This window comes from Bos taurus, chromosome 17, assembly GCF_002263795.3.
Source record: "Bos taurus isolate L1 Dominette 01449 registration number 42190680 breed Hereford chromosome 17, ARS-UCD2.0, whole genome shotgun sequence".
In the NCBI taxonomy this organism is placed as follows: Eukaryota; Metazoa; Chordata; class Mammalia; order Artiodactyla; family Bovidae; genus Bos; species Bos taurus.
Genome location: NC_037344.1, coordinates 44,617,456 through 44,757,794, shown reverse-complemented (window position 1 = coordinate 44,757,794; position 140,339 = coordinate 44,617,456). Strand labels below are relative to the sequence as shown.

At 57.4% G+C, this 140,339-nt stretch overlaps 1 protein-coding gene across 23 annotated transcripts; it reads left to right on the top strand.

Annotated features, from left to right (window-relative positions):
* Positions 1–51,048: 51,048 nt before the first annotated feature.
* Positions 51,049–135,410, top strand: FBRSL1 (fibrosin like 1). 23 transcript variants are annotated; one of them, XM_024977639.2, is made up of 20 exons: positions 51,049–51,720; positions 67,133–67,333; positions 84,041–84,145; positions 86,551–86,586; positions 102,801–102,830; positions 120,686–120,731; positions 123,215–123,530; positions 123,644–123,861; positions 124,617–124,685; positions 124,854–125,053; positions 125,770–125,820; positions 126,015–126,110; positions 126,654–126,722; positions 126,874–126,906; positions 127,123–127,194; positions 128,740–128,869; positions 131,134–131,211; positions 131,374–131,457; positions 131,635–131,842; positions 133,309–135,410. In XM_024977639.2, exons 1-20 carry the CDS (start codon positions 51,442–51,444, stop codon positions 134,135–134,137), a joined length of 3,150 nt encoding a protein of 1,049 aa, XP_024833407.1. In that variant the 5' UTR covers positions 51,049–51,441; the 3' UTR covers positions 134,138–135,410. The 23 variants fall into 23 exon arrangements, with proteins under 23 accessions (XP_024833407.1, XP_024833409.1, XP_024833406.1 ...); XM_024977641.2 differs by having other exon boundaries at positions 123,641–123,861; positions 126,877–126,906; positions 127,126–127,194; XM_024977638.2 differs by having other exon boundaries at positions 123,641–123,861; positions 126,877–126,906.
* Positions 135,411–140,339: the final 4,929 nt, after the last annotated feature.

The window sequence follows — 140,339 nt, the reverse complement described above, 5'->3', positions numbered from 1 at the left end:
GAGATCCCTCAAGCCTTGTGACCAAAAAATCAAAGCATAAAACAGAAGCAATGTTGTAACAAATTCAATAAAGATTTTTTAAATGGTCCACATCAAAAAAAATCTTTTAAAAAAATCAACATCTACAGTAGCCTGTCAGGCTCTTCTGCCCACAGAATTCTCCAGGAAAGAATACTGGAGTGGGTAGACATGCCCTCCTCCAGGGGATCTTCCCGACCCAGGGACTGACCCACGTCTCCCTCATTGCAGGCAGATTCTTTACCATCTGAGCCACCAGGGAAGCTCTATGTGCTATTAAGAGATGGCCATAAAGTGCAACTGACCTCTTTCTTATAGCCTTTAATTCCAGGTGAAGAGATCTGGGTATCTTTGATCTAACCTCAGATTATCCCCTCATTGGTCCTTCTTCAGTCAGTCAAGAGGAAGGGGAGCTCTCATTTGCCACCCTGGAGGTGAACCCACCTGAAAACTATGGGATGGATCCACATAAGAAAGAGATGGAGGGGCGACCCTGTTCCCAGAACAGGTGGGCAATTCCACAGACATTAAAAACATCACTTGCCCTCTGTGTCAGGGCGGTGGGAGAGAACCTGACAAGGAGGAAGGGGCCAATGCTTCCCTGGCAAAATGGTGTCAAACCCTGGTGACTGCAGCAACAGGAAGGTTTGCTCTGACTAAACGGAGGTTTTCTAAAGAAATTGATTCCTATAGCCTGGAATGTGCTCGCTTTATGAACAAGTGCTGAGGATGTAAAAACCCACGGCCTGGAGGGGCAGAGTCAGGCCTCCTCCAGTCTCCCCTGCCCCGTCTCTCCTGACCTTCCTCACCAGAGCCCCCATCTCAGTCCTCTCCTCTCTTTGGCCAGAGAAGATGGGGGCAGGGACCTCCATTGATTCAGCAGACACCAGAGCCTCAGAAATCCCATCAGAGAAGTTCCTTGGGTCTTAATTACCAAGGAAGGGACAATGTTTCCTGGAAAGTGAGAGAAGCAAGAACTCCACAAGGATGAATGTTTTGACGAGGCTGGATAGAAGGAGCCTTGCTAGGGTGGCGCTGCCCAGGGGGAGGGTGTGTTTGCCAGAAGTGGTGGTCGACTCCGTGCCTGACCCCCGCCACCACTGAGCACCCAGAGCACCATTGGACCCCAGTGGCGCATCCTCCCAGTTCCTTACAGGGCAGCTTTGTCCATCTCTTTGGATGTGTGTTGATCAGCTCACACTAGGGTGTACTGCGGTAGCTCACGTACACAGCTTTATCTCTCACTTTTGTTCTATGTTGGTTGAAGGTTGGCTGCAGTTTCACTCCCATTTGTTCTTCATTCCAGGACTCAGGCAGGAGAAACAGCCAGGCAGGAGCATTCACCGTCATGGCAAAGAGCAGAAGTGGAGCCAGGCTCTCAAACCCCTACTTGTAAGAGGTCTATCACCTCCTCGGTTTTCATTAGCCAAAGCAAGTCCAACAGCCAGGCCCAGTGTCCGTGATAGGGAGAGGCATCCTCTCGTGGGAAGGAGCAGAGGAGGTTCTGGAACAGCACAGTCTACCACAGGACAGCAGCCTCTTGGCCCCTGCACCCCCTCTCACCTGAGGAAACTCTTTCATAGGTGTCACAGGGACTCATCACCCCCAGTTCCCAAGGCCTGAGACAGGGTAGGCATTACCCCATTTCCTCCTGGACACCTGTGTCACAGCTCCTCCAAGCTCTGATGGCACCAGCCTCTCCTTCAGGCATCTCCAGACCAGAAAAGAGCTCTGGTCTCTGTCTACTGCTGCAATGATTCTTTCTCTATAAGAAACACCCTAGGGGTTTCCCTGGTGGCTCAGTGGTAAAGAATCTGCCTGCCAATGCAAGGACATGAGTTCGATCCCTGTTTGATCCCTGTCTGGAAAGATCCCACGTGCAGCAAAGCAACTGAGCCTATGTACAACTGTTGAGCCTGTGCTCTAGAGCCCAGGAGCCACCACAATTGAACCTGAGTGCCTAGAGCCTGTGCTCCGCAACAAGAGATGGCACCGCAATGAGAAGCCTACACACCACAGTCAGAGAGTAGATGCGGCTCACGGCAACTAGAGAGAGCCCACATGCAGCAGCAAAGACCCAGCACAGCCAGTAAACAAAATTGTATTTAACAAAGAAACACCCTAAAACTTGATGACTTAAAAGAATCATTTTATTTCACAATCCTATGAATTAAGAACTGGGCAAGTCTTGACTAGACAGCTCGTTTGCTCCGTGGGCATTGATTGGGGTCACTCATGGGGCTGCATTCAACTTGGAGCTCGTCTGGGGCTGGAAAGTCCATGGTGGCTCAGAGTCCTCTCTATAGGGCCTTTCTCTTCAGCAGGTTGGATTTCTTGCACGGCAGCCAACATCCAAGAGAGAGCATTCCAAGTAGAGAAGGTGGAGGCTTGGATCTCTTAAGACCTAGCCTTGGACAGTGACTTACACACCACATTTCGTTGGTCAGGCTCCATAGGGCCAGATTCAAGTGGAGGAGAAGCAGGCCCCACCTCTTCACTGGCGTACAGGGGCTTTGCAGCCATTTTTCATCCAGTCTATTCATTCATGCCCTCAAACTTTACACGGCACATGGCAAGAATGTTTTTACCACATTGTGCTGTAGCCACACTTTGAGTGGCTTGTAGGTATCTTCACTCTGAAAGCATCGAGCCACAGAATGCATGGCAGACTTCCCTTCCGGGAACAGCTGCTCACAAGATGCTCTCTCAGAGCCCCTGATGTCACTTGGAGGCAGGGATCCTGCATGACCCCAGAGGTCCCTGACCCTGACCCTTTTACATGGACTCATGGGCAGGGGGATGGTGATGGTAGGACAGGATGCACTCCTCTTGGGCCAGTCTCATCTCTTGATAGCTCGTTGGTACTTTCAAACAGGGGGGATTTGACTCCTTTGTTCTAATTCTTGGGTCTTAGTTACTTTTCTAGGACAACAGGAGAAAATTCACCACAACATCCTGTTACACTAGCTTAAGATCATTCAGCCTTATGATCACCATCACCATCACCAGCATCCTGACCATCACCACCGTCACCACCATCACCAAACATCATCATCACTGTCATCACCAACATCCTCACCATCACCACCATCAACATCATCATCACCAAACAATCACCAACATCCTCACCATCACCACCACCACCACCACCACCACCATCATCATCATCACTGGCATTATCACCATCACCATCAGTAGTAGCACTACCACCAACATCATCCCTAGTTCACAGCAAAGAAGCCAAGTCACAGGGAATTGAGTGATCCCCACTGGATAAAGAGATTACATTACTCTAAAGATCACAAGGGGACGACAGGATGAGATGGTTGGACGACATCACCGACTCAATGGACATGAGTTTGAGCAAGCTCCGGGAGATGGTGAGGGACAGGGAAGCCTGGTGTGCTGCAGTCCATAGGATTGCAAAGAGTCGAACGCAGCTGAGTGACTGAACAACAACAAAGGTCACAATATCATTTTTTCCTGGGTCCTCCTGGGCCGGAAGGTGCAGCAGTGACCCCAGGCTAACGGCCTCATTTGGCCAATGGACAGGGTAAATGAGAAAGGTTCAAATAATATTATCAGAACAAAATCCTCTCTCTTTCTGCCTCTCTCCTCCCTTTCGCTCTCCTTTCCCCACCTCCTCCCCCATCCCCCTCCCCTCTTCTCTCCCTTGCAGCCCTGTCCAGTGGCTCCCTTCTCAGCCAGGACCTCCTCCAGGTGACTTCCAGCAGCTCTCCTGATGCGATGCCACCTGCTTGCTGCCCCCAGGCCTCTCTTCTATCAGTGCCACCCAGAACTCCAGGCCCAACTTTGGTTGCTGCAGCTCAGATCAACAACTTGTCCTGCACCTAAACCTATCTCAGCTTCAGGGAGAGGAGTCCTGCCACCAGGCCTGGGGCAGGAGCCAGTCAGCAGAGTTGGGTAGGGGATGTGACAGTTCTGAATGGAGACAGTGGGACTGTTAGCAGAAGAGGGGACAGATGCACACACAAGATGGTGTGGTGCCCCCAGGACAGGAGCGGACTTGGACAATGACTAGTGGGAGGCTGAATTGCTCTGGTTCTTGCTAGCTGTGTGACCCTGGGTGAGTCACTCTCTCTGTGTCTGTTTCCCATTCATAAAACGGGAATAACAATACACATCTCAGGGATGGATGTGAGTGCATTGAATGATGACTGCGTGTAGATGCTCAGACATGGCTGTGTGCCTCTAGGTTATCGTTAAGACAGCAGAGGCTTCATCCCACCCTGGAGAAAAACTCACCTGGAAGTAGATGGGGCTAACTTGAACATCTCAGACACCCCTGACCCCCCAGAAAAGATACTGGAAAGAGCTCCTGCTAACCAACCCCACCCCACCCCCGCCCCCGCCACTGCAGAGCAGGGAGAAAGCATCCAGGGCTGACCCTGAGAGGTGAGGTGGACTCAGGCAGGCTGCATCCCAGGACAGGACCCCAGGGCCCAGGCCTAATTGTCGAGGCTTTGCCTCTCCTTCATGCCTAATTAGATCCTGTAAAGAGATAAAGGCTGTTACGGAGTATCAGCAAGGCATCTTTTTCTGTAGGATTGAGTCTCTGAAAAGGGGGGGAGATTGCTGAGAGAGAGAGCCGGGAAATGGAGGAAACAAGCCGGGTGTTAATAGACTTTGGAATAAAATCCTGACAGACTCAAATTGATTCTGCAGCCTGAGAAAATTGAGTGCAGAGGGAATTAGATTTATGCGCTGTTAAATGTAACAGCCTCCTGGTATCTATACCAAGAGCTGTTAAAGTGGTAATCTTTAAAGATGTATGGAAATCGTGTGTGAACAGATCCATAATCCATCCGGGGAGCAGCCTTCTACCATGGGGAGGTACATACCCGGCATCATGATTATTAACAACCTGGTAAACACGATGCGCTGTGGGTAGAATTTATCAGAGCATCTCAAAGCATGAGCAAAGCCGAGGCTCCTGTTCTGCAAGAGTGTGATCCCTCGGGAACTCTGGGGGCTGCTAAGGAAGGTCCATCGCCCCAGGCAGTGGGTGGACTGGGGGGTCCCCCAGATGAGGGTGGGAAGGGCAGGATTCACTGCTCATTCATCAGCCCCAATCCAGAACATGCTCAGGAAAGGACTCAGGCCTGCCGTTCCCTCATGACAGAGCCCTGGGAAGCTCATTATCTCGTTTTTCCAGACTCCTTGCTCTCAGCCAGAGCTATGCCTCACCACAGAGTACATGTGGAGACTTTCTTTCCATTGTCTCTGTCAACCTCAAAGTAAGGTGTTTTGAACCTCATTGGGAAGCAGTCCTGTGCCCACTCCCCCCAAACCAAGAGCAAAGTGACAGCCCTGTATTCGTGCTCAACAGAGTGTATCAGTCAGGCTAGAACAGGGTCTGCTGTGTAACAAACATCCCCCCTCCCACCACACCAACAGCCAAACACATCAAAGGTACATCTCTCGCTCACACTATGTGTCCAGCATGGGCCGCAGGGCCCTCAGCTCTGGGTGATCACATGGGGCCAGGAACCCAGGGTGACTCACGGTTCTACAATCACCAAAGCAGGAACTAGGAAACACCATAAACTGACCTTTAATGGCTCATGTTTCGTTGTCCAAAGCAGGTCACATGGCCAGGCCAATCTCCAAGGGAGCAGGGAAGGGGAATCCTCTCGGATGTCTGAAAAAGGAGACAAAATAATTTGTGAACAGCCTGGATGACTTTAGGCCAGCTAATTCTGCTCTCTGTCTCTCATCTTCCCAAGCATGATGACCCCAAAATTCCAGCCACATACAGCCAGGGCTTCTGGGCAAAGCCTGGGGGGTTCATACCATTGTACCCTGTTCACATCGGGCATCTCTGCATCTGAAGACCCTGAAACTAGAAAGATAAATAACTTCCTTGCACACACTCAGTGCTGCATGGAACAAAGACAGGAAAACGACCGTAAACAGGCCCGGCTGTCATAGGAAAGGGAGCCCTCCGGATGGACACTCTGAGCCCCTGCAGTGGAGGCAGTCCCCATGCTCTCATCCTCCGAGGCCCTGGCTCAGCTCCGTGGGAGCTTGGGGCTCTCCTACATATTCTTGGCCCGTGTGACGTGGGATTAGGGCAGACACCCCCCAGGGATGGCAGTTTCTCAGCCTGTCCTCCGGTTGCAGGCAGTTAGTGCAAGCTTGTCCAAACATGCCCATTCCTCTCTTCTTCTAAATGGGTCTTGTTTTGTCATCACCATTGTCTTGGAACCTTGTGCGTGTGTGTGTGTGTGTGTGTGTGTGTGTGTGTGTGTGTGTGCACGCGCATGCTCAGTTGCTGAGTCGTGTACAATTCTTTGTGACCTCTTGGACTGTGGTGCTGCAGGCTCCTCTGTCCATGGGATTATTCAAGAAAGAATACTGGAGTGGGTTGCAATTTCCTACTCCAGGGGATTTTCCCAACCCAGGGATCAAACCCACATCTCTTGCGTCTCCTTCACTGGGAGGTGGATTATTTATCACTGCACTACGTAGGAAGCTCCCTCAGAACCTTATCAAGTGTCTTATTTCTGATCCTGGTCAGCTCCATGCCAACAGAACCCTTAGTCCTGGTGCCAATGCCTTCAGGTTTGTAAGGCCAGGTTCCCTGTTCTCCTTTGTCAGTGAGTACCCACATTCTCTGCCCCCCACTGCCATGTCCCAGAGAAAGCCCCACACTCCTGTCACCTCTGCACTTGGACACGCCTTTAGCCAAGATGCCACTCCCTTAACTCGACTCATCAAATTGGCTTTTTAATTGACTGTCACTTGGGGAAGGGGTCTTTAATGTAGTCAGTTTTCAACTTGGTGGAAGCCCTTTCCTCACTTTCACTCCTGCTTCAGGCTGGCCAATTCTTGTCTGAGTTTGGCAGCGGACAGCTGGCACCAGCTCCTGCTAACAGCCTCTTCCCTGGAGCTACGGCTTCACTAAATTCACCACCTGAGGTCTGAGCCCTGCAGTCACATCTGACCAGACACTTCCCTCTGTGGAGCTGAGCTTTCTCTCCATCCTCCTCCTAAGCCAGCGACACAGGCTTTCCAGTGTTTATTCCTTGTTGCGGCAGCATGGCTTCTGGGTGTCTATTTCGGTAGCAGTCAGGGCTGGTCAGGTTCCGCTGCACCTGACCAACCATCCCCGGTCTTCAAGGAACACAAGTGCTGAAGGCCCTCTTCTCATTCAAGCCACTGCCTTCCCGGGTCCTCAGGCACCTGTGCCTTGAACTCACTCAGGGCCCAGGCCGAGGGGCACTCTGTCCACCCATGCGGTCATGGCTGTGGGCGGGAAAGGGGATTTGGTGACCAGGCAGCATGAGCCCCGCTCAAGGCCCCTGCCACCCCCCGCCCTCAGCTCTGTCTCCTGATGCCTGCGGTTTCCTAACATACATTACAGGGCGGGGGAGGGGAGTTACTTGCTGTAACAATTGTTTACGAGAATGGATTCAGGCTTAAACTTGTGCAGTTAAAAATTGTTTCTTGTGATTTTCTTTTAAGAAGAAAATCAGGAGAAAAGAACTGGGAGTTGGAGTGTTGCTGCAAAATAGACATTTGTACAACATGGCAAAGGAAGGGCCAACACAGCTCAGCCATCCAAGGCCAGCACCGTGGCCAGACGGCTCTGGGGGTACCTGGTGCCTGGCCCGCCCGACACTGCATGCTGGCGCCCTCCTACCCAACTTTCTTCGTCAGAGCATCATCAGAACAGAGCTATGTTTCTTCTGAGAGGGTCAGAGTTTCGCATCCTCACCTGTATTCCATGGGACAGATCCACTCAGTAAGGATGTGTGGAGCATCTATGTCTCCAAGCTTGAGAGGGCAACTGCTGCTGGGCTGACTGGATTCATCCTCTGCTCCCTTATTCATTCATCAATTCAATCAACAAAAGCTTATTGAGGATCTGCTGTATGTCATACACTGATTCGGGCCGTAGGGATTCAGCAGGGAGAAACAATAAGCACACACAGAGAAATCGCTCTTCTCATGGCCCACACATCCTAGCAGCAAGTGAGGGGAGACAGGAAACAGTGTTGAATGCTGACAAGGAGGAGGAAGGGACAGGGCAGTGGGAGGGGGTAAGATTAAGTAGGGGGCCATGTGAAAAGGAAGAGGGTGACCTAGTCATGCAGCTCAGTAAAAAGCATCCCATGCAGAGGAAACAGCCAGTGCAAAGGCCCTGAGGCAGATGCAGTTTGGAATGTCCAAAGAACAGCACAACACTCATGAGGCCAGAGGAGAGAGGGCAAAGGGGTGGTACTTGAGAGTCCAGATCAAGGGGTGAGGAGTGGGGCGGGGCCATTCGGCTGCTGCAAGGGCTCAGGTCTTTGCTCAGAGTGTGATGGTGACCCTGGGGACTGTGTGCAGACAAGTGATGTGAGTAGTCTGACTACTGCATAGAACAGCATGTGGGGCATGTACTAGTTATTTGTGGCTGCATAACAAATGACCCCAAAATCAGCAGCTTAAAACTTGAGTTCACTACCTCACATTTTCTCAGGTCAGGAACATAGTGTGGCTTAGCAGGCTCGCCCGCTCAGGGTCCCTTGCAGGCTGCAGTGGGAATTGGTGGGCTGAGGTCTCATCTGAAGGCTTCACTGGGCAAGGGTCCACTTTCTGGCTCGCTCACGGCTTCTTGGCAGGACCCTTCCTCCGAGGGCTCAGTTCCTGGCTGGCTTTCAGCAAGCAAGGGCCATCCTTGGTCCCCTGTGACATGAGCCTCTCCACAAGGCTGCTCTTAATGTGGCAGCTGCTGGTTTCATCAGCAAGAGCAAGAGAAGGGCAGGAGACAGAAGCCAGAGTCTTTCTACAACCCTACTTAGAAGGGGACCTCTCATCACCTTTGCCGTTTTCTACTGGCTGGAGGCGAGTCACAGGCCCACCCACACTCCAGTGGCAGGGATCACATGGGGCGTGACCACCAGCAGAGAAAGTTCATTAATCAGCTGGAAGCCCACACAGAGGTAGGAGTCGAGATGGGAGAGTGGCTGCTGCCTACTGCTCCAGTTCAGGTCAGGATGGCAGCAGCACGGAGCAGAGTGGAGGTGGTAAGAAGTGGCCAGATTAGGCCACTTTTTGAAGATGCTGAAAATGACCTTTGGGCCGGCAGACTGCGAGGTGTCTTGGTCTGATTGCCTTTCAGCTTGAAGACGAGGTTGTCCTGACCTAAGATGGGACTATCCCAGACCCTCCTCTGGACAGGGGTCCCTCCCACAATCTGGGACCCTCCTACCAGCAGAGGAAGGAAGTGAGGAGATTGCATGGGAAACCCCAAGTCCCAAAGCCCCCTGAGAGCAGATACCCACCCACACCCCAGCTCCAATCACCCCACCCTTAACACAAGCAGCCTCTGCCCCGTCTGTCTCATTTCCCAGGTACTAAGTGAGTTAATCGCTGCATAAAAGGGGAGCGCAGATGCCTCGACTGAGTCCCTAAGCCAGCTAGCCCTCCCACTTAATCCGCTTTAAGACTGAAGGCACAGGGGGAGAGCCAGTAATCAGTTTTTAAGGTTATAGACAACATCCCCACTCCAGCGGTTGCCCGGGGCAACGGTGCGAGGCTGAGCACCAGGCCTGGGATTGGATTACTCACCCTGCAGATTCATCCATACACTTTATCCCGCTCCACCTGAGGCTGAGAAGGGATTTGTGGCTGTGTCATGAACGCAAAGAAGGATTTATGTGGGAAAAAACGCAGACCAACGTCAGGAATTCATCTCAGCTAGTCTCAGTTTCCTCGTTTACCTTTTGGTTTAGAATATTCCCTGAACTGATTGTCCCTGACAAGGATCCAACTAGCAGAGGAGATGCTCAGCACCTCCCCAGGGAAGACTAGATTCCACAGGAAACTGATTCAAGACATCATCAGTCTCTGTTCTCTGGGGAAGCAATTTAAGGCAAGCCTCCAGAGGCCAGAGTAAACCACTCTCCACCAGAGCTCATTCTCTGAGGGCTCTCCCAGGGAAGGAGACTGCACATATCCCCACAGGCTTCCGCAGCTCTCAGGATGGCTTGTAGGGCCATCTCCCCCCTTCCCTGACCAGGTGACATTCTGTCCTCTGCATTAAGCATGTTGCCTTTGCCTCGGGGCCATTACGCTTGTCAGGCCCTCCTTCCCCCTTTCACATGTCTGGGTGCCCCTCCGCAGGTCTCAGCTCACTCATCACCTCCTCCTGGAACCCCATCTGAAGCATCACACACCCATCACTCTGTAGCCCATCTCAGGGCACTCGTCACTCCCTGAAATTAACTTGTAATGAATCTCTTTACCCAGTGACCAACTCCCTCCCCAGGGTGGAAGTCCCAGGTTACTGGCCTTGGGTGTGTGTTTTTTCTGATCTGGTGGGGGTGGGGGGGCAGTGGGCGGTGGCTACTGGATGAATGAGTGGGTGAATGGGTGAAAGGACTGGGAGGACATGTGGGGTCAGGACTGGAGCAGGTGGAGAGGCAGAAGTGGTGTGGTGCCAGCACGGATCAGAAGCCAGCATGCTAGGCATCGCCTTAGCAGACCACGAAAAGCAGTCCAGGCAAACAGCACTGAGGTCAGGGACAGTTGAGGCCGCTCACACGTCTTCAAGGACACAAGACCAGTCACCATCTCAGTTTGTCTTGCTGGGCCTCTACCCCACACTGGCTGGATGACCCCTGCACCCTGGCTGAGGAGTCTGCCCAGGCGCCCGCTGGGGAGGGACAGGGCTGCTTGGAGAGTCAGGAAGTCCTCCCGGGCTATGGCAGCTTTGATGGGGCGGCTTCCAGGACACCAGCTTCCTGGAAGCATCCTCCCGTCAGTGGGACCTTTTCTGTGTTTTAGGGGCAGGGTCTGGGTAAAGAATCCGCCTGCCAGTGCAGGAGGCACAAGAGATACAGGTTCGATCCCTGGGTCAAGAAGATCACCTGGAGAAGGAAATGGCAACTGCTCCATTACTCGTGCCTGGAAAATTCCATGGACAGAGGAGCCTGGCAGGCCACTGTCCATGGGGACGCAGAGTCAGACACAACTGAGTGACTGAGCATACACATACTGGATGCTTCTAGCCCAGAGCCACCTGCCATTCTTCAGTCTCCAAATTCTTCCCAATAGCTCCTGAATAATAGCGCCCAGAAGAGGATGAAGCAGAAGGGAAGGGAGGCTGGGAGATGAGGCATCTGGGCCAGGCCAATTCTTGGGCCCTGTGAGACACTGAGACATGCACCTAGAACTCTGGGCAGGGACCCCCACTGAGTCTGCATCCTGCGCTGATTGAGGCCACAGGTGTGTTGGGGCCATCCTGGGTGGGCTGGCATGTCCCTGCACTCCCGGAAGAGACCACCAGGTGGCAGTGTGAGGACATCCGCCTGGGCCCGGCCCCGGGAGCCCTGGCTAGGCCAGAAGAGACTGTGGCGTTGCAGAGAGTTGGGAAAAACCCCTGTCCACTTCTTGGGCAAGGGGTCATAAGACGTTAGCAGACCTCCCACAGTAGACCTGAGGCTGTAGGAGTCTAAGGTAAGACATGCTGAAGTGCCTGGATTCCTGGGCCTGGCACCCCCCACACCTGCACTCACCTGAGTGCACACCAGCACACATATCTGAACACATCTGTACACACCTGCACACCCCCCATGCTCTTCTCATTTGGCTGTGGCATCTTTCCAGACAGGCTACCAAAGCTGAGGTCACAGGAGAAAGTGAAGAGGCAGGTTTCGAAAGGAGTTGCAAGGCAGCGGAAGAGCCTGGTATGACTCCAATGGGGGTCGGTAAGGACTGTGCCAAGTCAGACCAGGACCCCACTTGTAGGGGGCAGCCATTCCACACAGCACCAACTGACCATCACCCTGCAGAAATGACCAGCATGACACATCTGATCCTCCAAGAGAAGCTGCAAGCCTGGCCCTGGGGGTGCAGATTCCATTTTTAGAAACATCCTGCCAGCCAGGCAAAATGTGTTTGAGAGCTGGATGTGGCCAGAGGAGCCCTGGAGTGTGACGTCTGTTTCAGGTGGCGTGTGGGTTCCATGTTTGCACTGACCACATCCTGAGCAGAGGGCCAGGCGACGTCATCCCCTGACCAGGCAGCTTACTGGATGACAATGATGGTGCAGATAAAGGCCTGCGCCTGTCCTAGGGCCTGGCACACAGTCAGTGCTCAATAAACCATTTCGTGTTTGAGAGCCTAGGCCCTGGATCTAGAAAGCCTGGGTTTATACCCAGATTATAGGTAGACTGCATCAAAAATGGCCAGCTCAGAAGCCTCTGGTGACTCTGTGGTAAAGAATCTGCCTGCCAATGCAGGAGACACAGATTTGCTCCCTCATCCAGAAAGAGCCCACACCCCATTGAACAACTAAGTCATGTGTCACAACTGCTGAGCCTGTGCTCTAAATCCCAGAAGACGCGACTACTGAGCACCGGAGTCCTAGATCCTGTGCTCTGCAACAAGAGAAACCACTGCAGTGAGAAGCCCACGCAGTGCAACTAGAGAGTAGCCCGACTCGTTGCAGCTGGAGAAAACCCCAATAGCAATGAAGACCCAGCACAGCTAAAAATAAATACATAAAATTATTTTTTAAATGGCCAACCCAATATTTTCTATCCCCCATGTGCTTCCAGAACCTTGCAACCTGCCACGCACCCATGGTGGAGCCTCGTCCCCTCCCTTTGAAACTGGATGGGCCCCTGTGGCTGCCTCAGTGAGGAGAGCGGTCAGAAAGGATGCTTCAGCCTTCTGAGGCTCAGTTGTCAAAAGCCAGAGTCTCCACCTGATTTTCTGTCTGTGCTCTGGATGCTTGCACCTGACACCAGCCGCCACGCTGTGAGGAAGCCCAGGCAACAACAGCGAGGCCAGACCTGGGAGATGATCTCAGCCCCGCCTCCTGCCGAGTGAGCAGTGACCAGCCGTGCCCAACAAGCCCTGCCCAAACTGCAGATTCACACACACATGCACACAATAAAAAAATCAGTGCTCTTGTAGCTGTGTGCCACTAAGTTTGGGGTGGTTTGCCACTCAATAGCAGGGAGTTGAAAAGTGTCTGCTCCCTCAGGGACCTTGGACAAGTCGCTTAGTACCTCTGTGCATGTTTCCACATTTGTGCGTGTGCGCGTGCTAAGTCACTTCAGCTGTGTCCAACTCTGCAACCCTATGGATCATAGCCGGCCAGGCTTCTCTGTCCATGAGATCCTCCAGGCAAGAATACTGGGGTCGGTTGCCATGCCCACCTCCAAGGGATCTTACCGACCCAGGGATCAAACCCGCCTCTCTTACATCTCCTACATTGGCAGGCAGAGTGCAAGAGGATAAACTGCCCTTGTTTCCAGTGGCCTGGTTTGTGGTGACATCACAGCAGACAAAGGCTTGAAAGGCTTGTCCCCACCCGCCTTGGACAAAGGCTGAAAGTCTTCACTGTTACTCGCCAAGCACCCGGATCTGCCCCTGGATTCCAGCTGGGTGAAAATGTTCACTTTAAAGTAATAATAAAATGAAATCCCACTTGCTGCAGGCCCACTGGCTCCTAACGGGATTCCTGGGATGGAATCTTCTAGCAAGCATCTGCTCCTTGGCGGATAGGGCTGTTCTCGCAAGAGTTGGCATCGAGCGTGGGCACCACTGGCATAGGCGCGGAGGGGAGAAGACCAGCCCCCGCCTGGCTCAGGCACACACTGCTGCCGGCTGCTCTCCCCAGCCATCCTGTGCCGAGCCCAGGTCCCCAGCTGGAAAGCTCAGCCAAGGTGTGGGCACGGCCCTGAGACCCCACATCAGCCCCCAGGCTCTGCTTCCTGCGTTGCCTAGTGGAGGGAGGGGATTTGCATTTGCAGCCCAGCAGCCACCACCTGCCTTTCCAGAGCAGCAGCTCTGAGGCTGCTCGCCATTGCGGGGAGACGTTGCCAAGTGGGGCCCGGGGCAGGGCTGGGCTGCAGCTGTTCCGGGGCTTCTCCTCCAAAGCGTGGCCTTCAAGCCTTTGCTTCCTCACTGCCTTCGGGAGTTTTGCCAAAGGCGTTTAAGCGAGGAGCCAGCCTCTCGCCCCACCCCCACCTTCTAGAACAGAAGCAGGGTTGTTCAATCCAAGGGGAGACAAAGACCCCCCAGAAGCCTTGGAGCCAGGCCCTGCTATGTGCCCAGGCTGTGTCTCCGGCCTGTCTGTCTGTGAGCACATGCGCATGCTGCGTGGACGCACATGTGGACACAGCACATGGGCCCACAGAAGTACACGTGCACAAGGAGATACAGGTGTGTCTGCGGGTTCATACATGTCTGCCTCTGCTTATGGACACAGAGGCCCATGAGGCACGTGCATTTGCTACTATTTGCGCATGCAGGGCTGGAGTCAGGCATGTGAGTCTGAATCTGGGCACTTACGTGTTTGTGAGCATCTGAAAATATGTGTGGACGTCTATGTCTGAGTTGCAGCTGAGCCCGGGTAGGCGTGAGTGTGTGTGGGTGCGTGTATGTGAGGGGGTGTTTGCATGTGCTTGGGTGTGTGTGTGAGAGTGTGTATATCCATGTGTGCTTGTGTAAGAGTGTGTGTTTGAGTGTGTGTGTATATGTGAGAGTCTTGTGAGTATGTGTGCGCAGCTGTGTTCCTGTTTACCTTGGCAGAGTTTCTACATTTGAAGTACACATGTGGATCTACATGTGTCCTCCTCTCCACATCCATGTGTGTGCTCATGGCGTGTGCAGGATGGAACAGCGTTACTGCGGAGGAGTGGGCAGAAGAAGCTGCACCTGCCAGGGGCGGGTCTTCCGAGGTGGGGAGTCCATCCTGTGTTGCATCTGAGGGCTGGTGTTGGGAGTGACCTGGACACAGCCTCTCCTCTCCTGTGCTGCCCTCCCAGGACAGGTGTTTCTCTAGTGGGTGCATAGATAGGGGTGGGGAGGTGGCCCCAGAGGCCAGAACCAGGTGAGTGCTGCCTGGTCCCCCTGCAGAGGTCCCCCAAGCTCCCGGCATCTGTCTCTCTAGCTCAGGCCCAGGCTAGAGGAGAAGCGAGGTAGGTACAGAGAAAGAGGAAACCGAAAACCCCCTGGAGAAATGGAGCACGTGCACCTGAGAGCAGCTTCCGAAGGGCTTGCTGCCCTGCCAGCGGCCCGAGTCCCTGCTGGTCCAGCCTGTTTCCTCCTCCAGGGCCCAAGTCCTACCCCAGCCCCGGTTTGGAGGGAACAGCAGCCCTATTCACTGCCAGAACATTCCCCTTTACAAGCTTCCCTTGGAGGAACCTGAGGTCTTAATGCTGCCACTGCAAGAATGGGGTTAGGTCACCAATAAGAGGAATTTGCCGCATTTGAGATGGGGCTAGCCTAGGCAATGGCACCCCACTCCAGGACTCTTGCCTGGCAAATCCCATGGACGGAGGAGCCTGGTAGGCTGCAGTCCATGGGGTTGCTAGGAGTCAGACACGACTGAGCAACTTCACTTTCACTTTTCACTTTCATGCATTGGAGAAGGAAATGGCAACCCACTCCAGTGTTCTTGCCTGGAGAATCCCAGGGACGGGAGAGCCTGGTGGGCTGCCATCTCTGGAGTCACACAGAGTTGGACACAACTGAAGCGACTTAGCAGCAGCAGCAGCCTAGAGCTGGAGAGGTGGGACAGAGCAGCGCCAGCAGGCCTGTTAGGCTGAGTCAGGAGGCTGCTGTGAAACAAAACAGGAGGGCTGCGGTGGGGATGGAGGGTTGTTTATTGAAAAACAACAAAAACAAAGGAATTGTTGGTGCCTTAACGCTGTTTCTTGATCACTGCTGATCAACCATCCTCAGCACGGGGCGTGGGGGTCATGAGACCCCAGGTCTGGGCCGGACAGGCCCTCCCTGAGGTCTGAGGTGGGGGCTCAGCTCCAGAACAGTAGGACATCAGCTGGGGGGCTTCCAGAAGATGAGTTTGAGACCATGGGGACCCCTCTACCTGCTTTCTTTCCACATCGTGACCCATGTGCCCCCCAAAGTGGCTGGGAACCCAACGCTGTGATTGGGGCTCAAGATCACTTGCTGAGAGCACTGTCCCCAAATTCGTTCCAGGTTTTCCCCACAAAGGTGCAGGGATGCGGGAATGGTCCTCCCTGGGCTGGGTTGCTGTGTGACCAGTCAGTGTGGGACCCACCCTACTGCCCAGTCCATCCTCTGTCCTCGGCCGCCTTGCCAAGGGGGAGACACCTTGACAGCTGCACCTGCCAGGCTCCCCGTCCACTGGCTTCTGCTCCGGCCAGCCAGCCAGCCAGGAGGGCGTCCCCTCCCGGTCCCCAGCGTTCACTGCCTGTTACTTTGGAGGTGAAGCCTCCCATTCCTGCCAGTTCCCAGCTCCTCAGCACCGCTCTGCCTTGCCTGCATGTCTGTAAGTCGTCTATTTACAAGTTTTCTTTGTTTGAATTCTGTTTCCAGCTGGTAGCCTGAATGATACAGGCAGAAACCCAGCAGGGCTCCACCACTGCCTGGAAAGAGCCCTGAGCCTAGATGCACAAGAGCCAGAGATGAGGGATGTTCCTGTGAGTCCTTTTCCTCAAAACCAAGCAGACACCCCCACTCTCTCACCACCATCACTGTCACCAGCACCCACAGCATTATCCACCCCCCCCAAATACAGCAGCACTGCTATCGCCAATACCCACAACACTGGTACCCCCACAAATGAAGCACCCATCCGCCATCTGGGCCTTCGGAAAGTTCCCACCCGTGGGGAGCTTCTGTTCCAGCAATGTGGAGCAGATGGTGAACAACTGGCCACGCAGATGCACGGCACTCGTGGGCTGGCTACCAAATCTGTGGGGCCCAGGGTACAAATTAAACAGCAAAGCACCTTGTTCAAAACACGCGGGAGGACTTCCCTGGTGGTCCAGTAGTTGAGAATCTGCCTGCCATTGCAGGGGACACAGGTTTGATCCCTGGTCTGGGAAGATCCCACATGCTGCAGAGTAACTAAGCCAACTACTGAGCCTGCGTGCCTAGAGCCTGCCAAGGGCTCTGCAACGAGAGCATGTGTGCATGCTTAGTTGCGTCCAGCTCTTTGCAACCCCATGGGGTGTAGCCCCGCAGGCTCCTCTGTTCTTGGGATTCTCCAGGCTGGAGTGGGTTGCCATACCCATACATCCGGAGATCTTCCCGACCTAGGGATCAAACCCAGGTCTCCTGGGTTGCAGGCAGATCCTTTACCATCTGAGCCGCCAGGGAAGCCCGCAACAAGAGGAGCCACCACAATGAGAAGTCCGCAGTCCGCAATGAAGAGTGGCCTCCGCTCACCACAACTAGAGAAAGCCCACATGCAGTGATGGAGACCTAGCACAGCCAAAACTAAATAAATAAATACAAATTAAAAAAAAGAAGAAACTCAAAACACACACACACACACATGGGGAAAGTGTTGTAGGCGCTGAACAAGACTTTTTCTTTCTTTTCCTGTTTCTCTAATTGTCATGGTGTTTTTCATTTGCTATTTAACGTCATTCTAACTAAATAAAAAATTGACACTATTAGCATGAATTTTGTAAAAATTTCATTTTTACATCATGTAATGCACATGCCAGAGCATATAATCCATGTACAGCATCACCATACACACATCATGTATGTGGCTCGCCCCTCAGTGGACCCAAGAGAAAATACAACCCAGACCAAGGGAAGTCAGAGGGGGAAGAGGGGACCCACAAATCTTGGAGCCTGTCTGAGCAATGTTGCAAAGCACAGAGTCCTGATGGGAAATGTGAGGCACCACCAGGCCGGCGGATCAGAAGATGAAGGCCACTAACAGGAGGGGGTTACTCCCAGGAGGAGGGGCCACACGGGGAGATCAGGAAGCAGAGGGTGGGGAGCTGGGGTCAGAGCCTTTACTGGGGTTTCCAGGGAAGGAGTGGGGAGGCCGGGGAGCCCAGTGGTGGCTGGTTGAGTCACTCCAGGGCTCTGGGGCATGGGACTGGCCCTGCCCTCGGTATGAGAGCTCACAGAGAGGATTGGAGTGGGGCTCAGGCTGGTTGGTTTGCATGTGACGGGGCACTCAAGTGAGTGGTTTACAGCCTCCGGGAATCAGGAACCTGGGAGAGGCAGTCCCTCCGGGTCAGTGAGGCCCCAAATGCTCATAATTACAGAAGATGAGGGGTATGGTTGATACTCGGAGAAGTCCTAGGCATGGGGATGACTATGGGGCCTGTTCCTGCCACATGGGTGTCCTCTGGGACCTAACACCTGACGATTCTCCTAAGGTCCAACAGCTGGACAGGGTCTCAGGGAGGACCAGGTGTCTCCTCTTCCCCCAAGTCTGCACCCCACGGACCACAGCAGACGAGTCACCCCCAGGGAATTAACATTTCTTCACTGGGACCATGTGGTTCCCCATCAGGATCCCAGGAGGCTTGTACCCACCTGCTGCCAAGCTACCATCTGGGCAGGACAGCCACCCCCACCCCACGCTGAGTCACTGCAGGGTGGTCTCCAAGGACAACCTGCCTCTCTGCTCATACCAGGCCCCAGGGAGGGCGGGGAGCCAGGACCTGGGACCCTGGGGTGAGGGAAGGACTTTCCATCCCATCCAACTCCACTCACAAAGCAAGTTCAAAGATAAAATCATGAGAAGTTTCAAGACAGGGACCACAGAGCATTAAACTTAAGTGTGGTCCCTTGGGCTGGGGGCCCCGGGCGCTGCTCAGGTGATACTCTGTGAGGTCAGCCCTAGGCTTTGGAGAGAGTTTTGATCAAAGAAGCCCAGGGAGAGAGCTGTGCTGTTCAGTCCTAGGAGGAAGGTGGTTTCCTGCTGAGACCCAAGGAGGGAATGTGGTGGCCATCCTGTGAGACAGGGAGGCTGGCGTGGTCCCAAGAGATGAACAAGATAAAGGATGAACCAGAGAGAATGCTGGGGAAGAGTGAAGTCAGCCAGGGACAGACAGGAGGTTAGAGAAAGAAAAACAGAAGCTGGGCGGATGAGGGGTGGGGCTGACAGAGAGTCATGTGTGTAGATAGAAGATCTCCTACAGAGAGACCGTGGACGATGCAAGAGAAAGATGTTTGCTGGGACATCGAGGGACAGGTGTGAGGGATGCTCAGCCCCAGCCCAGGGAGCCAGAGGAGCCTAGCAGCTGGCCCCTTTTGGGCAGGTGGGCTCACGGCAGATTAAGAAGCATGTGGATGCCGTATCTGGGGCTGGGAAAGCCCTCTTCCAACTGCTGAAATAGGAGAGGGGGTGGTGGGGCAAGAGCGAGTCTGGGGAGGAGGTGCCTGATGTTGGAGAAGAGAGGAGACTGATGCTGCGGTGGCCAGGACAGAGTCAGAGAGAACACATCTGGGAAACGCAAGACTGACAGTTTCCGGATGTCCCTCCTGGGGGATCAGCAGTCCTGAGTTTAAAGTGAGAACCATCAGCACTTCATTATCTTCCTTGCAGCCAACTTCAGCTGAATGGTGCAGAGAGCAGGCAAAGGGTTGCATTTAACCAGAAGGATAGATTCTCAGCAAAGCACGCTGAAGGGGGAGCACGAGGGAGTCAGCGCATCTGTGCAGAAGCGACCCTGAGGTTTACCTGCCGAGGAGCAGCGGGCGGGAGAGAAGTGGACAGTGAGAAGGCACTGGTCACGGGGCTGGAGGTTGTAACTGGTGAAGCAGAGGAAGGAGGGGGTACAACTGGACAAGGCTCTGGAGGTGGGGCTTGAAACTGAGGTGCAGAAGGATACCCTGCTGCCGGATGAGGTGGAGCACGGGGTGAGGTCAGGGGACCCGGGCACACACGTGCTGGAAGGGTCACTTCTGTGGACCCAAAGGGGTGACTCAAGTACAGTGGACGGGTGAATGGGTGTGGGGGACAAGGAACTGAACACCTCAGGGAGTGAGGGGACACCCAGGCAGTGGGCAGCCCAGACCCCAGTCGATCTGATTATGTCGTGTTGCCTGGGACACAGGATGCCATCCTGCTCCTACCTGATCCACCAGGAGACCCCATGACGCCAAGAGCAGCAGGTGGGCACCTGAAGGGCGCCAGACCCCACATGGCAAAGACTCCAGGCTCCAGTGGGCTCAGGTCTCCAGGCCTGGAAGAATCTGAGGTCACTGCTACCCGTGTGGACTGCAGTGAAGCAGTGGGGAATAGGCGTGTCCCCAAGCCTGGTCCTCTGAAATCAGAACAAGATGGAGGCACATCCCACACATGGCAGACCAGGACCTCGAACCTGCACATGTGAGATTCAGGATCCATCATTTCACAGTGGAAGGACTGTTTGACGTGGGGGAGCGGAAGCACCCTCTTGTGCTCGAGCAAGTCCCTACTTGAGTCAGGTGAGGGCCAGCCCCTGTCTCACTGTCTACCCTAAGTCCAGATGTTGCCTCTCAGCCCCTGCAACATGGGACCCAGCTCTGGCCACCCAAATGTACCTGTGCCTGGTTTTGACGCAGAGCAGAAGCCATGTTTAGAGCAGTCATGGGCCGGAAAGGGTTAACTCAGAAAGTCCCACTTGTCCCCACTCCAAAAGCTCCCAAGGTCCTAAGGACTGGCCCTTGCCAGCTTCAGGGAGGTGACCTCTGAGCGCTGGGGAGGTCCTGCCTGATAAGAGTGTCTTTGTTTACCTGGGACCAGTCTCTCCTACTATCTGATTTACCGTCTGGCCTTTGGCCACACAGCATCAGCCTGACCTCTGGAGGGACGGGATGTTAAGGTCAACCATGTGGGCAGCCAGCTATGTCTACATGACCAAACCCAGTGAGAACCCTGGACCCCAAGTCTCAGTGACCCTCCCTGGTCGGCAACACTGTGCCTCTGACGAGCTGTCACTTGGCACAGCTGGGGGAATCTAGCGCTGCCCTGGGAGGGCAGGACTGGGAGCCCACACATGGCTTCCCTGGGACTTGGTCCTGGGCATTTCTTCCCTTTGTGGATTCCATCCTGTACCGTTTGTTGTAATAAACTGTAAGCCCGAGCATAGCAGCTTTTCTGAGTCTGGGAGTCCCAGCAAATCATGAAACCTAAGGGTGGCCTTGGGGAACCCCAAACTTTCAGTGGATATCAGATGTGAGCTTGTCTTGCAGACCCCACATAAGCAGGAAACGTGCAAGGATTTCCAGGTGTGCAGCACCCAGAGTCAGCAGGGAGGCAATCGAGGGCTCTGCCTTCAAAGGCAGCCTTGGTCACTCCTCACCAGCCTGTCCTCTAGCTCAGGGAACTGGTCACGCTCTGGCCTCTGACTTCCCGGTGTGTCTTCCACACCTGTGAACTAACCAACATCCTCTGGACTAAACTCATTGTCTGCATAGATCATCTGGAGTCTATTTCTGCTGCTCCAAACCCAGAATGCTGACTGATCCAAAGGATGCTATGCTGGCTGGGACCCCAGATGGGACGGCTAAGGAAGGTCATTGTGCCAACGGTGACTCCACCTGGAGACCAGGAAGGAGCAGGTGTGCAGCCCGTGAGCGGGACAGGTGTGCCACCTTGGTGATCAGCTGCAGGTGAGACAGCTGGTCTTGTTCTTTGAGGGGGATGGAGGGACAGATGTAAAGTCCAGGATGGGCTTTCTCAGGACTTTCCTGGTGGGCCAGTGGTTAAGGCTCCCTGCTTTCAGGGACAGGGACATGTGTTTGATCCCTGGTTGGGGAACTAGGATCCCACATGCCACATAGTATGGCCGAAAGAAGAAAAAAACAACAGCAGCAACAGAATGGGCTTCTCACTGAGACACCAGGAGCCTTCCAGCCCACGACAAAGGGATGCACTTGGATGAGGGCTCAGCACTGAGGCTTCGTTCAAGGTCAGCTCAGCTATTTTATCTGATTCCTTCCCTGTCATCTGCAAGGGGTTCCCCAGGACCTCCTTGCCCTGATCCTGATTCTTTTCAACAATTATGCATAATGTGTACTCGCTTACTTGCGGTCTGTTTCCTGCACAGGAGCAGCCATTATGGGTTGGGGTCCCTCTGAGTTACATATTGCTGGGTCCTGAGTGCCTGGCAAGGACTTGGGGAAGGTGGGGGCGGGAGGCCGAGTTCCCGTGGCTGAGAACCCCCCCACTCCAGCCTGATACGAAGGACTTACCAGGGGTGACAGGCCCAGGGCCCAGCCAGAGCCTGGAAGGTGCACGCCAGCACCCGGAGGGCTCATTGAAGGCCCTTCTGACCTGCAGGTGTGGGGTGGGGCTGGGTCTACATTGCCGACTTGCATTCATTGGTAAACGGTCCCACCCAGCATCACCACACCCTGTGAGGAGGATGCCCCAGATTTCCCTGTCAGCCAAGTCAGCTGGGTGGGGCTTTTCAGGCACTAGCCCAAGCCTAAGGTGTTGGTGCATGGCTCTCCTTGGCTGCGTGACTGTCCTGGGATAGGCACTATCAAAGCTAGTGTGATGCGTGAACCGCAGGACTTGGGAGGGCTGGCAAGAGGGCTTCCTCTTCTGGAAGCATGCTCCAGGCTGTCAGGGCCAATGCCTCCTATCCCTCCCTCATGCTGCTGTCAATTACCAGGGCTCCTCTCCCTCCCCTCTGCAGCCCTCAGCCCACCCATAACTCTGATGGCAGCCCCCTGCATCCCGCTCCACTATGTGGACTTCCCCCTACAGAGGTTCCTGACTGACAGATTTCAGACGTAGCCCCCACGAGGAGTTCCAGTGCCTGCCCTTGAGCTCAAGGTCACCACACTTCCATCTCTGTGCAGCCAGCCTGCTTCCACCCAGCACGAGGGCCACCCCGTCAGGTCCTGGGAACACAACCCTTGAGAGCTCGGCAGAGGATGGCTCAGTCCTAAGCCCCCAGGGGAAAAGCTACTCCACCAGCTCCTAAGTGAGCATACGGGGTTAACCTGCTGGTCGCCACTCAGAGTGCCTGCTGGAGGCAGAGGCGGGTATTCCATCTGCCCAGGCAAGTGTTTCAGCTGCTTCCTAATACCTGCTGCACACGACTGAGAAGGCAGCAGAGCTGCCTCGGGTTCTTTATTCAGACACTTCTGACCAGTGGCAGGAGGAGAAGGGACCAGAGAGGATGTGGTCCTCTGGTGGGGGTGGGACCTGGAGGCTCCAGGGGGAGTGATGCTTTTCCAGCAGGAGCCACAGGTGCTGAGCACGGCCAAGTTGACTGGGAGGTGTATGGCCCAGAGTCAAACTCCTGGCAAATCCTCCAAAGTTCAAGTTCAAGGGCATCCTGCTTCCACTCAGCTTGGAGATCTCTAGGAAGTGACAAGTGACCGCCTTGGAGCTCACCGCCCAGGAAGCTGGATCTGCCAGCAGGGCCACTTGAATGGGAGGCTTGTCCCAGGGACCCCTGGGTTGATGTAAAGGGTGCAGGATGTATGGGTCTTGGGGGTCAAAACTCCCCACCCCCACTGCCTGGACACACCCTGGAAGGGAGTACTTTCAAGGCAGGCCCTGGCAGATACAACAATGGACACCCCAAGTGCTCCCGTGGGAAGCCCCGCCGGGAGTCAAGACCCAGGCCTGATTGCCCCTCAGAGATGCCTCTGGGCCTGTGAGAAGAGGTCACACAAAGCCCAGTTAGAGAGGAGCACGGGCCTGCTGGGCAGTCCTCCCCAGATGGAACAGAGGGTCCCCAGGAGGCCAGGGAGGGCTGAGAGGTCCTCACTCAAGAGACCAACGAGAGGAGGGTGAGCCCGACCGGCTCAGGATGGCAGGGGGCCTTGAGGGCCGCCCAGGACCACCCAGAACAGCATCCCTCCCCAGAAGCCTCCAGGTCCCACCACCTTCCCAATCTCTCCTGTTTAAGAGAGTGTTCAGCTTCCTCCTGATGCTGCAGAAAGCCAACGAAACCCTCAGTGAAACCCCCAGAGACTGAGCACCAAGAAGTCTTTATTCAGATACTCCTGACCAGAGGCAGGAGGAGGAGGGACCAGAGGATGTGGTCCTAGGTGGGGGCTGTGGGGGCACAGCACACACACCCTTCCTGCTGGTGGATGAGCAGCAGCATGAAGGGACCAGCTGGATCAGGGTCTCGTAGGTGACTCTGGGCCCCCTGAGGACCCCAAGGGCAGACTCAGAGGCCAGGCCAGAACCCCTACAGCCTGAAGTGCATGGAGACCAGATGGATGATGGCCCTTGAGGTCAGGCCCACAGGTCACAGGGCAGGACGACCACAGCTGGCAAGGAGCTGGCGAAGTCTGGAAGGGGCCATTCCAGAACCCGCAGAGGGGCTGTGCTCCCCTGCTGGCCCCTCAGGCCCCCTCCTCGAAGCCTTCAGGTCGCTGGGGAAGGTGTCCAGGGCTGAAGATAGATTCCCCCAGCTAAATGAGATGTTCTGGGGCAGGTGCGGTGCATGAAGGGAGAGAGCATGGCCAGGCCTGGAGTCACCCCAAGATGCCCGCACCACAAGCTGCTGTGACTTCTCAGGTTAGGACAGGTGTGTGCTGGGGACCGTCAGGATGACTGGGGCCCATGCAGGTGTGTGAGTGTGTGTATGAGTGAGTGACAGCCCCCGTCCTGGACCACCTCCCCCACCCCCCAACCAGGCTGACCCCAGACCTCTGGGCAGCTCTTGCTGTCAGGGCAGCCTAGCTCCTGCACCCTCTCTATCTGGGCTGCTGGCTCATCCTTCTCAGCCACAGAGCCTTCACCAGCTCTCCCTTTTCCAGAAAATTCTGGAATATGGACATCTAACCACCAGGAAATAGCTATGGCTATTTCACGAATATAATTTCTAAAAGTGAAATCACCAGGTCAGAAGGGTCTGAGCCACTAACAGCTTGCTCCCAAGAAGAGCCAGGGTGTGTAATTTGTCTGCTGACTTCTGTACTGAGTTCCTGAGCTAAGAGCCGGAAACCTATCAGAGCAGCCCCGTTCCTCCCAGTCATCGCCCTCATGTCCCTCCATGGCCAGCACTCGCTACTTATTTGTATGTTTACAAGTGTGTTTATTCATCCTCTAGAGGCTCCAGGGAGGCCTCCTCCCCATCCTCCAGCTTCTGGCAGCTCCTGCAGTCTCTCTGCCTTTGTCTTCATGAGGCTTCTCCTCTCTTTGTCTCCATCTCTCTCTCTCCTCTTATAAAGACCCGAGTTGCGGAGTTCAGGGCCCACCCTAATCCCTTATGACCACATCTTGACTTAGGTACATCTGCAAAGACCCCATTTCTGAATGAGGCCATATTTTGAGGTCCTGGGAGACATGAATTTGGGGGGATACTCTCGTACCCAGCGCATTATGGAAAACAAAACCCCTATAAACAGCCTTGGAGGCCTGCTCCCTCAGCTCCCCCACTCCCCACCGTGTGCTCTGGCCACGCATCCGCTTGGGCTGTTGGTAACACTCTGACCTTGTGTCCATGGACCTTGGCACAGTCCGTTCCCTTTGCCCTCTACCCCCAAGTTCCCAGGGCTTGCTCCTCACTAGATTCCAATATCACCTTCCCAGGCACCCAGGAAACAAGGAAACCAGCTGTCCTAGGGATTCTCTGCCCATCTCAAGGCACCGACTTCTGCATGACACACGACGTGGCTTCAGGAAGGCACATGTCCTTGTGACCGACTGCCCTCTGATTGGACGGCACCCTCAGGGCAGGGCTCCATCTCTGCTCACCCCAACCCTCTGAGCAGCAGCTGGCATGGGCCTGTGGGGAGGCAGGGCGGGCCCCAGGCAAAGCCGGCAGCTGGCAGGTCCCCAAGGGCAGCCACAGCAGCTGGGCTTCTGATCACCCGGCCCAGAGCCGGTTGCTCCACACGCCCCACAGCAGGACGATGGCTGACTTAATTGAATTCCAGAATCCCTGCAATAAGCCAGGAAATTTATACCTGCAATTTGTGCGGCTGAGCTGAACAGGCAGACGCCTCAGGCCTTGTTACACACCCAATGGGAGGATTTATTGTGCCCAAAGGCGGTGCAGCCCGGCTCAGCTCCAGCCAACCAGTTCGCCCTGGGTGGCCAGACTGCAGGTCCGGGGCGCCCACGCAGCCCTGCCCTGCCCCCGCCCAGCAGGCCTCGGTGGGTAAGGGCGAGTACCCAGCCAGTCTGGGCCATTCTCTCAGGCCTACTCCTTGTCCTGTATGAGAAGGTTACAGGAACATCTGTTCTGCTACTCAGTTGTCCCAAGTTCATCCAAGGGACTGAGCAAGGGACACACTTGCCAGTTGGCAGGGCAGAGCTGGCACAGGGCTTGATCTGCAGGGTAACCAGCATCCCCAGGCAGACGTGTCAGAGCTCCAAGTCAGGGTCCAAGTAGCTGTGAGGCCACACCCCGCCTTCAGAAGGTTCTCTCCCAGCTCCTGGGCCTGGAAGGACCAGACTTAGCCTCCCACCACCCAGGGAAGAGTGCCTGGCAGAGGGAACCACCTGCGCAAAAGGCCAAGGAAGCCACGTGGCCGGAGCACAGGGAGGCAGGGACAAAGAGGCCAAGAGAGCAGGGCCTCCCAGGCCATCTGCAAAAACTAGCTTTTACTCTGGGAGATGGTGTGCTGGGTGAATGGGTGAATGAGCTGCCTATTGTGTGAAAGTGAAAAGTGGCTCATTCATGTCAGACTTTTTGTGACCCCATGGACTGTAGTCCATAGAATTCTCCAGGCCAGAATTCTGGAGTGGGTAGCCTTTCCCTTCCCCAGGAGATCTTCCCAACCCAGGGATCAAACTCAGGTCTCCCGCATTGCAGGCAGATTCTTTACCAGCTGAGCCACAAGAGAAGCCCAAGAAGTGAAGTGGGCAGCCTATCCCTTCTTCATTGGACCTTCCCGACCCAGGAATAGAACCGGGGTCTCCTGCACTGCAGGCCTACTTGTCTGACCCCCAACTTTTACAGGCCCAATGATCCACACCCCTTCAAGTCTCTGCTTTCTCCTCATTGAAGCAGGTGGTAACTGCTCGGAGAAGAGGGAGAGGAGCTAACCAGTATGGGGTCTGGGCTTTTCTCTGCTCAGAGGCCCAGGGCAGGGGTCAAGGATGTGCCTGGGGGGTCAGCCCAGGAACAGAGGGGGCACCAGGAGGGACGAGGGGCTTGCCTCACTGGGCATTGCTCTGGCACTCTGAGAGGCGTAACGGGAGAAAGGAGCCATTAATCTGGAATAAATACAGGTGTTTGGGGTTTTATGGGTTACAGTCTTTGTAAGGAAAACTCTGGATCTGGGTGTGAGCCTGTGTGAATGTGTGTGCACACATGCGTGTGTGACTGAGTGTGAAGGTGTGAGTATACGTGCGTGGATGTGTGAATGAGTGTGTGAACGTGTGAATGGTGGGTGTAGGGTGTGCACGCGCAGACTGACTGGGGGGAGCTAAAGCGACCACCCTTCCTGAAGTTCAGAAGGAAGTCAAACGCCCCGCTTGGCTGCGGGGTGAGGCTGCCTGTGTACCGGGAGACAGCGATGAAGACCCCAGCAGCCACACCCCACGACATGGACTGTCTTCCCATCAAGGTGGTGGGGGAGCTATTTTCCCATCCCCCGGGATCAGGGCTGGCCCATGTCTCCCCCAGACTGTCAGGATCAAGGAGTGTCATTGCTCGAGCCCTGGACCCAGATCTCTGGAGGCTCCAGCTTCCGAGGGGCCCCTAGGGAGGCTTTGCAGGAAGACAGAAGACCTGGGCTGGCCAGCCGAGGACCAGAGGCTACACCACGCCCCCCTGTCCCCACCCACACACATACATCCAGAGCCCTGAACAGACCTGGAGCACCACATAGGCGGGGCTTCCTTCCCAGCACAGCTGAGCAACAGAGAAGGTTCTGGGGGAGGGGGGAGGGGGAGGCCACGCTGTGAGGATGATGGACTCAGTGTGACCTTGCAGCCAACATAGCACAGCACTGGAGGGCGTCAACACTCATTTAAATACTTGTCACGAGTTGAATTGCCTCCCCAAACGATGTGCCCAAGCCCTAACCTCCAGCACCTGCGAATGCGACCTCATCTGGAAAAAATCTTTCCAATGTGATCAAGTTAAAATGAGGTCTCAGGGCCACACTAATCCCCAGGACCAGTGAATGTACTGGGTTACACGGCAGGGGGAGGAAGGTTGTAATCAGCTGGCCTGAAAATAAAACGATCCTGGGTGACCTGGGTGGGCCCAGCGCCATCATAGTGCCCTCCATACGTGGGAGAGGGAGGCAGAGTGGAGGCTGCAGAGTGGGTGTCGCCGGCCCTGGTGTGAAAGTCAAAAATGTCTCCAGACGTTCTTTGGCGGGCAAAGTCACCCCAGCAAAGCTCCTGTCCTGGCCTGATATGTCAGCTGGGCTTCCCTGCTGTCCACATGTCCCACACCACGTGGAGCTTGCTGCTGGGTGAGGGGCGACGGGCAGAACACAGAACAGGTGCCGGGAGGCGCCCTGGGGCCCCACTGCAGCCTGTGCACTTACTGAGCACTAACCACGTGTTCTCGGTGTGCTAAGTGCTCCACGTGGGGCCTCGGTTCTCTGTCACCGCCTGACAAGTCACCCAAACTGGGTGGCCCAACCCAAACAAATGGCACTCAGTTCTTTTGCTCACGCACCCACCAGGTGGGCAGGGCTCAATGACCACACTTGCCTGTGCTCCACGCCTGGGCACCTCGGCTGGGCAGGAGAACCCACTTGTGAGAAAGCGCCTTCACAGGACTGGAGGCCAAGAGGCCTCCCCACGTGGCCTCTCCCCATGTGAGCTGCATGGCGGCTGGTTCCAAGCGCCAACATCCAGCGTCACACAGCACACAGCGCCACCTGCACCATGCTGTGTGGGCCAAGGCACCCACGAAGGCCTGCCCGGCTCCAGGGCAGGGAGCAGGACTGGAGGAGAGCACTCAGGGGGTGATGTTATGCCTACATCTTTAGAGACTCCCCAGCCACATGTGGATCATCTCCCTGTAACTCTCCCCACCCCTACACCGTCTGAGGCAGATGTGTGTTTCTGGTAAAGAAACAGGGATGCAGAGTGGTCAGTAACTTACCCAAGACCATGCACAGTGACAATGGCGCTGGGACGACACCCAGACCATCCATCCCCGGGGGTGGACGTTCCCATGCTACAGATGATCAGAATCTTTTGGACTATGACCTCATCGTCCAGCACTATGACAGCCATGAGTGTCCCCTTGAGATCCCCATATACCTCCAGGATAAGCAAAGGGGTGGGCCTAGGTCAGCTCTCACTGTCCATGGACAGTGACCTGTGGTCCAGCGGTTACTGCCTCCCTCAGCATCCAGCCATGCTTGCCGTTTGCCACAGAAGAGGTTGAAAGTCTGACCAAACGTCCTGCTAAAACTCACACATGTTTCACCTGCCACATTACACCTCGCTGGTCTGACATGGGGCTGGTAGCCACCCCCCACAGCCCCCTGAGATACCAGGTTCTAATCCCTGGGACCTGAGAATATGTTACAAGGCAAAAGGGCCTTTGAAGATATTGTAGATAAAGGGTCTGGAAAGGGAAGATTGTCCTGGGTGATGACAGTGGGCCCAGTGTCTTCACAAGGGTCCTTATGGGGGGCGGGGTCAGTCAGATGTGACGGTGGAAGTAGAAGTTGGGGAGACTGGCTTTGAAGTTGGAAGAGTGGAGAGAGGTGCTTCTAGAAACTGAAAAAGGCAAGAAGAGGGTTCTCCCTGGAGCCTCCAGAAGAACAACTTGCCCAGACCTGACCCCTAGAAACGGGAATTGAGGGGGGAGGGGAAGGTGTGTGGTTTTGAGCCGTGAGTTTGTGTGATTTGTTGTGCCCACGAGGAGCCTGTGGCCCAGTGACTTCCCCCCTTCTCTGAGGGTCTCCAGTGTCCACTCTGAAATTCATGGCCAAAGTCATGTCCATCTCAGAGGTCCGAGGGCTCAGCCCCAACCCTTGCACCCTTTTAGAAACTGAAATCTCACTTTGGTCCCCAACCTCGTCTCCTGGCTGCGAGCACTCTCCTTTAGCTCCTGGGTGGGACATAGTGAACACCACCAAGCCGGAGGTGACTCCCGGAGGGCTTCGTGGAGCAGTGGGTGGCTCTGGCCATCAAACCACATCAGTCCAATGTTTGCTGGGAGGTGGGGGGCTGGGCTCGCATTCCATGGTCTAATGCTCAGAGGCTGGGTGGGTGGGCACAAACTGGGAGGCAGAGCAGGGAGCCAGTCCTCCTCAGGGCCAGGGCCCAAAACAGCAAAGCCTGGGGGCCCCATGAGGACGTCCTCTCCTTAGGAAAGAGGACCATCAAGTCTGTTTCTTCCACCCATGACCCAGCTCTCCCAGGTCAGTTGCCTCCTGAGCCTATAGCCAGCCCACCTGACAGCCATCCCCCACTGGCCCCCCAACAGGCCTGGCTTTGCGGGGCCATCGAGGTGCTAGTGTTTGCATCTTTCTCTCCTATTTGTAGGTCACACTTGAAATTGAAATTCTAATCTGCATTTAATTACCATCATTGTCAAGGTATTATATGCTCAGAAATGAAGTCTAAGATGGAATGAGATGAAAATTGAGGTCATTCCCCCGACCTCCAGGGGCTTCCTTGATGGCTCAGACAGTAAAGAATGTGCCTGCAGTGCGGGAGACCCAGGTTCGGTCCATGGGTCAGGAAGATCCTCTGGAGAAGGGAGGGGCTACCCACTCCAGTATTCTTGCCTGGAAAATTTCATGGACAGAGGAGCCTGGCAGGCTACAGTCCACGGGGTCGTAAAGAGTGGGACATGACTGAGCAACTAACACAACACAACAACCCCAGCCTCCAGCATCCCCAACTCATCACACCCCTGAGAGGTCCTGACAGAGCAGACTCCTGATGTACAGTGAAAACATCATCCATCTAGCACTACATGTATCACTCTACTTACATGAATTCATTTATTCCTGGGCTGAGGGACTTCTGTCCTCCTGAATCCCAGCTTTCTCACTTTCCACTTGGTGGTCCCCAAAGATGTATCCATCAGACAAGGAGAGGAGACACACAGAGAGGGGAGGTGATGTGACTTGTGGCTGGCCACAAGTGCAGGGCATCAAAGATGCTGGCAACTCCAAGAGTGGGAGGAATCCTGGACCAGATTCACCTGAGTTCCCAGGAGGAACCTGCCCTGCAACCTCTGAGCCTGGAATTCCAGCCTCCAGGCTGTGAGAGGATAAACTGCTGTGTTCAGCCCCTAGTTTGTGGTCATGTGTTTCAGCCGCCCTAGGTGACCAGCCCAGCTGGATGGACGTGGGGGAAGATGGGCGGAAAGCAGGTACAGCCAGGTCCGGGGGATGGGTTGTGGGGTCTGCCCTGGAACATTCTTACAGCTACTCCACGGGTTCAAAGATTTTCATAACAAAATGTTAGGGGAAAAAAAATGAAATGTTAGAAAAATAAAAATCTGTCTCTTCCCACTTAAATCTGAATAAACATTTAAAGGTTAACAAGTCAAAGAACAGCAAAACTCTGTGCGGGCTGTGCGGGGAATCATGGCCAATCAGGTGTCCCCCCGCTCCCCACCCCCGGCTCCACCTCACCTCTGCCTCCCTCTCCTGCCCCCAGCCCTGCCTGACCCCCACTGGGTCACCCGTCCTTGTAAGGCTTCAGCAGGAGCACCTTATTGCCCTCCAAGAGTGAGGCTGGACATTCGTAGTGATGGAGGGCCGGGCAACCCGCAGCAGCCACCCCGAGAGCCCTGGAGCAGTACAACTCCAAGGCAGCAGAACCTCCCCATGTCTGGACTCTGCCTGCTGTCGGTGCCCAGGACAGGGCCTGACACAGACTACAGTCAGCATCTGTCCATTCAAGTGGACAAGCGAACAACAGCATCGGCCACCACCCGACAGTCTCCTCTGTCCCGGGGACGCCGTGGTGGACACGCGGCCTCTCACAGCCATTTAGATGAGTCCCTGTCTCAGGCAGACGAAATATCTCTTCGCTCTTTTCATGTCAATACTGGTGCTATTCAACCAGAAGAAATATGACCGAACACCAGCTGGAGGCTGGCCTCCTGCCCACCGCTCAGCGGAGCCACTGGGCCTCTGCCAAGGGCGGCCCTGGCTCCTGTCCCCTCCCCTTTGCGATACAGCCTGGAAGGAGGACACAAGCCTCTGTTTGGACTTCAGCACCAAAACCTCCTGCCGAGCTATCTCAAGCCAGTCGCTTTGCCTCTCTGGCCCCCATCTTCAGCGTGAGATGGGAGCAGCGCGGCCAGCCATGGGGGCATCAAGAGAGCCGCGAGGTCGTGTGGATGAAGTGCCATAGAGCGCCTGCAGTCGGTCAGACGTTTCTGTTGTTATTCTGATGACCACCTGGTGTTAGATGTTTTCTCCTGGAACAAAGGCCATGTGGGGGGTTGCTATTGTTCAGTTTGTAAGTCGTGTCCAGCTCTTTGGGACCCCATGGACTGCAGCTTGCCAGACTTCCCTGTCCTCCTTTATCTCCCAGAATTTGCTCAGACTCATGTCCATCGAATCAGTGATACCATCCAACCATCTCATCCCCTATCATCCCCTTCTCCTCCTGCGTTCAATCTTTCCCAGCATCAGGGTCTTTTCCAATGAGTCGACACTGCATCAGGTGGCCAAAGTATTGGAGCTTTAGCTTCAGCATAAGTCCTTCCAATGAATATTCAGGACTGGTTTCCTATAGGATGGAAGGGTTTGATCTCCTTGCAGTCCAAGCGACTTTCAAGAGTGTTTTCTAACAACACACTTTGAAAGCATCAATTCTTTGGCACTCAGCCTTCTTTATGGCCCAGCTCTCACATCTGTGGGGGGTGAAGGAGGGGAAATACCTGTCGAGAGACAGGCCACGCCCACGGAGACAGAACCAGGTCCTACTTCCAGGCCCTGAGTAAGGAGCAAGATGCTGGGAGGGGGCCTGCACCCTTGAGAAGAAGAGGGTGGGAGGAGGGCTGGGCAGAGGAGGAAGTCCAGGGGAGTATAGCTCAGACACAGGAGAGATATAACCACAAGCCAGAGACACCTGGAGCCACCAGCAGCTGGAAGAGGCAAGAAGGGTCCTTCCCTGGAGCCTCCAGAATGAAGGAGTATGGCCCAGCCCACACCTTGATTTCAGACTTCCAGCTTCCGGAATGGAAAGAGAATGCATTCCTGCTGTTTCCGGTCTGCAGTGCTTTGTCACAGCAGGCCCAGGAAACAAGTACAACACCCCAAACCTGCCCCTCCTACAGCGTCCCCCACTTGAGAAATGACTACTCTTTCCTGGTTGCTTAGGCCGATAGGAGAACCTTCTCACCTTCCCATGTTCTTGTCTTCCCATTCACATCCAGTTCATCGGCACGTGCTGGCATCTCGGGGCAAGTGCATTTGACCAGGAAGAGGACTCAGCCGGACGCACCTCCTCAGCCCCACCTCTGCTGCCCAGATTTGCAGTGGCCTCAGCTGGCCTCCTGCTTGTACTCACGCATTCATTCATTCATTACAGGAATTGGCTCACGTGCTTCTGGAGGCTGGGAATCCACAACCTGCCATCTGCCACCCAGCAGCCCAGGTCAGTGGATCGAGTAAATCAGTCCGAGTTCTAAGCCCTGAAAACCAGAGCAGCTGATGGTGTGAACCCCAATCCAAGGGCAGGAGGAGCGGCAACGGATGTCCCCGGTCACCAGCGAAGCAGGAAAAAGAGGCACTCTGCACTTTGGGCTCTATTCAGGCCCCACTGGGTTAGAGGGGCCCCCACACCAGAGAGGTGTGTGCAGCAGAGGCCGCCACTCAAGATGCCAATCTCGCCCGGAAATGCCCTCACTGACCTGGAGCAGTGTTGCTTGTGGGAGCTGATGGCCAGGCAAGCTGACAGGCGTGGTAGCCACGACTGGCTCTGTCCCTGCCTCTCCTGCCTCCCGAGTCTCACGTCCTCCCCTGGAAGGTGGTATCACAGCAGTGACAGGCGACAGTCCCCGCCACATGCCCCAGAGCGGCCCCTCCAGCCTCTCCCCCCACCGCTGGCCCTGGGCAGCCCGTTCACCCCCGTCAGGTAAGGCACCTTTTCAGCCAGCCCCGCCCTGCCCTTTCGATACCTTTGTTCCCTACCCTCTTCCTGCCTTATTTCTCTGTCTGTGCCCGACAAGACACATAGCAGGCAGCTTCATGTAGCTGCACCCCAGGCCCAGAACACCAGCACGCAGCAGGTCCCCGAGCCGTGTCACCTGAGTGACTGAGAGCCGGAGCCTTAGCAGCCCCACACCACGTGATCACTGGATGTGTCCCCTGCCCCACCTGGCCCAGAGCATGGTGATGGGCCCCAGATAGCACTGTTGGCAGTTATAACTGTGAGTCTCTGCCTCGTGGAAGGATGTTGAGAGGCAGGCACTGCATTCTGACCCCTGCCATGGGACTCCTCAATCTGCTCCAGCCTCAGACCCTGAGAGATGCCCACAAAATCAAGCCAGCTCCACAGAGGGTGTACAGTTAACCCCCCGCCCCAAACCCCAAACTGAGGGCTGGCCTGTGTCAGGCTCTGGGAGGGACCCCAGGTTCCGGTGTCCTATCTACTGGGAGGACTGTTTATGGGGCCAGGGCCCATCAGAGCCCCTGATGGGGTTCACAGCAGGGTCTTCTCCCTCTCCAGAGGGGTTGGAAACTGATGGCAACCATGTGGGCCCTGCAGCCCCGGTAAAGACTGGACGCCAAGGTAAGGTGCCCCTGGCTGGCAGCGCCCCATGAGTGCTGCCACACGCCAGGGCCGGGGAGTCAGCTCTGCCCACAGCCCCGCAGGAAGGACACCAGGGGCTCATGTTCGGGGGTCTCTTGGGTCTGCCCCGAGCCAGTCCTCTGGCTGATGATAATCCATGCCCCTTGCCTACAGCTAACCTGGACAGTGAGAACAGGGCCCTGAGGGGTCGGGGAGGCCTCCCAGGGGGTTGTCCAACTCGAGGGGATCTTGGGGACCTTGGACTTGCAGGTGGTGTCAGAACTGGGGGACTTGTGTGCTCTGGGCTCCCCCTAATTTTGAGGTTTGCTAACTCTCACAAAGGGCTTCCCTGGTGGCTCAGTGGTCTCCTGCCTGCCAATGCAGGAGACGCAGGTTCAATCCCTGGGTCGGGAAGATCCTCTGGAGAAGGAAATGCCAATAGTCCAGTATTCTTGCCTGGGAAATCCCATAGACAGAGGAGCCTGGTGGGCTACAGTCCATGGAGTTGCAAAAGAATCAGACATGACTTAGCAACTAAACAACAACAACTCTCATAGAATAAGCAGCACAACTGCTATCCAGACTCCTGTGGGGGAACCTTCTCTGCTTGGCCTCACTGCACTCTGGTGATGAGAAAGCACCCAGCACAGAGCAGGCGCTTCATCAATCAATACCACTTGGAATCAGTGAATTGCCTGGCAGGATGTGAGTTTGGAGGAGAAACGGGGGCACCTTCCAGATTCCAGGGGTGCTGTCCGGGCCTAAGGAGCCGGGTACTGGGCCATGACATGGGCTGACCCCCTCTTCTGGCACCTGGTCCCTTGCTGCCTCCCTGGGAAAGTGCTGGCCCTGTGGGAGCTGAAGGTGACCTTCCATCACTTCCGTGTGCGCAGCGGGTCTTTCCTAGGCTGCGGGGGCTTCCTGCTCCTGCTCTGAGGGCTCCATCCCAGGCCTGGTGTGCCTTTGATGAGCCAAGGGTCCCTCAGTGCATGGGTCTGACCTTGACCCAGGCTACAGATCACACCCAGGGGACATAGGGGACATATGCTGGGTCCATGGGGTCCTGGACCGTCTGCTTGCACTCTCAGCCTCTGCTCCCAGCCTAGTGGTGACCGCGTGTGCGTGTGCTGGTCCCACTGGCACAGCGGGACCACTCCTCGGGGCTTTACCCAAGTTTTTGCTTGAAGCCTCCCCGCCCCGGCCTCCTAAGCTTCCTGGACTCTGTCTTTGCCAGCCCTCACCATCGACTGTCAGCCATCCGACTCACTGTGTCTCGTTGGGGTGGGGGCTATGGCCTGACTGCAGGCGGCCCTCAATAGCAGGGTCCAGCTGGGTGCCTGAGTCCGTGGGGCAAACATCCTCCTGGGGCACCCTGCCAACCCCCGACCCCCATGAGACCCCAGGTTCCTGACCTCCAGACTGAGAAGTGCCTGTGTGGTGGCCCTCAGTTACAGCAGCCAGGAAACCACACACCAGGCGACAGTTGTGAGAGTACATCCACCCCACGGGCTTTGCCAAAATCAGTCTTGTTTAAACAACAACCCGAATTCACCCTCCGACAGAGCCCTGGAGGGGCTGTGAAGGGGCTGGGGGGGTGAATCAGACGGAAGCGGCTGTCACCAACAGCTGGTGGGTACCAGGAGCCTCCCTGGTTCCCCCCACCCCACAGCCCTGAGAGGCCCGGGGCTGTCCCCATCCAGCTGGCCCCAGTGCTTCCCTGCTGCTCCTGGCCTGTGGTCGCTGGAGGCTGTGGGGTGGAGGATTGGATTTGTCAGATGAGTATCATCACTGATTAAATTTGCTGGGCTGGCTGTTGGCACACCGCCGCCGTCTCTCCCTGGTGGGCAGAGAATCTGTTTGAGGTCGTTAAAAAGACGGTAATTGAAACATCCTGAGGACTAGATCCAGCAATGTGAGAGCACAGCCTCTAAGGACAAAGTCCCCGCCCATCACTTAGGTTCCAGACCCCCAAGCGTCGGGGGCGGGGAATTAAAGCCCAGGAATAGAAACAAGCATCCCAGCAGCTGGGGTGGGGGGGAGGGGGGAGGAAGTAGGGGGCAGCAGGTCACCCATCTGTGCTTTTCCTAGAATTTCTCTGCCCCAGCCTTCACCATCCTGCTCTGGGCCCGGAAAGGACAAGTCAGAGGCTCCCTGCTCTCTGACCACCACTGAGTCCAGCCAAGGGAGGGCCAGGAGGAGAGCAGGGCCAGGGGCCAGAGAAAGAGGGCCCCTAACTGTCGCCCTCCACCTACCTGGACCACAGCTCCTGCAGGCGCCCTGCCCAATGGGATCCCCTCCTTTCTCCCTCTCATGTGTCTGTCCTGCTGTCTCTGCTCCTGCATCTGTCCCCTCCCCTCTGCCCTTCAGTCTCAGATGGGACCCTCCTTCCTGTCTCCTCCGGGGACACCCATGCCCCAAACACACCTGTGTCCCTGTGCAACACAGCAACTACACTTCTTGTTAAAAAAAAAAAAAAAAAAAGTTTAGCAGTTGCCCTAGAGTTTGCAATGTACATTCACAACCAATCCAAGTCCGTTTTAAATAACACGGCAAGCAGCACCTTTTCAATAACACTGGCTGGTTTCTGCCTCCTCTCTGGGGAACACTGCCTTGTTCATGTCCCCATGACCTTGTTCATATCCCCATGAACTATAATCACCCAATATACTCTGCTGGTATCATTTTGAAGAAACTGTTACCTGTAGGACAATTAGAATAAGAAAAAGCAAAAATTTTATTCTGCCTTCATTTATTCCTTCTCCAACCCTCTTTCCTTCTGCAGACCTGAGTTCTGACCTAAATTATTCTTTGTCTGCCTGAAGGCCATCGTCCAGCATTTCTTTTGAGGCCAGTTCGTGGTGCCTGTCTCTTTCTACACCTTCCTCAAAAGGCCCAGGTAGAGAGTGCCTGATTGATTTTATTTCATTTAAACCTACAATTTTCAACAACTCTATGACATTGCTATTCAGTCCCTCAACCATGTCTGGCTCTTTGAGACCCCATGGACTGAAGCACAGCAGGCATCCCTGTCCTTCACTAATTCCTGGAGTTTGCTCAAACATGTCCATAGAGTAGACGATGCCACCCAACCATCTCATCCTCTCACCCACTTCTCCTCCTGCCTTCAATCTTGCCCAGCATCAAGGTCTTTTACAATGAGTCAGCTCTTTGCATTAGGTGGCCAACATATTGGAGATTTAGCATCAGTCCTTCCAATGAATGTTCAGGACTGATTTCCTTTAGGATTGAGTGGTTTGATCTCCTTCCTATCCAAGGGACTCTCAAGAGTCTTCTCCAGCACCACAATTCAAAAGCATCAATTCCTCAACGCTCAGCCTTCTGTATGGTCCAACTCTCACATCCATACATGGCTACTGGAAAAATCATAGCTTCGACTATACAGCCCTTTATTGGCAGTGATATTTCTGATTTTTAATACACTGTCTGGCTTTGTTATAGATTTTCTTCCAAGGAGCAAGTCTGTGAATTTCATGGCTGCAGTCACCATCCTCAGTGATTTTGGAGCCCAAGAAAATAAAGTATATCACTGTTTCCATTATTTCCCTATCTATTTGGCATGAAGTGATGAGATCAGATGCCATGATCTTAGTTTTTTGAATGTTGAGTTTTAAGACAGCTTTTTCGCTCTCCTCTTTCACCTTCATCATGTCCTACAGATAAGGAAACTGAGGCCCAGACTGCTGAGCGCACAGCATTTGCGGTCATTCACCCACACGATGTCATGCTGACTTCAAAGCCAGGCTCTGAGCCACTGCACCCGAGCCCAGGAGACCCTGCAGGATCAGGGAAGGTGAGCTGGTTCCAGCCCTGCCTGGCCCTCCGTGGAGTCCCAGGCCTCCTCCTGCCTGCTGGCAGCTGTGTCACCAATGCACGCCTGGAACGTGCCCTCAAGCCTGGCTCCCTCCCTCATCAGCATGCAGGACACGGCCTCACAGCCTCTGAAAGGCTCGTGAAGTGCCTGCTGAGCTGCCAGCTGGCCCAGCTGTTGCCATGGAAAAGCCCAGAGCATGTGGGCCTCCTGGCAGCCTGACACACCCGCTCCCCTGGGACCCCCCATCCAGGCTGCGGGCACAGCACCCAGAGTACACACGTGAAGGGGACCTGCTCCCAGCGGGCCTCAGTGAGAACAACTGGGGCCCTCCCTGGGAGGGGCTGAAGATGCCAAGCCCCACTGCATCTGTAAGAGCCAGGGGAACCCCATTGTGGGGGTGGAGCTCTTTCTGCCTGCCCACATCCATTCTCCCACTTTTCGCTAAAGTCACCTCAGCCTTCTTTGAAGAGCAGCCTCCCCCTGTGAGTACAGTCTCAGGGGACCCACCCTCACCTTGGTCAAAGGCAGATCTGATCTGTCAGCAGGTATCACTCCCCCTCCCTCTGCCCATGTCAAAGATTGGTCCAGGTCTGGGCAGATAACCTTAGTCAAACCACTGATACTCCTGGATCTGTGCCAACACTCAGCAAAGGTGAATGGCTGAACATAGAGTCAGGGACACCCAAGATGTGTTGGCCTGGGTTGACCTCTTGATCAAGCCATACCTGAAACCAGTGTCCCTGGCATCTCCAATTGCCTGAGGTAGCACAGTTCCATTTTTATTCATGCCTCATTGGGTTGGGTTTCTGTCACTTTTGATGAGAGCCCTCCCTAATACTCTTTGGCTCCTAAAAAGATTCCTACAAATGGGCTATGTCCAGGCTCCACCCTAACCTACTCTGTGTGACTTTGAACATCTCCACCTAGGACCTTTGGTCTCTGTGTCATGGGAACTGGTGCCCACAGTGGCCCCTCGCTCTGAGAATCCCCCATTTCTGTGCCATCAGGGGGAACGCCAAAAGAATTTATTTGTGATGTCAGCCTTTCTCCATTTTCAGAAGTGTCAGGGCACACAGAGAACTAGGAAGGGCTGAGTGTCATCTCTTTAACGGAAGTTTAAGCCTCCTGAATTGCCGGGGCAAGGAGAGCCTTATCTGTGCATAGCCAGCCAAGAAGCTTTATCTTATGTCCACCCTTGTGTTCCAACTTGTGCCCAGCTGTTTGCCCTGGGACTCTTTCTTTGCCCAACCCTGACCCTGCAGATGGAGCCTTCTAGGCTGGCTTCTGCCAGAGTGAGCCTTGGGTGGGAGCCAGGGTGTGTCCATCAGCCTGGATAGGTACTCATGGCCCTCAGCACTCCCTGTAAGGCCTGGTGTGGGTGTTCCAAGAGGGGTTTGAGGGACTGGGAAGAGGTTATCCCCACATCCAACTCTGCCTTCTTGTAGGAAAATTTCACAACTTAACCCAACTGTAGGCAAGTCCTCATGTCCCCCCAGCACACTGCATCTGTGAGAAGAGACCCCGCAGAGGTGAGCCTGAAGCCAATATATTGATCCTTCAGTAAAGGCTGGTCCTGGCTCTGATCTTTCCAATGTGCTCCCCTGACTCTCCCCATGCAGGCACACCCCACTCTTGCCTAACATCTGGGCTGGAGACCCTGGTGGCCAGAGAACTCTTCCCTGCATCCCTCACCACTGTCACCACCTCCATCTCCACTTTCAGTATTGGGGTGTTGATGATGGTGATGGTGACAGTGATGATGAGGAAGAGGAGGAGGAAGATGGTGAAATAGGTGATGAAAAGGTGAAGGTGATGATGGTGATGATGAAGGTGATGGTGGTGATCTGGGGTCAATAATACCTGGTTCAGGGCTTCCTTCATAGCTGAGTTGGTAAAGAATCTGCCTGCAATGCAGAAGACCCTGGTTCAATTCCTGGGTTGGGAAGATTCGCTGGAGAAGGGATAGGCTACCCACTCCAGTATTCTTGGGCTTCCCTGTGGCTCAGCTGATAAAGAATCTGCCTGCAATGTGAGAGATCTGGGTTCTATCCCTGATTTGGGAAGATCCCCTGGAGAAGGGAAAGGCTACCCATTCCAGTAATCTGGCCTGGAGAATTCCATGGGTTGTATAGTCCCTGGGGTTGCAAAGAGTTGGACACGACTGAGCACCTTTCAGTTTCACTCTGGCTGTTGATGAGCACTCAATAACTGCTATTATTGTCAATGTCACCATCCCCCTAGTCACAGTGTTTGATCGTGGATAGGCAAATAACCCAAGTGAGTCCAATCAAAGTGAACCCCAGGATTTTACAAGGACCGTCTCACTGGGGTCACTGCCCTGGTAGAGTGTGATCAGGGAGCTTCCGTTTCAAGTGATTTTGCTCCCCATCCTGCTCCCTAGGGTGTGAGCCTGGCCAAGAACAGGGCCAACACAGGGGACAGCAGAGCTGATGGCGGGAGGTGGAATCCTGGTAGATTATCTGAAACCCGAGGTGAAGCTGTATCTGTCCTTTTCAGCTACAGGAATAAAATCCTTTCTTTCTATGTATGCCAGTTGGGTTGGGTTTAGGTCCTTCACAACAGAAAGAGCTCCAGTGGATTCTGTGAGTCTCTGCAGAGCCCCAAAGGCAATGGCAAGTGAAGGATGAGCCATGCAAGGTCTGAAGAGTGAGAGAAGGAGGGAAAAGAAGACCTGGCCATGGGCAGTGGCTTGAGCTTCCTCACAGCATGGTGGCCAAGTTCCAGAACTGGCTATCTCAGTCTGTTCCCTTTCCCACAGAACTCAGTGTACATCCACACAAGTTGTACACTGCACAACTCCAGGAGATGCCAACCTTCAGCACTCAGGCTTTCCAGTCTGTATTTGGAGTAAAATTTTTCAACCTGAATTTCTAAAGGTCAGCCAAAGTCAGGCCAAGTCATCAATTCTCTAGAACTATCTGACACTAGGCTTAAAGAGTAACTTGAACAAGCAGATAAGGAAATCCAGGGCAACAAATATCTGTGGAGACAGGCAGGAACCCGATGCATGAGGCATGTGGGTAGAAGGGAATAGGGAATGGTGGGGATTGTAGCAGAGGAAGCTTGGACTCTGCCTAAAGGTGTTCAAATGCCTCGACCTTCCACCTGCCAAAAAAGTGAGCCCACAACAGAATTCAGATCAAATTTGGAATCTCTGAAATGGAGATGCTGTGCTTCAAGCAGGCATGGTGTCTTATGTCTCCCACAGAGAGCCTGGTGCAGAGTGGGTGCTCAGTAATAATGCTGACCTGGGTTAACCTGAGACTCCAGACCTCATGAGATCTATGAAGGACCAGAAAATAGGGCTTCTGCGTGTGAGTCCAGAGAGTTATAACAGCTGGTGCGTAGTGGCTCCTGTCTATACTCCAGTGCTAGTAAACACTGTTGGAGAAACATCTACTGCTTATAAATATCTGTGAGACCCTCTCACCCCAAGCCGCCTCTTGTGTTTTGGGGCCCCAAGTGTCTGTCTGCCCTGTGTGACTTCAGGGCCACCACATGATGAATTGGCATTCCCTCTCAGCTCTCTTACACGACTGGGGCAACCAACAGTGTTCCGGGCAGCAGACCCTCCACCGGCCTTCGTCCCTGAATGATCACGTGGAGCAGGAATACGATATAGTGTGGACATCCCTGGCGGTCCAGTGGTTAAGAACCCACCAGCAAATGCAGGCAACATGGGTTCAACCCCTGGTCTGGGAAGATCCCACATGCCACAGGGCAACTGAGCCTGTGTGCCACAACTACTGAGCCTATGCCTAGAGCTTGTACTCCACCCGTGCATTGCAACAAAGAGTAGCCTCTGCTCGCCGCAACTAGAGAAAGCCCACACGCAGCAACAAAGACCCATCGCAGCCAAAAATAAATAAATAATTAATTAAAAAAAAAAAAGATATGGTGGTAAGCACTGCACTTCCAGAGCTCATCTTACACTGTAACCTAGCCTGTTGTGACTAAGGTCTAGTGTTTACAAAGAGCATGAGGTAGTAGAGAGGGAAGCAGCTCTGAGAGCAGCCACCACCCCTCAGAGCGTGGACGTGCACCTGATTCCCCATTCCAGAGGCTCCTGAACACCCCACCCTACCCCCCATGTCCTCCATACACTCCTCCTGCCCAAGTCAGTAGAAGCTGAACTTGGGTGTCTGCCACTTGCAACAATAGCCAATTAAAATCTGACAAATCCAGCACTGTCCTGCTCATCTCTGGGTTCTCCAGGCACGTGTGCTAAGTTGCTTCAATCATGTCTGGCTCTTTGTGACCCCATGGACTGTAGCCCACCAGGCTTCTCTGTCCATGGGATTCTCCAGGCAAGAATACTAGAGAGGGTTTTGCTATTTCCTCCTCCAAGAGATCTTCCCAACCCGATGATCGTACCCACGTCTCTTACATCTCCTGCACTAGTACGTGGGTTCTTTACCACTAGTACTACCTGTGAAGCGGGTTCTCCATAACTAAAGATAAACTCTGGAGTTCCAAGGAGCTCAAGAAACGTTTGCTGGATAAACAAAGAAGCCAAGGGAAGCATGGTGTTTGAAAGCTGCTGAGAAGAGACACCTCAGGGGCCACTTCCTGCCTGAGGAGGTAGGGGGTGGCATCAGCCCTGACTGAGGGGTGCGTGGGCTCAGTAGTGGTGGCACGTGGCCTTTAGTTGCCCCAAAGCATGTGGAATCTTCCCGGACCAAGGATCGAACCTGTGTCCCCTGCATTGGCAGGCAGATTCTTAAACACTGGACTACTAGGCAAGTCCCTTCATGGGCTTTTGACAGGTAACGAGGTCATTTCAGATGGGCACTTTCAGTAAGATGTGATTGTGGCAGAACCACAACTGGATTAAGCAAAAAAGAAATATACTGAGTCATGTGTATGTGAAGTCCATGCATAGATACTGCTTCAGGTACAGCTGGATCTGAAGTTAAAAATGTCATTAGGTCATAGTCCCCTCAGTCTCCTTGCTCATCTGTCCTCCATGTGGGGTCCATTCTCTGGCAGGTGCTCCCCTTGGATGGTGAGACTCCAGCTGACACCTGCCTGCCTCTGAGACCTGAGGGAAAGAGGGAACCTCCCTTCCATGATTACCACCATGGTACTGGGTCATATGCCCACTCCCGGACCAATCACTGAGGACAGAAATGGGTGGTTCCAACTGCAAAACATGACTGATACACTCACATCTGGAGTCAGAGATGGAGTTCACACTCCTTAATTTCATGGACTGAGTACAGAAGAGTAGGGATTTCCCAGAGGAAAATCAGGGTGCTATTACCAAAGACATGATGGACAATGTATGATGGGCTGTGCTCACTGTCCACCAAATAGCCATCCATGTCCCTTTTCCCAGCTCACAGAGCCCCACTTTGTCCCATAAGAAGCAGAAACCCTGGGACCACAGGAAAGTCAACCCCCTAACACAACCTTATAATGAATCATATTTGGTCACAGAAAGTTAGTAAATCCACCCCCTTTTCCAGATTTTCACTTTCCCAGCCTCCTTTATAACAATTAATGACTATGAAACACTATTCTGATAATGAGAACTCCAGGGATTGGTACCACTGTTTTTTTCCTCTCCTCCTGGAGTACTGGAGTGAGGGCATGATGGCTGGAGCTGCAGCAACCATATTGTATCAATAAAACATCAAGTAAGAGAAATAAAAGCCAATGCTATGATTAATATTTCTTTTCTTGACTGTTACACAAGTAACATGGAACACATAATATTTTGTAAGAATTCCCTGTGCTTTTCTGGCTGGGGACAATTAAGAATTGCAATTAAGAGCTGGAAACCTGTAATAAGAACACCTACCAACTAAGAGTCTTGTGTTAGTTCAGCTAAGAAATTAAATAAGTTAACACAGGAAAAGTATTTGAAACCACATCTGATAGATAAGTTTTCCAAAAGTGATGGTTGTTAGTGTCTTCATCACCATCACTACTGCTGCACCACCGCATGTTGCTTCCTCCATGGGGAACTTCTCTTGGCCCCAGCTTCCTCTCTAGGTATGGTTTCCCCCTCCCATGTCCCCCTTCACTATCACGCTTATTGAAAGAGGTGCCTATGCTTCCTAACCCCACACCCCCAGCCAACTAGCTATGGCAGAACCGGGTAACTTGAGGTGTAATGACTTGCTAACTACCCACCTCCACTGCTGACTGCAGGCCCCAGCAGATGAGGGCTGTGTCTCTCAAAGTCACCCACCTCTGCTGCACAACTGTAGTTGTCCTGACAGTCACTGCAGAACCAACAGCTGGTTCCCACAGGCTGGCAGAGCAGAAATATTTCCCTGACTGCTGGGTTCATCACAGTTCCTGCCTGCCGCACCCAGCTGTGGCTGAGTAGCTATGTGAGGTCTTTTCTGAGCTTGGGTTCAGATTCCACCCTCCTCATCCTTACCTGTATCAGTCAGCTAGTGCTGAGTAACACACAGCCCCAAGATCCCAGTTTCTTTGGACAATAAGTATTTATGGTTCATGTGTTTGGAAGTTGGCTGAACTGCTTCCTCTGAAGGCTCTGAAAAGATCGCCTCTTTGCTGTTGACCTGTATTTAGCAGCAGGAGGCTGCTGCACCCCTCTCTTCCCTAAGAGAAGCCAGCCTGAGTCCAGTCTGATCTGAGGCCCAGGAGCACATCTGAAGCTCCATAGCAGAGGAAGCCAGTCCAGATTTGGGTTTCTGATCCCTTCAAATGGAAAAGTCCAGAGGCCCCTGTGGCCCTGTCCTTCCTCCCACAGGCTGTCCCCTCACCTGTGGTGCACACCGCTCAAGGCCAGGTTGGGGACACAGGGACTGCTCAGACAGGACCTCACTGCCTTGCAAACGTCCCTTTCTTGCACAGGCCTCCCACTCCTCCTCGAAGGCTGGACCTGTTGGAAGACCTCTAAGGAGAGTCAGGAAGCCAGGACTCCTGGGTGCCTCAGACAAAGGACACTCAGGGGCCCACTGAATGCCATCACTGAGTTAGGCTCACAGCTGCTCTCCCGGAGCTGATGAGCCCATGAAGGAGAGAAGACCAAGAAGGCACCTGTATCTGGAGAGGCCTCAGGCCCAGAGAGATGCACTGTCTGTGTGATTGAGCACCGAAGCTGGGCCTTCCCCGATGGGCAGATGAGTTGGCAGAGACAGCTCTACCAGGTGTTGTCTGTGTGTCTCTAGGGTGGTCAGAAGGCCTGGTGGCATCCATACAGATGCAGAGTCTGGACACACCTGAGCTCCAGAGGGACCGCCCACAAAGCCAACCCTGCCTCAGGACTCTAGCGGGTGGCAGGAGATGCAGGAAGCCCCCGGGGCTGCAGAAGGAGCTGTCTGAGCCTTTCCGATCCATGCATGAGGGATGGTGGTAGACCGGGCACCTTTAGGGGCCCTAGAGGAGAAATTAGCACTCTTGCTGTCACTTCTGCCTGCCAGAGCACACGAATTCTCACGTGGGCCATCCTGACCGGCCACACAATGAGGGGAATTCTGAGAAATGTTCCCACTCTCTGAGTCAACCCAACACGGAGCCGCCAACTGGACTTTGGGGAGAAGAGACATCTGAGTTAGGGCTGATGAAGAGAGGGGAAGTGGACAGAGCAGGCAGGTGGGGGTCAGCCCCCGGAGCAGCAGGGGGCTCAAAGCTCCAGCACAGAGAAGATCCTGAGGTGCAAGAATTAGGGGGAGGGCACACTTGGGATGCTGCTGCTGCTACTTCTAAGTCGCTTCAGTCGTGTCCGACCCTGTGCGACCCCAGAGACGGCAGCCCACCAGGCTCCTCCGTCCCTGGGATTCTCCAGGCAAGAACACTGGAGTGGGTTGCCATTTCCTTCTCCAATGCATGAAAGTGAAAAGTGAAAGTGAAGTCGCTCAGTCATGTCCGACTTCTAGCGACCCCGTGGACTGCAGCCTACCAGGCTCCTCTGCCCATGGGATTTTCCAGGCAAGAGTACTGGAGTGGGTTGCCATTGCCTTCTCCGACACTTGGGATGAGTATATCCCAAATTTCAATTCCTTGGATACCCAGCTTAAGACAGATTCTAGGGAATCTCCTGGCAGTCCAACGGTTTGGACTCTACACTTCCACTGCAGGGGGCACAGGTTCGATCCCTGGTCAGGGGGAATCAAAATAACACAAGCTGAGCAGCATGGCTCCCCCTTCCCCAAAAAAAGATTCTAATTTCGGCACAGGACATTGAATTGGTATGTGGGCCCTCTATTGTGACAAATGGGAATATAGTCCCCAGTCTTTACCTCCTCTCTGAAGCAAGACTCCACACCCACCCTCTGCCACATGACTACAATGCCACCCTCCCGCCTTCCCCACAATGGACTGGAAGGCATCAACTTCCTTCCCCATGGGTGACAGTCTTGGCCAAGTGACTTGCTTTGGACAGGATGCAAGCAGACACAATAGGCTTAAAGCACAGACTTCCATCCATTGTGCCTTGAAATATGGTTTGGCCCTGTGAGTTTTGCAAAGAAAATGCCTCAAGTAGCTCACCTCTTGCAGCCTGGGTCCCAGAGAGAGACCCTTGGAACAGACCTGAACCTGACCCACAGTCTGAAGCACAGCCCTTCCAGGAACCTGCAGCCTTATTAGCAAAACAGAAATAGTTCATGTTCTAAGTCACAGACATTCTAGGGCTGTTTGTCACACAGCATTGTTGCAGAAACTAGGACACCTGCCTCTTTGGTTAGGAGAGAGAAAAGCTTGCAGTGAGCTGTCTGCCCCTCCCAGACCACATCCACTGAAATAGGCTAAGTGTCCAAAGAACATTGAAGTGCTGCTGCCAGAAGGAGGTTGCATGGATACTGGAAAGGCTGAAACCAACATTTCTCACCATGGTGGAGCAAACAGCTGTTCACAGACGGTGCACTAGGGGCTGGTCTGTGAGCCAGAACTCATTTTCTGGCTGTCACCCGACAAACTGAAAGTGTGTTTGAACCCCGAAGGAGCAGCTGACTCTGATGATTTATAGGGGGTGAATGGATCTGTGAGGGCAAATTCAATTTTGAATACAATTCCATGTCAATTAACGTTGCTCAGAGCCTGACAGAAGAGCAGTGACTCTAAAGCAAAGCCAAATAGCAAAGACTGATGGGGTTGAGCTCCAGGCCACCCTGGAAGCAGATAATTTTCATCAGTGCCTCTCAGAAATCTTCTGGGGAGGACGCTCGTGTGGTGACCAGGTGAGGACTTGACTCTGGGGGTGGGATCTGGTGAAGGCTGGGATTGAAATCACACAGCACTCGGCCAGCAGGCTGGGGGTGGGGCAAAGCTTCTTTTGGCAGTGTCTAGCCTGTAATCCCAGGGATGGGGGAACCTGGTGGGCTGCCGTCTATGGGATCGCACAGAGTTGGAAACGACTGAAGTGACTTAGCAGCAGCAGCAGCAGCCTGTGAGAAGGACCCATTTCCCCTATTGTACTGGAGGAAGGATGAGTCCTCAGGGATGGGATGAGGTGGAAGGAAAGACCTGGGCTGGCTGTAGCTGAGCCCCAAGGGCCCCAAGGGGGCTAGTGGGAAGGCAGAGAAGAAGGAGGAAACCTAGTTCATCAGGATCCAGGTCCAGAAGGCAAATACCTCTCTAGAGAGGCGGAGCAAGGGGCGAAGGCGCCCATTCTCTGGGACACTGGTAAACACGCAAACAAGAGGGGCTCACAACCTGTGGTCTGCAGACTCGCAGCCCCAGCTTGTTGGAAATGCAAATCTCAAACCCCAAGTAGGACCAGGAACAGAAGGGTCTCTGATATGTTGACAAAACCCGTGGCCCCTGAGTGATTCTAGGTGAATGTTCAGACCACCCACCACCGGAAGCATGTCATCAGCACCCCACCCCACCCCACTCCAGGTTTATGGAATGGACAGCTGAGGCAGAGAAGTTAGACCATCTGCTCACAGTCGGAAGAGAGGAGCTGAGGTTAGAGCTTAGGTTCTTGAACTGCTCTGGCCAGCATGGTAGCCACCAGTCACAGGGGTTATTTCATTTCAGATTGAAGTTAATAAATAAAATGCACAGTTGAGTTTTCTAGTTGCATGAGCCACATCTCAAGCTGGTGGTTTCTGGGCTGGACGGCATAGATCTAGAAAATACTACTAGTGTGGTCTTGAAGCTATCCCTTAGCCACTGTTGGTGTTTGCACTCCAAAAACCCCCCATCCCCCTCCAGGAAGAAGAGAACAAATGTGTGTGCAAGAACATATGGAAAGTGAGCAGAACAGCAGCCCTGCCACCCCTTATACCAGCAGGGAGTGGAGGTGTCAGCGCTTAGCTCTGCAAGCTCCTGCAAACCCTGAGGAGCAGGTTTGGAGCCCTGGGAGAGGTACCCCATGGACTCTAGCCTGCCAGGCTCCTCTGTCCATGGAATTCTCCTGGCAAGAATACTGGAGTGGGTCGCCATGCCCTTCTCCAGGGGATCTTCCCAACTCAGGGATTGAACCCAGGTCTTCCACATTGCAGGCAGGTTCTTTACCATTTGAGCCCCTATGATGTGCATAGGTGGGGGCAGGGGGGATGAGCACAAGGCAGGCAAGCAGGCTGCGGCCTCCTCCCACCCCACTCTGCCTCTCCCCTGAAGGGAGGTTTCCTGTGCCCAGGATCCTGTACCCAGGAGATGGCGGCTGGTCCCTAAGACACTGGCCAGCCACCTGGAAATGAATCGAAGAAGGGAAAATCCTTGGGAGGCTTCTCCCCAGGAAAGCTAAGAAACCCAGAGAGGAGTCCCCACAGGGAGCCTACAGTGATCCCATCCTTCACCCTGAACACATCCAAGTGTCTTCAAGGGGAGATGAACAGACAGTCATTCCTACACTTGAAAACCTCAACGCCAAATCCTGGGCCTTCCCAAGCATTGTGCTAGAGGTAGGAAAGGGGTGACAAGAAAGGAAGCCCCCTGCAGTCCCCAAGATCAGCTCAGCAGCGCAGGCTGCAGGTCTCTGAGGACTCCGGGCCTCCGGAGCAAGTATGGGGCCTGGAAGCCCCACTGGGGATGGGCAGGCAGGCCCAAGGGCCTGTTTCCCAAACGAAATCCTTAAGTATTACCCCTGGGACCACCCCCACCTCCTGCCCCTGCAAATACAAATTTCAGGCCTTCCATCCTCAGAGGAGAATTAGGGTAGGAGGAATGCCCAGGAAGCTTTCCGTCTTTCTAACAAGACTCTTAAAATCCAAAGGGGATGCTGGGGAAGTCAGAGTGATAATAAAGTCTGGAATGGGAAAGGGAGAGGGGGATCCTGCTCCCACCCCCAAGGAGACTAGGAGAGGGTGGAAGGAGGGCCCAGAGCAGAGAGAGCTGGACAGGATGGGCCTGGGTGAACTGGAGGCTGGCAGCTTTGGGGGCTTGGGCTCCCCACCCCCTGTATCAGGATGTTTGGAGTACTGCCTTCCCCACTGTCCCCAGGGACAACCCTGTCAACAGCCTGTGACTACCCAGACCACACACCTCCCTGCCCTGCTCACACTGGGGCCCCGGGCTGGCTGGCTTCTCATCTGGCAGGTCTCAGCTCAAATTACCACTCCTCTGAGAGGCTTCCGGGACCACCCCATGCCCACTTCCTATGACAACTCCCTCTTTAGTCATCTTCAGGTTACTCTTCAACATTACGCTACTCGGCTCTGTGTTCAGGTTCTCACTCACTTCTAAAAGGGCCTTTTGTCTCATCCACTAGAGCAACACAAACAGTGTCGGTTGCAGGGCATTTAGTAAATAGGTGTTAAATGAATTAATGATATTAAGATTTGAGGAAGACAGCGGTCCCTCCCCACCCGCAGTGGGTCCTTAACCGCAGTCTCCCATGGGTGAAAGAGGAAGTTCCTCCTTATATTTTTCAACTCTCCAGCTGCCCCCTCTCATCCGTTCCTGCCACCATGCTGCCCTGGAAGGGGAGCAGCCCCCGCAGCCCAAATTGCTGTCTCTATGCAAACGAGGCATCCCTGGGGGGCTTCCCACCCAGAGGGGTGAGGTGGGGAACTTGACCCAGGAAAAGGTAGAGGGAATGCACTTCGTGTAGAACTTCTCCCTCCCCATAATAGAGCCCAGAGGTCAGGTGCCTGGGCAGGGGGCGGTGGAGAGCACTGGAAGCCATGGAAGGACAAGACCAGCCTGCAGGAAGACCCCTTAACGAGAGGCAGGAGACACGTGAAGAAGTCCTAGACTGGGGCGCAGGATATGAGGGAGTGAATAATCCTCATCTTTAACATGCCCCCTCTCTGGGCTGAGATAGTCTGTCCTCCTTTTCGAACCGAATAAATCCCTTACCCGCCCCTGGATCTGAAAGGACGTCGAGGACTACCCACCCCTGGGCCTCCCATCGCGGGTGGGAACCTGGACTCCCCAACTCTGTTCACGCTCCCCCAGCTGCGGGGGCGGGGGAGGGCGCTGACGGTGAGCGTGCCCCTCCGCGCATATGTCTCGCTTGGCTGGAGAGGCCCCCCCCTTTTCCGCTTAAGAGCTCCCATTGATAGATTCTATCGGAACGAGGCCGCGGCTGGGGAGGCGCAGTGGTGAACCCCCCGCCCCTCCCAAAACAGGCAAACAGAAAGTCACGGTAGCACTTCAGCTCCCTACACCTCCCACGTGCTGGGACGGCTGCCCAGGTGCGTGCGGAGGGGCGGGAAGGGGCGCGGCCCCGCAGCTCCCTCCCCCAAGGGGCGAGGTAAGGGCGGGGCGGGCCTGTGGGGCGGAGCGGGGCTTGGGTGGGGCGGGACCGGAGGCGGGGCGGTGGGGCCAGGCTGTAGGGGCAAAGCGCGGCCTGGGCGGGGCCAGGACGGGGCGGGGCGGGGCGGGGCTCGCGTCGGCTCCGCTGAAGCGCCCACTTCCTCTGGCGCCGGCTGCCTGGCGGAAGTACGTCAGTTGTTATCCGCTCGGGGCGCCGCTGCCACCGCCGCCTCACGAGCCCCGGCGCCTCAGCCCCGGTCAGCGCCCCGCCCGCCTGCCCGCCTGTCGGGCCTCAGCCCAGCTTTCGCCCGCCGCCAGTCGCGCATGGGGCGTCCCCTCGGGGCCGCGGCCTACGGCCGCTGAGCGCCGGCCGCCCCGCCGATGCGTGCGGCCTCCCGCGCCGGGGCGCCCAGGCCGCGCAGGGCCCGGGGCTGAGGCTACCCGCGCGGCATGTCCGGCCCGACCCGCCGCCCGCCGCCGCTCAGGGCCCGAGTCCGCGCGGACCGCAACAAGCCCGGCGGGGCCGAGTAGCGCAGCGGCAGCGGAGCGGGAGCCCGACGGCGCGGCCGCAAGGTCACCGCGCGCCATGGAGGCCAAGGTCCGTCAGAGCCGGCGCTCGCGCGCGCAGCGGGACCGTGGCCGGCGCCGGGAGGCGGCCCGCGACGCCCGCGACCAGAGCGCGTCGTCGGGGGACGAGCCTGAGCCCGGGCCCGGCAAGGAGAACACGGGCCTGCCCCGCGCGCCCCCGCCCCGCGCCGCCGCCGCGCGCCCTCCGCGCCGCCGCCGCCGCGAGTCCAGCTCGCAGGAGGAAGAGGTCATCGACGGCTTCGCCATTGCCAGCTTCAGCACGCTGGAGGCCTTGGAGGTAGGTGGGCCCCCGCGAGCATGTTGCCGCGGAGTCGCGAAAAAGAAGCCCCTGGAGCATGGGCACACCCACCCCTTTAGGGCTCCCAGGGCTGCGTGGGCCCCACGCGCCTAGAGGGTTGCTCCGAGAGGACCCGGCCCCCCCGCGGGGGGTGCGGGCCTGTTGGTCTTTCAAGGAGCTGGGGAGAAAAATCTCTAAATTATATTGTCCAAGCTAGGGGCTGCCTGGCTACTCAGTCTTTTTCAATTGTGTTTATGTTGCCAAAATATCACTTGATTCAGTTCAGGATGTGCTAGGGAGGTGAGCACTGCTGAACTTGCATGGAGGCCGTGATAAAATGGATACTTGAGGGTTCTTCCTGTTCTCCTCCTCCCTCTCCTCGAGGTTTCTGTTCACATGGGGAAAGGGAGGGTCATATTTTAGCCCCCTCTCTCTGCCACCGCTGTGTGCTGCGTGGTTATTAGGATGGCAGAAAATATTGCTTGTCTGGTTGAGTTATCGTGGACAATATTTGTTGAGCAAATAACGTCCCTTCTCGCTTGAAACCAAGTGAGTGGAGAAGGAAATGAATGCTGTCAGAGCTGGCAAGTGGACTGGTTGGGAGCTCTTGTCTCCTAGAACTGGCCTGGATAGGAATGGCGCCTGGCCTGGGAGTCCTGTGAACCCCAGTCAGCTAGCCAGCCCCTTCACCCTCCAGGGGCCCTAGACAGCACGTATTTTGGGGGACCAGCGTCTGTGGGGTTTGGGGTCCCAAGAAATGCTTAGTTAACAGCTCCCCTTTTCTGAGGAGTTGGGGGCCAGTGGCCTAGGACTCCCCAGTTTCAGAAGCTAAGCTTTGGAGGAGGGAAAGTCCCCACACTGCAGGTCTCTGCAGTAGTCCCCTTTCCAGGGGTGCCCCGCCTCTGTAGAGAGCCTCAGGGTCGGGTGCTGGCAGCCAGGGACAGGTGGCCCAGGAACAGGTTTGCCACTTTTTGTCTGGACGCGTGGATGCACCTGCGTCAGACCCTGTGCTAACACCCTCCCAGGTCCTCTGTTGTGCTCATCTGGGAAGCCTGGGATGGCTCCTGGGCCTAGGGGTCTTCAGCTAACACTCTCTGTCGGGGTGTGGTGGCGCAGGCCTAGGCTCTTATCCTGGGGAGAGGAGGCCCCGGGGCTGAGTTTTCAAGCCAGGTCCTGCCCTGCGGCCTCTGAGAGTGGATACACCAACCACCTTCCAGATGCGTAACCGCCCTGTCAGGTGGGGTAAAGACAAAAACGCTTACTTTGGCCTCCAGGGCCCTGCACCCCATCAGCTGGCCTCTGCCACCTGACATCCTCTTACACCAGCGTATCAGCCCCTTGCAGGTTCTGCCTCAGGGCCTCTGAACTTGCTGTTCCCTCTTTTGGGCTGTTCGGCGCCTTCATGTCTCAGCGCAAATGGCACTCAGAGAGGCTGTCTCTGGGCATGGCCTGAAGCAGCATCCCTTCCCCCCAGCTGTGCATCTCCCCTTGTTATTTCACACACTCTCTTTGCCGCCAGTTCCCACTCTTTCTGAAGCTGTCTGCTGTTTTGACGCTCCAGAACTTGTAGTTGGAAGAGAGCAGGCACAGAGGCTGTGTGTTTCCACTGAGAATTATAGTGCCCCCATGTTCCTGGAGTGAACCAGTGAGAGGAGAAACGGAGGTTCAGGGAGGCTGCGCCTCGGGTCACTCAGCGCCCCACACACTGCCTGCAGTGGCTCTGGCTGTACCCTCCTGCCTCAGGGGATACGCAGTGTGAGGGGGCTTCTGCAGGCTCAGACCAGCCCCAGCCAGATCGTGGTGAGAACGAGCTGCTTTCTGCTTGGCTTTCACGCAGCCGCCTCACGCAGGGCCGCTCTACACAGCTTTCTCTGCCCTTCTGAGCCAGGGAAGGGTCTGCCTGTCTTGGAAAGTACGGGGCTTCTGGACAAGTCAAAACTTCTGGATCAGCCTGCTTGTTTGGCCTCATTTCTTGCTAAAGTGTAGTGGTTTCCCCCAGAGTTCAGATAATTCATAATGAGGCTGAGTGACAGCACGCAGCGAACGAGTGCGCCCTCTACCAGGTGCTGTTCTGAACCTGTTTGTCCCCACTGCACAAATGGGGACACTGAGGCCCGTCGCTTGCCGTGTCAGGACCTCAGCGTGCCCAGACTCAGAGTTCTGCCAAGCCCTCGTGAGTCTGTCTTATGGCCTCCATGTGGATGCAAGCTACCACCCTTGGAGCATAACCTAATGTCAGCTGTGGGGGCCTGTGCAGAGTGCCAGTGTCCCTCAGGGCCTCCTTACCTTTGTCCTGAGGATGGAGGCCCCCACTCCCAGTCCTCCTTAGGCTCCCTATCCCTCTATGTCCTGGGAAGGCCCCCTCCACCCTGAGTCCTGGGCGGGTCTCAGGCCCCCTCACCCTCTACCTGGTGTCCCTGTGTCTGCTCCAGAGGAAGGGTGACACAGGTGCCTGCCTCTGGGGCAGCTGAGAAGACCACTGGCCACCTCTGTTAAGTGCTGTGGACCCAGCAGGCGCTTCATAATGTGGTGGGGGTGTTGTCGACTGAGGAGGGGCCCCAAGTCTGTCTGGCTCAGGACGTGTACACAGTCCTGGGGGTAGGGTTATCTCCACTGGAATCCAGTGTCTGAGCTGAGGATGTGCAGAGGTCACGATCTGGGCGCGGGGTCGCACACCTAAGCCCTCGTCCCCTGTTGGCTTTCCAGTTTTCCGTTTATCCAGGTGGGGACAATGAGCAGGTTGCCATGGGATAGGGGCCCTGTGGTTGGGGCGTCACAGGGCATCTTTTCCCCAGAGCTTTCCCTCAAGGCAGCCAGCCCTTGCCCTCCGTGTTCCTTCGTGTTTCTCCGGATCTGGAGAGAGCGTTTGGCAATAGAACCACTCTTCTGGTTTGGCATCCTTTGTTTGATTCTTTGTTCATTTGCTTTTCAAACAGCAGAACACTTTTACCTGGATCGAGTCAATTTTTATGGAAAGGTATATTTTGAAAAAAGTTAGCACCAGACTCAGTCTTCTTCAGTAACTACTGTCCCCAGCTCCTGGCCTTTTCAGAGCATGTTATGCAGCTATAAACACACTTGTAGTCTTGCGCCTTTCCATTTTGCAGAAGGAAAAGGTTATCTGCCGCATCTGTACATGTCTGGGACGTGTGTGTCCGGGAATAGAGATGGAAAGGAAAACACCCAAAATTATAGCTGTGCTCACAGGTGACTTCCTTTCTCTAATTCTCTGTTTCTTACGTTTCGATCAACATGTGTAGCTTTTATAATCCACAAAACGTACACCTGAAGCCGTACATGACCTGCTCCACTTAGAGTCACGCTTGAGAAACCCTGCTCCCGCCTCCGACACATCAGCAGGTGGACAGTGGTGTATGGGCAGCTGGTTTTGGCCCGGCTCCGCTGCTCCTGGATTTTGGGGCCGTCCAGGGGCTCGCTGTATGTTTCCCCAAAAAATAATGGAACCCTTCCCAGCTTGGGATGTGAGCCTTATGCCCGCTGAGGGGTGGGTTTAGGCCTGGATGTGGCCCTGTGGGGGTGGGAGAGTCAGTGCAGGGTGCCAAGACACCCCCTTTCCTGGGCCACATTGGGGAGGGTCAGTAATGGTGATCCCTCTGCGAGTCAGGTTCAGTCCCCGCTTGGGGCAGAGAGCTGGTGGTCTGTGCTAGCTCAGTGCTCAAGGCCAGGCGTGTGAGTTGGGATATAGCCCCCGCAGCCCATGGACAGAAGCCCATGCTGTCGGTTAACCTGGGGGGCCACGTGCTCAACCCAGTCCTCAGACAGGGACAGTCAGGGCTGAGAACACACAGATGATTGGGTGCTGTGAGGAGAGCCAGCAGCCAGAGAAGCCTTCAGCATGGAAAACGTCCAAGTCTCCAGGCCAGAGCACCTCCTCCAGGCTGCCTTTTGCTCTTCAGATGGGGAAACTGAGGCCTGTGGTGAGTGGGTGGGGCCTTGCCTGCAGTCATAGGCTGGAGTTTGGAACCTGCCTAGGATGTGTTAGGGTGCTCCCGCTGCCCCTGCTCCACAAGGGCCCACAGCTTGTTGTGAGGTGTGCAGCTTCCAAGGGGGACCCTGGCAGCCAGTGAAAGCAAAGCCACCGCATGGACCCTCGGCCCACCTGAGTGTCCACCAGCCCAGGGCAGCACCGGTTTTGCTAATCGTGGGGTGGGAGGGGCTCTGGGCCCAGCCTCAGTCAGGCCTGGCGTCTCTGTACCATCACTGTCTCCTGTTGTGGGGGAGACGAGCTTTGTGGGAGCAGTTTTGACAATAGCAGCTGCTGAGCGCCTGTCTTGAGGACTTCCCTGTCCTCACACACGCACTTTGTAGAGAAGCAGATGAGGCCCGGGGAGGCCAGATCTTTACCCAAGATCTGCCCGCCGCCATCCCAGGCCACAGAAACTGCAGATCTTCCCCTGAACTTGGCTGCATTTTTCGGACACTCTTTGGGAAGAAGCTGAGCTTGAGCAGAGGGTGGTTCTGCCCAACATGTGAAGGGTCAGCCTTTTCGTGGGCTGCAGGAGCAATGCTGTGGCTGGGGCCGGCTGCCTGACCTCTGGGGAAGGGCCGACCCCCTGAGCACCGTGGGGATCTGCGCCGGACTGCAGAGCCTGAGGCTGAACTGGGCTCCGAGGGCTCAGCCGCATCCCCCAGTATCACCCTATGTCCATCTCGGGAAGTAGGGTCACAGGGAACACTCCGTGACACACAGCAGTGGCGGCAGCCGAAGTCCTGATGGACGGTGGCCTTGTCTATGCTGGCCAGCGTGTTACCCTCGCCTGCTCGCGAGCACAGGTGAGGGTCTTGAGCCCCTTGTTGGGCTGGGCCGTTTCCTGGGCTCCCTTACGCTGGCTCACTCCCTTGTTCCCCCGTGACTGGGGCTTGTGTGCATGGCATTTGTGGCCTCAGCACCTCAGGCTTCCCTGTCTGTCTCACCTACACTGTGCCCATCCCCTGTGAAGGCCATGTGGAGCTGATGACAGAGAGAGTGGTGGGTACCTGGAGGCTGTGCTCTGCCTGGGGGAAGCATGGCAGAGAAGGGGTTCCACAGCCTGGAGCCTTCCCTTCCTGCTTGTCAAGTTTGCCTGGGATGAGCGGCAGCCTGGGCTGTGGGGCTCCTCCATGGCAGCTGCAGCGGCTTTCTCTCCGCCCTTGCTCTGGTTTCAGGGCCGTGTGTGCACGTATGTACTGTCGGGAGGGTGGGGGGTCCGCAGCCCAGGTATGTGTATGCAGCAAATTCTGTTCAGGTGGGCATTCGCTGCCTTCTGGAGGAAAGGTGCTGGAGTCTGGAAACTACACCCTCTCCATGGGTGTGGGGGTCACCGAGCTGGGGGCAGCCAGAGTGACAGCGGTGGCATACACTGAGACACCTTGAGCTACGTGGTTCTCGTGCTCTGTGAGGAGCCCTGGGAGTTGGAGACCCTGTGCAGATGGGGAGACTGAAGTATTCACCTGGCCTCTCGTCTGGGGCAGAAGTCCAGCTGGACGGGGGCCAGGCCCAGGTGCCTGCTGTGGTCACACTTCCTGGGCCATGCTCCCTGCCCACACCCCTCTGCCAGGAGTCCCTTTCTGCATATCTTCGGTGACTGGGAATCTGCCTCCCTGAGGAGACATCCCCAGGTTCAGTCTTCATGAGGCCTCTGGGGAGCCAGGCCACTGCCCGTACAGAGGTTTCCAACACTGTGAGTCGTGTCACTGAACCATGGCCTCCCTCACTGGACTGTGCTTGGGATGGTCTCTCGCTGCTCTCAGTCACTGGGACCCAGGCAGTGGTGGCCCCGAGGCAGGCTGCGTGAGGCTCACGTGGGTCTCCCAGGCCTCTGGAAGTGACTGCTGGCCACCAGGGAGGGCTCTGAACCGTCCTGCCCTCCTGACTCATTGAGCACTGGCTGCATCTTGTGCCCCATGCCAGCTGTGGGCTTGGCTCCAGGCAGAGGAGGCGGACAGGTACCTAGACTCGCAAGAGACTGGAAGGAGGTGATGGGCTGTGATGACAGCATCTGCCATGAAGGCAAGGCAGGTGCTGGGGCAGGTGAGGCTTTCGGGTTAAGAGGCCATGGAAGTTCTGTGAGGCCAGGATGACTGGTCACCGAGGTCACCTGAGACGCTTTCTCCTTCCGGGAGCTGGAATCTGAAACCTGAGTGGAATCGAGTGCTTTGGGGAATTAGGGCAAATGTGGTATTTGGTTCCACTTCAGTGTGGAGAATCTTCTAGGACCCTGATTTGCCACAGTAGTTCTGGAAAGAAATCTCACTGAGTTTCCCCTTTTGTTCAGCTCACCAGGACTCCATGTGTGTGTGGGAGGAGAGCTGGTTTGGATCCTGGTGTGCACGTGGGGCTGGGGGGTGGGAGGCCGCTGTGCTGTGCGTGTGCGTATGTGGGGAGGGACCTTGACCTGGGAAAGTGTCTCCAGTGGCCCCAGCTCTGCTTCTCCCTTGGAACACATGTTTAGGGCGGTCACCGCCCTCTGGACTCTGCACGGAGCTGCGCATGTTGACCTGGCAGCTTGTGCTGGGGGAAGCAGAGCAGGCATCTGTGCCCGGCACCTGTGTGACCCTGTCAGGGGACCCCCACTTATGTGCCATTGCCAGGGAAGTACTAGGGGGCCAGAGCCCGGCCCAGTCAGTGGTGATACCAAAAATCACAGCGACAGGAACGACGACAGTCAGGGCCTTGGCTCACCTCGTCCTCCCAGCAGCCCCTGCAGCAGGTGCGTGCTGCTCCCATTGTCCTCAGTTTTCCCCTCTTAAAACTCAGGAGTTAAGTCACTTCTTAAATCTGCATGGCTGGCAAGTAGCAGAGCAAGATGAGAACCAGGCACAGGACCTAGGTCTGTGCTGTACTGGGGAGGGGCAGGGGACGGGGGGTGGAGGCCATGTAACCAGAGAACGGCAGGGCCCCCACCTGTCCAGCCTGGGCTTCACCCCTCTGGCCCGGGGCTGCATGTCTGACCACCCTGCTTTTCCTGTCCTTTGGAGGGAGGGCCCTCACAGTTTCACACTGAGTCAAGAAGTTGGCCCTGTGGGGATCAGGTGGGACCTCCAGACCAGCCACCACAGGAGCTCCAGCAATGTGTGGCCATCAGCCATGTCCTGATCCTCTCTCCCTGCCCTGTCCCACTGGTTGCTCCAAATCTGACATCTTTTGCCACCTTTGGTGCCTGGCAGTTGCCCCTCTCCCTGCAGACACTTTCCAGCCTTGGGGGAGGGCAGGGGTGTTCATGGTCCTGGCCTCAGGTCTCCCGCCTCTCATAAGAGCCAGTCCCCACAGGGACCCATAGGGTCTGCCACAATCCCATCACTTATCTGACCTCACATACCATAGCTATCCCCTCTGGCCCCCAGGCTCGGCGCTGTGTGCTAATCCTCAGACCCTGGCAGGCCCCTGGCCAATGCTTTTCCCACATACTGCTCAGCCTGCCCTCACCTCAGTCTTGGCTCCACCTGCAGCCCCAGTGAGGATTTGTCAGACAGGAATGCTCATAGATTCATCTGGATAAAGCCAAGGGACCTTGACTCCTGGGATCACATCTCTGCCTGACCCAGATTCCCCAGGGATCCCCTGTCTGATGTCCATGGAATGAACCCATGTTCCCCTCGAAGCCTGGCCCTGCCTACCACCTCACCTCGGGCCCTGCACCCCAGGAGCTCCTGCGCGGGGCCCTGCCCAGCTCGCGTCATCACCCAGGACCTAGCTCAGGATGCTTCTTCCGAGGCCCTCCCATCAGTTGGGGCAGCCCTGTGCCTGCTCTGGGTCTCACTTTCCTCATCTAGGGGTGATAAGGTGGAAGTACCTACTAGTGGTCCTGTACCTCCCTATCTCTTCTCTGAGCTTGTTTTTCTTCATCCCCCACCCACACAGAACACGAGCATGAGATGGTTTAGCAGCAGCCGCCCTGGCTGCTCCCCTGCTGGGCCGGGCTGCAGCTGTGCAGATTCCAGGGCCAGAGGGGGAGCTCCCAGGACCACGAGCTTGAGAGGAACTGTGGCAGTCCTGGTTGAGCACTGGGTGCACTGTCTGGCTGTGGAGGAGCGGGCGCTGAACCTCTCGGGTGGGGCTCATGGCCTGAGGGGCCCTGAACAGAGACCAACCTCATGTCATTGTCAGAACAGTGGTTTGTGACCATTAAATCCCAGTGTAGTGCAAGTCAAGGGTTGGCCTGGGTCACGGGGGGTACCCACGCATGGACATGGTGTTGGGTGGTGACTTAAGCAGATCCACTGGGTGCAGACCTGAGCAGGTGGCTATCTTTGTCCACCATTACACCTCCTTGTCCACCAGGCGCTTCCAGTTTCCCCAGACCTCTGTCTGCGTCGTCAATCATCTGTCTGGCTTGTCTTTAGCCACAGGGTGGGTGGGTCTGCGTGTTCTGTTTCCAGGTGACTCTTCTCTGTCCTGATGGCAGAGGCTCAGTCAGTGGATATGGGAAGAGATGGGTACCTTCACAGGGCCTGGGAGGGGGCGTCCCTCTGGGAGGGGCTCCCTGCCCGTGTGCCAGGAGCTGGGGCCCGGGAGGCACTGGCCGAGGCTGCGGTCATCCTGCTGGAGCCGGGCTCCTAACTCCGTGCCCTTGCCCATCTGCCCTCCGGTCATGCCCACCTCACCAGGTGCTCAGTGCCCTGTGCGCACTGTGGGCGGGTGCTCGGGGTAGGCACTGAGGAGGAGCACAGTGGGACCAGGATGCAATGAGGCAGGTTCTGGAAGCTTCCAGAGCAGCAGAGGTGTCAGTGAGGACTTCAGGAAACAGCCCTCAAGGGCAAGGGGACCCTCAGGGAAGCCTTGCCTAGAGAGTCAGCATACTGGGTGTGGGGCTGGAGCAGTGTGGGTGTGACATAGGCCGGGGACGGGTCAGAGAGGCAGTTCTGACCAGGTGGCGCGGCTGGAGGAGAGGCTGGACCTGGCCCCACAGAGCAGCCAGGCCAGCTCCCAGTTCAGCGTCTGAGCCCAGACAGGTCCCAGGCTGGGGGCTGAAGTGCCTGTGGCCTTCCTGCACCTGGAGCAGGGCCCAGGGCAGGGCTTAGGGCAGGCGGAGGACCTTCTCAGTCCCCCATCTGGCCCCCAGCCCCCTGTGTGGGCGGGGAGGGCCTCTAGCAAAGCCTGTCTAGATGGAGGCAGATCCTCTTGTGGTGGTTCACAGGGCTTTGCTTCCTTGTCTCTCTAGGACTTCCCTGACTTTGGCACTTAAGTCCCATGTCCCCAGAACCCTCTTAGTCCCAGGCAGACATGGAGAGTTGGTCCCTTGGGGATTGGGAGCATTGGATGCTGGTGGTCAGTGCAGAAGCTACCTGCTTTCTGGCTGGGGGGAGGGGAAGGGGTTACCTCCTGGGGAAAGACCCTAGCAGTAAGCCACGGGCTCCCCCGGTCACTGGGAGGAAGCACCTGCACGTGGAGTCTCTGCCCCAGCGTGTGAACCACAGCCTAGAGGAGCAGGGTGGAGGGGCTGCGGTTTTACTGAGGTAAGCGGGTGCGGGAGTGTTGAGCCAAACTTGCAGGTGAGGGGCAGCGAGCCATGTGCATGCCAGGGCAAAGGAAGCAGCTGGGCCAAAGCCCTGGGGCAGACAAGCTCTGATGGGAGATGACAGCCTGCCAGGTGAGCCGGGGGTGAGGCTCTGAAGGTAGAATGGGTGGGGCCCACACTCAGACTGCAGGCAGGTGGGATTTGACCTGAACTCCTGGAACCACAGAGAGCAGATGCCTGAACAGGAGTCGGAGAGTGCTGCTGGGGCCCTCGAGTCCAGGAGGTTCTGGGAGACAGGCAACCTCAGCCACCCTACAGCCCCCTGGCCCTGTCCCAGGGTGACATGGCCATCCCACAAGGCCTCCCTCCAGGAAGTGAAGGGGCAGGTGGGGTGGGAGGCAGTGGTGAGGTCTTGTGTGGGCCGTCCACTGGGGCCATCTGCGTTCTCACCCTGCTGAGGGGGCCGTGAGAGTTGCCCAAGTTTGGTGAGGAGGGGTGAGCTCTGTGGGGTTGGGGTCCAGGTATTGGGGAACAGACCCCAACGTGGTTCACAGAATGTGGAAGGGGGCTCCTGCCCAGTTGGAGAGAGGTGGCCACGCCTTTGCCTGCAGAATCTGTGGCCTGGAAGGGCCTGATCCACGTGGCAGCAAGCAGCCTTGGCCCCCAGCGAGGGGAACAATTCTGAGTCTGTGTTTGCCAGTTTTAATTACTTTTATTTCTTCATGGTTGGTTTACTGAAGAACAGTTTGAAATTTTATTGGTGGTGCATAGTATTAATGTTTAGGGGAGTTAAAAGTATTCACATGAAATTGCCACAAGAAAACCTAATCTGTGATTTCATAGCAGCTTGCCCCCCACCCCAGTGGTCCGGGGAGGGTCCGAGGGCCTGGTCACTCGGGGGCTTCACTGCTGGTCCGTTGCCTCAGGCGGCCAGGGATTGTGCACCTCCGTGCCCCGCAGCGCCTGCTCTGAGGGCCCCCTGCGTTCGGGCGAGGGTGCCAGGGCCTGCATGGCCGCATCTGCCCGTGTTTTGCTCGAGGGTGCAGCCCGGAGGCTCCGTGCTGACGGAGGGCTACCTGGACACCCCTCTTGGGTCACCTCACTTGTCACCTCTGGTGATGGCAAGGGCTGGCCACTGCCCAGGCTGGCTAGAGGTTCCTGGGTCGCTGGTGGACATGACTGCAGACCCTGGAGCACTGGAGTTCGTCCTGGCTCACCCTGCATCGTCACAGCCTTGGCAGTGCCTCATTGCCCCGTTTGTACTCGGGAGCACTTGTAGTAGCATCATTGTGGGCCTGCAGTGTGGCTCCAGAAGCAGCTGTGGGTAAAACCCCTGTGCCTGGGCACAGCTGCTGCTCCAACCTCCAGATGAGGAAATTGAGGCCGGCAGGGCAGTGACCCTGCATGTGCCCAGGCATGGCTGAGCCTTTTAAAGGGGCCCAGACAACCCCCCACCACCACCACCAGACTGGCCTCACAGGCGAGGGCAGCCCCAGCCTTGGATACCAGGGGCAGGGCTGGCTCGTGCTCACCAGCTGCACGCACAGAACAGAAGCCCGGGGAGCTCTGGGAGCGTTCTCAGGGCAGTGACTCGCTGTGGGAGCAGCGTCTGGACCCCGGTGAGCCCTGCTCCAGAGAAATCCTGCTGAGATGGCGCGTTTCCTTCCAGGAGAGGAAACTGGTGGGGCCGTTGGCTTAGAGTTCATCCTCTCGAACCTTCAGGCGGGAAATGCTGTGGGCCTCTCTTAGAGCCAGGACGTGTGTGGCACGAGGCCGCCCGCCTGTGGAAGCCAGGGAGCGTCTGCACAGGGCCCACGCCAGGCGCATGGCAGCTTGGCCAGGGCAGGTGGCTTTCCTGCTCCCCCACTCCTTCCAGACGCAGAAGGTCCTGTCCTGGGGACCCACGTGCCACCATGGGCTGTGGCTGGGATGGAACTGGACTGAGTCCAGTCCTGGGGAGAGAGGCACGGGTGTTTCAAGTTTCCTGACAGTCTAGTTGTTTTTTAAAGAAAAATAGCAGAAAAAGTGACAAGTTAGAACAATTCGTGATTGACGTGTGTCTTTTTTACCACGTGAATGATGCAGTGGCCCTATGTGTCTGGAGAGATGACCTAGAGTTTTCCTGAGGCCCTGCCAGAACTTGCAGAGGGGCTGGGGCTAGTGGCAGAGGGAGGGAGGGGTCCCGGCCCGGAGGGGGTGGGGTCCTGGAGGAGGTTCTATCTGCAGCGCCCACCACATAAGTCACTCCCATGCTTGCTTCCCTTCCCTGTCTGTCCAGCCCATTTTGTCTCCTTGGTTCACAAATGATTGTTAGAAAGACAGATCCCTGCCCCCGCCATGTGACCCCTTAGGGCAGGTTGCCCCTACAGGTTTCATGGTTAGTGGTGGACTGTCCACACATTCTCTCCCTTTGCTCAGACTTCCATCACAGACAGCCCTCTTCTGTTTCTGGGGCTCAGACGTGACAGCTCAGAGGTTATCCCCTGGACCGGAAACAGCCTTTGTGACTTTGGCCATGTAGGTCAAAAGTGGCCTTGGATGGCCCTAAGAAGGCCCTGAGGTGGGTACTTGCTCCTTCCTCCCTGTGAGAGCTCAGCCCACAGTGACGCGTGAGGTGCGCACCTCAGGATCAGGACACACAGGGGCAGGAGGCTTACTCTTTCCAGGATGAAATGGTCCACGGGAAGGTGGGGAGAGAAAGCTTGCCACTTCGTGTGGCAACAAGAAAGTCACAGTGCCTGTGTTGGGTAGGAGCGGGGCTCCAAAGGATGGGAGATTGGGCCCAGGGGCCTGGTCAGTGCAGCTGCAGTGTCCTGCGCGGAGACTCCGCCCCAGACTCCTGTCCAGGCTGCGGGGTCTGAGTGTGTGCACGCCTATGTGTGGGGGGGTTGGGGGGGAGATTCCTCAAAGCCCCGTCTCCTTATATCTGTGGGCCCACTTATATCTGTGGGCCCATTAGGTGGTGTCTGCCCATGCCTTCTGCGTTGGCGAGTGCCGCGTCAGCCTGGTCACAGGTGCTCGGTCAGATGGGAAGGTATGTGAACAAGCCTGCATTTCCGTCTGTAGACTGAGTGTGGCAGGCGGCTCCGTGCATGTGGGCCAGCCCAGTCCCATCTGCCAAAGACCTACGTGGGACAGAAGCCTCTCCCTCCCCTGAGGAAGCCTTCTGAGTGGGGTTACGGCCTTTTCCACCTTCGGATGGGAGGCTGGGGGGAGGCGGGGACCCATGGGTGGTCAATGAGGTTCTGAGGGGACAGACCTGCAGCCTGGCGCCAGTGGACAGGTGGGGGTTCCGGGGGCCTCGCTGTTTTCCAGGGCCTGGGTGGGAACAGTTGAGTGACCAGGAATCTCTCTGGACTTCTCTGGGCCTTGGCCTCTGTCTGTAAAGGGGTTGGCATTCATGTGTCATGGGCACACCAGGAGTCCATATGTATTGAGTACCCTGCGTGTGGGAAGCAAGCTGCTGTGTTCACCAATGCTTTCTGTTGGTGGAGGCACAGCTTCAGTGTTGTTCCCCAGGGAAGCCCGTGGCCATATGCAGGGCCAGCTGCTAACTGCTGTCAGACGTCAGAGCCTCCTTTGGCCTCCCTCACATCCCCAGGAGACAGGCATGCACCTCTGAAGTGGCTCCTTCCCTTCCACTTGCTTGTCTGCATTAGCCTTCCCTCTTTTTGGGAGTCGTGACAACTTGCCTGATGGGCCCACTCCCTCCTGATCTGATCCCAGGTGCCTGGAGCCGAGCTGGCATACAGTTGGCGCTCACTGCCACTGTAATGAGTTGGCCTGATTCCTATGGGAGGGGCAGGCGCGGAGAGTCCTGGGATCAGCAGGGACTCTTGTCGGCAGGGCATGAGGTGGGGAGCAGCCCCTTCTGACTGAGACAAGCTGGTGCCCTGGGGGGTTCCAGAGGTGGCTGCAAAAGTGCAGGTGATCTGTGGGTGTCTCTGGGGTCCGATAGCCCAGAGTGTGAGTGTGGGAAAGGGCTGTTCTGCACCCAGCAAGTCTGGGTCCCCCTTGCTGCTCAGGCAGAATCTGCCTGTGGAACTTTGGTCAGATCCACAACTGTGGGCCTGGCAGGTCATCAGTGGGGACCTGAGTTCCAGGCTGGCAGGACTGCTGTGTGGCATGGTGTCTGACCTCACGGATGTCCCAGGACAGGTGCCCCACCTGTGGCCCCCACAGCTCAGCTGACCTTTAGGAGCCCCCATCCCCACTGGGACACCATCCCTGTCTCTTCCTGGTACTTCTGAGTTGACATTGAGGATAGGGCAGGGGCGTGCAGAAAGGTGAGCGTGCGAGCGCTTGGTGAGGGGGCAGGCGTCACAGGGTGCGACATGCTTCCTCTTGAGAGGCTATGGATGGCATTTCACTCCCCACATCCTGCTTAAGCTCCAGGTCTGCGTGCCTGTGGGTTTGGGCCTGGGAGAGGGGAGGGATCTGTCACCACTGCCGTGTGCAGCCGCGGAGCGGGGTGGTCAGTCAGCCTGCAGTTGGATGTGGTTGCTCCCAGGCCAGGCCACAGGCCACACCGGACAGGGCAGTCAGGGTGCCTGGAGGGACAACTCCCAGTCTGGTTGGCCTCATCGGCGCCCCTGGTGAATTCTGGAAAGTGTGGGCCCTGCTCACTGGGTGGGAAGAGGGACGTGGGGAGTCTTCTTGAGGTGGCTGCGGACCTTGAGTTGGAGGACCCCACCCGCAAGCACAGCACCTCCTGTTTCCTGTCTTCTGTCCAGGGGACCAGAGCAGACTGGGATTTCGTTCTTCCTGCCATCCGCTTAAGTGCCTGGGGACACTTCTTGCAGGGCCGTGGGATAAAGTCACCGTTGCGCTCATTCAGGCTTTCCTCCTTGTCTCTTCCCTGGACAGATGCTCTTGGAGTCTGCTGAGTCCCTTGTTGGCGTTTCCTTACCTCTCTCTTACGCAGCCCCGTGGTGCTGGAGCTGCCTCCAGCTTCCCCGTGGATGCCAGCGAGAGGCACCTCACCTGCTCAGTACATATCAATGCCAGGTCCTCCTGGGTTCTGGGCACATGGGCAGGGCTGTGTGTGTTGGGGACTGGGGGAGCGGGGCATCCAGACCTCTGCATAGTTGGAGCTGTGCAGGCAGTGCAGAGGCTTGATGGGATGGGAGACCACATTGTCGTTGTCAGCATTAGGGTAACACATGCTTGTTAAACACCCACTGTGCATCAGGCTCAGCTCTGGGTGCTAGGTACAGCTGTGAGCAGGGCTGGCCCACATCTCTGCTCTAGGGCTGGATCTGGGGTCGCTGAAGCCCTGCACACCTGGCTGAGATGGAGACTGCTTTCCCAGGACGGTTCCCATCCGGTCAGGATGCCAAGCTGCAGGGGATTTGGGCTGATAGACCCACAGGTGGCTCAGGACCAGAGGAGGAGGCAGCTGGAGTTGCACCATCTCTGCCTTTGGCCAGCTACTGTGCTAATGGCCCTCATCCCAGGGCTCACCCTGGTTTCAGACTGGGAATCTGAGGGCCAGTCCCAGGACGGGCCATGTCTCACAGAGGCCAGCACAGCCACCAGTCTCAGTGCCTGCTTCCTGTGAGCTTGGTTGAGACGTCACACTGGGCCAAGGATCAGGGCACCCTGTTACTGGCTGGGCTCCTTGGGAAACACCCCAGTCATACTCCCCAAACCCCTAGTCCTGACAGGCCCGCCCATACTCATCTGACCCATGTATGCACTACCCGTCCCTTCATCTCCCTTCACTCCCCTCACGCGGCCCTCCCAGGATGGGAGGCTTCTTTGCAAGCTTAGAGTGGTAGGCTGACAGCCCGCTGTGGAGGGCGGCATGGGCTGCGGCCCCTCAGGTGGGCACTGGCACGTGCACAGGGCCCCACCTTTGGCACAGCATAGTCTCTCATGGTGCCACAGGTGGGATAGCTAACACTCCATGTGTCACCACCGATTAACTGGCTTTGTTCCTCCTCATCCCGCAGAAGGACATGGCCCTGAAGCCACACGAGCGGAAGGAGAAGTGGGAACGTCGCCTTGTCAAGAAGCCCCGGGAGGCAGAAAACTGCCCATCTGCAGAGCCAAGTGAGAACGGGCGGCCCCTGGAGGCAGGCAGCTCTGAGCAGGACCTGGAGACCCCCTGTGACCGAGGGAAGAAGAAGGTCCCTCTGCAGCCCACCAAGCAGGTGAGCCCCGGGCCCCTCCCACTCAGAGCCATGGGCTCTGTGCCTTCTGCCCCCGGGCAGCCTTGGGGCCACACCAGCACCTGGACACCACCCATCGGCAGCTGGGCCTCCCTGGCAACGTGCTCCATCGTTGTCGGGGGTGAGGTATGGGGCACACGTGGACTGGGGCCAGGGGCACCCGTCCGCTGGAAGTCTGAGGGTCCTGAATAGAGGCAAGAGGCACCTCGGGTGGGTCACAGCCAGAGGCCATGCCAGGCCAGGAACTGGGGGCGGGGGTGTCTCGGCTCAGGCGGGACGGGAGGGTGCACCGCTGATAGGCTGGCCCCGTTTCCTCATTGCGTCTGTCAGGCTCCGCCGACTACGGGGTGTCCAGCGTGTCTGTAATGCGTGGGGTCCAGGCTCATTGCTCCGTGCTCTCCATGTGCTAAACTTAGGCGAAGTGCAGTGTCTGCAAGATGGGGGGAGTCACATCACTTGTTTGGTGGCCCAGGCGCAAGGAGCAGCCCCGCTGAGAGCAGGCCCTCAGTGGGGGGTGATCCTTGCTGTCACCCAGAGCCCAGCTGGCATGGGGCAGGGAGACTGGGGCCAGGGGCTTATCTCCCAGAGCACAGGGTTCTGTCCTAGGTGTCGGCTCAGCACTGCAGCTGCTTTCCTCTCAGGGACTCACTGGTTTGCGCCTTCTGTTCAGAGAGGGGGTTCTTCTTGGTGTTTCACTCTCCACTTTCAACTCCCTTGGGGATTGGAATGCTGGTGAGGGGGCAGCATGTCTCAGGGACCCGGGCTGGATGGGGGGTCTACAGACACACCTGCCCAGGTGGACACGTGCTCTTTCTTCCATGCAGGTGTGCTCCCCAGAAGGGGGGCCGCTCCCAGCCAACCACTGGGACCAGAACGGCCCGGCCCAGCGCCAGCAGCAGCTCCAGCCCAGCCAGCCCCAGGGGTCACTCCCAGCCCCGTGTCAGCGCTGCCAGCCCCGTCGGGCTTCCCCGGACCCCGGGCAGCCCTGCCAGCCCCAGCGGCCACTCCCGGGTCAGCGCAGCTGGCCCCAGCGGTCACTTCTGGGCCCAAGACAGCCCTGCCAGCCCCGGCGGTCACTTCTGGGCCCAGGTCAGCCCTGCCGGCCCCAGCAGCTGCTTCCAGCCCCAGATCAGCCCTGCCGGCCCCAGCGGTCACTCCCAGCTCAGCCCCACCAGCCGCGTTGGGCACTAGCCCCCAGGCAGCGCTTCCGGCGCCTGCGCTCCCTCCTGGCCCCGTGGCAGCGCTGCCGGCCCCTACGGTCCATCCTGGCCCCGTGTTACCTCTGTCGACCCCTACGGTCCATCCTGGCCCCGTGGCACCGCTGCCGGCCTCTGCGGTCCATCCTGGTCCCATGCCACGTCTGCCGGTCCCTGCTGGCCCTCTGGCACCGCTGCTGGCCCGTGAGGTCGTGGGTGGGCCCGTGTTTCCGTGGCCAGCCCAGCAGGGCATCCTCAGGACAGCGGTGCCGGCCCCTTCGGTCACTGCTAGCCCAGTGCCAGCGGTGTCAGCCCCCTCAGTCGCTCCTCATGCTGCGTCCACGTCGCCGGCCCACCAGCTCACCCTCAGGCCAGTGCTGCTGCCCCCGGCGGGCATTCCTAGCCCCATGCCAGCCCCGAAGATCCCTCCTGGGCCAGCCCAGCCGCCCCCGGCGGTCACTGCTTGGTCTCAATCAGCCCCAGCAGTTAGTTGAAGCCCCAGAGCAGCCTGGCCCCCCCAAACCTTCACTGCTGGGCCCTGGACAACCATGCCAACAAAAGCGGCCACTCATGGACCCAGAACAGCCTCACCCACCCAAGCGGCCACTCTTGGGCCCAGAACAGCCCTGCCGACGAAAGCGGCCACTCTTGGGCCCAGAACAGCCCTGCCAGCCCCTGCGGTCACTTTTGGGCCCAAGCCAGCCCTGCAAGCCCCAGCCGTTACTCCCCTTACCTGAGCGCCCTTCACTCCTGGGTCGGCCAACTCCACCCCGGCGGCCTCTCCTGGGGCCCCCGAGCCAGCCACGGCAGTCCCTGCTGAACCTGGCGCGGGCCCATCAGCCCCAGCTCTCCCTCCTGGCCCCAGGCCAACCCTGCCAGCCCCTGAGGTCACGACGGACTCGATCCTCCACCCCTGCGGTGGCCCGCCAGGCCCCGTCCGTGAGCCCTGGAGCCTGACGCCCGTTCTCCCAGACCACCCCAGGTGTGGCTCTGCTGAGCCAGGCCAAGGGCCCCCTCACCCTGCAGCCTGAGACGTGTTGTCAGACTGGTCAGAGGCCTTCTCCAAACAGGCCAGGCTGTTTGCGGTTGGAAGCTGAGGCTCAGCAGAGGCGGGAGCCCCCTGCAGGGCCACCACCAATCTGAGGCCCCCCTGCGTCAGGAAGAGAGGAGATGACCTCAGCACCTTCCCACCTTCCACAGGCTCACCCCCACTGTGCCCACTGCGTTGTGACATGCACGCCCCCAGGAGAGGGAACACAGCTACCCCCAAGGGCTCAGGCTTGGGGTTGGGGGGCGGTCCTTCAGCATCTCTCTGTGCCTCTAAAGTGCCCACGTGTCCTTCAGTGTTGAAGTTCCATGCCCAGGTGTACTGTTGAGAGAGAGAGTTTGTGTGTACATGTACACAGCGTGTGGTCTGCAAGTATGCGCGTGTCCATGGAAAGAGAGAGAGAGAGTGTGTGTCTGTGTGTGAGATTTTGGGAGGTGTGCCAGCTGTAGGCCTTGCTCTCCTTGAGCCCCTCTCCATCTGGCCAGTGTGCATTCCCTACGCCCCTCACCAGGCAGAATGTGGGCACAACCAGAGCCTGGCCTGGGCCCTTACTTGCCTGCCCTCTGGCAGAGGGTCACGTTTGTCCAGCTCCAGGGTCCTGTGACTGTGGAGAGAGGACCTGAAGGATGCTCAGGGCCGTCCATGGTTGAGTGGGTCTGCTGGTGCCAAGGAGGGTCCCCTTGGGAGTCTGTTTCCACCCTGATGGCTGGGCAGTGAGGCGGAGGGCAGTCTCCCACCCGCTTCCCCAGCTTTGGACCAAGAAAGCTTGCAGGGCCCAAGGCCATTCCCAGAATGTCTGCTCCCAGCCTCCCACTTGTCCCCTACAGCTTTCTGGCTCCCCGGCCCCCCAGGATGTCCCCCGTCAAGACAGACCTCACACTACAAGGCTTTCTCTGCTGCACCCCCACCCTGCTACCAGACCCACATCTGCACTCAAGGGTCATCCACCCCTTGCCCCTGGAGTCCCGGCACAGGTGGGAGAGCAGCATCGGCCACCAGGGCTCTGCTTTGTGCGCCCGTCTTACCCGGCTGTGATGGTCACTTCTAGTACTGACCTGGTTCACGGAGGCCACAGACACACACACCGCACCCCCACCCCACCCCACCCTGGTTTCCAGGCCCAAGCCTTCCTCCCTGCTTGGTCGTGAAGACCCTGACACTCCGGGGTCCTGACACCCAGAGCAGGGCCTGCAGATACCTGGTCTCCCTCCCAGAAACATGGGGCTTATTTTTCTGATTAAAGAAAATAAAAAGTGCTGTGCCATTATTTTTATAATAGCATCAGTGTTTGTAATTTAACAGTTTGTGTCGTATGGAAAGTGATTTATTCTAACAAGTGGTTTTCTGCACATCTGGACTTGCCTCTCGTTTATTCCATTTCAGCTGAGTTGCAGGAGAGCAGCCAGGGGAGAGGGTGCCCAGGCAGGGGGGCGTCTGGCCCGGACATGGCTCACTGTGCCACATGGTGTGGGCCTGGGGGCATCAGCTCACCGTAATGACCCTCCACGCCCTCCTGGCAGCCTACTTAATGGACCGCTCCTCCTGTCCTGTTTCTTGGAGCCCCAGCTGTGGAAGGGGTCTTTTTCTCGATGCCACTGAAGGTGCTTCTCAAATCTTGTCATTGACTCCCACGTAGTGCCACTATCCCGGTGTTGTGCACAGAGGGTGGCAAGGCCACCCTCTCCCTCCCACTGCCCTGAACTCTCAACCCAGATGCAGTCTGAGCATCTCTGCCTCCAGGCCCTGTGCGTGCTCTTGTCTGGGCATGTCTCAGGCGGGGCAGGCCAGGACTGGACAGTTGGTCACCACCTTTCTAGGCCTTTGTGCTCTGGGAATGTTGGCTGCAGTACATGGGTGCCACTTAGTTGGGGAAACACAGCTCTTGGGGGCAGCATCTCTGATGGCAGGAGAGGGGCGGGGAAGAGGGCTGAGCCCACCCCGCTGTGGGTGAACTCCATGGTGAGTTGGGGTGGGGCTGTTCCTTGTGTGATCACTGCCGAAGAAAGGACTTGGGTTCCATCTGGACTTAGCAGGGCTCTTTAACCCCAACATGACTCTCTGTGGCCACAGCTGGCCTCAGGTCAAAGTGCCAGGACCCTGAGGGGTGTGCACTGGCCATAGAGGGGACTGGATCACATGCGTCGTGTCCTGGGGGACCCATGTGCATGAAAAAATACAGGTGGTCCAGTGTGACCAGATCAGTGTTTCTGAGAACAATGGGAAACCTGGGTTTTTCTGTGGATTCAGTGGATTTTTTCAAACATTGGTGGCTAATTCTAATTTGATGACTCACCTTGCTGGCCAGAGGACACAGCTGTGTGGGCTTTGCATGGCCTGGTGGCAGAGGTTTGGGCCCTGGCAATTGTCCTGGCCCTGAAGCCAAGGGTGTGCGATGTGGCCCACCTCGTTGTGGGGAGAATGGGGCAGCCTGGCCCGATGGGCAGAGTTGGAGTCTTTGGAGGGGGGTATGCCTTGGGGGTCTAGGGTAGGCCCTGTGCTGCCCCAGGGAGCCCTTGGATGGAGACTGGAGCCTGGGTACAGTGCTCTACTGGGGCCTTTCTGGACCCTGCGGCCCACCTCCTCTTCTGCAGACTGGGCCATGGGGAGGGGACATGTGCCTTCTGTACAGGAGCCCCTGATGCGATGCCTGGTCACTATTAATCCTTTGCTGTGTGTTGGCTGTTGTGGTTTTACTGTCAGGTTGAGTAAGGGGTGACCAGGTGGTCTGTCCAAAAGCAACACAGAGATGGAACCTACCTACTAAACAGGACCCCTTGGGATCCACCCAGTGGGTGGGGAGGGCCATGAGCACGGGTGACCCCGCTGAGTCCGCAGGTTCCCAGCCCTTTAAGGGGATCGCACGCCACCTTCAGCGTCCACCTGGGACACCTGTCCAGGCTGGTGGTTTCCAGGGGGAGATTGCTTGTCGGCTGCCATGCACAGGGCTTCCCTGCATGTGTGTGCACAGCTGTCTTGAGCACAGAGGTGCTCCCCAGGTGAGCGCCTAGTCACTCCCCATGAGTTCTGCTCCTTCACGGGGGGGACACCCTGGGGAGGATGGGCCCCTGGACCAGCCACTCACTGCACGACGACTTTGTCAGCACCTAAGGCACCAGGCACACGATGCATCTTGACCAAGGCAGATCACCCCTGCCCCAGGGAGCCTCTGATGGGGCAGACATGGAATGTGACACAGTCCCTTAATGTATTAGAAGAGCCAGGCCTACATCTGTGTGTAGAGACACTTGGCTGGGCAGGGAAGCTGGTGGCCCTCCTTCACCAGCCAGAGGCTGCACTGACCACAGAATATCCTTAGCAGTTCACCAGGTCGGGAGCTGGGGTGTCTGAGGAAGGTGATGTCCGTGTCCAGCCACCTGCTCCTGCCTGGGGGGCTGGACATGAAGCCTATCCTGGGGGTGGGACTAGAGGGCTTGAGACTGAGAGGGGCACCACCCAAACTGCTGGAGGGGTCCCAGGGGCCTTGTTAAAAGGCAGGTTCTAACCCTGCAGAAGCTTAGACTAGCTCTCTTTGCTGGGACTATGATGGGAGCCACATTAAAAACATAAAGAGTCAAAATTAGCCCTAACATATTTTAACTCTGTATACCATCAGCACCGTGTATCCACAGATATAGAGGGCTGACTGGGGCTGCATCATTTTATATAAAGGACTTGAGCATCCATGGAGTTCTGGTATCTGTAGGGGGCTCCTGGGGGGCTTCCCCAATGGCTCAGCGGTAAACAATGTGCCTGGAATCAACCTCCCATGGACACCGAGGGACAACTATATTCTAAATAGTATCATTTCAATATGTAGTCAGTGTGAAAATTAACAGGGGGATATTCTACTTTATTTTTGCACCACGTATCTTTCTCATGCAGCCCTTCTCAGTTGGCCTCAGACTGGTCCAGTGTGCTTCAGAGGCAGAAAGGTGTCTTTCCCAAGTTCACTGTCTCCTCACACTTGCCACTCTTGTTGGCTTTCTCATTCTTGCACTCAGCCAGCCCTTGGTTTGAACCCCTACCACTTGGGCAGCAAAGCCAAGCACCTGTCAGCCTAAAACCTCCCCTGTGAGCATCAGGTCCGTGTATCCAGGGCCAATACCCTCCACCTCAGAAGCCACAGCCCCCTCACTGAGTGAGAACGAGCCAACACAGCTCCAAACCTTCCTTCACCTCAGTGGGGAGCTTGGCTTCTGCCCCGGGGATCGGGCCAGGACCGGGGAGCCATCTTCCACTGCTCACTTCCCCACCCAGGCCAGCCCTTTGCTTCCACCTCCTAACTCTCCTTCTGAAAGGATTTCACTAGAAAATTAAAGTGGAAATAAGAATTCATCATACAGAATGCATCTCATAGGGTACAGCCAAAGCAGTGTTCAGAGTGAGACATCTAGCTTCGGTGCTCATGTTGGAAAAGAAGACGAGTTCAAGATGAGTGACCTGAAGAACTTACAAGAGCGGGGTGTCATATAGAAGAAAGGGAGGAATCCGAATGAGAGCGTAATTAACGAGCAAGAAAGCAAGCAATAGGAAAAGTGAACAAAATCGAAAACTGTTTCCTGGAAAGCATCAACAAAATTGAGAACTCCCCTGTACTTAGACTGATCAAGCGAAAAGGAACACAGATTACCAGTGTTAGGAACTAAAATGGAAATACCACTGCAGGTGCTACAGACATTGAAAGAATGGGGCATAAACAATTTTATCCCAGTAATTGAACAACTTAGCTGAAATGGACAAAGTTTTTGAAAAATACAACGTACCAAAACTGACTTAAGATGAAATTTCCCATCGTTTGCTCGCTGAGTTGTGTCCAACTCTTTGTGACCCCATGAACTGTAGCCCACCAGGCTCCTCTGTCCTACACTGTCTCCCAGAGTTTGCTCAAATTCATGTCCGTTTGATGCTGTCTAACCATCTCATCCTCTGCCATCCCCCTCCTCCTACCTTCAATCTTTCCCAGCATCAGGGTCTTTTCCCATGAGTCGGCTCTTCACATTAGGTGGTCAAAGTATTGGAGCTTCAGCATCAGTCCTTCCAACGAATATTCAGGGTTGATTTCCTTTAGGATTGACTGATTTGATCTCCTTGCTCTTCAAGGGACTCTCAAGAGTCTTTTCCAGCACCACAGTTCGAAAGCATCAGTTCTTCAGTGCTCAGCCTTCTTTGTGTTAACTCTCACACCCATACATGACTACTGGAAAACTGTAGTTTTGATTATATGGACCTTTGTTGGCAAAGTGATGTCTCTGCTTTTTAATCCAGTCTAGGTTTGTCATAGCTTTGCTTCCAAGGAGCAAGCGTCTTTAAATTTCATGGCTGCAGTCACCATCCACAGTGATTTTGCAGCCCAAGAAAATAAAATCTCTGCTTCCACTTTTTTCCATTCTATTTGCCATGAAGTGATGGGACCGGATGCCATGATCTTGGTTTTTTGAACATTGAGTTTCAAGCCACTCTCCTCTTTCACTCTCATCAAGAGGCCCGTTAGTTCCTCTTCACTTTCTTCCATTAGACTGGTATCATCTGCATATCTGAGGTTGTTGATATTTCTCCCAGCGATCTTCCTTCCAGCTTGTGATTCGTCAAGCCTGGCATTTCCCATGATGTACTCTGCATAGAAGTTAAATAAGCAGAGAGACAACATACAGCCTTATCATACTCTTTACCACTGAGCCACCAGGGAAGCCCTAAGATGAAATAGATGATCTGAATAGTCATGTGTCTGTTAAACTGACTTTGTAAACTGGATGTCCGTGTCTACCCCTCACTGCTAGCCTGCCACCTCTTACCAGCAAAGAAAAGCTGACCTTTCACAGCCGGCCCAGGCACTGTCTCCAGTGACCACACCTGTGAGGCAGGATATTGCTAGTACCATTTTTCAGAGGAGGATACTGAAGCCAAAGAAAAAAAGCATCTGAGTAACTTGTCCGAGATAGGCAGGGAAAGTGATGGAGCCAGGGTTCAAACCAGGTGGCTCAGCTCCAGAATCTGTGCCCCTGACCCTGACCTTTGCCTGGAAGACAGCCAGCACCAGTTTTCCTGCCCATCTGCAGGTGGTGAGGTTCCTCTAAAGGGCCCATTTGAGCACGCCCTCCCCTTGCTGAAAGCACCCTGGAAGTTCCCCTCCACCCTCAGGAAGTCTTGGTTCCTGGACGTGCCCCATAAGGGCCTTTGTGGTCTGAGTTCTCCCTCCTCCCCAACCTGCCTGCCTTCCACCCCTCCCCTGCTCCCATGCCCCCTCTCTTGGGCACACCCCTCTGCGGTGTGGGGATTGCCCATTTCTTGTCTGCACCCCCGAGCAGGCCTGATAACCCCAAGCCTGGCAGAGGGCTGGGCCCCAGACGCTTAGTCAATACAGGGAGTGAGACAGAGCGGGGCAGAGTTCTGGATGCGATCCACATGGCCTCTCGTGCTCCTCACCATCACATTGGTCTGCTGGGTCCATATTTGCCAGTGTAGGGGTTTTCTAATCACAGGTTTTCATACTGGCTTGGTAGAGTCCTTCCAGAATATTCCCTTGCTCTCTGGAAGATGAACCTCGTGGTGGGTGAACCCCTCGGTGCCTCAGTTTTCTCATCTGTACAGTGGGACAGGGGCACTCCCTCAGAGTTTTGTGTGGGTCAGTTAAAGTTCAAACCGCGCTGGGTCCTAGCTAGCCGCTACAGTGCCTGGCTCCCATTAACACAGACGGTTTCTCCCACTTCCCTCTCTTCTGAGGCCTGGGCTGCAGCTTGGGGGTGGCCGAGGTGGGCTTCCCTGGGACGCTCTGCATCCTCACCCCACCTCATTGTGAGGTCATCTTTGGCTCTGTGGTGGCCCCAGGCAAGTGCTCCTCCTTTCTGGGCCTATTTCCTCATCTGTAAAGTGGAGCTGTCAATACTGCACGCGTCTCGGGTCGTAGAGATGAAAAGCTGAGTTGACGTGCACAGTTCCTGCTAGATGGGCATGTATGCCGTTGTTACCGCAGTTACTGCTTTATCATTATCCCTTATAGAATGGTTTCTCCTGCTTCCTGGGCACGGCCTGGACAGGTGAGTCTCGTCTCCGGCCTCCTTGGCGGGCTCACCTGGTCCCCTTGGGGGCAGCCATCCTGGCAGGACCCATGGGCAGAGTGCTTGGCCATTCCCTGGCTTTGGCGCAGCCAGACCCCCACGTCAGATGTGGCCCTCACAGAAGCCTAACATGGGGGACTTGCGGGGGGCCCTGTTGGGAGAAGGGTAGAGGGGAGTGGATGCCGAGGGCACGGCCCGTTTGGTGTGTGCTTCTTTGGGCTTTGTTGGTCCCTGTCTGGGCTCAGTGACTCAGACACCTGCTGGAATTCCAGATGTGACACGAGTGGCGGGGGGATTGGGGTGACAACAGACCTGCCTGGAAACGAAAATGGGGCTGCTTTAGACCAGCGGATCGGGGAGGCCTCGCCTAGGAGGTGACCCACCTTGAGGCCTGAGGACAGCTGGCAAGGAGTGAGCTGACAGAACCCCGGGGCGGGGTTGGCGTGGGGCCTGGGCGAGCGTGGCCACCACTCACTCGCAGAGGGGCCACTGGGGGTTTTAGGCTGCGCAATGACTTGAGCTGAGGTATGTTTTTCAAAGCTCGCACTGGAGGGGGCCTGGGCACCTGCAGGGAGGTGCTTGTGGCTTGAATCAGCTGGACAGGTGGGGACAGCAGTGGCGCAAGCTGAGTGGCTCAGCTAGAGAGTAGAGGTCAGATGGAGCCCAGAGTCCACTGGCCTGACTGAGGGGCAGGACCTGGTGCACTGCCCCTGCTCCTCAGCCACAGGGACCACACTCGGGCACAGGCAGGGTGTCATGTCACTCACAAGGCACTTGCTCACGTACAGCTCGTGTCCCCAGAGCCTGCTGGCCGTGTGTCTCCTTGGGTTGTGGCCTCAGCTCAGCCAGCAGCCTCTGTACAGTGTGTTGTGCGTCTCCATGCTTCACTCACCCAGCTGGCCACGCGGCCGAATCCCAGGGGAAGGATGTGGAGCAGTGGGAGGGGAGGGCCAGCCTCCTAGGGCAGCAGCTTGCTTCCTCACCCTGTGCTGGCTGTGGGACCCTTCCTCATTGTGCCAGGCCCCTGCCAGGTAGTGGGAACAAAGGATAGCCCCTACCTACTGGGCACTTACCGTCCAGTGACCCTGCTTCACTCAGGGACACCTGGGGCCGTGGGAGCCTGAGGGGCCTCACCTGGCCTGATTGTCACAGGAATGGAGTGAGCATCGGAAAGGATTCCTGGGAGAAGTGGGGCCTAGAGCCACGGTCGCCTTACAGTGGACCCCATCCTTCTGGAACCTCCACCTGGAGTCACAGCCCTGAGAACTCCCTCTCACCCTCTGGTCACGAGGTGGCTGCAGTACCACACTTCACCAGCAGGTGCTGCTGTCGGTCGGGGGAAGCTGGTCTGCAGTGCTGTGCTTGGGGTACCATCCTCCACACTGACCTGGAGCGGTGCACTGAGAGCAAGCAAAGGAGAGGCCGTGCAGGTGGCCTCGTTGGGTGGGGAGGGGGCCCTGGCCTTCCTTGCACACCCCAGCATCTCACCTGACCACCAGCCCCCTCATGAGTGTCTTTGCATGGTCTGCGTAAAGGTTCCCCTCCCTGGGCCAGCCGTGCTCTGTGGCCTTCTTCCGAAACCCAGGTTCTGCGCAGAGCTGGAGGCAGAGCACAGGCTTGGGGCTCAGGGTAGGGCTCTGTTGAACAGAGTAAAGTACGGGCTGTCCTCACGGCTGTCATGTGCTGGGGAGGGAGGTGGCGGTTGCGAGGTCGTGTGGGGGTGCAGGTTCAGTGGGGTCATGAGGTCCCACTGAGCATCAGGGAATGTTGGTGGACAGAGCAAGGGGCTTCCTGGTCAGAGCCTCATTTATAGCCCTGGGGCGTTGAGGTACCAGGGTGACAGAGAGGCCAGGGGCTGGGGCACCCAAAGAGGAAGGGGGCCCCTATCCCCAGGACAGGCGGGGCCTCGGGCCCTGCTTCAGTCGGGGCTTTGGGTAGACAGGACAGTCTCTCACTTTGGAGCCTGTAGAACACACTGGACACCAGGGATCAGCTGGAATGAGCAGGGACCAGAGTGGGGGCGAGAAGAGTAACACGGTTCTCATGGATGAACACAGCTCATCCTCCCAGTCCAGCCGGCAGGGGCCCAGTCAGGGCCATGTGACCTATGGCTGCCCATTCACCTTTGGGGTGCACTCAGGAGTCACCTGGGGGGCCTAGGAAGGTCTCTGAGACCCTGACCCACAATGTTTGACCCCTGAGGAGGCCCAGTGGTTTTAAAGCACCCCAGTGGGGGCATTATTTGTGCAGGAGTCCCTGAAATAAGATTGGGGTGAAGAGGGAGGGGTCTCTGCCACAGGCCTGGGTTGCCATATGGCCCCAGGGCTGGGTCGCCAGGCGTGTGCACGTGCGTGTGTGTGTGTGTGTGTGGACATGGAATAGGGTGCCTTGGCCGTCGGGAGCCTGTGCTCGGTCTCTGTAGGGGCGTCGTGAGAGGAGTCTCCTAACTCCCTTCTCACCGGGACAGCAGGCTGGCTGGCTGGCTGGGGGCTGAGGGGCGGGTACTGATGCTTAGTGGGTGCCTGACCCTCGCCTCACCCTACCAGGCCATGTCCTCCCGCTGGTTTGAAGGAGACCGTGGGTGGCCTCAGCCACAGCCCCCTTCTCAGGGTTCCCCAGGGTCTGCAGCCAGGCCATCCCCGCCTCTTCCGCTCCCAGGCCTGTAGATGTGGAGGCTAAGGGGGCCTCTCCTCATGCTGGAGGCCAGTACAGACTGGCCGTGGGTCAGAGGGCACCTCCCACCCCTGGGCTGGGCTGGTGGTGTTGGGGCGGAGGTGGGAGAGGCATGGGGCAGAGCCCAGCGCTCCTGAGAATGTGTGTGTGTGCTCGTGTGCATTCCTGAGAGCTCCATGGGATGACACTTGTCTGGGGGTGAAGCCATCTGGTGGGGCATGATCTCCTGCAGGGCCGCCACATATGGCTGTTCAGGTTGCGCACTGCACAACTCTAGGGCCACCACTCCCACTCTCGCCATGGATGGATGGCATGTGCATCTGCAGGTGTGCAGCAGTTGAGCATGCTGCACAGGGCGCCTCTGCTCCATCTGCGTGGCAGAGCTCTAAGGGTGGGGGAGCCTCTGCATCCTGCTTCAGGCGTGGGTCTCGGTAACCCACGTGGGTCTCGTGGTGAACGCACACATCATCGGGCAGATATCAGGAGCAGGCAGGCGCTGTGTTGGGATGTGGGCAGAAGAGGCCTTGTTGAGTGCCTCGGGGCAGGGACTCCTGGTGCTCTTTCGTTTCTGTGTCCTGGTAGGAGCTGGTCTGTGAAGGGTCAGGAGTCCCAGTGAGTCTTCTCGCTGCTGGAGTGAGGGATTCTGGGGCCCCCGAGTCAGCCCTGCGGTGTCTCGGGAGTTTCCTGTCCACCATAGGGGGAAGGCACCTGGTGGCATAGCCTGGGGACACTGCCAGGTCCCACCTCTTGGACCCTTTCCCAGCTACGCCTCCTGGACTGACTGACACTGTGCACACCCTGTGGGTCTGAGCGTCAGGTGGAACCACATGCTGCCTGTTTGTGGCCCAGGGCACTTGGCAGCCCGCCTGGGAGGTGACACTTCCTCCCGGAATTGCTGCAGAACCTGGTTAGGGAGTTGCCTTGCCCAGGAAGGGTAGCAGGAAAGGGTTCCCTGTCACTGCCAGAAAGCCTAGGGCCCCAGGTGCTCCTGGGGTGCCTCAGTCTGAGGGTGGTGTCCCTCACCTTGCTGCTCCAATGGCAGTGCCCCAGCCATGCTGATCTAAGGGGAGGTCCTCTCCCTGCCCTTCTGAGGGCTGTGTCCTGACCCTGCCTGGTGGAGAGCAGGGCCCTATTTCCATATTTCCACCAGTCTCAAGGGGAGTCCTGCCCCCGCCAGTCTGAGGAAATGTTTTTGTGGTATGCCACCTTGCACAAGCCAACTGTTACGTGTTCAGGAATTTTGCACAACTTGCAGAAACTGCCAGTGCTTATTAGGGCTCTCCTCTTCCCCAGGGAGCCTCGTTGCTCCGGCAGTGCTATCCCCCGACCCTTCCCAGTAGCCTCATGACCTGCCTCATCACCTTTCAGAAGTGTCACCTTCTCAGTGAGATCCCTCCCTGGCGACCCCTTCTTTGCTCTTCTCTGCTGTTGTCCTTCCAGAGCACCTGTGGCCGTCTGCCGACCACACGCTCCATGTGCTGGCCTCTTTGTAGGCTTCAGGAGGGTGGGGACTTGGGTCTGTTTATGTTCATTGCCCAGAATAGGGCCGGTTCATAGGCAGGCATTCAGTAAGCCTTGGATGGGTAGGTGGATGATGGGTGGTGAATGGATGGGAAGATGGATAGGTGGATGGATGGATGAATGGATGGATGGTGGGCAGATGGGTGGTTAAGTGAACAAGTAGATGGGTAGAAGGGTGGATGGATGGATAAAGGATGAATGGTTGGATAAAGGATGGATGGATGGATAAAGGATGGTTGGGTGGGCATAGGGATAGACCACAAGGCCCAGGGGTGGGCCCAGGCACGGGCTCCCAGCTGCCCTCCTGGGACAATCAGGGCCCAGATCAGAATCTGATCTCTCCAGCTAAAAATGGAGGCATGGCATCCCTGGCCTTCTGGCATAGCTGGCCAGCAGCATTTCTGAGCCACTAGGAGGCAGTTGGGGCTACAGGACAGCCAGAGTCCAGCTTGGGGCTGGCTAAGGAAGAGAAGGTGACCAGCCATCCCAGTGCATCCAGGGTTGGGATGGTTCCCAGGGCACAGTACTGAGTTTTATGGGATTTTCTGGGAAACGGGGCTTTCAGAGCTGAAACCCACTGCCTGAGGAGGATGACAGACCCCAGCCTGTCCTCCCCCTGTGGGGCATCACCGAAGAGTCAAGATAAGGAATCCTCTCTGGGGTCCAGCTGAGAGAGGAGACCACTTGTGTGACTGAATGAAGTGGAATGTGGTATCCTCCCTTCTCACCTTTCAGCTGTGTGGGGTTATTCTTCAGCCCCCGCTTCCCCTCCCCCTTTGCTGGGTGTCCTTGTACAGTGAGCAGTCTGCAACTGCGCCAGGCCTGTTCTGTCCTTGTAGTGTCTCTGGGTCCAGCCTTCTTCATGGGCAGGGACCCTGCTCCAAGCCCAACCTGAAATACTGTCCCCCAACAGTGAGGGTGGGTTCATGGGGGTGATTACTGAAGGTCAAAACCAAGAGTCTCAACTAGAGCCTTACCAGGATCCCCCAGAGGACCTGATGACACAGCGAGTCTGTAGTGGGGCCTGGAAGTGCTCATTTGTATTCCTGCCAAGCTCCCAGGTGCTGATGCTGCATGTCCAGGGACCCCACTTTGAAAACCACTGGATGAGGGCATTTGTTTTCTTGCAGAGGCTCCTTGCCAGCAAGGCAGTAAGGAAGTTCCCCCGGACCCCATATTCACTCCTTTTGGGGAGACCTGTCATGGAGTCCAGAGGCAAGAAAGACGTGTCTCCAACTGGTGACAACAGTGACACCTGGTGGCTTATTGGTGCTAGAGAGGGTTCAGGCTCACAAACAGAACTTCTTACCCCCATAGAGCCTGTGAAGGGCCCTGTCAACACCCCCACTTCACAGATGAGGAAACTGAGGCTCAATGACAGTCAGAGAGCCAGCACTGGCCCAGGGTCTGTGCATTCACCACTCAACTATGCAGGATGGAGCTAGTGAGGCCAGAGACCTGTGGGCTCACAATGGGGGAGTTTCGCCTGGGCTGAGACTGGGGCCCCTCCCTGGGCCTGCCGTAGGATGGGAGGGTATTCCTGAGGGCTGGGCTTCCCCCTCGCTGTTCATGCTTCCCCAGAAGGGGGCCCTCCCCTGGGTCCTTGCACCCAGGCCTGGGCTGTGGATGAATGGCAGTTATGTTTTGTGATGACACTCTGCTAGCCACACTGTGCAGGGGCCTGTGGCTATGGGAGCTTGGACCCCATCTAGGGCTTAGGTTGGCCCTGGAGAGCAGGGGCTCTGAGGGGCAGCCTCAAGAGAGGGAGCCTACCATGGGGTCCACAGGAAGAAGGGCTCAGGCCTTGAGGGGGTTTCCTGGGGACTTGAGAATATTCCAGAGCACAGCTGGTGCACCAGACTTTCTACCCTAGCTGAGGTCTCCAGGGCTGAAGGATGCTTACGACAAAATGCCTGGATGCAAAGGACTGGGCCTCCCTGCCCCTGGTTGTGGCGCAGGTTCTGAGCATGCCTGAGCTCTGAGAGCATATGCGCTGGGCGGGGAGGCCTGGGGGGTGGACAGGAGGCCACACGCTGCCCCGCAGGCACGTCGGCAGCGCCTGGAGCAGGGGTCATTGGGTGTTAGGCAGTGTGCTGGCTGGGAGCCGTGGCCTCTGTCTGTTGCTAGGAAACCTCTGATATACAGCCCAAACAGTTGAAGGTTTGGGCTGTCAGTGCACGTTCAGACAAAACCGTGGGAATGTTCCAGAACCAAGAAGCTGGAGCCACCTGGAGGTGGCGGGTCAGCCGAGCTCTGTGGGTCCTGCCAGAGAGTCCAGGAGGGCAGCTGGAAGCTGACAAGACCTGGATGGATGCTGGCACGATTGGGATGGTGACTTCCTGGGCCCAGAGGTCAAGGGTCAGGGGCTGTGATGGATGTTCCTACCCTGCAGCTTGGTGAGGTTTGAAACTATTTCCAAGTAAAAAGAACGCAGGCAGGTTTCTGCGTCCACTTTCCACACTGTCACTTAACCTCCCTAGTGGTTTATCAACTCCCTCCTTGATTTCCTCCTCTGTAAAGTGGGCACAGAGCAGCCAACCAGGGCTTTTGTGTGAGGAGCAAGGAGCTGAGGGCGTGCCGGGTCTACAGAGAGTCCGGCAGATACTTTGACCCAGCAGCAGCTGTTCCAGTGGGTACTACTTGCTTCGTTCTACATATGACAGAACTGAGGCACAGAGAGGTTGAGTAATGACCCTAGGACACGCAGAGGGGAGTGGCTGGTCCACACCCAACTCTGCAGACCTTACAGCCCTGATGTGGGTTGTGCTGAGGACTGAAGGGGGCCCAGGAGTGGTGCACCTGCAGGGAGTGGAGGTGAATTGCCACAGGCAGGCCTGTCTTGACACCTGATCATGGGCCCCTGGTGGAGTGGGAAAGGCCGGGGCCTCCCACTGGCCCGCTCCCCATCCAGGAGTCTTTAGTTGCCAGCTGGCCAGAGGAAAGGACAGAGCTGACAGTAGTTTAGGCCGTTGAGTGCTCATCCTTTGCTCTCTGGGCTCTTCTTTCCTGTTCTGGGTAGGAATGGAAAGTACTTACTGGGTTGTCAGTGGTTGGCTGTGCCCTGCCGCCCCCCTCCCCGGGTTTCAGCCCAGAGGGACTGGGTGGGGTTAGGGAGGAGCCTGAGCATGGCTGTGCCCCAGCCCCACCCTGCAGGGTGTGTGTGCTGAGTCGGTCTCGCATCTCTCCCTGTCCCCAGATGAAGGTCGCAGTGTCCAGAGGGGGCGACCACAACAGTGACGGCGACAGCTTCCGAGAAGCCACCAGCTCCCGGAGAAGCAGTTCTCGGGACCAACTCAGTGATGTGAGTACCCCAGCTGCTCGCGGGAACACTTTCGAGTCCCTGGGGTGACTGCCCGGCCAGCCTCCAACCTTCAGCGGACACTGCAAGCCGTTTGCTTAGGGGCCCGGAGTCTCAATCCAGGGTTTTGTGCTCACAATTAGCATTTGCTTTCTTTAAAACCTAACTGTCTACTAATTGGGGCTTCCCCATCAGGAGGGATTTAAATGAGAACCAACCATTAGGCACGGGCAGGGGTGAGTGGAGGCGACCATGCTGGGGTGCAGTCCCTATGTCCAGCTGGGGGTAGGCTCGGGGTCGGTGCCCAGCTGGCGGTGGGCAGGGCTATGGATGCCAAACAGCTCCCACAGATGTGTCTAAAGAAGGGTGGAGGCAGGGGGTACGTTTCTGGCCCGATGAGCTGCAAACACTCCTGCCTGCCCAGGCGGACCTGCCTGTCTGCTCTAGCTGGCAGCAGCACGGGGCATCCAGCAGTCCAGGTCTCTGCCACTGGGGGCCACGCGGAGGGGAGGGTGCCCCTCTGAGGCACAAGCTGGCCTGGGTCTGGGGACTCCTTTCGGTGTGTCCTGTCTAAAAGGTCCTTGAGCTCAGGTCCCAGGGGGCAGGGGAGAGGGGGTCTTAGGACCCAGTTTGGGGATGACCCAGGCAACACACAAGGGCACCCACTGGGACGTGGCCAGCAATGGGGGCGCAGGATATTCCTCCAGGGCTGCTGGGTCTCCCTAGACCTTGGAGAAGGGGGATGGGGCAGGTGTTGCAAGGGCAGGGAGTGGGGGTTGAGGGGCCCTGGGTTGAGGGGGCGATGAGGACTCAGGCGGAAGAGCCCCCCCGCCCCCGCCGTGGGAGGCAGCGCTCCTGGAAGAGGCCTTTGTCTTCTTGACCCCCAGCTGCAGGAGTGGCGGCCTAGCGGAGATGGGTTTTCTGCAGGGCTAAATGGAACGAGTCGTCTCTCATTATCATTTAAATGGGGGCTGGGGGAGGGCCGGCGCAGGAGGCCAGGAGGGGGGCCTAATTGCCCGGCTCCGATCTTGTTGCCACAAGATAGGAAAATAGGCTGGTAATTGTCTGGGGCCACGGGGGCTGCCCTAGTTCGAACTCCTCTAATTGCTGGCCAGGATGGGAGCAGGCGGATTGTAGGCACAGCACAGGCGGTGTGAGTGTGCAAGCCTGGGGGCAATTATGGCACCAGACCCCCCCACCCCCAGAGGCAGGGCTTGGTGCCTGAGCTACCCCAGGGGGTGAAGGACCCCCCCCCCCCCGCCCCGGCCACACAGACACACACAGACACACACACACAGACACACACACACAGACACACACACACACACACACACACACACACACGCTTGGCCTGGCAGACCCCCAGGAACTGGCCTGGGGCACACACACACACAGACACACACACACACACAGACACACACACACACACACACACAGACACACAGACACACAGACACACACACAGACACAGACACAGACACACACACACACACACACACACACACACACGCTTGGCCTGGCAGACCCCCAGGAACTGGCCTGGGGCCCGGCCAGGGTCTGCCTGGGGAGGGGAGGGGTCCCCTGGCCCCAGCTGAGCTGAGCAGAGTGGTCCAGGCTGCAGTGGTCACCCATCCTTCGGAAGAATCTTGGCATCTGGACCTCAGTGTGGTCTGGCCCCAGGTCCGTGAGTCCCACACACCTCAGACAAGCTTGCCCTCGCCGGCCGTGTGAACACCCCCCCCCCCCAACCCCCACCTGCCGGGTCATCACGTCCTATCTCCCTGGGCCTTGGGGCTTAACCCTGGTGACCACCGCCTGCCCTGAGGAGCTGGTGAAGTGAACCTAACTGGTTTCTCCCGTCAGATCCTAACTGCCCATTTGAGCATTTGATCACCCTCACAGGACCTCTGGGGTGACTCTTGGCCTCTAGGCCACAGCTTACCCCCCCACCCCCATCTGACATCTGAGACCCCAGGATTACCTGCCCAGCTCCTTCTCAAGGAAACCTCCCAGACTTTCCCGCTGGACCCAGTGACCCTGGGAGGCTGGTGGGTGGTGAGGGAAAAGCCGACCTGAGCACAGAGAGGGGTTATCCCCTGGCCCAGAACCCCACATGGGAGAGGTGGGGAGCATCCTCTGGGAGGGGCTGAGCCCACCCCTGGGGAATGTGGGGGCTTTGCCGCCTCTCTGCCTGGAGACTTTGCTGGGCTGGACCATACCTCCAGGTCTGGGGGTGGAAGGTTCCTCTGTGGGTCCTTGAGCCCTGCCACAGGCTGATCAGTGTGGCCCCAGCCTGGGGGGTTCCAGCAAAGACCCAGGATGGGCTCTGCCTGCTCAGGTCCTCAAGGGAGAGGGTGGCCATCTGGGGCTGCAACCGGTTCCTGACTGTCCTTCTTCCTTCCCTGCAGAGCTCGGCGCAGGCAGTCTCAGGCAGAGGTTACTCCGTAAGTCTCCCACCCTCCTTCTGCTGTCTGCTCCCCACACACTAACCCCGACCCTCGACCCACGGGAGCCCCGACTGTACTGAATGCTGCCCCTAGGCTCGAAATGGAGTTTGAACAGGATGGGGATGAGCCAGAGTGGGCAGAGATTCAGAGGGAGTAGGACTCCGGGTCCTGCCCTGCAGAGGAGTGGGCAGTGGGCTGGACACCCTGGGTCCTGTGGGGCAGCGTTTGGTGTTGGGGTTCCTGCACGTGGAGAAATTGCAGCGTATGCCCTCCCCGCCCCGCCCCCTGCCCCCGTGCCCTGACACCCTCTCCCCAGCTGTGCTTGGCCCGGCCAAAGAGGCTGGACAGGGGTGTGAGGCCCCTGCTCTTAGCTGTCATCAGGGGCCCAGGGGCAGGAGGGGGGCCAGCCTGCTGCCACTTGATACTCCGGCCATGGCGGGGGCCACCCTCCCCATCCCCCATCCCCCAGCCCCCTCCCCACAACTTTATTTCATTTCCCCTTAAGTATCAGGAGGCCCGTTAATGACACCATAAAACCCAGAGCTCCATAAAAGCCGTTTCTGCAAATTTACGGCCGTTTCGGCTCATTGGAGGGCAGGGGCCTGGGCTCCGCCCGCCTCATCCTGCAGCTCCTGATTAACTGCGAGTTCCAGAGTTCCAGGGTCTGACAGGCAGGCTCTCTAAATCACAGCGGCTTTTTATAGGGTGTGTAATTAACCCATTAATTCCCCGGGTGGCAGGGACAGCCGAGGGTCCCTGGCCCTCCCCTCCCCCAGGTCCGCGATCCCCAGGTCTGCCAGCCCAGGCAGCTCTGCCTTCTGCCTCAAATCCTGGGCCAGGCTGTAGCATCTTTGAGCCTCTGACCGGGGCTGCTGTACACTTCTGGGCAGTGGTCCCAGGTGCCACCCAAGGGGTGCTTTCCTGGGAAGGCCTCTGCCCTCCTCGGGCAGCCTTTGTGCTCTCATCTGTTGTTGGAGTCATGGTTGGCGGCCCCAGGCTGCTCCTTCCTCCCATGGGCCTGGGTGGTCTTGATGCGCCAACCGCTCCTGACCATGTTGATGGGGGTGGTCGGCCAGGCCTGGACAGGACCTGCACTCTGGGAGGTGCCATATGGTCCAGGTTGGCACCAGGGCAACCTGGGGCAGTGATGGGGAGAGTTGGGGGCAAGACGCAGAACGCCCACCGGCCTGCACCTGTCCTGGAGGGTTGGGAGCCCCGAGAGGCTGGGCCCAGAGATACTCCATGTGGAGCCTCCTGAGATGCCCGGGGGCTGCTGGGGTCTCCCTGCCAGAGCCTCTGGGCAGCCCTCTGCTTCCAAACCACCTTGTGTCATTTGTGGTCTTCTCTGCAAAATGCTGCTTTGAATGTTTCCTGGAGAAGAAGTTGTAATTAACATGCCAACTGCTTGCAGCTTAGCCCCCACTGAGGCTGCACATGAGTGACAGATGGTGGGGGGGCAGCGGCCCAGCCTGCTGCTCAGCCCTGGGGGTTCCTGAACCATGTCTGCAGACACACCGGTGTGTGTGCACCAGGCCCTGGCGTGAGCAAGTGTGCCCACAGGTCCCTGACGTGTGCTGGGCAGCACTGCAGGGCTTGTATGGTCAACCCTGCTGGCCCTTTTGTCCAGTTGGCATGGTGGCAGCCTCCCCTGAGGCTGGAGGAGTAGGCCGGAGCTTAGAGGACCCTTGCCCAGCAGGCCGAGGCTGGGGGCTGGCAGGTGACCCTGCTGGGAGCCGGAGGGTGAGGCTTGGAGGCCGGCTGGGACCCTGCCTCTAGATCCAGAGTTCACCATGGAGCCCTCTGGCACAAGGGTGACACTCAGGCTGAGAGCCCTGTTTGTGTATGACTCTTAGTGCAAGGGAAGTGTGTGTTGTGTAACCCTGTATATTCACATGTGTCTATCTCTCCCATGTGCCCATGAGGTGGTATCTCTGTGTGGCAGTGGCAGGGCTCCCCAGCTGCACCCGGAAGCATTCCATGTTTCTCTGTGGCCATTTCTGTGTGAGTCTGTGTCTTGTCCTCTCAAGAGTCTGGAGGCGCCCATGTGTGTCTATGGATGCAGCAGGTGTGTGTGTGTGTGTGTGTGTGTGTGTGTGTGCCCACACTGCATGTAAGTGTCCATCTGGGAGCCTGTGTCTGGACATGGCGCCGATGTGCCTATATGTATGACTGTGGTCATGCAGTATGTGTGTGACCTGTAGCCATGTGTCATTATGCGTAGGTGTATATGTTTGCACACACTTTGCTGTTTGTGTGTCTGCATTTAGGGCCTCAGGCTCAGGAGGGGTCACGCTTGTCCTTGCTTCTCCCCACAGCATCCCCTTGCTAGGTGACACAGGGCATTTGTTGTCTGACCTGGATTATAGACTGTACTTAGAAGTTTAATTTGCCAAGATTTATCCCCAGCAAATCCCCAATTATTGCCCATCCTCAACAATGTTATGTCCCGAAAGCTTGGAGCAACGTCCCCAGCACGCCGCCAGAGGTTCGTTAGTGCCATAAAATTAGTTAGAAAGTAATTTTCTTAATTTGACTGCTTGCAGCCAAGGACACAAGGATCCATCATCTCCGGCCGAAGCAGGGGACTTGGGAGTTTCCTTTATTAAAGAGAAATGAGGACCTAGACGCCTCACAGGCAGGAGGCTGCCCTGCCCCCACCCTGAGTGTGTAGCCTGGGGACAGGGCCTTGGACCCCGGTGATCCGGTGTCCTGGCAGGTGTCCTCAGGGTGGGTGTGATCAGGGAGGGGGCAGAGAACCCGCTGCAGCCCCCACTGTCGGGAAGGGCCTCCGCTCAGGGCCACACTCCCAGTTCACCCCGGCTTTCCCCACCAATTCCTCCCATCCAGTCCCCTGCCCAGGCCCCTCTCTGTCACCCTCTGAAGGAAGCCTGCCCCCTGCAGCCCGCGGCACCAGAATGCAGCCAGCCGCTGGCCTCCAGGCTCCTCTCCCGCCCTCACCAGCCGGATCTCAGCCTGAGCTGCCGTCCTCCCACCCTCCCTGGGCTGGGGTACAGCTCTCACCTCCAGGTCCCTCCTCCCCTCGACAAACATTTACTGAGTATCACCACCACTGGAAGGAACCAAACAGCCAGTGTCCCTGTCCCCGGGGAGGTGGTGAGTGCTATGGAGAAGTTTGAGTAGCCTGGCAAGAAGACCTCCCAACCCCGTCCTGACACAGGGCTGGGGAGCAGCCGGGCAAAGGCCCTGCGGTGGGAGGAGGTACCACCGTCAGGAACAGCAGGAGGGCGGGCTGGGATGTGAGGCTCTAACTGTGGGTTCCAAGCAGAGCCGCGGTGGGATTGGGAGAAGGGAGCGCCCGCCTGCACCCCAGCCAGGCAGCCTGGAGGTGGCAGGAGGCAGCTTCCACACCAGGTGCGAAGGGCCCAGGGTGCTCACCGGAGTCGGGTGGGGCCCCACCTGCCAAACTGCCAGGGTAGCCCCGCCCACACACATACAAACACACGAGGCATAATTAGCTGATTGACTTGATTGCCTTCAGGAGATTTCTGGAAATTTGGCTTGTTGGTTGGGCTGCTGACAGCTAATTTCCCAGAGAACCTGCTAATCTCCCATTACCTCCCCTGCAGCACCTCCCATCCCCCGTCTCAGGCAGGCACACTCTGGGCTCCTGGCACAGTTGAGTTTCATCTTTTCTCAGGGCCACGAGAGCCTAATGCAGCCTAGCACACCCCTGGCCAGTCCCTTCCCCTGGGAGCCTGGGCAGTTGGACAGAGTGGAAGCTAGCTGCTGGCGTGGCCCAGGCAAAGCTGACATGAGGGCTGGCGGGGCCCAGGCTGCTGCTGTGCCAGACAAGCAGTTGCTGAGGAAGTCTAGGAGGGGTGGGCGCTCATTTCAGAAACACGTAGACATCTGGGGGGCGGGGTCGTGAAAGGCTCTTGACGTCTGGAGCTTGATACCAGCTCATGGTCAGCGGCCTCTGTTCCCACGACATGGGGCCTGCCTCCACGGGCTGGTTGGGCTTCCTTACAGCATGGCGGCGGGTTACCAGGGTCCCGAGAGCCAGGAGGAAGCAGTAGCAGTGGTGTGGCATGGCTTCCTGGTGCTCTGTTACCACAGCCTCCCCACCTCTGTTCATGGGGAGAGGCTGTGGACGCCTCCTGTCTGTAGGAGGTGTGTCAGCAACTCGTGAGAGGGGTATGGGTGCATGGCAGCCTGAGGTACAGGCCGCCACCCGGAGCCCCTGCCGGTCCTGACAGGGCCTGTCACACTCGGTGGGCACAGCAGCTGCTACTGGGGAAGACAAGCATGCACATGTGTGTGTAACAGCTTGCAGCAGCCCACACACATCTGCCGAGCACCTGCGGTGGCCAGGCCCTGTCCAGTGTGGTGATGGATGAGGCCAGTCAAGCTCTCACCACAACAGCAGGGCTGTGTGTCTCATGGGCTCTGAGTGCCCGTGTGTGTTGACACGCGTGTGCATGCACTGGAAATGGTAGCTGTGGCTCTTGGATCTGGTTTCTTACCCAGCCACCCTCACCCACTGGCAGAAGGGGCACAGTCTTGCCTTCTGGGAACCGAGGCGCTGGGGCTCGGGAGGGCAGGCAGGGAGACTCCTGGGGATGGGGTACCTGGTCGGCCGCATGTGGGTCACTTGCCAGCTTTGCTCCATGAGCCAGGGGCAATTGTGGTTGAAGAGGAGGCACAGCACGTGGGGGACTCGGCTCTAGTGAGCGTCCAAGGGCAGGAAGGCTGGTGGACATGTGCCCGGGGGGCCCCTGAGCCACCTTGAGACCTGCCTGCCCCATGCCCACCCAGGAGCAGTTCAGCCCCCCTGACAGCAGAGCTTGCTCTGGCCAGCGCGGGCCTCCCCTAACCCACCCCGCACACAGCCATGTAGTGCAGGCTCCGTCTTTACGAGGCAGGTTTATGACATCCATTACCCTGCTCCTTGGGCCACTTCCGAGCAGCCGTAATTTGTACAAAAGCAATAAAAGCCCGTCAGGCTCTCCCCAGAGTTGGGAGCTGAATGCTCCTCTCGCCTCTGAGCACAGGACAGCCCTTCAGCCGCTGCTGGGAAGTGGCTGCTGCTCAGAGGCCACCAGGGATGGCTGGAGTGGGGTGGGCAGTGTCCTCACCTGTGGTGCATCCCCAGCCCGTGTCTGGCCTGCCTCTTGTCAGAGGAGCCACTGTCCACACACCCACCCATCTGTCTAGTCCTGTGGCAGCAGAAAGAGTGTGGCCTTGGGGGCCTCTGTTCAGCTTCCTGTGGGCAGGCTCTGCGCAGTGGGGGGCTCTCCAGGCAACTGGGCAGCAGGTTCTTCCTAAAGGGAGAATAAGATAAATAGACCTGCAAGGAGATCAAAGCAGTCAGTCCCAAAGGAAATCAACCCCGAATCTTCATTGGGAAGGACAGATGCTCAAGCTGAAGTGCCAATACTTTGGCCACCTGATGTGAAGAGCCGACTCATTGGAAAAGACCCTAATGCTGGAAAAGATGGAGGGCAGGAGAAGGGGTCAACAGAGGATGAGATGGTTAGATAACATCACCAACCCAGTGGACATGAATTTGAGCAAACGTGGGGAGATAGTGGAAGACAGGGAAGCCTAGTGTAATGCAGTCCATGACGTAGCAGAGTCAGACACGACTTAGTGACTGAACAGAAGGTGAGCAGGTGGCCTGCACAGTGCTGTAAGACGGTGGTGGTGCAGGCAGAGGGGTGCTGGTAGGGAGGGATGGGTGCTAGATTTAGTGAGGTGCTGGTAAAGAGGCAGAAGAAGAACTCAAGGACTTGGGACTTGATATGAGCGGTTCCGAGTGGTGCTGCAGGTGTCTGACAGCTCTGCCTGCTGGGGCTGTCATGTATGCATGCTCTGGGCCCCTATGTGGCCATCCTGTGCAGGCAACTGGGTCCTTGGCACTTCCTCTGCTGTCCCACAGAGGTCAGCCTGGCCAGGGCGGGGTGAGCACCAGGCAGGCCAGGGCAGCACGCCATCCCCCTCAGGGCTCTAGCATCTGAATTCCAGGGGTCCTGAGGACCCACCTTCCTGGCCAGGAAACTTCTGGTGGCTACCTTATGTCCTGCTGGACGCTAGGGTGGGAGAAAGATGCGTCCTGTGCTCCCTGGGGGTCCCCGACCTGCTCCTGTGTTCCGCTTTCCCTCTCATGAGATAGCACCCCAGCATGTGCTGGGGGGAGGCCATCCAAGTACCCACACATGTCACAGGTTGGGCTGGCGCAGACCTGGACAGCCACTTGCCCCTGTGAGCCCTGGGCACCCCGCCGCTTGGACTCCGGGCGCTTGTCCCAGCAGGCTGGCTCAGCCCTCTGGGTTAGTGAATTTTCTGACTCCTGACTCTGCTCTATCAGGAACACACCAAAGCCTCCGAAGGTCATGTGTGGCCCCCAGGTGTCACATGAGCAGGGGAGGGGCAGGGATGGCGGAGCCAGAGGCACTAGCTAGCCCCTGCCCACTGGGCAGCTGCACCACAGGTCCAAGGCTCTGCAAAGCCCCAGGGGCTGAGGAGCCCACTGGGCAGGGCTGAGCAGCATCTTGGGTCAGGAAAGGAGGGGAAGCCGTCACTGGGTGCCACCCAGTTCCCCAGTCGTCTGATCTGTAAGAGGGAGGAGCCACGGTACCCAACCCACAGGGCTGTGGGGAGAATAAACGAGCCTGCCAGGCTCCCACTGTTACTCTCTGTGCTGTGGGGCAGGCCAGTGTCACACTCCACGTGTCTGTCCAGGGCGTCACTGAGGCCTGCGGCCTCTGTTCCACTGGGGGCACAGCAGAGCAAGTCCTGGGGTCCCTGCTCTGATGGGGAGTTGGTGGATGCAGTGGGTGCTTCTCAAGAGTGCTGGGCACTGCCGGGGTTTCTGGGGACAGCTGTGCCAGCCGTCAGGGGCAGCAGGGAAGTCAGGCCAAGGGCAAATGCGTGGTGGGGTGCAGGCATGCCAGGGCCCCGAGAGGAAGAGGGGAGGGGCCTGCCAACCCACAGCTTCAGCAGGCTGGTCCCAGCCACCCAAGCCATCTGACGTTGGCACTCCTCTGGGCGAGGCACCCCATGAGAGCTTTGGAGAGCAGTCAGCCAGGCAGACTGGAGCTGGGAGGCCCTCTGCTCAAGCTGGGGGCCTGAAGCTTCAGGCTGGGTTAACCATCGGTTGTTAAGTGACCAATTGCACTGACTTAGTTACTTAGGACACCTGCATTCATCCTAACAGTTTCTGAGGGCCGAGCATTCAGGAGTGTGTGGCTCTGGAATTCTCTAGAGGACAGCTTGTTAGGGAGTGAGAGGCCAAGCTGTGGACAGCAGGGTCGCTCTACAGTGAACTCTGAGAGAGCTTGTGGGGGCCACCACAGCCCCCTTACCCGTGCTGGATCTTCGCCAGCTTCCTCCCCGACCAGTCACGAGACAGCTTCTGCCCCTGGACTCATCTCTCCCACCCCTACCTCGGCTGTTGCCACCCTCCAGGGCAGCTGTAGCGGTGGAGGGGTATGGGGGGGTGGGGATGGGTACATTCCTCTCCTGGCCCAGCCTGGGGTGCAGGCAGATCCCAGCCCCTCAGATTAGCACAGAGCAGTTCAGGTCTCCTGGAGGCCCCAGCTGCCCTTGCCCCTTCAGATAGCATGACCTGAAGGATTCCAGTCCAGTCAGGGCCTGTCCCAGGAGGCTGGACACAGACGCTCTGGGCAAGCCTGCGGGACCCCTCAAGGCTGTGGCCACATGTGTCAGGAACCATGGCTGGAGGGACAGTCATTCTGGGGAGCGGGTGGGTGACGGGCCTGGCCAGGCCGCTGGGAGCTGAAATTCAATTATGCAGAACAGGCGGGGCTGCTGGGACCCAGAAGGTTAGGGATTCATGTTAACACCGTTCTGGTTAAGACTTTTTCTGTTGATAAATAATTCATAAGGCAGTTAGTGCTTTGAGTCTGACAACAGGAGAATATATTAATACAGTCGACTCCAGAAAGGTCAGCGGCGGGCGGCAGGGCTGGGGGCCATCTTTTATTCATTCCTGACAGGGGCTCATTCATTATTCCAGCCCAGCGAGGGCTGATCGAGCAAAGGGAAAGCCGGCTTGGTGTGACACAGTGTCCGCGGTGTGCGGGAAGGACTGGACCCAGGCCCTGGAAAGGCCCCTGAGGTGGAGCCCAGGGCTGCGGGGTCTTCTGAGGGATGCCATCTGTCCCCCTCCAGCTCGGGCGGGGCTGGGAGTGGTTGGAAAGTAAGTCCTAAAGTGGCGACTATTGGCTGTCCCCAAGTCTTTGTGGCCCCCTCACTGTGGGTCACCTGCCACTCCAGGACCCAAGGTCAGAGGATTGAAGAGAACCCAGAGATGCCCGCTCTCATAGGTGCCATGGAGGGAGGGGCCGATGGGCAAGAAGGGAAGCGGGTGCATGAAGGGGATGACAGAGGAGGGGAGAGGATGTAGAGGGGCCCCCTGAGGCTCAGGGTCCAGGAGTGCCATCTGAGGGGAGGCCCGTCCTCTCGGGCTACCTAGGGGATGGGCGTTTCTCAGGGAAACAGCACGCACTGGACCCTGCCCATCATGTGAGTGTTTGTGTGTCGGTGAGTGTGTGTATATGGCACTGAGTGCGCATGTGCTTGCATGCAGGTGTAATTACAGTGTGGCCGGCCAGTTGTGGGAGCAGGTTGTGACCCTTGAGGCCTGTGGAGATTTGGATACACGTTTGCCCTAGGAATGAGGCGGATGTCGGCCGCAGCACTGAGCAGTCATGGGAAAGAAGTTTATGGGGCAAAATGACTCATTCACGCTGTGAGTGCCAGGCCCAGGTTCCAGCGTGGGTCCTCGGAGCAGAGGCTGTGGGGTGCTCCCAGCACATGCTCTTGGCAAAGTCACCCACAGGACCATGCCCCAGTTCTCCTTGTAGTCTGTGGGAACTGCACCCAGAGAAAATGAAACATAACTTTGTGTTTTTCATAGCAGTTACAGTCAAGGCTCCAGTGATTAGTAGGTTTTCAGCTTCAGGAACTTTGTCTGACAGAACATTCCAGAACTGTGTGAGATACGAGGCAGTGTTGTGGGGCTGGCCCCCACCACAGGCAGCAACCCCACTCTATGTGACACCCAAAGCCCCCTCTGGGTTCCATCCCCTGGAGGCCCCATGAGGGGAGGAGGAGAGTGGGACTGGTCAGTGGTCAGAGCAGAATCATCCATGTGTTCCTTCCTTCATTCATTCCCTGCCTCCACTGTCCAGGGTCTGTATGTACCCACCTGAGTCATTCATTCATTCATTCCCTGCTCCCAGTGTCTGGAGTCTGTGTGTACCCGCCTTAGTCATTAATTCAGTTGCTTACTCCCAACCTGCTCTGGACTGCAGGAATGAGATCTTTGTTCTAAGGGAACTTGGGTTTCAGTAGAAGGAGGCTGATGTTAAATAAATTAGCAACTAGTTTGAAGATTGGCTGCAGGGTGAGGTCCGGACTCTGGACTAGCGCTGTGTGGGGTGCTGCTCCACACAGAGCTCAGGGAAGGGCGAGGAAGGCAGCCTGGCAGGGGTAGGGGGTGTGGCCGCCGGTGGGTCACGACGGCCAGGCGTGACAAAGCCCAGAGTTGTATTCCAGGTTGGGGGGATTGGCTTTTTCTGTGCCGGCCTCCCCTCTCACCAGGCACCAGCTACACTCAGACTCTGCCCTCTGAGGACAGGCCACACACTGGCCACTCAGCATCCTAGGCTCAGGGCCTGAGATGTTTCCAGGCTTCCACCAAGCCTTGTACTGTCTCCATGGGCTTCCCTCCGAGGCTGTTGTCAGCCACATGAGAACATGCAGGAAGAGACCCTGGAGGCAGGAGCAGGGTCACCAGCCTCTTGTCCCTCAGGCCCTATGAAACCCACTGCCCTGGTGGCCATCTCTTCTCAGCCAGGCTTGGTGGCCTCTGGGGCCCCAGAACTCTGCTACTGCCCTCCATGAGCTCCGAATCGGCCGAGGCACAGCTGGATGGATGGGTTAGTGGGGCTTGCTGTCCTGGCCCCGAGGGGCCGTGGGGCAGGCAGATGGGCAGGCAGTATGGAAGGGGCACCTGCCCTGGGCAGACTTGGGCCCCTCTGTCCTCGCTGCCCCTACCTGTGACGGATGGCATATCCCCCCCAGTGCATCCCTGCTCGGTAGCCTCCTCCCCACCTTCTCTGCTCACAGAGGAAGCTGCGCCCTGGCCATTAGGATGCAGTAACTTAATTGCTCATTAATTGGGTAATTAGTGCTTTGTTTTGCTTTGAAGCCTAAACAGTCATAAAAAGTGAATTAGCTGAGTAAATAAGAATAGAGTTTTCAGGATCCACTATCCAGATCTCCTGTCTAATTAGGAGTTCCTGGGTTGAGGTGGCCAGGGGCAGGACAGGGATCTCTGTCTAGTCTCAGCTGCCACGAGTGAGTCACTGGCATGGGGCCCTGACCACATGGGCCAGGTTAAGACCATGGCTTTAGGAGCCTGCTCACCCACCCTCCATCCATGCCCTGGGAGGGCTTCCAGGCACCCTGCCTCAGTTTCCCCATCCGTAAGCAGGTGGATCTGTGGTGGGGACTTGAGAAGTGTGGAGAAGCAACCCCAGTGAGCATCAACCCAAGCCCTGTTGTCTTCTAGGCCCCTACCTTTCTCCTGCCCCCACTCCTGCCAACCTCATAGCCCCAGGGCTCGCCTGTGGGAGGATGGATAGTGGCACAAGGCCTTTTGGGGCTTGGACTCAGCTTGGGCCCCTGCTCACTGGCCACGTGGCCGGAAGTAAATCCCTTTACCCTTTGAGCCTCTGCCTTCTCATCTCATGAAGTGGGCCTATACCACAGAGGGCATGGGTGGCTGCAGCCTTCTCCAGCCGTGTGCCTGACTCCCGCCGCTGTACCGCCCCGCATTTCAGACCTGGCCACCCGACGACCACGGCTGCCCTGGTCCATAGATGGGATAACGAAGGCCCCAGCACTGCCCTGGCCACCCCCACTCCCGAGAGCCCCCAGGGTCTCCTTCTGACAGGGCCGGGGAGCCTGGCTGAAACCCTCAGCTGCAGTGCTCACTCCTAAGGTGGAGGTGAGCATACAGGATGAACAGCAGCCTTGCAGCCCACTCTGGGTGGTAACCAGACAGCGCAGCCTCCGCCCAGGCTGCTGCCCACCTGGGGTTCACGCTCCTCATCTGGCTCTGTATTTTCGCTGAATCGCTTAGCTGGAATGTGTTCTGCTTCCCCGCGGAGCGTTTGCAACAAAAATGAAGGTGACACCTCCACCTTTATCAGTGGAGAAGGATGGATTTCCACTCAGGGTGGGTGTGGCGTTCCTCTGCTCCCTAGAGGGTGAGGGCCTGCTCTTCTCTCCCAGTTCTTCCAAGGCAGCTCCAGCAAGCAGGATGTTTAAGAAGCTGGGGCTGATGTGCAGGGCCACAGGAGGCCGGGAGCCCTGAGGACAGATGTGTCCTGCCCACATGGATACTGCTCCTGGGCCCCACACACACGTGGCACCATGTGGCCCCACGGCAGGTCGTCTGACTCTTCAGGTGCCATGCATTCACTGGGGCATTTGGCAAGATACCCTCGGGTAGAGCGCCCACTGGACTGATGCCAGGTGCTCACGTCTGAGAAGCCTCAGAGCACGACTCCCCATGTCTCGGCACACACACGAGAACACACCCAGTGAGCACTGCCTGCACCAAGGACCGGTGTCACCTGAGCTTCCCCAGGTGTCCCCCAGCACACCTCCAGCCTCATGGCTGCGGCCCAGGGCAGGGGTCAACACCACTGTGCAGCGGCTCAGATCTTCCTCCCCTCATACCCGGGTGGGCTCAACAGAAGGTCCTGTTGCCTTCCACTCACACGCAGACCACAGATCCTGCCGACTTTCCCGGTTGGCAGCTGCTCAGGCCTTTGCAGGTGACCGTGCCCACGGCGAGCCCAGCCCAGGCTGAGGGGTGTGCGGCCCCCCTCTGCCCCCTAGCAGGTCTGCGGGCAGGGCCTCCGGGGCCTTTGCACAGCGTAGGCCCTGCTGCTGGGACAGGGACCCGGCCCACCTCCCCCTCCTCCCCAAGCACCAGGCCACACTGCCCCTCGGCCCTCTCTGACCTCTGGATGGAGGCTGGGTTAGGGGTGGTCTTAAACACCCTCCCCCCAGGGCAGACCCTCTGTCTCCATCGCACATGGAGGGACCCTACTTGTCCCCACAGGTGACTCTGGGCCAGCCCTGGATTCTAGAACGTCTGGTGGGAGCACAGGCTCAGCAGTGAGGTCTCCTTGCCCATGAATTTTTCATGCCTTTGTTTGAGGAGTGGGAGACCCGCAGCCTTCCTCGCGCTGCTGTGACACGGTAATTAACGTTCACGCTGAGAGAACAAGGCCAGTCTCTATGGCTGCTGAATGACCGTGTCAATTTGTGGAGGGTGATGATTTCTGGAAGGGACTCGGTGATGGAGGCTAAGCCCCGCAGACCTCCTGTGCGGTGCCCTAGGGGAGCAGTCACTGTCAGGTGAGGGAGTCTGTGTGCAGGCCCCGAGCAGGACTCGGGTGCCTCCAAGGGCTGGTCGGATAACATGAGGAAGGGGCTGGGGCAGACTGTGGTGATGGTGAAGGTGACAAGGGTGATGATGGAGATGATGGTGATGGTGAAAGCAACCGTGGCGATGGTGATGACACTGACAGGTGATGAAGGTGAAGTTCATTCAGTGACAACAAAGGAGATGATATGGCTGTGGCAGCAGCTCACAGTTAGAGAGCCCAGCCTGCCAGTCAGCTGCTGTTCTGAGCGCTCCAGTACAGTGACTTGTTGAACCCCAAGCCCACCCCACTGTGGAACCTCTCACCCCCTTCTCTACAGATGAGGAGACTGAGGCTCCAAGAAGTGAAATGAGTGGCCAACATGACTAAGTGGAGGAGTCAGGACAGAGCCCCAGGATCGGGCTCTAGAAGCCTCTGTGTGGCCATGTTCCTAGCATGTGACAAGGACCAGCACTCTGGCCCTCGACGTCAGGAGAGGCAGGGTGGGGGTCACAGTGGGGCCCCGCTAGCACTGGGCAGAGCTGTCATCTGAGCATGTGGCTCCCATTCTCAGTAAGAGGCAGGATTTCGTGAGGAGTCTCCAGACTTTTAAATGTTGGCAGCAATTCTTTTTTAAACATTAGGACAACGGAAGCCTCATCTAGCTTTTGGCTTCTTAAGCCTTGTCTCAAGGCCTGTCCACCCGTGGATGGGGATCAGGGAAGGCTGTCAGTTAAGCCTGGGGGCTACCACGTGTCCCTTGTTATATCACCTCCGTGAACATGGGCGACACACAACGACCTCAGACATCACAGGTCACATCTGTTCGCAGAGTGACGCGGTGGCCTGGGGCGTGGAGGAGCTGAGCTCGGCGGCTCTGTGATGCAGGACCCTGAGCTCACATGTGTCTGACCTACGCTGGGTGGTCATGAGCTCCCAGCAGGGCGCCTCCCCCCAGCCACTCTTTAGAGTCACCTGGGTCCCAGGCATTCGGGCTGACATAGCCTGAGGTCGCCAGGTGAGCTGAGGTGCACTCGGGACTAACCCTGGGCTGACTGACAGATGGGCAGAGGGGATGGCCCTGGACGAGTGGCCCTACTGCTTCGTTGTTTGCTGGCTTGACTAGGCTGGGAGGAACTGGTAGCCCAGTAGAGGGGTGTGGTTCCTGCTGAGTGGGATTGGAATTAGGGGCAAGCAGGGAAGGTTGGGGTTGACGTTGGGCTCTCATATGGGCCAAATAGGGCTCCCTGTCTAGCCACCAGCCATTATGGTGAGGAACACGAGCCAGCACTTCCAAGGCTGGGAGACACCTCCTAGAAACTCCCTAGGTTAGGGCCTTCAGCCATTCCAAAGGGGAGGGAAGCCCTCATTCTCATCCTTTTTGGAAGACAGCAGTAATTATATTGAGTGGTGGTGGTGATAGTGATGATGGTAACGGTGGTGGTGGTGAAATATAGCATTTCACTGTATATAGTAATGAGTATGTGCCCAGCCCTAGAGCTTTGTACATATTCACTCATATAAACCTTACAACAGTTCTGTAGGTGGGCCATTGACTGTTTTCCAGAAGCATACTTGAGGAACAGAGAGGTCATGGCACTTGCCCAAGGCTGCACAGCGGCGGTGGCAGCACAGCGTCAGAGCAGGCATCTGCCCCAGAGCCGTGTCTTGTGCTCCCTGCACACCCAACACTTGCCTAGGGTCTGTCGCCTTCTCTGTGGGCTCCCTGCCTGGGCCCCCACCCACCCCAGGGTGACAGTTTCCAGGGCCGCCCAGCCTAGCCCTGTGAAGGTCGCCTCGCTCAGGCAGCTCCCGCAAGACAGATGTGGCTCTCTTTCCCTCCTTGTCCTGATTAATTGCCTCATTCAATTCCGACTCTATTGCAGTTAAACATTAATTCAGTAGGACTTAATAATGTGAATTCATTTACGACGCAGCCTGTGCTGGCTGAAAACGGTGAGCTGTTTGGTTAATTACAGGCTCCATGCGCTCGCTGGCAGGCACCCTCACCCCCCTCCTCAATGTCACATCATTTAGCTGTCACCAGGGGCCTCTTCCAAAGGTGCAGGAGGGCTGTGAAACCGGGCCTGGGGCTGCTTCCCGGGGAGCCGAGGGACAGGTGTGCTGTGCCCGAGACCCAGCCTTCTGACGGCTTGATGGGATCACAGTTTCCACTTCAGGGGCTCCGTGCCACTAATTAGGCATAAAGAGGCCTGATTGGGGGTCTCCGGCAGCTCCGCTATTTCTGCAGGATCAGAGACATGCCAGCCCTTCTCCAGGCCCCGCTCCCCACAGGCCACGACCCCTTAGTCCCTTCACCCCTCTCTCCTGAAGTGCCAGTCACATGGTTGCACACTTAAGAGCACAGTCCGGGCTCTGCACGTGAAGCTCTGTGTGTTCAGGCTGCTCACCTTTCCAGCTTCACCCCACACACTCCCCTCCTCACCTTCCTGCTCTGCCTCCCAGGTGTCAGCCACCCCGCTAGAGCTGGTCAGCCCCGAGGGGCAGGGTCCTCTTGCCATGGTTGTCCAGCGAGGAAACTGGGCCCACAGCCCCTTCTGCCTTTTGTGAAGGGACCCCCCCACCCCCCAGAGGTCTCGGATCAGGCCCTGCAGGGTGCACATCAAAGCTGGGAGGCAGAGGGTACATGCAGCTGCTCTCAGCTTCAGGAAGATCCCCCCAAATACCAATCCCTGTTGCCACAGGTTCCAGGTTGGGGTTCCCACCATCCCCAGGGTCACTTTCCCACCGCGGTGAAGCCCAAGGCAGGCTGGCACAACTCTGTGAACTCTCACTGTACCACTCTAGCCCTTAGCCCAGGGCATGGAGGGTGTGTGCCCCGTTGCTGAGTGGGTCTGGGGTGGGCTCCCCCCCAGAAGCAGCATGTGTCTGGGGAACACCCCCACATGTCTGCCAGGGTCCCATCAGCCTCCTGTGAGTTCCAGGGAGATTTATTTTCAGCGGTATAATTCACTTGACACAAACATGTCACAATTACAGCTGCTGGGAAGAGCTTCTTTTTCCTTTATATTCTTTTAGGGGGAAAATTGCTGTGGTTTCTAGAGCAGCCTTTCTTTTTAGAGCTCTGTGCTTACTGGGAACTGAAAACAAAGATGTGTTTACACGATTGTCACAATCTTTCCTTAATCAGCTGCTCTCACATGTGTAGCGGTTTCTACTGGGGCGTCTGCAGGGGCTGGGCAGTGGGAGCTGGCGTCCCGGGCGCCCCCACCCTGCCCCCACCCTCCTGTTGCTCCGAGGCTGGGCTTTTGCGTCTCCCTCCGCTGAGCCCTGGTCCATGGGCCTCATAGCCACTCAGGAGCCCCTCTTATCTCACCGACCCCCACTGCCAGGGAGCTCAGCACCTGAGAGAGGACCAGAGGGGAGTGGGGTTTACTCCATGTGTTTCCTGGGGTTACCTGGTGGCTCTGGGCCAGCTTGGGCCTGGGGCAGTGGCTGGTCTGTGTCTCCCCGGTCACGTGTCCTCCTTTGTCTCACCTCTGCCTCGCCTACACCTGTGCCCTTCCCCCGCACCAGGGTCTCAATGGAGCTCTGACCCAGAGCTTGCCAGGGGCCCCCAGATCCCTCCCAGCTCCTGGTACCTGGGCCCCTGGCTGGGGCCACCCCCACCCCAGACCCAAGGCCCTGAGTCAGGGTGGGGGTCTGCCAGAGCCACCGCCTCTGGCCCTCCCTACCCCCAGCCCACATTTTCACCGTCTCACCCACTAGTGGCCAGCCTGCCTGCAGGACACTGACTCCCCTCTCTCTCTCCCTTTGCAGTGCGACAGCGAGAGCGACGGGGATGACAAGGTAAGCCACACCCCCACACACACTTCACCTGCCCGTCCTGCTGACCTGGCCTCCTGGCAGGCTGGGCCCCGGAGACCAGGCAGAAAGGTTGTGGTTCTCCTGTGGGGCGTGTGGGGGGTGGGGGTGGCCTCCCGGGTGTGGAGGTGCCAGCCTGTCCTGGCTGAGGATGCCAAGGACGTCATGCTGAGGTGCTGCTCAGGCTCCCTGGGACTGCAGGACCGTACCCCAGCTCCTGGCCTGTCTGCAGCTGTCAGTCCAGGGTTCCCTGGAATCGGGGCACCATGGGCAGAGCAGGGGCCACGCTCTGTTGGGCCAAGTGCAGCCCCCAGTGTTTCCAAGCTAGGGGTTGTAAACATCACCCCCAAACAGACACTTCTGCTAATAGCAGCAGTGCCTGGTCCCTCACAATCCCCCCAGTCCCTGATTTTCAGGAACAGTGAAGTTTCCACTGTCTCAGGCTTTATGAAGTTAGCACAGGGACAGCGAGGGGCCCTCCCACAGTGCCTGGCCCTCACTCAAAGCACTGTGGGGCAGGACCTGCCACTACCCGATGCAGATGTGGCGACTAAGGCACAGAGAGAGTAAGAAAGCTGCCCCAGGCCACACAGCTGGAACCCAGGCAGTCTGGCTGCACCATCTTTGGTGAACAAGTGAACAGCCCACCTGAAGAATCTTAGATGGTGAGACTGGCAGGAGGTGGCCGCACCGACGCAATGGAGCCCCTGGTCCTCGGGGTGGGGCCCGGGGGCTGGCGCTGAGCACCGTGGAGGACGAGTGTCCAGGCAGTGAGGGCAGTGCACATAAGGCACTTTGTGAGAGGCGGGCGGGAGGGCTGCTGAGCGCTGTTTGCGCAAGGTTTTGTGAACTGGAGCGTGGTTCCATCAGAGGGTCTGTGCGGTGTGTGGTCATCAGTGCTACCTCCCTGGTGTGTCCTGGCCTGCCTGGACTGGAGCTGTGGATGGACAGACGGCCAGCCCCTCTCCTGCAGGCTTCACGCTTTAGCACAGCTCAGCCTGTGAGCAGGTGAGCAAGCGTGGAAAGAATTCAAAAAGGCTGCCTGGCAGGGTGAGCAGGGTCAGGGCAGGCCTGTAGCGCACACCTGGGATCCAGATGACAAGTTTCATGGCAGGGGTACTGGTCTGGGCCGGGTGAGTGGTAGCAGTGGGAATCACATGGTGGATAGAGGAGGTGTGGGTGTGGCCACGGGGGAGGTCAAGGATGTGCTGTCCAAAGTGAGTTGGCCCAGATGCCCTGTGGGGTCGCTGTGGTCTAGACCATCCTAGGAAGGTGACGAGAGGGCAGGGCAGCTGGGAAGTGTCTCTGGTCCTGGGTGCCCTCCCCTCAGCTGTCCTGTGAGCAGACAGGGCATGGTGGGTGCCGGCGAGGTGAACCCCGGGCCAGGTGCCGCATTGCCACAGGCGCTGTCACTCCTGATGCCTTTAATGAATTAGATTATAGCACCTGGGAGAGGGCCATGCTGGCCCTCAGCATGTTGTCCTCAGCACCTCCTTTCATTTAAAACCAACATGCAGGAAAAGTGCTCTGAAGCCGAGGGCTGCTCTGAGGGAGGGTGTGGGAAGGGGGTTTCTGAGACCCTGAGGCTCCTGACTGCGCCTTCCAGAGCTGCCTGGTCAGCGCTGGCCCTGGCAGCATTCTCCCTCCACCCTTTGGTCCACCGTCCTGCAGGAGGCAGGACCCTGGGAGTGGAGACCAGGGGCTGGAAGGGCAGAGGCAGGGCCCAGCCGCACACAGTTTCTGCCCCGAGCACGCACACCGAGAACTGCATGGGGCCATCAGCTCCGAGCGTCAAGGCCGGCGGGCTGTGACCGAGAGTGCTTGGGGGACCGTGGCTTTGACTTCCTCTACAGTCACACCCACCCTCAAGCTGGCCCAGAAGCTCACTCTGGCCAAGTCTGGGGGTGGTCTGGAACCCGTGATTCTTTCTGGCGATTCCCTGTGCAGCCTGAGGGAAGAACTCCTCTCTGGGGGGTCTCTGAGAAGTCCATGGTCCGAGTCCCAGAGCCCTCTGCTGGGAGGAATTGGCTGGGTTCTGTGTTGGGGCCTCAGGGGCTCCTGAGGAGGAAGGGCTGAGTCCAGCCTTCCTCACGCTGACTGGGCCGGGGCCACAGTGGCGGGCCCTGAGTGGGCTGCATGGGTGATGTGGGGACACACCCAGTCCCTAGTGCGACAGCCCATGGCTCCGTTGCAGGGCTGGCCAAGGTCAGGAGGGAGAGAGAAGCCGTCCACTCTCCATGCCCCCGTGTCCCCACCTGCTCCATGACTGATGGGGGCTACAGTGAGCGAGTTAGCACAGAGTGAGTAAGCCTGTCTGCTGCTGTTTGTTTGTAAGGAGACACGTCCGCAGAAGTGGACAGAGCCAAGTCATGCTTTAGAAAGCCCCTTGGCTGGTAAGCCAGGGAAAGGTACAGGTTTCCTCCCAGGTCACCCAAGTTTGCCTTCTCCATGAGCGTGTGGGTCTCCTGTGACACTTGAGTGTGTCCCTGGGAAGCTTGAGTTGGAGGCCAGAGGCCAGGGCTGAGATTCCATGCAGCTGACAGTGGTGCCACTCAGCCTAGGCCGGAGGGGTCCTGGACAGAGCCCCATGAGCTGCCTGATGGAGGGGAGGTCGTGGGGCTTCGCAGAGCAGTCACCTAGGACAGGGGCTCACTTTAGGGCCCAGAGTATTCACCAACCACCATGGCTGAATCTTGGTATTTCTGCCGCTGGGACAGGGATGTGCATGGTCAGAACTGACTGGGCCCCGGATCAGTTAGGAAACGCAGTTTACTTCTGTAATGGAAACTGGACTTAACAGTGGCTTAGTAGTTTCTTTTTCTCACCTAAAGGCCTGGATGTCGGCCTTCTAGGTTGGCATGGCCTGTCTGCGGTCATCAGGTTCCTCTTTCTGCTTGGCATTCTTGGCAAATGGCTTCTTCCTCATGAAAGTGTTAGTCGATCAGCCATGTCCAACTCTTGGTGACCCCATGGACTGTAGCCCACCAGACTCCTCTGTCCATGGAATTCTCCAGGCAACAGTACTGGAATGGGTTGCCATTCCACTTTCCAGAGAATCTTCCCGACCCAGGGATCATCAAACCCAGGTCTCCTGCATTGCAGGCAGATTCTTTACCGTCTGAGCCACAAGGGAAGCCCTTCCTCATAGTCACCACTTTAATCCCCGGGGGCAGTTCTAACACCAGCCATCTCATCTGCATTCCCTCTTCTCACATCATTGATCTTACAAAGTGACTGATCACTCCATGGTGAGGAAGGGATGATGTTGGTGCAAAGTGTCCAGTGGAGCTGAAGCAGAAGGAGGGAGGGGATGAGCTCAGAGGGGTCACGATGTAAAAAATAATCATGGCAAGAAGTTCAGCTTTTGTTCCAAGCCCTGTGGGGAACCACCATCCTGGGAGGTCCCTGCCACACAGCCTTACCCTGGCAGTGCTCCCTGGGGACACTAATTATGCACCAAGGGTATCAACTGTGGTTCAGACTTCTTAGTTTCCTCCGTGGCAGGGACACCTGGTTACTCAAGACTGTTTGGTTCTGAGTCGAGGTGGTGAGTATGGAGAGTTTGGATAACCAGAGAGACCTGAGTGCCTTCTGTCCTTTGCCCGAGCTGGGTTTCTGGACGATGAGTAACTTCCTCTGGGCCCATAAGAAAGCAGGCGCAGGTCAGAGGGCCCTGGCAGACACTTGCCTGGGACTTCAGCCAAAGTGACCATTCGCCTCCCCACCTCGGTTTGGCTGGCCTGTGGCACGGCCCCCTCCTGAGAGCAGAGAGAAGCCCTCTGCCCCTGGCAGTGCTCCAACTGCCTTCCTCCAGGAGCAGAGCCAGTAGGAGCTAGACGGGAGGAGGGCCACGTGTCTCCATAGCATGTCCAGGATGGCCAAAGTCCTGCCTTTAGGAGACCGCCAGAGCATGGGCGGGACGGAGGACAGCATCCACTTACAGCAGCGCCCTGGCCTCCCCCGGAGCCTGGCAGCCAACGGGCCAGGGGCAGCTCCCTGCACACCCATGGGTGTGCCTCCCAGGACAAGTTGGAACAAGCTTGACCTGTCACCTTCCTTGGTGCAGAGCAGATTTGAAGCAGCCGGTTGGAAGCCACCTGGGCTGCTCTGGAAGGAGGGGGTCAGTGAAGGAGAAGCAAGCTGGGCGTGCAGGTGGGGCGGGAGAGTGAGAAGCTGCAGCTGATGGGGTCTGTCCACGCTGACTCACCCACGTGCTGGGTGCTGGCGATGCCATGGCAGGCAGGGAGGGTGGGACGCTAGGAAGGTCCAGGGCCCATCTCTCCTGGCCAGTTTGCTCCAGTATCTGAGGCCAGATGGACCTGTCCCTCCTACCTTGCCCCCAACCCCAGGCTCCTGCCAGCCCACCTGCCCCTCCTCACCAGCCTTGAGCTCTGCCTCTGGCTCCAGGTGCAAACACAATGAGGACATTGTGCCTCCCAGATACAGACAATCAGAGACCAGCCCAGCCCCTGAGGCTGACACCCAGACAGACAGATGGAAAACCTCTCCACCGCCTTTCCTTCTGAGGGACGAGGCCCTGCCCTGGGGGCAGCCCACGCCCTGGGCTGCAGGCCCCCCTCACCACCCCAAAACATGTGGCCCCCCCCCCACATAATCCCCCCCACATGCTTCCCCACGCTGCCCCCAAGTCCTGCTCTGGGCACCCGACTGCTGGCGGGGAAGGCGGCCGTGCTGCCAGGAGGCTCCAGAGCCCGGCAGCCAGATGGCTGTGGTTGGAGTCTAACTGCTTTTTTATTGGAAAAATATGGGGTGAAAAATTGTGTGGGGCTCATTAGGCAACCCGCTGGCCTGGCCAGCTGCCGTCTGCCTGAGCGGCCCAGCGAGGTGGCTGGCTGGCCAGCACCTAGCTCTCTCTGGAGGGCTGTCTGTCTGTCTGGCCTGTCTGCCAGGCTCAGCCCCCATCCCTGACTCCACCAGGACATGCTCCCCGTGCTGGGCTGCAGGAACAGGGCCTGGGAGGGGGCAGTCAGGCAGCTGGCTGGAGGGCCTGGGGCCCTCTTGAGGGCCAGACTCCCACAGCCAGCCCTCCACCCCCTGAGCCTCGGCTCTCTGCTAATGTTGTGAACTAGGGGTCATGGTGGTTCCTGCAGCTTGGGGTGGAGACAGGGATTCCAGGGGTTGGTGCTGGCTGCTGAGGTGGTCTGGCCAGCTTCTCAGCCCCAGCCCCACTCTCACCCCCACTTCAACCCCCACCCCTTTTCCCACCCCAGCACATCCTCTTCCAAAGCCCCAGGTCAACCTTGCTGCTTCTAAGCTCTCAGTCCACAGTGAGCACAGACCCCAGTCCAGGCACAGCCTTCTCTGAAACCCCATGTTTTCATCTCTGAAATGAGGCTTAGCAGGTCTACCCCTTAGGTCCCCTGTGACGACAAGGAAGGGGCACACAGACATGACAGACAGCAGTCAGACCACCTGGCATGCGTCCCTGCTGCCATCACGGGGCACGCCCCTCTGGCCCTGCCACTACCACCACGGCCATTCCCGCTGACACCCTCTGAGAAATGCTCAGCACCCAATCCCTGCTTGCCCTTGGAGCGCCCCTGCTCACAGAGGTTTTCCTCCATGTGCCCGGCCCAGCCCCAGTCCTGAGAACACCTGCCGGAGTCTGTAGGAGGCTCACCCATCCTCCTCTCTCCTAGCCGCTGCCCCTCTCCCAGGCCGGATGCTGTGGAGACAGAAGCGCCTGGAGCTAGTGCTCCTCGGGTGCCCCCACCTCAGCTGGAGCAGGGCGACCTCACGGGTGTCCTCACAAGGGTTGGGAGGGGCTGTGCACTGGGACCTGGGGCTGCTCTGCCCAGAGAGTCTTCCCACGGGTCTGCCCAAGGACGAGCCTTTGGCAGTTTGCTCTCTGAGGGTCTTGGGCTGGTACTGGGGGCAGTGCATAGATCCCAGCAAGGACTGTGATCTGGTGACTAAAATGTAGCCCATACCTCCTGGGCCCTGCCCACGTCGGTTAATTCTGCCCCAGCTAACCCTCTGAAGTGACGTCTGTCCTGCAGCCTAACCCACAGCGAGGAGCCTGAGGGACCGAGTGAGGATCTGCCAGGACTGGAGTCCCCAGGGAGAGTCAGGCACTGTCAGGCTACTGTAAGGATCCTAGCAGGCAATGGCGAGGCCTGGGCTAGAGATGCAGGGGTGGGGGTGGTCCTCGTGTCCTATAGCTGCTACAACAAACCACCAGTGACCTAAAGCAGCTCAAGTTTATAGTTCAAGAGGTCAGAAGTCCAAAATGGGTCTCCTTAGGCTAAAATCCAGAGACCCGGGGCCCTTCAGATCACCGCACCTGCCCTGCTAGCCTCAGAGGAGGCCTGACTGGGCTGGGGGCACCCAGGGCCTGGTGCAGACATGCAAGGTGGGTGGTCTCTCTACCTTGCGGCAGGTGGGAAGGCTGATGGGAACCATGGGATTCATCAGGACACAGGAAAGACCAAGCGCACAAAACAAGTGGATGCTTTCAGACATAGTCAGCTTGAGAACAAATAGGGTGGATGGGGCAGGGGTTAGAGGTAGACCGGGACAGCCCATCCCGTCCCCCCAGACTCGAGGCCTTTCCCCGCACGCCCCGACCCTGCCACAGCGGAGAGTTGGATTAGGGTCCACAAGAGGCCTCCGCCCTGTGAGTCCCGTTCCCTACCCCCATCCCACCTCCACCCCTCAGTAGGACCAGAGGCATCGCCCTACTTGATGCCTCCCACCCCACTAAGGGACCTGCAGACCAGACCCTAGTCCCCAGTCCCAAAAGAAAGGGCTTTGCAGTTATTCTGGCTGAAAGGAGCCAAGCCTGCCTCCCGCCTCCACCACTTCCTCCTGATACCCAGAGCTCATGGCTCCTGCTTCAGACACTGGCTGAGAACGCACTGCCCTCAGGGATGGGCTGGTCAGGGTGCCCCCCTCACGCTCACTGGACTTAAGCACCACACACTGGGCGGGTCAATCCACAGCAAGTTACACTCTCAGGTTTCCGGTTCCGGAGACTCGGGGCCTAGAATCAAGGTGTGGGCAGGGCTGTACTCCCTCCGGAGGAGCCTTCCTGCCTCTGGTGGCCTCAGGCTTCCTGAGCTGGTGGAATGGCTCCCATCTCTGCGTCTGCGGTCATGCGGGCCCTCACACCCCCATGACTGTGTCTCCTCTGTGCAGAAGAAGGCAGTCATAGGACTTGGGCGCCCAGTCTAGGATGCTTACCTGCAGATCCTGGATCCTACTTGCCAAGACCCTCATTCCAAATATGGCCCCATTCTGAGGTCCTGGGTGTGCGTGTCTCTGGGGGCCACACTCAGCCCAAGGCAGGCTGCCCTGTCCTCCTGCCTGCAGCCACCTCGTGGACAGCATGAACCGCAGAGGGCTGTTGTGGCCACAGTGCCGAGGATGGCAGAGGGGCCGCTGCCTTAAAAGCTCTGCTGTGCATCCCCTCAGCTGTACTCCCAAGCCCATCACCAAGCTCCCTCCTCCAGGGCTTTCCGAAGGGTCTTCTCGATTGCATGAAATCTCACATCTCTGGCACAATCTGCATTTACCCCCTTGTAGCTGTTTTGCACTGGATTTCCTTTTTCTGGTCAGTGTGGAGGGCAAGCCAGCAATGAGTGGGATCTTAGTGACCTTCTGTTGTTCAGTCACTATGTTGTGTCCGACTCTTCGGACCCCATGAACTGCAGCCCACCAGACTTCCCTGTCCTCCACCATCTCCTGGAATTTGCTCGAGTTCATGTCCATTGTGTCAGTGATGCCCTCCAACCCTCTCATCCTCTGCTGCCCCCTTCTCCTTTTGCCTTCAGTCTTTCCCAGCATCAGGGAAGTGTTGAAGCTTCAGCGTCAGTCCTTCCAATGAATATTTAGGGTTGATTTCCTTTAAGATTGACTGGCTTGATGTCCAGGGGACTCTCAAGAGTCTTTTCCAGCATCATAGTTCAAAAGCATCAATTCTTCGGCACTCAGCCTTCTTTATGGTCCAACTGTCACATCCATACATTACTGGAAAAACCATAGCTTTGACTACATACACCTTTGTCGGCAAAGTGAGGTCTCTGCTTGTTCATATGTTTTATAGGTCTGTCATAGCTTTCCTTCCATGGAGCAAGCTTCTTTTAATTTCATGGCTAGAGTCACGGTCTGCAGTGATTTTGGGGCCCAAGAAAATAGTCTGTCACTGCTTTCACTTTTTCCCCTTCTGTTCGCCATGAAGTGATGGGACTGGACACCATGATCTTAGTTTTTTGAATGTTGAGTTTCAAGCCAGCTTTTTCACTCTCCTCTTTTAGCTTCATCAAGAGGCTGTTTAGTTCCTCTTCATTTTTCTGCCATTAGAGTGGAATCATCTGCATATCTGAGGTTATTATTTTCTCCCAGCAATCTTGACTCCAGCTTGTGATTCATCCAACTCACATTTCCCATGATGTACTCTGGAAGTTAAATAAGCAAGGTGACAATATACAACCTTGACATATTCCTTTTCCAGTTTTGAGCAAGTCAGTTGTTCATGTCTGGTTCTAATTGTTAAGTTCACCTGCATACAGATTTATCAGGAGGCAGGTCAGGTGGTCTGGTATTCCCATTTCTTAAGAATTTTCCACAGTTTGTTGTGATTCACACAGTCAAAGGCTTTAGCATAGTACATGAAGCAGAAGTAGATGTTTTTCTGGAACTTCTTTGCTTTTTTGATGATCCAGAAAATGCTGGCAGTTTGATCTCTGGTTCCTTTTAGTGAGCATTTGTAGATCTTTCTGGCCCTTGCGTCTTTCCCAACACTGGATGACTGACATGCCCAGCTAGCGTGGACCCTCAGCACTCTGCCCCGCCCTCCATGCCCTCCCCTCAGCTGAGCCTGCCAGCCTGGCTGAGAGGATCCAGGTTCCAGTCCACGCCCATGAGCTCCCTCTATGTGAGGCCACCCAGCTCCTTGGCAAGAACTAACCAAGGCAGAGAAGCTGGGCCCAGGAAGCCTGTCCCCCCTCCCCTCAACCCACAAGCCACACTGGCTTCTCACATATATAGCGCCCTGTCTTGGCAGATGTTCCTGTCACATGGCCCATGGGCCTTCATCTGTAGCCCCTGCATCTACCTGCCCCACTGAGAGAGCCACGAGGCAGCGGCTGGCTGTCACCATCTTAGCCTAGCAGAGGGGAGCCCAGTGACTGACTGACTGGCAGTGGGGTGGGTACTCCTAGTGCCTCCCAGCTGTGGGTGGAACACCCTGCATGGACCCCGTGACGCCGCCTCCGCTTGCTCTGTGTAAGGACAACAGACACAGAACATTGGTTGCTGACCCCGGAACCCTGGGTAACCATGCTGCTGACCACAGGCCGCGAGTGGATTACCTCTGTCTGGCCTGAAGGTCCGAGAGACGTCCCTGTGCTCTCCAATCGCTGCCTTCATTCTTCCTGCTAATCTAGTCCCACTCCATTTCTTTCTAGATTTCTAACCTCATTAGGTCTTCTCAGATCACACCACTCTCCTTTCTAAAGGGACTTAAAGATTGTCCTGCCTAAAGTCTGGTTTTCCTCCCAAACCAGAGGATGGGGCCAGGATTGCAGCCTTTCCAAGGGCTCAGTGCCCATGTTGGACTTAAGAATGACATTCGACATGAAGCCATATCATTACAGGAAGATGGGGTCTCCTCCAAGGCCTGAAGCAGTGGTAGTAGAGGCCCCAAGACAGGGGCCAAGGGGGGGGACATTGAGACCTTGGTCAGACTCAAGAGCTTGTTCTACCAGGGTGATGAGGCTGGGCTAGGGCTGGCCAGTCTCCCAGCTGCTCCCACTGGTTCCTGGCACCAGCCCAGCCCTCAGTTCCCACCCGCTCTCCCCACCTCCACCCTGGCTCCTAGAACCTGTTAGAGCCAGGGGTGGGGTTTCCAGGTAGCTGGAGAGGCTGGGTGCAGCCTGGCTGCTCATCTGTAGGACACATGGCAACGGAACACCTTTGGGGGCCCAGAGGATTCAGCTGCTCAGTTGGGGATGGCGCCTGACCTGGTGCACCAAGGCCACCACCTCGGAGCTCTAAGCTCTGTCACCAGCTACTGGTTGACGTCTCCCATGGAACAGTCCCTGTCCCCGCGTCTGGAGGGGTCCCACCCCTTTTCATCCCCACACCTGCTTGTCACGGCAGCTCCTAGCCCAGCTCCTTGCACCCCACCCAGCCCTGTGGTGGCTCCTACAGCAGGGCCTTCTTAATGACCTCATCATGTCTGTCTTCCTCAGATGCCACACACACCTCTTCCTGTCACTCAACACAAATGCCTGAGCTCCGTCATGGCCTCGAGGCCCTGCGCCCCAACGCCACCTCTATGGAAGGCCCTGCCAGGTTGTTCCTGCCTCAGGGACTTTTGCACTGGCTGTGGCCGCCCCAGAGGACTCTTCCACAGACCTCCCCTCGGCTTGGCCCTTCTCCTCTTTCAGGTGTCAGCTCAAATGCCCCTCATGGGAAGTCTCCCCCAGCTGCCATTCAGATCATGTCACCCTTTACTGCCTGCCCACCCCGTCTGACTCATTGCCTGTTTCCCCGCGTATTGCCCACCGCTCCCACTAGGCTGAGGCTGACTTAGGCCTGCTGATGGCACATCTGGGCAGCTCTGGAGGCCCAAGGGCTCGTTCTTCTGCATACCATCCCCTCATCGGGGTCCTCGATGTGAGGATAGCTGCTATGACAGATTATCACGAACTTGGTGGCTGAGTACTACACTGTTATCTTTCAGTCTGTGGGAGTCAAGTGGACTGGGCTGGTCCCTCTGCAGCTCCAGGAGAATCCATCTGTGGTGTTTCAGAGCTTGGAGAGGAGCCCACACTCCTGGCCCCTTCTTTCATCTTCACAGCCAGCAGGCTAGCATCTTCCCACCTCCCCCTCCCACTAGTAAGGACCCTGTGATTAAACTGTGCTCATGGGGTCATCATTACGGATGTGAATGTTGGACCATAATTCAGACTGTGTGCTGAAGAATTGATGCTTTTGAACTGTGGTGCTGGAGAAGACTCTTGAGAGTCCCTTGGACTGCAAGGAGATCAAACCAGTCAATCCTAAAGGAAATCAACCCTGAATATTCATTGGAAAGACTGATGCTGAAGCTGAAACTCCAATTCTTGGGCTACCTGATGTGAAGAGCTGACTCATTGGAAAAGACCCTGATGCTGGGAAAGATTGAGGGCAGGAGGAGAAGGGGATGACAGAGGATGAGATGGTTGGAGGGAATCATTGACTCAATGGACATGAGTTGGACCAAACTCCAAGAGAGAGTGAAGGACAGGGAAGCCTGGCCGTGGGGTCACAGAGTCAGACACGACTTAGTGACTGAACAAAAACAACATGGGGTCATCTCCCCATCTCACAGTTAATGGATGACCAGCCTTAATGCCACTTTGCTGTGTAAGGTTCACAGATTCACAGGCTTAAGGCCCGTTTGCCGCTGACCCCAGAGGGGTACATAGGGACACCCCACTGCATGAATATCTTCCCCTTTGCTACCAGAGGCCTTGGAGCTGGGCCGAGTACTAGAGCTCAGCTGGGTCATGGTGCAGTGGGCACAGGAGCATACAGGCCCACAGACCTCCCAACCCCCAGCCTGAGAGTCAGGATTCTCCCACCAGAATCCCAAGTCCTAGGTCCAGCCCCTTTTGCCTTCCTGGAGGCAGAGCATGCTTTGGCTAAGCTCACAGACCCCACGGTCAGACTGCCAGGGTTCAGATCCCAATTTTGCCACATACCAGCTCTATGGCCTCCAGCAAGTCACCTCACTTCTCTGTTTCCTCATCAACAAAATGGGGATGACTATAGTATGTCCTCAAAGATAAGCATGAGGGCCCAGTGATTTCATGGTTGGAAGCCATTCAGCACAGTGCTGCTTGACACACAGCAAGGGCCACATATATGCTATTTTTATGGCCAGAAACTGAGTTTGGAGGTCTGGTGTTTTCGGGGAAGGGTAAGGGTAAATTGGTACATGTGAATAGTAATTCAACAGAGCAAGAGGACCTGGAAGCCCCACCTAGAGGCTGGCACCATTAGCCATATGTTGTGCAAGGTTGGAGATTTCTTGTAGGCTGTGCAAGTGCATGTGTTTGCCAGTGTTTTGCCACCTTTTGGAAAGGGGGCTCTGGCCCATCCTGCACAGCTCTGGAACTGGTTCCCATGGTCCCAGCTGAATGACTACGCTTTTCTGTCCTGAAAGGACCCACCTCTGATCGTTCAGCCTGGGGCAGGTAGGTATATGCAGGCCCTGAACTTGGGCTGTAAGCTGTGGGTCCCTGGATGCCTCACCAGAACTGACACCCTAGTGCCCCGAGTCCCACAGCAGCTTAGAGGTGGGGCTCCCAAACTCCTTCCACAGCCATTCCATCCCATTACTCTTCATGGATTTTTTTTTTTTAACAGCAAGTTTCTTGATGGGGAGTTGTGCTGCTGATGTCCAGGTGTTGCATCTGTGTGCTGTGGAGTGGAAGGTGCTGCCCCATGAACCTGGATCCATCTGGGGCATTGTTGTGTTGTTGTTTGGTTGCTTAAGTCGTGTCTGATTCTTGTGACCCCGTGGACTGTTGCCCACCAGGCTGCTTTGTCCATGGGATTTCCCAGGCAAGAATACTGGTGTAGATTGCTATTTCCTTCCCCAGGGGATCTTCCCAACCTAGGGATGGACCTGTGAATCTCCTGTGTCTCCTGTATTGGCAAGTGGATTCTTTACCACTGAGCCACCAGGGAATGGCAACCAGTCACTCCAGTATTCTTGCCTGGAAAATTCCATGGACAGAGGGGCCTGGTGGGCTACATATAGTCCATGGGGTCGCAAACAGTTGGACAGGACTGAGTGACTAACATACGTGTACTCGACTTTCTAAAGGGGCAGTTGTTCCCCCTGGATCTCAATTCTTTTGGTCCACGGAGTGGCTAGGTGGCCCCGGAATAGTGGTCAGGGTGGCGTATTCCGTGCATTTCGCAATTACAGTAACTACTGGGACCTGTTCTCCCACTTTGCACCCCCATTTCGCCGATGGTGAAACGGAGGGCAGAGCTTACGTCAGACAGATGTGGGGGGGCTCTGTTCTTGCTTCAAGTCTCAGCTGCTCGACCTCACGACTTTGAGTTTTCTCCTCTGTAAACTGGGCGTAGGAACCGTCCATATTCGTTACTGTGAGCATCGGAGTTGTCAGCCCTTACATAGTTCGGTATAGCTGGCACCGCGCCCTGACCTGGTGGCGGGGATGGCACGGCGATTGCTTGAACCCAAACCTGCTGCCCAGCGCGGGCAGATCCACGCCTCGGGGCTGGATTAGTCGGGCCTGCCCGCGCCCCGCCCCCGCTCCGCCCCGCCGCGCTCCCTGGCCGCCGCCTGCGCGCCCGCCGGCAGTGCGCCCGCCGCCGCTGCCGACGTCTCCGGTTCCCGTGCCGCGCCCGACGGCGCCCGGGACTCCAGTGCGCACTGCGAGCATCCTGGAGCACGACAAGTCGGCGTGGGGGTCATGCGTGGCCCGTGCGCCCCCGTCCTGGGTTCCGGCTAGGCAGGGCGCGACGGGAGAGGGGCCACCTCGACGGTCCAAGGCTGGCAGGGGTCCGCGCTCGGCCTCCGGCGTCCATGCCGCCCAGCTTCGCCTCTGGCTCTGGTCCGAGGACTAGCGGCGATCGTCGGCAGAGCGCGCGGGACCAGGGGCGCGCGCGCGGTGAGTGAGAGCTGGTGACTCTGGGGAGGCACTCGGGACTTTGGAGGCCGGGATTGAGGGAGCCGCCGCCCCCTCTAGAGGACCGAGAGAGGCCCCCGGCGCTCAGCTCATTCCGACTCTCAGGAGCCAGGCGCGCGGAGACCCCCAAGTACCTCCGCCTGCGTCCGTGGGGCGCACGTGGAGGCAGACCCGCAGAGGGTCCCGGGCCTCGGCCAGGGCGCAGGGGAGCTCGGGGCGTAGGCTGGGCAGGGCGTTGGGCAGGTGGGGGGGCGCGCGCCTTTGTCTGCGCCCCGGCGCGGGCTCGGCCACCCGGGTTCCCGGCGCCCGTCGCGCTCACCTGCCAGGAGTTGGAGCTCTTTGTCTGGGGCGGGGCGCGACCAGAGGAGGTTGTGCCGCGTGTCTGGGCCGAGGCTGCCCCACAGGTCGGGTCCTCGCAGACAAAGCGCGCCTTGACCTCCGCCCGCAGCTGGGATTGCCTGCCTCTGGGGAGTGAGTGCTGGCCCTGACGCTCTTGGTACCGAGCTTGCCCGCTCCACGGGGACCTCTAACCTGTACTCTGGCCGAAGTGACCCTTTCCTTCCACCCCTACACGGGGTCAGTGCTAGGGCGGGAGGATACCCGCGCTGCCTGGGGTCATGTCCCTGTAGCTAATCCACGGGAAGTTATTAGCACGGGTGTAGTGGTTGCGGTGGGACTGCTAGCCTGCCTTGGGTCAGCTAGCCAGCTCCACACCCCTTGTCCTGGAAGGAAAGTCACCGAAGGACCTCGACCTGGGACATGCCTCAGCAATGGTTGGCTTTGTACCTGTGCTGGCAAGGGGGCTGTAGCCTAGGCCGCGGCCCCAGATATCCTGGGGCCTGAGGATTCCTGTGTTTGTTGAGAGCCTTCTCCAATGGGCGTGGTTGTGCCTAGACAGGTGTCCCGGCCCTTGCCGTGTGGTGGAAGCCTGCTAGGTCTCTGCCCGTGACGCCTGTGGGGACTTGGATCCCTCAACTTCCCTGACCAAACTTCAACTTGAGCAGTGTGGTGTGGGGACCAGATAGGGAGGGGAGAATGGCCGGGCCCACTGCCTCGCCTTTGCCTGGGCAGCATCCCAGGGGTCTCCAGGGCTAGAGAAGACCCTCCCCCCTTGCTGCTGCTCGCCCCTTCCTCCACGCCCCACTCTTTTGCTCCCTTGACTTTCCCAGGGTCTGGGGCGCCACCTCCTGGCTCTGGAAGCTGGTGCTCCAGCCTGGGGCCTTGAAGTGAACCGGAACTGGCTTGGCTGGGCCTCCTCCTGGGCTGGACAAGGGCACCTGCAGCCTTAACTGAACTTGCTGCTCACCCATTCATCCCTAGTCTGGGACCTAGGATAGTCGTGCCCCACAGAAACAAACTCGTTTTCTCAGAGTGATGCCTCTGCTGTTTCCTTCCCATACTATCAGCCTTGGTGGGATGGAGATGCCCCGCTATATTGGAGGTGGGGGTTCCAGGGAGGGCTGGCACAGAGGGTGCAGCTGAGGCACCACCTGCCAGGAGGTAGCCCCCCTTCCCCATCCTGGTGGCCCAACGACCACACCCTTGGAAGGTAATGGTAGCTTTGAGACTGAGCTCTTTAGCTCATTTGTTTCACCTGCTGAGGGCATGTGTTCAGGCACCCCAGGAGGTGCTGGGGACCCCTGTGGGCTGCTTGCACGGGGCCAGGCTCAGGGGGGCTGTCAGGGCCGCAGGTAACAAAGACCTTCACGAGGGTGTCCTCGGCAGAGCCTAGAGGCAGCTCCTGCTCCTGTTCCTCTCATCTGGGGGGTGCCGAGTGCCCACTTACGCCCTTCTCCCGCTGGTGCAGGGCAGCAAGCAGAGAGGATTTAAACCTGCACCAGCAAGGGAGGTACCCTCAGACCGAGGGAGTCTGGAAAGGCCCAGGGGACTTGACCGAAGTCCCTGGGTCAGGGCTCAGGCAGGCCAGCTGGTCACAGCCTTTGGGGGCTGGGGGAGAAATGCACACTGTAGTTTGGGGCCGTAGGATGGTGCTGGACTGTTTTCAGTCCCAGGGTGACTTTTTCTGCTTTGGCTTTGAAAGATACTCTTGGCTGCTAATTTGGAGACTGCTAATGTGGAGAGCTAATTTGTGAGACTGTTCATGAGACCACATATTAATAATAATTACAGCAGCTGTATGGCCTCAAGTGCGGGTGACACCGGGACCCCCTCTTGGGGTCATGGTGAGGGTCCAGTCCTCTGAGGCCGAGGCCCTGGGGGGTCTTTGGGTGGGCCCTGGGAGTGCAGGAGGGTAGGTGGCTCATGGGCCTGGGGGCACCTGACCTTATGCCTGGACATGCGCTCACAGCTCCCAGCAGAGCTGGGGCAATGCCTGGTGCCGAGCGAGTGGTCATGAGGTGTCCGCATCCAGGCCCTGAGGGGTGGGTGGCAACACCGCTGACCCTGCCATCCTGCCCCTCAGAGCCCCTGCTCAGGTGGACTGCTCACCCCTGTGGGGTCTCCTCGAGTGAGGCGCCGATCCAGGCATTCTGACAGCTGCTGCTCACCACGCGGGGTGCCTTGGGAACCCATGGGAAGAACTCAACAGCCACAGCCGCTCTGTTGCCCCCTGAGCTCCGGTGGGGGAGGCACACCCTTGCAACCACCCTCCCCGCTGGGGCCTCCCGGGGGGGGCGGGGGGCAGGTTGGCAGCCTTCCATCTGGTCCAGTGCCAGTCCAGCCTGAGGCTCAGTGAGCCTGTTTTCGGGCTGTTTGCCACCTGTTTTCTTTCGGATGTGGGGTTTCTGGGCACCGTTAGGAAGGTGACCCACCCTAGCACGAAGTGTGAAGGGGCACAGCATTCACATGAAGGTGTCACGGTTCACTCTGCACATTTCCATCAGCAGGTCTGGGGTGACCCTGGCCCAGGGAGCTTCTTCGAGCAGCTCCCACCCTTTCCCTGCAGACCTGGGCTCCAGCCTGCGTGGGGCCTCACTCTGCCTGGACTCTTGTATCTCTTTGTTCACCTGTCATGTCTGTTCTTGCTTTCAATTTTTTGGACAGATGCCCACAAGTGGGATTGCCGTATCACATGGTAGTTCTGTGATTAGTTTCCTGAGGAGCCTCCATACTGCTTGCCACAGTGGCTGAACCATTTTCCATTCCCACCAGCAATGCACAAGGCTTCCAGTTCTCCACACCCTCACCAAGCCAGGGGTTTTCTGTCTTTTCTGATGGTGGCCATTATGGGGGGGTCTCATGCGCCTCGGTACTCAGTCACCCCACCTGCTTTCTCCCCATGGAAGTCCAGGACAGGGCATCCACAGACACTGGGAGCAGGGTAGCAGTGCCCAGGGCTAGGGGAGATGGGAGGATTGGGGTGAAAGCAGAAGAGCATGTGGTTTCTTTTTGGGGTGCAGAAAGTCTTCTAAAACAGGTTGTGGTGAGGGTATGTTGTATGGTGTGTGAATCATTCCAGTAAAACTGTTTTAAAAAACCACCAACTAGGGAGACAAGATCTGCTAAGAACAGCCTTACAGGCCTCTGCCTGTGAACCAGCGTGAGGGCCACGTCCTCATCCTGAGTGTCCTCACCCCTCACCAAGGTGCTGTGCACACGGGCCTCTCCCTAGGAGGGGAGAGGCTGAGCAGGGTCAGGGGGCCCGCCAGAAATTGCCACGTTCCTTCCTGAAGCAGGTTGGCCCCCACTCAGAGAACCCACTCCACCCTGGACACTCGGTGCATTATGGTGGCTGTGGTCCCCAGACCTGTGACTCAGGCTGTCTGAGGCCTGGCAGGTGGTGGGCTGCAGCCTAGGGGCAGGGGGCATCCCCACTCTGTTCCCCCTACCCTGCTGCCTCCAGTGCCAGGCCCAGGGGTGCCTTCAGGTTCCTGATGCTGGGTCTGCAGGGAGGCACCCAGATTCCCCAATCCTGGCTCCCCACCAGCAGGGCCACTGAGCCCCCACATCCCTGCTGAGGGGGTATCCTTGGGTCCCTGATCACAGGCCGAGTGACCTGTGTCCAAGTCCGCTGGACCTGGGTGTGGTCACGCTCCTACATGGGGGCGATGGGCACAGAAAGATGTATTCTGCCAGGCTGGGCAGCCCTCACGTGCACTGAGCTTGCCCAGACCTGTTCCCTGGGTGCCAGGGGCAGGAGGTCAGGGCCAGGTTCACCCAAGCCTTGTAGGTCCCTTTGACCTGACCCTCCTCTCTTTTTTCCAGGCATCTGTGGGCTCCGAGAAGCTCTTTGCCCCAGCAGCCGATAAAGGTAAGTGTGTCTCTGGACTCCAGGCTTCTAGAAAAGCATAGGACACACTCCTGAAATGAACTGGAGGCGCCATGTTAGCTCTGTCTTGAATTTCAGGTGCAGAGCCTGAGGCCAGAGTTAGGTGTTCCCATTTACTGAGGGATACAAACCACATCCCCAGAAACAGCCACAAGGAAACGGGGAGCTGAGAGGAGGACCAGTGTGCCTCAGCCAGAGCCACACAGATCTGGAGCGGTGGTTCCCCAAGGGGGGGCGGTCCCTGTACCTCCTGGGGACCATTAGGAATGTACTTTCCCAGGCCCTTCCCAGGTTCATGGAGTACATGCTCTAGGGATGGACAGCAGCTCCTGGCTCGTGAAGCGTCCCTGCCACAGTATGGACTGGCCCCTGTGGCTGCCACCACACGTGTGGCTGTTTATATTAACATGAGACAGACTAGACTCACTCCTCAGCCACACCCAGGCCCTAGCCAGTGAACGAGTGGGATGGCACAGGTGCCTGGCATCCCATCATCACAGAAAGCTCTTCTGGCCGGCACCATCCATCGAGGCCAGGATAGCCCTTTGTAGCCCAGCCTGTTGGTCATGGCTGTGGCCCAGAGCGGGTGTCGCTGGACCCAGCACAGAGAAGGAGTCTTTTTGCTTGGGAGGCTCCCTTAGGACATGACTACACAGAACAGGCCTTGGGGTACCCAGTGCACCACAGGTCCTGCTGGCCTGGTAGCTGGGCATGGCCTGTACGTGCCTTTAGCTCAGGAAGCCCTTTCCTCAAGTCAGGCATTGCAGCAGAGCCGATGCCTGCTGAAGAATCCAGGTGAGGCCCACCAGAGGCTCCTTGGAGCCAGGCATGCTCAGCTGACATTTCAGACGGAATTAATGTAGGGTGTTACCAGTTTCAACAAATGATCACAAACCGTGTGGCTTGAAACCACAGGCTCGTAGTTCCAGAGACTAGAAGTTTGGAGTCAGGTGTGTGCAGGGTTGTGCTCCCTCCAGAGGCTCCAGGGGAGGAGTCCCTGCTGCCTCTTCAGCTCCTGATACTGCCTGCAAATGTGGGCATCCCCAGGCTTCTGGCTGCATCCTTGCCATCTCTGCCTCTGTCTTCATGTTGCCCCTTCCTCTTTTTGTCTCTTGTAAGGACACCGTCACTGGATTTAGGCACCCTCAACCCCTGATTCCCAGCTGATTGCACCTGGAGATTCTTAGCTTGATTATGGCTACCAAGACCCTTTTTCCAAATAAGGTCACAGTCCCAGGTTCTGGAGGTTATGATTCAGCAGAGTTCAGGGAACTGGCAGGGCTTTGAGTGTCCAGAGAGGTGCAGAGTTGGAGTGGGGTGATCAGTAGCAGTGCTCATGGTTTTGTCAATGGCAGGAGGCTCTAGAGACTCCAGGACTCTCAGAAGAGCTTGAGCATTAGTGGCAGGCCTGGGGTCATGTCCAAGTCTGCATGGCCCATGCCTGCCTCTTTCTGTTCTGATAGTTGCTCTCACTTTGCAAGAGCCTTGTGTGTGGAGAACTGAGAGAGACAGGAGGGGAGAGAGGGCCGGCCTCCCCGGGCAGTGAGCACGTGGGCTGACAGCTTCCTGTCCTCCTTGCAGGAGTGGTGGCAGTGGCCTCTTCCTCAGGTCTGTTCCTAAGCAAACAGGCCCAAGGCAGGGAGGTGTTGCCCTAGCAGAGGAGACATCTCTGTGCCAGCCTGGGTTACGGGTTACACTGCCCTGCAGCCACAGGGGAGGCTGTGGCCAGTGCATCACTCTGCATGGCTGCCGCCTGCATGGGCCCCTGGGCCCGGAGAAGGAAGTGGAGTCAACCAACAGGCCAGATGAAGCAACCACATTCAGTAACCTGAATTTCCACTCCTCCTGGAAAACTGGGATGTCATCCCCTGAAGGCAGAGCTGCTCCGATGGGTGGTGGTGCCTCCCCTGGCCTGGACACATGCTTTCCACCAGGCCCCTGGGCATGTGACCTGAGGCCTCGCTCAGAGCAGTTTCAAAAGGAGGGTTTGGAATGAGCAAGCAGGCTTGCTGATGGCCCAAAGGCAGGCCTGGAACTCAGGAGCAGAGGCTCTGGGTGGTGGTGAGTTGAGGCAGCCACTTTCTCCCAACAGACTAGGCAAGGCTGGTTGTCCAGAAAGTCTCCCCCAGGGTGAGGACCCAAAAAAGAGCTTTAGGCCCTGGATCAGTCAGGTGGGTCAAGAAAGAGCAGCCATTCACTCAAGTGACACTACCGTGGTGGGAGATAGGGCGGCAGAGCTTGGAGCCCAGCGCCCAGATTGAGCTGGCTCTCTCATGCATTTGAGTCTCCCTCCATAAAACGGGGCCATAAGAGCCCCTGCAGTGAGATGGCCTCAAGCAGGTAGCCTCCCCAGGGAGCAAGGGGTGGGTTATACCAAGGTGTTGTGGGCAGGGGCTTTGTGCCACCTAGTTCCCTTTCGGAAATGATCCTGAACCCCAGACTCACCCCTGCCACTCTCTCCGCAGGCCACACGCTGGGCGAGAAGTCCGAGGCCAAGACCGGGGCAGCACCCAAGGTCTCGGGTCTCGAGCGCAGCCGTGAGCTGAGCACCGAGCCACCCTTCCTGGCCCCCGTGCGCAGCCCCGCGCCGGTCCTGCCCTCTGCCAGCACTGCAGCCAGCCCGCTGGTCAAGAAGGAAGCCCCGGCGCTGCCCCGCCTTGCCCCGCAGCTGCCACCCGCGTCCTCGCAGCCCCGGGCCCCGCTCCTGACGCACGTGCCTCTTCCTCAGGGCGTCTTCCCGGGCCCCGGCCCGGCCGCGCACAACGGCCTGCACAGCCTCAGGTGGGCACAGCCTCAGGTGGGCGTGGGGCCGAGCCTGCGCGGCCTCAGGCGGGCGCGGGGCGGCGCGGAGGCGGGGCGCGCGGCCGGGCACTGAGCGCCCCTCCCTGCAGCAGGAGCAGCAGCGCCAGCAGCGGTGCCAGCCTGGGGCTCGCGAAGCACGCGTCCCTGTCGCCTCACGGGCCGGGCCCCCACCTCTCTACCTCACACTTGGCGCTCCGCTCGCAGGCCCAGCACCAGCACCACGCGGCGGCCATGTTCGCCGCACCCCCGACACTGCCCCCGCCCCCGGCGCTGCCGGCCAACAGCCTGGTCATCCCAGGACACCCCGCCGGTAGGTCTGGGTGCCATCGGTGGGGCCAGGGTCACTGTCTGTTCCCTCTCCACTCTGGGCTCCTCATCCCTGGGCAGGGGGGGACATGGCCCTTGGGGAGGCAGGGTTGGCCTCCGAGATAAAGACTTCTCTCCTACCTGCTCCTCCAGACCACTCTCAGCAGGATAGCAGCGCCCTAGCAGACCATCAATGCAGGGCAGAGGAAGTTTCCTACCAAGGCCTCAGTGTGCACACACAGATACATGGGTGCACACACGTGTACATGGGTGCTCACACGTGTACATGGACACACACTCCCTGCTCCATTCTGAACCCTTGCCAAGCCTAGTAGGGCAGTTGGGAGCCGGGAGTTGGTTATAACTTGGAGCTGCTCAGTTGTCACTGCGATGAGGGCTCCCAGGGCCTGCTGTGTGTCTCTTCCCATCCCTCTGTCCCTAGGCTGCTGGGGGGCAGGGGTGGATAGGGCTGAATTGTGGGGTAGAGGGGCCCCAGATGAACTGCAGCTAGCCTGACCTCTCCCTCGCTGCTTGATTCCAGCAAGTACCCCCTCATGGCCAAATTTTAGGTCACTAAGGATTTTTCCATGGGTCTCCAATTTTTTTTCTAAAAGTCTGAGCCCAGCTCAGTTGGGGGCACCTCAGTACCCCAGACTGGGACCAAGACAGTGGTCTGGGGGAGGCTGGGATGGGCAGGGCTCCCCGACAGGGCTGTCTTGGGCTCCCAGGGTGGCTCACCGTGTTCTCTCTTGCCTTTAGATGCCAGCCTGTTGATCTCATTCAGCCAGCCAATCATGTATTGCCAGCCTCATTCGGGGATTCTGATTGGTACTTGGTCACAGGCACCTCTCTTACCTCCACCCTGGGGCCCGCACGTAGCGAGCGGCCACCACGGCTTGGCCTGCCGAAACCGGGAGTGCCAGGTGACTATCCGCCTCGCCCCGCCGGGAGCCCGCGGCCGACGTGCCTCTCTGTCTCTCTCTTTTTCTCTTGTAGATCACGAGCTGCTCAGGCAAGAGCTGAACGCGCGTTTTCTGGTCCAGAGCGCCCCCCTGGGCCCGGGAGCTCTGCTGCGGGCGGAGTTCCACCAGCACCAACACACACACCAGCACACACACCAGCACCAACACACATTCGCCCCCTTCCCTGCCGGGCCGCCCCCGCCGCCGCTCCTGCCACACGCCGCACCCCCGCCGGTGCGTAGGCCGCGCGCCGGCAGGCGGGAGGGGGCGGCCCGGGCGCGGGACACGCAGCAGGCACACGCAGACGCTCTCTGCACGCATGCAGCTGACACCGTTCCGCGCGGTCCGTCTGTCCGTCCGTCCAGCCCCTCTGGTTCCCCCCACCCCCCGCTCCCAGGGCATCCCATGAGGCTCCCTGCCCTGGGCCGTTCTCTTGGGCTTGGGTGAACACCCCCGTCCACATGACCATGGGCCAGTTGTACCCATGTGGGGTCCTCAGTGTCTCAGTTGGCAGCATGGCAGCAGGTCAGGAGGACCAGGACTAGGGGCCATGCAGATCAGGACTCTTCCCATGTTCCTGAGCCTCAAGATCTCATCCCCAAGCCAGCTGCTGTAGGCAGAGTCCCCTTCCAGCTTTGCTTTGGCACTGGGCAGTGAGCAGTGGCCTCAGTGTACCCTGCAGCTTGACCACCAGCCCTGGGCTCCAGGCCCTACCCTCCCAGTCATGGCTGCAGACACCCAGGTGGGCGCGTCTGCACCTCCTATGGTGAGGTCACTAGAACAGGGAAGGGCCATGGGCCAGCACCCTCAGGGAGCCTGGAGGATAGCTGGCTGGAGGCCGCCAGCCTCCTTCTGGCCGCTGCCTGGCCCGGCGCTGTGGGTGGGCGCTTGGCCAGTGGAGGGCATCAGCAGGGCTGGGAGGCCTCACTCTCTGCCTCCTTCCCTTCCAGTTTGACAAGTACACGCCCAAGCTGGACAGCCCCTACTTCCGACATTCCCACGTGAGTGTCCCTGCGCGCCCTGGGGTCACCAGGCAGGGTGGGGGTGGGGGTCAGGCTGCGCCTGGTCTGTGTAGCCTCCCACCTAGTGCAGGCGTGGCAGGGTGGGGGCCAGAGGGCCAGGCCCAGTGCCCCTGCCCAGGATGTCCGAGTGCCCGGCGAGGCCCCTGGAACACCCCTCCCGCCTTCTCTTGCAGTTTTTCCCGCCCTTCCCTCCTGCCGTCCCAGGACTGCCCGCCCTGCTCCCACACCCAGGCCCCTTTGGATCCCTGCAGGGTGCTTTTCAGCCCAAGGTACCAGCTGCTCCCGGGAGGGTGTGGGCACGGTGGGCAGGGGCTGCAGGACCGCCCCCCCCCCCCATAATCCAGCATCTCTCAGGGCAGTCATGATCCCAGGTGGCACCTGAAGGGCCTTCACCCGAGTGCAGAATATCTTGATCTTCGGGGCCAGGAGAGCCTTGCTTCACTTGTTCTCTCCTCAGCTGGGAGCACTGGGGTTGGGGGGTGGGAGGAGCAGTGCAGAGGAGCAGAGGTAGAGTGTGGACAGCAGCCATCCACGGCTGTCCACACTGCCGGAGGCCCAGGCACCAGGGAGCTGGTTTGCTCTGCTCACCTTCCCTGCAGCGAGCTGCCTTCACACAGCACAGCGATCAGAGCCTTCTCCTGCCGCCTTTTCAGAAACCTCCGGATGGAGGATGTGGTGGGGCCAGACCATCCTGGGTGACAGCGTGCAGGGCCTCACAGGGCAAGGCAGACACCGGTGCCCTGGGGGGTTTGGTGCCACCTGGGCACGGAGCCTGCAAAGTGGTCTCGTGTGGTGTCCCTCTCTCCCCTCAGACTTCAAACCCACTCGAGTTAACAGGCCGGGCCAGTGTGGTTCACACCCTCCTGCAGAAAGCCCCCGGGGTAGGTGGCAGTGGTGTTCTTGCCTCTCTCCTTCCCGGGTGGGCGTCCAGCCAGCATGGCTCCATGAGGCTCACATAGTGCCCCCTCCCCAACCCCTCTGGGCTTGACTGCTTGCAGAGCCTGGGTCTAACACTTCCTCCTCTGTTGACAGCAGGTGTCCGACCCGTACCGGACAGCAATCAGGGTGAGTGTGTGCGTGCTTGCATGTGTAAGGTCTGTGTGTGTGCCTGTGTGTGTCTCGCCTTGGGAGGAAGGGGCCCGGTGGGACCTTCCGGGAGGGTCTGAGGCCAGGGAGGACTCTCTTGGGTGGCACAGGGGTGCCCTGTGACAGCAGGGATCTGGGGGTGGGGAGTGAGGAGACGGTTCTGGCCGCGAGGCTGAGCCCATCCCCCCGTCGCAGAAGCCGGGGAAGTGGTGCGCTGTGCACGTGCAGATCGCCTGGCAGATCTACCACCATCAGCAGAAGATAAAGGTGAGCTGGACTGCTCGTCCTGCCAGCCAGGCCTGCGGCTCAGAGAGCGCCCTTCTTGGGCCAGGCCCTCCCCAGCGTCCACACGTGTGCGCATGTGCCCCTCGCCCCAGCGCTGGGCCGGGCCAGCAGGGGTCGGAGCTGGGGAGCAGGACAGAAGTGTATGGGGAGCTCAAAGTCACTTCCACCTGTCACCCGGGATGACCCAGGCAGGGTTAGAGAGGAGCTGACCCTGCGGGCCTCCCTGCTGTCAGTCAAGCCCTCCAAGGGGGCCTTTGGCCTGGTCCCCCCTTCCCCCCAAGTGTTTATTAAGTGTCTGCTGTGGGCCATGGACAAAGATGAACCTAAGTGCTCACGGAGCCTGCATGCTCCTGGGGGGGGACAGGTGGTGAAGAGGAACCCAGCTTGAGGCCATCCTCCCCGCAGTGGGTGATGCCAGATGCCCTGGCTGAGCAATTCAGGGAAGAGGCAGCCCTGGGAATCCTGGGGACTTGCAGCCAGGGGCAGTGGGCTGGGGCGCTGAGGAAGGCCAGAAAGGGACCCCACACCCTGTATCACAGAAGAGTCTCCACACTTTTTGTGTGTCATCTCAGGTAACACATTACCCTTACTCAAGGTATTTTTAAATCATCACGCCATACTGCTACTGCTAAGTCACTTCAGTCGTGTCCGACTCTGCGACCCCATAGACAGCAGCCCACCAGGCTCCCCCGTCCCTGGGATTCTCCAGGCAAGAACACTGGAGTGGGTTGCCATTTCCTTCTCCAGTGCATGAAAGTGAAAAGTGAAAGTGAAGTTGCTTAGTCATGTCCAACTCTTAGCGACCCCATGGACTACAGCCCACCAGGCTCCTCCGCCCATGGGATTTTCCAGGCAAGAGTACTGGAGTGGGGTGCCATTGCCTTCTCCGTATCACGCCCTGAGTGGGTTACAAAGGACAAGTCACAGAAAGGGATTTATGATGGATTAACAGGCAGACACCCAGGCAGGGTGCCTGGAAGGTGCAGTGGAGGAGGCAGGGTGGGGGGCAACCCTCTGTTGTCACCACAGCAGGAAGAACTAGGACGGACTCGGCCCACCCCGTGCCTCCCGTGGCCCTATGACCCAGGGACTGGCATCTTAGTTTTATTTAATACATTTAAATTTTAATACTCATGGTAAACTTAGCCATTAGAAAACTGGAAAGACTCGGGTATGCGCATGTACTTTTCCAACTCAACTTTACAAAATCTAAACAGTACTTCTAATGAAAATGTAGCATCCAAATTGAGATGAGTTTTAAGTGTAAAACACCAGCTTTCAAAGACCATATAAACAGGAGCGAAACGCCGCAATCGGGAACCCTCTATATCGACCGCACGTGACGACGTTTCGGTTACCCCACATCGCTGACACATGGTCAGGATGACTCTTACCTGTCTCTCCGCCCACTGAGCGAGGCCAGCGGAGCAGGGGGCATCACACCTTGTTGTCCAGCTCATCGGCAGCCTGGTGGCGAGCAGGACAGAGGCCCGGCCTCCGGCCCCTATACACGCTCTGTCCCGGCAGATGCAGCTGGAGCCCCACAAGCTGGACGTGGGCACCAAGCTGGACTTGTTCAGCAGACCCCCTGCCCCGGGTGTGTTCGCCGGATTCCACTACCCACAGGACCTGGCCCGGCCCCTCTTCTCCAGCTCGGGTAAGGCGGCCTGGCCCAGGGGAGCTGGCGGCCCCTGCCAGCGTGCAGGCCTGGGGATGGCCCAGCAGACGCGGTCTCGCCTTTCTCCTCTGGCTGGTGTGGGCTCAGGAGGGCTCCGGCTGCTTGGGCGGCGCTTTTGTTTCTCCAGCTGTAGCAGGTGGGGTCTGGCAGTCCTGCCTGCCTCAGGCTTCTCCCTCGCCCCCTGGAGGTGTCCCCACAGCTGACCTGACCCCACCCATGCTCTGGCCCGTGTTCGGCTGTTGTCCGAATGGTGGGAACCTGCTCCAGAGCCTCTGTCCCGTGTTCACCTCCGCCAGCAGCCACACCACAGCCTCACTGTGTTGGGTCCCTAGGACTATCCCTAGGCTTGCGGCACTCCCAGGACTCAGCCTACGTCTCACACACCCCCAGCCGTATGCCTTGCAGCCAAGGGACACGCATCTGTCGGCAAGGAAGGGGAGGAGGGTGGAAGTCGGGTGTCTCCTGAGCACTGCCTGAGGAGCCCCAGGATGCACTTTATTCCCCGGAAAGGAGCCCTGACAACAGGGCAAGAGGCTGTCTCCCAAGGAAGCTTGTGGGGACCCAGCGCCCCGGCTTCTTACCGGGGGCCAGTCATGTAGGCACCTGTGTGTGCCTGGACCAAAACCCAGGCTCCCGGAAGGAAAGCGAGTGCTCAGCACAAACCACACTGTTTGCACAAACAATCTGAGCACATGTGAGTGAGGTATTCCTATCAGAGGAAGGTGAGGAACCTCCTGAAACCCAGGTTCCCAGATGCCGACGCAGGGCAACCATGCAGCAGTCCTCAGGTTGATGGTCTGGAGCCCACAGGGCTGCTGCTGCCTCTTCCCCAGCTGTCAGGCCCTTGAAGGATGTCACCTCCTCAGAGGACCTTCCCTGACCACTCTGTACATCCACCCCGCTCACACCCTGCCGCAAGCTCATGCTCGCTCACCCCCACCCGCTGTCAGTCTGTGCAGGCAGCCCGTTAGCGCACCGGTGTGATGGGATCATGCCGGCTGGCCTGTGAGCTGGCCGGCTCTTCCCAGCCCCCACTCCACCACCCTCATGGCCTCCAGTCCCCAGCCAGGGCAGAGGCATCTCCCAGGTGTCTGGTCCCTCAGAAAGCAGAGCGCCTCCCATCTGGGCCTCAGCCCTGGCAGCCAGCAGACTTCTTAGGCCTTATCCTACAGACTGTGGCCTGGGCCCCCCATGCTTCCCTCCACCCACGGCCTCATCCTGCTGTGCGTCCACTTGCCCCAGCACATGCCCCACCTAGACCAGGGCCCTGCTGTCCCTGCCTGACGCCTGGTCGCCCACCCCCCCATCTGGTGTGAGTGTTTCTTCCATCTGTGTGCATGTTGCCATCCTCTTTCCCAGGGAGTATCAGCTCGTTGGCCTTTTCTTGAGGTGTAGCTTTTTAAGGCAGCACGTTTCCCTGACTGCCCTCCAAGTGCTCTTATAGCATCCTTTTCAGCACTGGGACCAGCTGTTTCCTAACTTCTGGTTCGATCTCTTCTTAAGGTCACTTAGAAATGAGATCACGTTTCTAGGTGGAAGCTCTCTGGGAACTAAACCTGTGTTTGTCTGGGTGGAGGAGCCCACCTGTGACGCCCACGGCAGGCAGACGGAGCACTCCATTGTTAGGGTCCCCTAACAGGTGGAGGGAGCTGGAGAGACAGGAGGGGGCGCTCCTCTCACAGGTCTCACCAGAAATTCGCCTCTAGACAGAAGGTGGGACACCCTAAGCAGCAGGGTCTGCCCTTGACCCAGCAGCCCCTTCTCGGAACCAGGCCCACTTGGCTGCCCTCCAGATTCGGTTCTGGAGGCGTTGGGGGAGCGGGGCTGATTCCACACTGATGCTTGTGGGCTGTGGCCAGCAGCCAGGGGACACCACCGGAGGGGCTGCCATCTTCAGGCCATTGTTCGTCTGGACCAAGCTACACCCACTGTCAAACGACCAGGATTGTTTGTTAGCTCTGGTCAGGACCTCGGAGGGTAGCTGGCTGCGGGAGTAGCCCCTCAAGGCTCAACCTCAGGCCTTCTCTCTGCCCTTCTCCGCTGGGGGCTCACTACTATCAGCACCTTCCTCCCTGCTCCCCTGCGTCGTGGCCTTCCAGATTCAGGGAGATGAAAGCCTATCTCCCAGCTGGTCCTGAGTTTGGATGGGGAGGTGGAGCAGCCAGGGTGCACCACCCTGGGAAGGAGGCACAGATGGAGCCCCAGGTGCACCCACGCCTCCAACAGTCTTCCCCCCTCTCCAGGTGCCACCCATCCCGCCGCCAACCCATTCGGACCCTCAGCGCATCCTGGCAGCTTCCTGCCCACTGGTCACTTGACAGGTAGGTGTCCCTGAGGTCTGTGCAGTCTGGCTGGCCTGTGCTGACCCCCAAGAACCAGGGCACCCTCAGATTGTGCAGGTGGTACCTGCCAGGTTCTGGAGCCTCGGGGTAGGGGAGGGCTTGGTGCACACAGAAATTCCTGAGTGCTTGTTGCACCCACAGACCCTTTCAGCAGATCAAGCACCTTCGGGGGCCTGGGGAGCCTGGGCAGCAACGCCTTCGGAGGCCTTGGCAGCCACGCGCTGAGTGAGTGACCCCGCCGCCTTCTCTCCCTTCACACGGGCACGGGCGTGCATCAGGGCTACAGGGACACCGGGCGGACTGTTGCCCCTCGTCTCCTCAGGGTCTGGGGTTGGGCATCTCCCTGTGTGTGCTCCTCCCTGGCCCCCTGGCCTCACCCTCTGCTGCCAACCCCTTCCCCAGCTCCCGGCGGCGGCAGCATCTTTGCCCCCAAGGAGGGCCCCACACTGCATGGCCTGCCCAGCCCCCACGAGGCCTGGAACCGGCTGCACCGAGCGCCACCCTCCTTCCCCACGCCACCCCCGTGGCCCAAGCCTTTAGATGCCGAGCGGGTCTCAGCCCTGACCAACCACAACCGAGAGCTGGACAAGGGCAAGGAGGAGCGGGACCGGTGAGTTGGGGCCCCTCCACTTACCCGTTCTGCCAGCTCCCTGCCGCCCCAACTTTGGCCCCCACCCAGCACCTGCAGCCCCAAGCCACCTCTCCTGAACCCAAGGGGGCAAACTGAAATCTTCTGTGGGAGGACGCGAAGACTGCGTCTTTGGGGTAGGAAAGACCAGGGGAGGGGAACCCCCGAGTCCACATACTCTCCACCTTGTTGCCACAGAAGACTCTTGCTGGGGCACGATCTGGGCAGGTACCATCCAGGATAAGGGTTACTTCCACCAAGGCCCTGGCAGGGATGGTGGGCTTTTGGACCATGGTAGGTCTAGAGGTAGCTCAGACCTGCAGGGCAGTGCCGGAGGGGGGCTGCTGAACCACCAGAGGGTGCCAGGTCTGGGAGGTAGACCTGTGGGGAGCCCTTGAGCTGGAGAATGGGGGCTGAGGTTGTGTGTTCCCCCTCCTCACCCCACGGGCAGCAGAGCTAGGCCAGGGCAGGGCAGGAGGGAGCCTGCATTAACGGGAGCAGCAGAGTCCGGGACTTGGTTCTGGAGGAGTCATGGGCCAGCCATGCAGACAGGAGCAGGGGAAGGCTCCCTGGCCAGCCCTTCCGGCCAGGTCTGGGCATTGCTGCAAGCTAGGTGTTGGGCAGAGCCTGAGAGGACAGTGAGGGAGGGGGTGACCTAGAAGATGAGGGGGACATTTGTCACAGGCCCCAGGAAGGGTGCCGGGGAGCACCCCAGGGCCTGCACACATCCTACAACCATCACTGTCACCGCAGAGGGTCAGGAGCCCAGGGAACTGCAGCCCCCCGCAGGGACATCAGGGTCAAGAGGGCGGGCTGCAAGTGCAGTAAGGGTAGCCCGGTGCAGCAGTGAGGTTGGGGGGACCTGGGCACCTGATGTGCTCAAGCTCAGCTGCCCTCCCAGCCCCACATCAGGGTGGAGGTCATGCCCCCCTTGCTCCCAGCCTCAGGGCCAAAGGGCTAAAACGTCCAGAGTGGCACCTCATGGGTGAGAACCAGACTGGGATGGGGTGGGTGGAACTCTGGTGAGCCCCAGCTGGGCCACACACACCCACCAGAAGGGGATTTCAGAACCCCATCCCTCCAGATCAGTGGATCAGTGGGTCTGAGGCGGGTGGAACTTCCCAGAGTTTTCTGGGTTCTGGTGAAGTCTGTGCTTCTGTTGCAAAGTTGGGCTCCAGAGTTGCCCCTGTGGGGGAGGCAGGTATGGGGATGCCCTTGTGGGTGTGTGGGTTATGATCACCATGTGTGTGTTGATGGGTGCCACTAGCAGTGATTGCACAGGAACCTAGCGTGCAATCACACGTGGACACACACCCACACACACAAGGACCCTGAGGTCACTTCAGTGGACGGTGATGGTGCCACATTAGGGGGGAACTTGGTGGCAGAGGAACTCGCAGGGTGTCCCGTCAGGCTGAGCGGGGGTGTGTGTGTGTTGTCGCTCCCAGGGACCTCCTGGAAAAGACACGCCTGCTGAGCCGGGCCTCTCCAGCGGCGCCCGTGGGCCACCCAGGCAGTGGCCTCGTGCTCCGGGGCCAGGGCGATCCGGGCCGGCCCGGGATCCCCGCCGAACGCGAGGCTGAGCTCCGCATCAAGGAGAGCCGCTCCCCGGCCAGGGAGGATGGCCCCAAGCCCAGCAAGATGGCCCTGGGGGAGGGCCTGCGCCTGGCCGGTCTCCTGGGCCGCGAGCCTGGGAAGCCGCAAGAGTCGCTGGCCGAGCAGCCCCAGAGCGACGTGAAGGTCAAGGAGGAGCGCGGTGAGGATGGCGACGTGCCCCCACAGCCTGGCCCGGGCCCCGCGGGCCGCGAGCGCCCGGCCTTCGCGTGGGAGCCGCCGCGCGACGCCTACCGCGGCCCGGAGCTGCCCCGCCGCGCCCCGCCGGGACCGGGCCCCGCCGCCCTCCTCGAGCCGCCCGAGCGCCCCTACCGGGACCGCGAACCGCACGACTACAGCCCCGAGCGCCTGCGGGAGGCGCGCCGCGACGAGCTAGAGCGCGCCCGGGCCGCGCACCTGGACGGCGCGACGCTGCTGCCGGCGCTGGGCGCCCTGCACTACCCGCGCCTCGCGCCCGCCGCGCTGCACAACAGTCTCCTGGCGCGGACCCCGCCCACTGCCGCTGCCGCGCTCGGCGCGCCGCCGCCGCTGGTGGCCGCAGGCGGGCCCCCCACGCCCCCGGGGCAGCCGCGGAGCAGGACTACGCCGCTGGGGGCCCGCGCGCCGGGCGAGGCCCGCGACTACTCCCCGTCCCGCAACCCCCAGGAGGTGGAGGCGCGGTAGTGGCCGCGGGCCCACTCCCACCGCGCGTGCGGGTCCCCTCCAGGAACGCACTGCTGTCCACTTTTCTAAACGTCCGTTTCTAGAACCTAAGCACAGTTCCATCGGCCCTGGGGTGGCGACGCTCACTTTTCCACTCGCAGCGTCGGGGGTGTCACACACAGCTTTTCTGGGGGTGATCTTTTGTTTTCCGAGCTTGAGATTAGGCTACTGGAAAAAAAAAAAATTCAAGTTTGTACCTTTTTTCCCACAGGTGAGAAGCATTTTTAATAGATTTGTATTTTTTTCAACTTTGTGCTCTTTAGACACTTAAGAGAAACGAAAGACACTTTTGCTTTTTTACTTTTAGTTTGGTTTTGCAATTTAATGGCCTCAGATCTGTCTCCAGAGCCCCTGGGGTTTTTTTTGTCTTATTTATGGTGGAAAAAAACGGTCATTTTGTCCAATGCACTGTGAGGCCCCCACTCAGGCCTGGCCCTGACCCTCCCTTGGTACTTGGAACCGAAGTTACAGATATATATTAAGATAATAATGTACAAAGCTTTTTTTGCCTTATTATGCAGAAGTGTAAAAGGGTTTCTTTTTCGGTTTGTTTTTTTTAAAAGAAAAATGAAACTGTAAATAGTCTGTTAATATAAATATATGATGTTATTAAATTCTTAACCTAGGTAGACTTTATAAAAACAGTTTCTAGAAATTTCTCTGGTTGGTTGTTTAAGGTGGTCACAACAACCCACCCGCTGTCAGTTGGAACTGCCCTCAGACGTTTAATGGCAGCAACATCCTTCAACTATGCAAGCGCTTGAGCGGCCAGGCCGCTGGGGGACTGCGGAGTGGCCCTGGGATGTGCGTGCACCTCGGGCTGGTTGTGCGGTGGCCTGGGGATCCACCCCAGATGAGTAGGGATTGGGAGGTAAAGAGGCTCAAGGCTGATCACAAAAGAAATAACCTGTGTTTCTTCTCCACGGAGGCCATCAGAAGACATCGGTCTCATGTTCTCCCACCGTCCAGGGCTTTGGCATGATTTCCTTTCGGTTTCAGTCTTACTTTCATAACCCCATGATGTCACTGTACCCTCTTGTCAGTATCCCTTCTTTCCTGACGTCCACACCTGTGTCCTGAGCGTTGGAGCCTCGGTTTGGCCATCCTTGGCTGTTTGCTTTATTCCGTTCTGTATTTTCAACCCCATGTTTTCACGGTAGACCCCGGTTATTTTAAACAGTCTGTTCTCACATCAACCAATGAAGGTAAATACAGCCTTGATTTTGGATGAAAAGGTGGTTGAGTGTTTTGTGGGGCTTTGTGGCAGGTGGGGATCATGTACCTGCCCTCAGTTCCTTCCGCCAGCCCCTGGCTCCCACCCACCAGGGCTGCCCTGCCTGCCCTGGGCTTGCTCCCCCAAGTGGTTCCCTCTGCCAAGGCTCCTCCCTCTGGCCTTTGCTGGCATCTCCATCTTGCCTTCAACTGCTGTGGTCCCACAGTCCCCACCCTGTCACTTGCTGCATCATCCCTGCCCCGAACTTGTTCTCTGGGTTGTTTTTCTCTGTGCACTGGGGGTCAGGGTGCATGTCCTCGGGAGGGCTGGCCTCGCCCCCTGCTACCCTAGCAGAGCAGGTAACCATTGTTGGAGAGGGGAGATCTCCGCAAGGAAGGGCGCAGGGGCAGAGCTGCTGCCCTGACCTGCTGGAGGAAACAGGCGTGGGGGTGCCCGCCCTGCAGTGGGGACCTCAGCTGCTTGTGCTTAGCACTCGGCCTATACCCCTACCCTGGCATGGTTTGGAAATGGGGCCTTGGCATTGTAGTCTAGTTGGATTGGCTTCCTAGGGTAAGAAGCCTGGCTCAGAACTGCCTGGAGCCTAAGCCCATTGGAGTCCCCATGGAGAGCTGGGGGTGCCCTTCAACCCCAGGGAGATGCTCCTGGTCACTTGCAGCCAAAGCACCCTCCAGGGCCTTCTCCACAGGAGTTTGGTTCCCAGGCACTAGCCCCAGCCGACCGGAGTGCCTCTCTCCTGCACGTCTTGGTTTTCCTTTGTCTCATTGGTAGCCTCCACAGCAGAGCGTCAGGAGCGACCTGTCACCGTGCTCTGCTGACGGACCTTGGGAGGCTGGTGACCACACTCACCCTGGGCCACAGCCACAGTGCTGCAGGGTCCCTGTGGAGCAGACACTGAGAAGCAGAGGCCCAGCCAGCTCGGCATTGAAGGCCCTGGGGCCCCAGCTGTAGGTGTAGCTGGAGGATGGATGCCATTCAGGGACTGCCCTTGACTGAGACCACTTGGGAGTCCAGGGATATCACATGAAGGGATTAAATATTTGAGTTACAGCCAAATGACACAGTCTGCATTGAACCACAGGGACACGGGGAGTAGGCCTGTGCTGCTTGTCTGGTTTCGGAGGAGGGCCCCTGGCAGCACGTCGCCTGCAGGGTAGGGTTGGTATCTGCCCTGGGGCAGGCCGTCCCTAAGGCACCTCGTTTTCAAGAGGTCATGTTCTCTTATGGAGTGTCTTCCCAAAGGGCATGATTTTTCATGGAACAAAATCACTAGTGGAATTCTTCCCACTGGGGGGCGCCCTCCATGCTGGCACATTTCTGAACAACCGTAACCTACAGTAAGTGGCCCATAGGGACTGTGGTCTGTCAGGCGGCACCAGCCTCCAGGAACCCGCAGTCCACACTGGAGCGCCATCTCCAGGAAACGTCTATGAAGTTAAATGACTGTCAAATGTTTCAATAAAAGCATTGAAAGAATTTGTAAAATCCCCTAGAAAGTAAAACAAAAAGATAGTGAGTTGAAAATGTGAGAAAAGCTGAACAACCTCCCAGGATGTCCATCCTCCAATTAATAGAATTTAGGGAAGAATAAAAGCTAAGTGGAGTGCGACATCTTAGAGTAGCAATTTTAAAACATCCCGGTCAAATACCAGCCAAAAAAGAAGACATTTCAGGCATGCGAGGATTCAAACATACATTCATTCACTGCATCTTTTCTTTGGGAGCTGCTGGAGGAGATACTGCGGTAAAATAAGGGTGTAAACCAAGAGAAACGGGGTGCTGAGGAGGACGCCCTTAGGACCCAGGAAGGAGGCCTTGGGGGAGGTGGTCGCCGCCAGTCTTGCAGGTTTTCTCCATGTGAACTTCAGAGTTAGCTTCTCAAATTCTACTAGTTTTGTCCTCTGGCCATTATATTGGGATAGCATTGGATTTATAGATAAATTTGGGAGGAACTGACACCTTTTCAATGTTGATCCTTCCTGGTCCATCACAGAACTCTCACTAATGTACTTGTTTCCTTTTCTCTCACTTGGTAAAGGTTTTAATTCCCTTCAGCTGTCTCACAGCTTATGTGTATTGCTAGGTGTCTTATGCTTTCAGTGGGCTTCCCTGGTAGCTCAGTTGGTAAAGAATCCGCCTGCAGTGCAAGAGACCCCAGTTTGATTCCTGGGTTGGGAAGATCTGCTGGTGAAGGAATAGGCTACCCGTTCCAGTATTCTTGGGCTTCCCTTATGGCTCAGATGGTAAAGAATCCACCTGCAATGCGGGAGACTTGGGTTTGATCCCTGGGTTGGGAAGATTCCCCTGGAGAAGGGAAAGGCTACCCTTTCCCTTCCCAGGTCAGAATACAGAATACTCCTGTATTCTGGCCTGGAGAATTCCATGGACTGTATAGTCCATGGGGTCGCAAAGAGTCAGACACAACTGAGCAACTTTCACTTCACTTCTGCTTTCAGTAAAGCTGTGTGTCCTTGTTGGTTATGACAGCTGTGCAGAAGAGCTCCTGGATCGCTTATCTGCCGTGTATCTGATCCCTTCCTGTGGCGTCAGTGCTGGTTACCAAGGGTAACCAGGCAGGAGGACTGTACCACTGGCCTTTTGTGGGCGGGTGGGGCTGGGGGACTCACCCTGGTCAGTGGTCATCCATGGAAGGGCCATAAACTGCTTCTGAGCAGGGGGGCATCTGATTGCTGGTGTGGCACCCCCAGGGCCTCAGAACTAGGACTGCTCCCAAGGGGGCTGCTCTGTGGGCCTGGCTTTTGGTGGAGGGGCACAGACCAGAGCCCTGAGACCTGAGGCTGTCACCAAAGCAGCACAACCTGACCTCTGTGGGCTAAGGTGCTGACCGAACCCTCCTACCAGTTCCAGCAGTCTTTCTGTTGATTCTCTTACTCTCCAGGTAGACTGGGGGGTCAACTCCAAGAAGCAACAGTCTGGCTGTCCTTCAGCATTTCTCACTGACCCCTTGGGCTGCCCCTGAGCTGGGACTTCCCAGAGGATGCCCACTGTTCAGCATGATACATGCTGTACAAATACAGCGGGGAGTTTGATGTTCAGTTGCCAGGTTTTCATCTTGGTTAGCTCACTTTTTAATTTTTAAATGAGACACAGGTCTCATTATTCTCCTTGAGTCCACTCATGTCACACATCACACAAGCAGCTGTCCTAACACTGAACCACCTCTGTGCTGATGTGCTTGAGTTCTTGTGGAAAGGCCAAGTCTAACCATGCAAACCCATGCTCTCCTGCATGACCATCGCTGCCTTGAGTCAGGCCCTCTTAGTTTTTTTTTCTTTTTCAATATGCAATTTTAATTTGTTTTATTTATAATTTTTTTTAATTGCAATGGGTCTCCTTTGCTGCTCTAGTTGCGGCGAGTGGGAGCTACTCTGGTTCTGGTGTGCAGGTTTCTCATCGTGGTGGCTTCTTGTTGCAGAGCACAGGCTCTAGGCTCTTGGGCTTCAATCAGTACTTGTGACACGTGGGCTCCGCAGTTGCAGCTCCTGGGCTCTAGAGCACAGGCTCAATAGTTGTGGCACTGGGGCTTTGTTACTCCACAGCATGTGGGATCTTCCTAGACCAGGGATCGAACCCGTCTCCCCTGCAGTGGCAGGCGGATTCTTATCCACTGCACCACCGGGGAAGTCCAGGCACTCTTAGTTTTAAAGTGATTTTGTAAGTTGCACCCTTGACCACTTTTAACCCAACAGCTCTTTGGTGACCAAATTTTATTCTACTTCCCTGAGTCCTGACGGGGGAAAGTTGAGACGCAGTTTCCTGTGCCTCTGTGGCTATTTAACATGTTGCCTGGCAACCTTGCCAACATCTTTCTGAGGATGTCCTGTTTGTCTGTGACCACATCTGTCCCCCCAGGAGGTCCCGGCAAGTCTGCTCCTGGCCAGGACACTGACCCTTTCCGATCTTCAGCATTACTCTGTGGTTTTACAGACAATTTGGGCAATTTTTATCTTTGTGAGGGCTTTCTTGGTGGCTCAGATGGTAGAGAATCTGCCTGCAATGCAGGAGACCTGGGTTCGATCCTTGGGTTGGGACGATCCTCTGGAGAAGGAAATGGCAATCCACTCCAGTATTCTTGCCTGGAGAATTCCATGGACAGAGAATTCCATGCAGGGCTATAATCCATGGGGTTGCAAAGAGTAGGACACGACTGAGCGACTAACATTTCATTTAGTCTTCCTGGGAATGGATCTGCTCTCTGAGGAACGTGGGCACCTCAGTGTGCAGTCCACACCACACACTTCTTACCTTCTTTCAAACTCTTTCCTCTGAGACTCTGTCACCTTTCACACTCTTCAGGCTCGTTGGTGTTTCCCCTTTTGTCAGTCAGACTCTCAGAGTTTTGTCTATTGTATTATATTTTGCAAAATCCAAACCTCTGGGTCTTCTCTCCCTCCCACGCCCTTCGCCCAGGGGTGCCCTGGGATGTATCATTCCCCTCCCCCGCCTGCCCCCCAGCAAACCTCCCACAGGGCCCACACTTACTGGAGGCTCTAATTGCCACATTCATCACTTGGTATAAATACCACAGAGCACCCGCTTTCTCTCCACCATGTTATTGAAGCCACAAAGTACTTCCAGGGGTGTGGTTGCCCCCAAGCCTCGGAACCTCAGAGATTAACCGCCTAGAGACGATCTAAAAACCCTACCCTGAGGAAGCGGCCGAGCCCAGAATCCTGCTCCGGCGCCGCCGAGCACCGCCCGTCTCAACCGCCCGGCCCCGTAAATGAAAAAAAAAAAAAAACCCTACCCTGGGGAACTAACACCTTTTGTTATTTCTTATCAGAGTTTGTGGGGAGGCCACATGGAGTAAGTCTGTCCAGCGATGGCCACCAACCTCACCTGTGCCTGTCCCCATGCACGCAGCAGGAGTCAGGGCAGCCCTCCCCTGACCATCTCCCCCATCGTGGCTCC

Coding starts and splice junctions, on each gene's coding strand:
- FBRSL1 (XM_024977637.2), top strand. CDS start 51,442: ATGGAGGCCAAGGTCCGTCAGAGCCGGCGCTCGCGCGCGCAGCGGGAC. Junction 67,334..84,040: donor CTCTGCAGCCCACCAAGCAG/GTGAGCCCCGGG, acceptor CCCTGTCCCCAG/ATGAAGGTCGCAGTGTCCAG. Junction 126,723..126,873: donor TCCTGCAGAAAGCCCCCGGG/GTAGGTGGCAGT, acceptor CTCTGTTGACAG/CAGGTGTCCGACCCGTACCG.